At 40.6% G+C, this 138,387-nt stretch overlaps 10 protein-coding genes and 1 non-coding gene across 13 annotated transcripts in view; 9 read left to right on the top strand and 2 right to left on the bottom strand.

Annotated features, from left to right (window-relative positions):
* The window catches only part of LOC148911504 (uncharacterized), an 11,110-nt gene extending 3,902 nt beyond the window's left edge, over positions 1 to 7,208 (top strand). Inside the window, exons 3-7 of the mRNA XM_089029396.1 lie at positions 2,731 to 3,857; positions 4,213 to 4,407; positions 4,718 to 4,871; positions 5,281 to 5,523; positions 5,909 to 7,208. Of these exons, the coding sequence (XP_088885522.1) occupies positions 2,731 to 3,857; positions 4,213 to 4,407; positions 4,718 to 4,871; positions 5,281 to 5,523; positions 5,909 to 6,329 (2,140 nt within the window). The 3' untranslated portion in view covers positions 6,330 to 7,208. The remainder of the gene's footprint in view (positions 1 to 2,730; positions 3,858 to 4,212; positions 4,408 to 4,717; positions 4,872 to 5,280; positions 5,524 to 5,908) is intronic.
* A 16,118-nt stretch (positions 7,209 to 23,326) lies between these two features.
* Positions 23,327 to 25,334, top strand: LOC148911505 (uncharacterized). Its single transcript, XM_089029334.1, has 3 exons — positions 23,327 to 23,483; positions 23,672 to 24,112; positions 25,204 to 25,334. The coding sequence occupies exons 1-3, from the start codon at positions 23,327 to 23,329 to the stop codon at positions 25,236 to 25,238; spliced, it is 633 nt and encodes a 210-aa protein (XP_088885460.1). The 3' UTR covers positions 25,239 to 25,334.
* A 24,322-nt stretch (positions 25,335 to 49,656) lies between these two features.
* On the top strand, positions 49,657 to 57,026 carry LOC116300140 (uncharacterized). Its single transcript, XM_031708925.2, has 9 exons — positions 49,657 to 50,617; positions 51,544 to 51,691; positions 52,182 to 52,380; positions 53,019 to 53,097; positions 53,359 to 53,409; positions 54,177 to 54,337; positions 54,872 to 54,944; positions 55,606 to 55,753; positions 56,448 to 57,026. Exons 1-9 carry the CDS (start codon positions 50,000 to 50,002, stop codon positions 56,549 to 56,551), a joined length of 1,581 nt encoding a protein of 526 aa, XP_031564785.2. The 5' UTR covers positions 49,657 to 49,999; the 3' UTR covers positions 56,552 to 57,026.
* A 1,378-nt stretch (positions 57,027 to 58,404) lies between these two features.
* LOC116300139 (uncharacterized) lies at positions 58,405 to 69,476 on the top strand. The gene is made up of 13 exons (XM_031708924.2): positions 58,405 to 58,864; positions 59,838 to 60,035; positions 60,731 to 61,969; positions 62,354 to 62,475; positions 63,307 to 63,412; positions 63,776 to 63,897; positions 64,183 to 64,290; positions 64,768 to 64,884; positions 65,003 to 65,074; positions 66,266 to 66,351; positions 66,600 to 66,666; positions 66,999 to 67,133; positions 68,939 to 69,476. The coding sequence occupies exons 1-13, from the start codon at positions 58,540 to 58,542 to the stop codon at positions 69,053 to 69,055; spliced, it is 2,814 nt and encodes a 937-aa protein (XP_031564784.2). The 5' UTR covers positions 58,405 to 58,539; the 3' UTR covers positions 69,056 to 69,476.
* A 1,047-nt stretch (positions 69,477 to 70,523) lies between these two features.
* Positions 70,524 to 74,876, top strand: LOC116300146 (uncharacterized). 2 transcript variants are annotated; one of them, XM_031708933.2, is made up of 8 exons: positions 70,524 to 70,582; positions 70,688 to 70,750; positions 70,866 to 70,965; positions 71,999 to 72,312; positions 72,857 to 72,995; positions 73,235 to 73,408; positions 73,554 to 73,738; positions 74,556 to 74,876. In XM_031708933.2, the coding sequence occupies exons 2-8, from the start codon at positions 70,725 to 70,727 to the stop codon at positions 74,623 to 74,625; spliced, it is 1,008 nt and encodes a 335-aa protein (XP_031564793.2). In that variant the 5' UTR covers positions 70,524 to 70,582; positions 70,688 to 70,724; the 3' UTR covers positions 74,626 to 74,876. The 2 variants fall into 2 exon arrangements, with proteins under 2 accessions (XP_031564793.2, XP_031564794.2); XM_031708934.2 differs by having other exon boundaries at positions 70,528 to 70,582; positions 70,691 to 70,750.
* Positions 74,877 to 77,624: 2,748 nt separating this feature from the next.
* On the top strand, positions 77,625 to 81,788 carry LOC116300144 (kelch-like protein 17). Its single transcript, XM_031708931.2, has 3 exons — positions 77,625 to 79,149; positions 80,054 to 80,241; positions 80,650 to 81,788. Exons 1-3 carry the CDS (start codon positions 77,882 to 77,884, stop codon positions 80,925 to 80,927), a joined length of 1,734 nt encoding a protein of 577 aa, XP_031564791.2. The 5' UTR covers positions 77,625 to 77,881; the 3' UTR covers positions 80,928 to 81,788.
* On the bottom strand, positions 81,785 to 85,863 carry LOC116300145 (prohibitin-2). Its single transcript, XM_031708932.2, has 11 exons — positions 85,725 to 85,863; positions 85,136 to 85,217; positions 84,925 to 85,004; positions 84,689 to 84,813; positions 84,508 to 84,567; positions 83,755 to 83,829; positions 83,612 to 83,666; positions 82,965 to 83,068; positions 82,522 to 82,599; positions 82,193 to 82,272; positions 81,785 to 82,037 (listed from the first exon to the last, which is right to left on the bottom strand). The coding sequence occupies exons 1-11, from the start codon at positions 85,849 to 85,851 to the stop codon at positions 82,007 to 82,009; spliced, it is 897 nt and encodes a 298-aa protein (XP_031564792.2). The 5' UTR covers positions 85,852 to 85,863; the 3' UTR covers positions 81,785 to 82,006.
* Positions 85,864 to 86,293: 430 nt separating this feature from the next.
* LOC116300142 (nonsense-mediated mRNA decay factor SMG8) lies at positions 86,294 to 97,960 on the top strand. The gene is made up of 19 exons (XM_089029841.1): positions 86,294 to 86,373; positions 86,557 to 86,665; positions 89,503 to 89,553; positions 90,195 to 90,317; positions 90,438 to 90,521; positions 91,025 to 91,092; positions 91,185 to 91,299; positions 91,511 to 91,546; positions 92,132 to 92,182; positions 92,469 to 92,557; positions 92,854 to 92,981; positions 93,360 to 93,550; positions 94,291 to 94,424; positions 94,595 to 94,682; positions 94,907 to 94,996; positions 95,353 to 95,418; positions 95,610 to 95,768; positions 95,840 to 96,909; positions 96,984 to 97,960. The coding sequence occupies exons 1-19, from the start codon at positions 86,306 to 86,308 to the stop codon at positions 97,387 to 97,389; spliced, it is 3,126 nt and encodes a 1,041-aa protein (XP_088885967.1). The 5' UTR covers positions 86,294 to 86,305; the 3' UTR covers positions 97,390 to 97,960.
* A 534-nt stretch (positions 97,961 to 98,494) lies between these two features.
* Positions 98,495 to 104,827, top strand: LOC116300143 (uncharacterized). Its single transcript, XM_089029397.1, has 14 exons — positions 98,495 to 98,591; positions 98,801 to 98,894; positions 99,011 to 99,369; positions 99,709 to 99,873; positions 100,207 to 100,326; positions 100,702 to 100,827; positions 101,072 to 101,168; positions 101,543 to 101,761; positions 102,234 to 102,607; positions 103,069 to 103,236; positions 103,334 to 103,444; positions 103,879 to 103,995; positions 104,243 to 104,333; positions 104,747 to 104,827. Exons 2-14 carry the CDS (start codon positions 98,822 to 98,824, stop codon positions 104,761 to 104,763), a joined length of 2,037 nt encoding a protein of 678 aa, XP_088885523.1. The 5' UTR covers positions 98,495 to 98,591; positions 98,801 to 98,821; the 3' UTR covers positions 104,764 to 104,827.
* Positions 104,828 to 105,873: 1,046 nt separating this feature from the next.
* Positions 105,874 to 114,485, top strand: LOC116300147 (cellular tumor antigen p53). 2 transcript variants are annotated; one of them, XM_031708935.2, is made up of 14 exons: positions 105,874 to 106,017; positions 106,911 to 107,046; positions 107,688 to 107,749; positions 107,848 to 107,906; positions 108,298 to 108,423; positions 108,773 to 108,986; positions 109,451 to 109,561; positions 110,147 to 110,257; positions 110,348 to 110,453; positions 110,776 to 111,017; positions 111,659 to 111,750; positions 112,337 to 112,437; positions 113,009 to 113,120; positions 113,508 to 114,485. In XM_031708935.2, the coding sequence occupies exons 2-14, from the start codon at positions 106,928 to 106,930 to the stop codon at positions 113,703 to 113,705; spliced, it is 1,653 nt and encodes a 550-aa protein (XP_031564795.2). In that variant the 5' UTR covers positions 105,874 to 106,017; positions 106,911 to 106,927; the 3' UTR covers positions 113,706 to 114,485. The 2 variants fall into 2 exon arrangements, 1 of the variants encoding a protein (XP_031564795.2); XR_004197560.2 differs by lacking the exon at positions 113,508 to 114,485 and having other exon boundaries at positions 112,337 to 112,534.
* Positions 114,486 to 116,976: 2,491 nt separating this feature from the next.
* On the bottom strand, positions 116,977 to 117,049 carry Trnay-aua (transfer RNA tyrosine (anticodon AUA)). The gene has a single exon. It is a non-coding gene; the product is annotated as a tRNA-Tyr (tRNA).
* Between the last annotated feature and the right edge of the window lie 21,338 nt (positions 117,050 to 138,387).

Here is a 138,387-nt window from a genome sequence, read left to right on the forward strand (position 1 = left end):
CCACGTCTATTTTCTCGAACGAATGTTCTTCCTGCTCCATTTTGGCTAGTAGTTCCTCCTTTGCGTCTCGGAGTTCTTCTCTAGCTTTTTGGAGATCGTCCAAGACTATAGCAAAGGAATGCTGCACTTCTAGGAAATGTTTCTGCAGGTCTGTAGTTGGTGGCTTTTCGGGGATTGCTACCTCCAGACCATTCTCTCGCTCTATCCTACGAATCTTTGGTATTCCTATGCCGTACTTTTTGGCTGCCTTTTGCAGCCCTACTCCATTTCTCCTATCTTCCAACAATCCTGCGATTTCTTCCTCGGATAGTATTTTGGGCGTTGCCATATATATCTACGAATACGGTTCGAACATAGCTAGGTACCTATGGATCCATAGGGGTATTCCGTGGGTCCATAGGATATAGACATGTATCTCTACATAGCTACGGGTATGGTCGCATACATGCTAGGAAAACAAAGAACAACACAAATACTTTTGGAGATCTTGGAGGGTCTCTACAGACTTCGCATACCAGGCTACGTAGCAACTTTGGCGCAACTGCCGCGACGTAGATAGTACTAGGGAAACGAGTCGTTCCTCCATGCAACGGTAGCGGTGCCGCGCCCTTGCTACGTCGGGGAAATACTGTGCACAATCCAAGAGCGGCGTTTCGCAGCCCATGCATAGTAGAAGCGCCCTGTTTCGGGGCCCTTGCTATCCCACGGACATTCCTGGGGGCCCTTTCTGGCTCAGTGGGTGCACAAAAAAAAAAGCGATTGTACAAAAATGTGTCTACGAGGAATACCCGTGCGGGATGGAAAAAGGTAGCCGAAAATGGTTGCCGAAAAAAGGGAAAAAAAACACTCTTATAAGGAATAGACTTACCGGTAATTTCAGACAAAAGATAGGGAATAGCTTTGTAATATTTCCCTAGTCTTAATTTTTTCAGCGTTTTCCGTAGACTTTGCGGGATTGGCTCTTCTAAGTGGTCTATGATTTCCTTTTTTACTTCGTTGTCTAAATATACCGGTCGTAAACCCTGGATATGATTCATCCAGTCCCTAAAGTATTTTATTCTCTTATAAGGTGTTTTCTTACGACCTCCATTGGCGTAATACTGCTCTCTGGTAGCATTTGGTACGGCATTGCGAATGTTCTTACCACACTCCGCGTAACACTGCGCTGACGTGTCGTCTTCTATTTGCATTTTCCTACCACAACACCAGAAACCCTTGGGCTTGGGTACACCAACTTTGGGTCTTAGACAAATTATACAGAAGTCATAAGCAAACTCTTTACATTCATGCATATATAGAGCAAATATCTTCGCAAACACAGCAGCAGTAAGGCGCTCCTCGACACGGTCGCCGGATCGCGCAAGGGGGTCCCAAGCCCGGGAAATACCCGTGAAATTCCAGGTGCATTGCCGACGCTCCGCGAGTCCGCCTTACTGCTGCTGTCAACACTTTGTTGACGGGACATGTAAATTTGGTACCGGCTGCAAGAGAGACCATGACCTTTTGAAGGATAAGCACAATCGTGATGTTTTCAGGCATTTTGGTTTGCGTGATGTTGAACCCACGCAATTGCTGAACATTTTGAAAGGTCGAGAATGAAAGAGAGTCAGAACCACATCTTCTTTACCAGGGATAAGCAGCAACAAGAACGAGACATTGGATAAAGCTGGCTTTATTCCCTTTGGGCAATCCACTCCAGCAAAAAAAGCCAAAGTCACGGACCAAGTACGCACTCCAGAAAACCAAAGTACTGATATTTGTGGTTTCTTTCTGCGAGGGCAACAGTGCAATTATGGCACGAAATGTATTAACCTACACAGAGATCTTCCTTATCAATGGCAGTTACAGGATGGCTTTGGTCGGAAGGATTTGGAAAGTTTTTGAAACACAAAGGAACTAACCTAGACGTTTGATAAGTCATATGCAGTATTCGTGTCCGTGTTGTATCAGATATACAATCACTCGGCTACGCCTCGTGGTTGTATATCTCATACAACACGGCCACTCATACTGTATATATTACTTAGGAAATATCTGTAGAGGGAGTACAGTTTATTCTTTCTACCTCTTAGGGTAGCTTAGTCTGTGTAGTGTAACAGGCTAGTATGAGCTGTGAAAAATGTACTAAACCATGCTATCCACCATTCTACCACACCCCAAAAAAATGTTATTTTTCAGATGTTTGAAATGAAGGAATTTTCAATAACAATCTCTATGCCTTCCTCATAAGCATTGTTTACGTATATGTTTTCCTATTGTTTTAAAGCTGTAAAAGAATTTTTATCCCCAAATTTCAAAAAGACAGTAAAAATAAATTTAAAGTAGGAATAGCAATGACAAATTTAAACAACGTTAATAACAATAGTTCTAGTAATTATTCATTCACACTTACAATATGCGATTTTGCTTTCCTATTTATTCATTCATTCATTCCATTGATTCATTTATTTATTTTTTCGTTTTATTTCTTTCGCTTTCCTTTCGTTCCCATCCGTGGTATACCGACCGGAACTAAAGTAAGTAGAGAGGAAGTCTGGGTTCTACCGGAAGAAGGAAGGGGATAATTATTCCCGGAAAAGTAGAATATAGGGAATTTCTCGAAACTTGGTTTCAGAGAATAAACATTCACCTTCCATATAAAAGTCCCCATTTCTAGGAATGCGATTACTCGGAACGATCTCTTACCTTTTTATTTGGGTTCTGGACTCCATAGTTGAAGAAGTCGTGAAGAAAACTGATAACTCGATCAAGAAAGAATATGTCTTCGCGTGTTAGTGACAAGGAGAAGGAAGCGGCTATGGAGCTCTTTAGCGTTATTTGCCGTAATGGCGGAGTAACGAATCTAGAAAGTGCTGTATCCAGCTTAAGCAAAAAGAATATAACCGTAGTTAAATCGATTGGAGCTAAGAACTTTGTAAATAGTTCTTTTCCAAATATTTTCAAGATTCAAGATGGAGTTAATGTCGAAGCTGTCATGCCTTTGAAGTTTTGCCTCAATGCGTCTGGGAAAACTGGCTGTGCTGATGGAGAATCTTGCCTTGAGCTCCATCTATGCCCTTATTTCATCAGAGGAAAGTGTTCATATAAGGAAAAATGTCGTTGCTCCCATGATATCAAAGATGGCCACACCATGGCAATGTTGTCTGCTTTTGGTCTGGAAAATATCGATGATGCCACATGGTCTCAGCTTCTTAAAAGAGTTTTAGCCGACACACAGATAGAGCGAGGGGCATCTACCCATGATATTCCACAAATCTGCATGTTCTACAACAACCAAGGCGGTTGTCGTGAGAAGGAGAAGTGTGCCTTTCTTCATGTCTGTCAACACTTTGTTGATGGGACATGTAAATTTGGTGATAGCTGCAAGAGAGACCATGACCTTTTGAAGGACCAGCACAATCATGATGTGATTGCGAAATTCAGTCTGGGTAGTCTCAATCGCGATCAACTCCTTTCTATTCTACGAGGGAGAGAAAGGCAGAGAACTACCGGTACTGGGTTAGATTCTTCCCTCCCAGCTGGAGCAATCAGTGGGAACAATGTTATGGCCCCAGTTGCTCCAAGAAATCCTGCAGCCAGCGAAAACTACAAGTCCCAAAAAAGCACTGAAATTTGTGGCTTCTTTCTGCGAGGACAGTGTAACTATGGTGACAAGTGCATGAACCTACATAGAGATCTTCCTTATCAATGGCAGTTACAGGATGGCTCTGGTTGGAAGGATTTGTCAGAGGACTGGAACATCATGTTGGAACGGGGATACAGTGATCCAAGCACTAATGAGATCATAATTTATGATCAAGGAAAGTCATTCAAGACAGACTTTGACAAGATGATTGCAGTTGCAGAACGAGGACATGGTAGTATAAATAACATCAATTTTAAAGTGTTTTTCCCCCATAAAAAAATTGCAAGAGAAAAAGAGTGAAATGTGAAGCACAAAAAAAAAGGGAGGAATTATATGGCATATCCCTGTGAAAAACACACTGAATTCACCCTGAATTTGAACTAATCAGAAATCAGGACAAATATGGTCTAAGCTAGTGGCCACAGCAGAACTCAAACCTGGCACCACCAGATTGCAAGACTGACGCTATGACCACACTCAACCATATCATGCTGCCCCATCTAAAAACTGTGCATGTTCTACAGCCTTAATTGATGTATCATAATTTTGAGTCTACTACATTTGGTTTTTCTTTTTCTTTTATTCAGCTGGTCCACCACTTGGACTGAGGCGGTTGTCCACAGAGTCTTCTGCAGACGCACCCCCTGGACATATTTTCAGTACACGATGGTTGTGGTACTGGCAAGATGAGAAAAACGAATGGCAAAGTTATGATTCTCCAGATGATGGATGTGAACCAAATACAACATGTAGCAAGTCTCTAGAAAAAGATTTTCTGCAAGGTATGAAGCATTGACAATTGCAAGTTCTGTATAATAATATTATATAGATATCACAATTTTCTATTCTATAAAACCTATATATACTTTATATATTTGTGACATATTTAAATTAAATAAAATAATAATATTTAATGAAAAAGAAGAGAATCTAGGCATTTCTGATTACTGATCTGAAATTTTACTGACACACAGGTAACTGCCTCGGCTCACCTCATAGTGCCTACACACTGCATATTCTTACTCACTTATAGTTTCTCTTACTCACATCAAAATTTGTTAATATGATAATGATCACATAACTGATATGCAGGGAAGGATAGCCACCCATTCAGTGCTGGTCATCATACCTACACACTTTACTACAAGAGAATGCTCCAAAAGAATGACAAGTTTGAAACAGAAAGGGCCATTCAAAGGAGGCCTGAGTTCGTTGCCAAGGAGACAATGAAAGAGATTGAGCAAAGGTAAAGTACAATACTAATATCTTGTAAGGAAAATTGTGGTACGGCTCTTTTTTAATGGCTGCCAAGCATTTTGAGAAGTGGCAGGGGGAGGGGTTAAGGCTGAGTATTTGGGGGAGGGGGGCCAGAGGGTGAGATTTAACAATTCATTAGACATATTAGGTAAAAGTTACTCCATCTCCATATTCTCCACATAGATCCCTTGCATGTGATGTCCAACGAAGCACCTCAGAAGGACAAAAGAAACGACTTTTAATCTCATGATAATCGAAAACCTATTGTTATGTCCTCCAAATTGAGCTGCATTCCGGCATACTTCAAGGTGTTTATTCACTATGAGTCTCTGTGTTGTCTCCCCTATTCGCCATCATGTTAAATATATTCAGCATATTCATTTGCTTGCATTTTTTAGGAGAAAAGAAGCACTGAAAGCTTCCAAGGCACGTGAATCAAGTGTCTCGGAAGTCACTAGTCTTTTTCCACCTCTCTGGGATGAGATGCCAGAGAACGATGACTTTAAAAGATTTCCTTTGTCTGTCACGTCACAAGAATATAAAGATGTTGAGAAGAAGTTCCAGGGGACATTGGTTTCAGAGAAAATGATAAAGAAGATTGAGAGGATTCAAACTCCAGACCTGTGGACTGCGTTTACTCAGTAAGTGAATACCCCTTCAATAGACCTCTTCGGCTCTGACGTAATGTTTTCCCATTTCAGACCACATGTCATTCCCTAGAGGATCATTTCTTTGTTTAAGGTTTGCGCTCGGTTGCAAATGAGAAGACATATGAATATGGATACAGCTCAAACAAAGAATCCTATTCTCAAGGGAATGACATGTGGTCTGAAATGGGAAAACATTACCCCAAGCCAAAGAGGTCTATTATATTACGCAGCTTTCTTTGGAGAAGAAAGTGATATAATTTTACTTCTGGCTCGAAATATGATGAAGAATGTTATCCAAAGCTAATCTTCCACTTTCAAGTGACAGAGTATTTAAAAAAGGAATGCTAAATATGTTATGGTATAATGTTTCTCATAGAAAAAGAGGGAGAATGGCAAAAAAGTCAAATGACGTCCCTCCCAAAGAAATGCCTCAGCTGTTCCATGGAACAACTCCTGATGTTGTGGATGCAATATGTCAGCAGGGATTTGATTGGCGCATGTGTGGCAAGCATGGTACCCACTATGGCAAAGGAAGCTACTTTGCAAGTCGCGCCAGCTACTCTCATTGCTACACCAAGCAAGCCAGTGGTAGTTACTGCTACATGTTTGTAGCTCGAGTTCTTGTGGGTTCTTACGTCGAGGGAGATGAGTCCTTCACCAGGCCTCCCCCAAAAGATCCTGCCAAGCCTCATAGTGATCTGTATGACTCGTGTGTAAATGATAGTGCCAAACCCAGTTTGTTTGTGGTTTTTGAAAACAACCAATCCTACCCAGAATATCTGATCACATACAAGTGATATCAATAGCACCCATCTCCCCACCCTGCACCTGGTTGTTGAAAGAGTCTGATCCCCACCCCCCCCCCCCACCTCCTCACGTTGCATGATGCTTTGAAGGTTAATGACTTAAATATTGATAGATTTTTGAGCAAAGTGGTCTTAGTATTTAGTATTAGTGCTTTAGAAAAATGCTAAGTTTGATGATAGATACGTCAAGCCTGATAACATTGCAAACAAAAAAAAAACAAACAAACAAAACAAAACAAATCAAATCAAAAACAAAACAAAACAAAACAATCAAAAAAGAAAAAAAAGAAGGAAATTTCAAAGCAGAAAGAAAATGAAAAGTTTAACACATTTTCATCCGTTCGATTAGCAAAATAGGGCCTTAAGGGAATTATGTTCCAAGTTTATTATTACTCATTTAAAAAAATGATAAAGATACTTGCTGGAAGAATAGAAAAGAAATAAAACGCAAAGCACATAATTTAAATTGATATAGTGGATTATCTATAGTTTATTATTAGTCATTTAAAAAAATGATAAAGATACTTGCTGGAAGCAAAGAAAAGAAAAAAACGCAAAACACATAATTTAAATTGATATAGTGGATTTCGTATTACGTCACAACACCCGAGAAAGAAAAAAAGAAAGAAAAAGCTTTATTGTTTTTAGGCGAATGTTATTGCTCAACAGGTTTATGCTAACTGTTATTGCCAACTTTTAGTCAGTTATTGAAAGAAAGATAAATTTGATTGCACTTGGTAGTTCGTATAGTTTTTAGAGTCATGCCCAACTGCACATTGTTTACGTAGAAATTTGAATACATAATGAGGGTTATAATATTAGATGTAATTACTATTTCAAATGTAATTAAACATGGCTGTGAAAATCGTGCACCTGCTTGGTCCTGTATCGCCGCTCCTAATCATAAATGTCCCGAAGTAGAACCAACAATTAAACGTTTGGTATTATTCCTAAAAGTAGACAACCAACATCGTTATACTAAAGGCTTATTGCGATAGAGGGTTTTCACCACCACGTGGCGATAACCATGTTAAATGGCAGGATGAATACAATCATTTTACATGAGAAAGAACTCGATTCCCGAGAGGAAAGGGATTTTAATGCTCTGCTATCTAAACACAGGCAGCCCAAGTTGTATTATGGGCGCCGGCACGTGATGGTGCAAAACCTCTATTTGTCACTAAAACTTGTGTATCTCTTGACTGCGAAGAATCCTTAAATTTCCCTAAAATCATTATAATACTGAATGCTATCCCAGCAGTAACCCTAACCTGACCCCTATTAGTATTGAGTTGGCGTTTTAGTACATTTTTTTGGAGTATGTTTCAAAGGGGACTCAATAGACGCCATCTTGGAAATATGTCATAAAACATACCAACTCCCCCCAGTTTTAAGTTTCTCAACATCGTAATGGCTCATTATGCAGGGCCTCAATATAGAGAAGCTCCAGTCTTATAATTTAATTAATTTAAAAACGCGAGGTACTATAATTCTAAGGAATTAGGCGGTTAGCTCGGCTCTAAATAAAGTGACGGCCTTGACATGAGCCCACCAAATGTCGTAATTCTTGTACCGGGTTGGGTCGTTAGTCTGACGTAAATGCAGTTATTCTGCGTTTCAGTCTTTTTGTTTGTTTTTGAAAATCATTTCAAAAAAGAGAACGTCGGGTCGTTGAGAGTCGTCGAGTACTGCTACTCAGTTGCAGTAAAAAAGACTGCAGACTTTTGTGGGCGGGAGCCCTGTGTCAAATAATCATGGCCAATGAGTCAAAACCGAAACGCTCAGAGAGAACCCATGCAAGCGGAAATAGAAAATATATTTCCTAGGAACAGCTTGTTTTATTCCCTGAATCCTCCGGATAGTTATAGGGATGTTAAGTTATGCGCTGAATTAAAGATTCAGAGAGTGAAGCTGAGTTTCTACCTATAGCTGTAAAACATAAGGTCTCAATATAAGTTATTTTGCTAATTCCATCCAGTTATCTAGTGATCTTCGAAGGATGGCTTCCCATTACAGTGGTTACCAATCGAAAGAACATTGACGACGGCGTCAAAGCAATTTATTCTCGAGCGGAGGAACACGGAGGAGAGAAGAAGAAGAAGAAGAAGAAGAAGAAGCAGCATTGGAGCTTTTTAATGTGATTTTTCAATCTTCTGGCAAAATGGAGCTTGAAAAAGCTTTATCAGGTCTAAGTTCAAGAAGTAAAGGCTTGATTCGATATTATGGACCAGAGATGTTTATGCGATCTTTCCGAGATATTTTAAAGTTCAAGAAGTCTTCAGATCGGCGATCGCGAGACAAAGTCGAAACTATCATGACTCTTAAATTTTGTCCTCAAGAAGCCGACAAGAATGGCTGTCCAGTTGGAAGTGCATGCGAAAACCTACACTTGTGTCCATATTTTGTCAAAGGAAATTGCATGTATAAAGACAAATGTTGGATGTCACATCAAATCAAAGATGCTCACACCATGTCACTGCTGCGTGAAATAAGGCTCGCAGGCATAAGCACGAATTTGTGGCTTGAGATTTTGAAAAAAGTTTTAGCCGACACACAGATGGAAAGAGGAGCATCTACTCATGGTGTCCCAGAAATTTGCAAGTTCTACAACAACCAAGGCGGCTGTGGCAAAGGCGAAAAGTGTGCCTTTCTTCATGTCTGTCAACAGCAGCAGTAAGGCGGACTCGCGGAGCGTCGGCAATGCACCTGGAATTTCACGGGTATTTCCCGGGCTTGGGACCCCCTTGCGCGATCCGGCGACCGTGTCGAGGAACGCCTTACTGCTGCTGTGTTTGCGAAGATATTTGCTCTATATATGCATGAATGTAAAGAGTTTGCTTATGACTTCTGTATAATTTGTCTAAGACCCAAAGTTGGTGTACCCAAGCCCAAGGGTTTCTGGTGTTGTGGTAGGAAAATGCAAATAGAAGACGACACGTCAGCGCAGTGTTACGAGTGTGGTAAGAACATTCGCAATGCCGTACCAAATGCTACCAGAGAGCAGTATTACGCCAATGGAGGTCGTAAGAAAACACCTTATAAGAGAATAAAATACTTTAGGGACTGGATGAGTCATATCCAAGGTTATCGACCGGTATATTTAGACAACGAAGTAAAAAAGGAAAGGGCCCCCAGGAATGTCCGTGGGATAGCAAGGGCTGTGACCGCTACCTTTGCATGCACAAGAAAAGGTTGGTGGGCTAAGGGTAACGATTCGTTATGCTTCTACTAGTAGCCAAAAACCTTCGACGCCCTATATATACATGGAAGAGCAAAAGAGTATTTCGGCAACATTGCAGGAGATGGGTATACGTGCGAAGAATAGGGTGCTAGCACATTTGCTGTTGGACAACGCATACGATGAAAATCTACTACCAGACATATCCAAGTGCGACTATTTTCGCGGAAACGAAGGTACTACCAGCCCGCAGCCGCTGTCCGGGCTACCACCGTTCGTAGACGATGTGTTTGTATACGGGTTTGTCGCAGAGAACGACATGTATGGACGCATATGCAGAAACGCAAAAACGCTGGTCTCCAAAATATCCACTGCGACCCAGGAGGCATTTGGTACGTTCCTACATGTCCAAATAGTACACAGCTGCAGACAAGGAAAAATAGTAGACCGCGTCTCCCACATGGCAGCCAAGTGGTCCAGTTTGCACGGAGAACCCGCAGCGGTTTTCGTAGCCAAAGTAGACACCTCGGAATTGTCCATAGAAACCGTGGAGGAAAAGATACCCAAGTTTGCTACTTTGCTAGATGCGCACGGATATGGTATCTACTCCGTGGACTACACACAGGATTTCTCCGGTACTTTGGATAGAAAAGCTTTGGTGCGCAGACTGCGACAGCTGGGCTACGAAATGCAAGGAGAACTGGGCGGACGCAAAGGTACTATTTTGGACAACACGCACCAAGTAGGCGGGCATGTTTGTACTTGGATGGAAGATGGTAAACGCACAAAAATATACAACAAGATAGTATCCAACTTCGAGGCTGGAGAAGTGCAGAATCCAGTAGGAGCAAAGTTGGCAGAGTACGTGGATTGTCCCAACGACCACCTGCGTAGAACATTCCTGCATCCAGACGTGCAGAAAAGAGGATGCAGCAGAGTGGAAATATCCATCTATGGTAGGGATTTCTCCAAAGAACACACAAATGCCATCGCGGAGACCATAGAGCCCCTAGCAGACATATTCGTAGTACAACCGCCAAAGAACATGTGGTTAGCGCTCGCGGAACACTTGGATAGATGTTTGTGTATTTGCTGCGAGGAAACAAAAGAAATCTTCCTAGCTTGGTACTGCCACGCAACAACGGGGCGCATAGCTGGCATACGCGTACGAGGCAACGAAAAATGGGAGCAATGCGTACTTTGGACTATAGCAGAGTTTGGTTTGCGCAAATGCCCCATATTCCGCATAGACGTGCGTGGATTGGACCCAGTGGAGATAGCACCACTGCGATGCTACACGAAAGACTCGCCTACGGTGCTGGCGGAGTCCAACAAGCCCACCCGCGTGCACAAAGATCCTCCTACAATCGCAGACTTTCTCCCAACTGCGGAACATGTGGAGTGGGTTTGGCGCACGAAAAAGGCACAAAAGATAGGAGTGGAAAAGAGTCTCTTCGGAATACTAGAAGTTCCTACGGACCGCAGGATATCCTTTCTGTTCAGGAGAAAACGACAACAAAGATTGGAAGACATACGGGACGACTTGGAAGGAGACGAGTGGGTAGAAGCTACGAAAAGATACCACGCGGAACTGTCGGAGCCAAGGCAGTCCATCCTGCGGCAAAAAGAAGAAGACAGGAAAGCCATAGAAAAAGAGTTGCAAAAGTACAGGAAAACATTGGATAGAATGTCCAGAAGGACAAACAATCTGCGTAAGTTGTTCTTTGGAGAGGACGTAGCCAAGCGCTTTCTAGAGGATTCCGTGCCTCGTAGAACCAAAATACATCGAATGCAAGAAATAACCGCAGGGGACTACAAAATACTAGGATACGCAATACCCAAAAACGTTGATGCCGCTTGGCCTGCCAAAGGGCACCGAGTAGCTTTGCGCAGAGGGGTAAAAGAAACTGCTGTAGCATGGGCTGTGGATGCGTTGCTGGATGCATTTGCGGTCGGGAAGTTCGAATCAAACGGTAACATACACACTGCCATACCTGGAGAAGAAATATTGCTGGAGTGGGAAAACAACGTAGCGACTGTCCTCGTGCCCGAAGGACCCGGTTTGGATACGTACTACGAATTGGCTAGGAAAATAGACCATTCGATACCCAAAAATCCAGGAAAACTACTAGAAGTGCCGGCGCCGCCAAACAAAGAATGCGTACAAGCGCTACATATGCAGGAAGGAGAGTACCAATGCTGGAAATACGCCAAAACCACGTACAGAAAAAAAGAAAGGACAATCCTGTTTCTCTCCGAAAAATGCTCGGAGTGCGTTTTGGAGGGCTGCACGGTAGAACATGCAACCACTCCAGTCTGGGGACACTTTCTGGACGAGCAGAAAATAGACTGGACATCGCAGCCGCCGCTGTACTGCAAAATTGGTAGAGAAAAGACAACCAAGGCAAAGAAGAAAGACCGGCTAGTGCACGTCTCTACTCCATCTCCGGAATCCTAGAATTTCTCTGCGGCTCCGCTGGATGTCTGTAGTAGACTACTTTGGGTGGTTGCATGCGCGTCCAAACGACAGCAGCAATGCCCAAGGCGGCAAATAGTACATTGCCGGCTATTTGCCAGTCTATTTTTGTGGATACTTCCTCTACTTCGTTCTCTATTTCTTCCACGTCTATTTTCTCGAACGAATGTTCTTCCTGCTCCATTTTGGCTAGTAGTTCCTCCTTTGCGTCTCGGAGTTCTTCTCTAGCTTTTTGGAGATCGTCCAAGACTATAGCAAAGGAATGCTGCACTTCTAGGAAATGTTTCTGCAGGCCTGTAGTTGGTGGCTTTTCGGGGATTGCTACCTCCAGACCATTCTCTCGCTCTATCCTACGAATCTTTGGTATTCCTATGCCGTACTTTTTGGCTGCCTTTTGCAGCCCTACTCCATTTCTCCTATCTTCCAACAATCCTGCGATTTCTTCCTCGGATAGTATTTTGGGCGTTGCCATATATATCTACGAATACGGTTCGAACATAGCTAGGTACCTATGGATCCATAGGGGTATTCCGTGGGTCCATAGGATATAGACATGTATCTCTACATATCTACGGGTATGGTCGCATACATGCTAGGAAAACAAAGAACAACACAAATACTTTTGGAGATCTTGGAGGGTCTCTACAGACTTCGCATACCAGGCTACGTAGCAACTTTGGCGCAACTGCCGCGACGTAGATAGTACTAGGGAAACGAGTCGTTCCTCCATGCAACGGTAGCGGTGCCGCGCCCTTGCTACGTCGGGGAAATACTGTGCACAATCCAAGAGCGGCGTTTCGCAGCCCATGCATAGTAGAAGCGCCCTGTTTCGGGGCCCTTGCTATCCCACGGACATTCCTGGGGGCCCTTTCTGGCTCAGTGGGTGCACAAAAAAAAACGATTGTACAAAAATGTGTCTACGAGGAATACCCGTGCGGGATGGAAAAAGGTAGCCGAAAATGGTTGCCGAAAAAAGGGGAAAAAATACACTCTTATAAGGAATAGACTTACCGGTAATTTCAGACAAAAGATAGGGAATAGCTTTGTAATATTTCCCTAGTCTTAATTTTTTCAGCGTTTTCCGTAGACTTTGCGGGGTTGGCTCTTCTAAGTGGTCTATGATTTCCTTTTTTACTTCGTTGTTTAAATATACCGGTCGTAAACCCTGGATATGATTCATCCAGTCCCTAAAGTATTTTATTCTCTTATAAGGTGTTTTCTTACGACCTCCATTGGCGTAATACTGCTCTCTGGTAGCATTTGGTACGGCATTGCGAATGTTCTTACCACACTCCGCGTAACACTGCGCTGACGTGTCGTCTTCTATTTGCATTTTCCTACCACAACACCAGAAACCCTTGGGCTTGGGTACACCAACTTTGGGTCTTAGACAAATTATACAGAAGTCATAAGCAAACTCTTTACATTCATGCATATATAGAGCAAATATCTTCGCAAACACAGCAGCAGTAAGGCGTTCCTCGACACGGTCGCCGGATCGCGCAAGGGGGTCCCAAGCCCGGGAAATACCCGTGAAATTCCAGGTGCATTGCCGACGCTCCGCGAGTCCGCCTTACTGCTGCCGTCAACACTTTGTTGACGGGACATGTAAATTTGGTACCGGCTGCAAGAGACACCATGACCTTTTGAAGGATAAGCACAATCGTGATGTTTTCAGGCATTTTGGTTTGCGTGATGTTGAACCCACGCAATTGCTGAACATTTTGAAAGGTCGAGAAAGAAAGAGAGTCAGAACCACATCTTCTTTACCAGGGATAAGCAGCAACAAGAACGAAACATTGGATAAAGCTGGCTTTATTCCCTTTGGGCAATCCACTCCAGCAAAAAAAGCCAAAGTCACAGACCAAGTACGCACTCCAGAAAACCAAAGCACTGATATTTGTGGTTTCTTTCTGCGAGGGCATCAGTGCAACTATGGCCCGAAATGTATTAACCTACACAGAGATCTTCCTTATCAATGGCAGTTACAGGATGGCTCTGGTTGGAAGGATTTGTCAGAGGACTGGAACATCATGTTCGAACGTGCATTCAGTGATCCAAGCACTAATGAAATCATATTTTATGATCAAGGAAAGTCATTAAAGACAGACTTTGACAAGATGATTGCAGTTGCAGAAACACAGGGTAAGAGTTTGACAGGTTAATATTTTGGTGCGCTTTTTTTTGCCAAAATGGCGGCGGCAAATTCGAATGAGTTATAATTAGACTTAGTCAAATTTAATTTAACTTATTTAAATTTTTGGCCACCATTTTGGCAAAGGGTCTATTGTATCTTTTAACTATTGTTTCCATCCACTTTTCAGCTGGCCCACCACTTGGACTGAGGCGGTTGTCCACAGAGTCTTCTGCAGAAGCACCCCCTGGACATATTTTCAGTACACGATGGTTGTGGTACTGGCAAGATGAGAGAAAGAAATGGCAAAGTTATGATTCTCCAGATAACGGATGTGAACCAAATACAACATGTAGCAAGTCTCTGGAAAAAGATTTTCTGCAAGGTAAAAGGCTACGTCTGCCGGATAGCAAGTGGAATAATTATATTTATTATTTCGGAACTCGGCTGAGAAAAAGTTATGAAGTTATTTATGGGAAGCATGTTCAGTATGTAAATTGATTATTGGGAAATACAACTTGAGTGAAATGGTTGTTTGAGTGTTATTAATTTACTAGAATAGTTGTTGTGATTTTGGTCTCGCCTACTATTGTAAAATAAGTTGCATTAAATGACTGATATATGGTTTAGGGCAGGAAAGCCATTGAAGCTACCACCTGTCCTACAAGCAAATGAACCAGAGAAATGTAAAGACCCAGACAGAAAGGGCTGTTAGAAGAAGGCCTGAATTTGTTGCCAAAGAAAGGATGAAAGAAATTGCAAAGAAGTAAGTTATTGATTTCCATCTGCAGAAACTTTGATTTGATCATGAGTTTACCTGAATTAATTACAGACAAATGCGTTTGGGGCGTTTTAAACGTGCTAAAAATAGGAGCTGAGTAACTTATAGTATCTTGAGTTCTGTTGTCTTTTTTAGAAGAAAAGAAGCTATCAAACTTTCCTTTACCTTGCAAAACTCATCTTCTTGCTGCGTTTATGACATCACTGCTCTCCCTACTCACTGGGATCCTATGGATGACAAGACGGGGTATGTTTTGATTGAATTGCCCTTGGCGTCACAAGAACACATAGATGTTAAGAAGGCCTTTATGAAGACAATGACCTCGCATACATGTGTGAAGAAGATTGAAAGGGTCCAGAATCCAGACTTGTGGACGGCGTTTGTTCAGTAAGTAGAAAGGGCTTTTTATCTATATGCAGACTTTGTTATGTTTGTTGATGACTTTTTGTTTCGTGTTGATTGAGCACGAGAGATTTTAAATTCAGGGTTTCTTTAAAGGTATTCATAAACAAAGCCGGGTTTTGATTGCAAAGAAACTCTTCCTTTTTTCTTATATTTTCTTCTGTTCGTCGGTTGTGTTGAAAATTGCAAAGATGGCGGGTGGGTGCAAACCACATTCCATCTCTTGCGTTCGCCCATGTCTTTTGAAAGTGAGACAGAAAATAATGGTTTTTTCATGGCTATGTTTGTTACAGGAAGAAAGGGAGGATGACGAAAAAGGCCAACGATGTACCTCCTAAGGAAATGCTCCAGCTGTTCCACGGAACCGCACCTGATGTTGCAGATGCAATATGTCAGCAGGGATTCGATTGGCGCCTGTGCGGCAAGCACGGTACCCTCTATGGCAAAGGAAGCTACTTTGCAAGAGATGCTAGCTACTCTCATCGCTACACTGACCACGCCGGCTCCCTATGCGATCGAAAAATGCTCGTAGCTAGAGTGATAGTAGGCTCATGCGTATTGGGTACTAGTTCATTGACAAGACCTCCCCCGAAGGATCCATTAAAGACTCATGGAGACCTCCACGACTCGTGCGTGGACAACACTCTTCATCCGAGTATTTATGTAGTCTTTGATAATAATCAATGCTACCCACAATACCTTATAACATATAACTAGCAACTGTACTTATATGCTCACAAATTTTATAGAACTACAGTTTACAAGGAATAGCCTAAGGTACTTATAATCGGAGCCTTGAATCAATTATTAGTAACTGAGATGGACTCACATAATTCATAATTTTGTTAAAAAAAACTTTTGTTTAACCATAGTTAAATTAGACACTGAATTGAAAGAGCTAGGCATATTACGAGAAATATTATCCATAAAATTATGTTCAGTAGATTGAAAGAAACGATTAAACTACCAGGTTGTGTAATTAATCAAAAGTTTTCAATTTTCTGTCAGTACGTTTCAGTTCAACCATCTTTTTTTTAAAAAAACTCATTGGTTTCTTACAAAATAATCCCCAAGCGATGCTAATCCTGTATTTATCTCTCATCCCCAAAATTATTCTTTTCAGCAGTTTTTCCCTTACGCCAAAGACTATTTTATCCCTTATGCCTGAGACTTCTAGGATAGCCACATGCAGAAAACCACACCTCTTGACCTTTCCCGCCAAAACCAAATGATCCTTTTCCCCCATTGGTTAATGTATGTCACGTGATTGGAGTAGTTCGCGCCTGCTTGTTAAGACTCCGAAAAGGCGGGAAATCAGAATCCGGAGGAAGAAGTCTAAAATGGCGACCAAAGCTATTCATTTAACAGAAAAAGAAGGATATTTGGACGACTTAAAAGGTAAAAAATATAAAGATTAATAAGCTTTTTGCCTGTTATTGCGTTATTCTTTGACATTTTTCAAGAAAATTGGCTTATGTCATCAAAAAGATGTCTAAAGATAGAGTTTGACTCCAGCCAACATTTTGAAGAAAAAAAAAAATCATTTTGTCGTTGTATTAAGCTTACTTCAAGCACTAAGTGTAGAATTTCGAGCTTGAGTTTTTATAAGATAAGATAACGACTACTTATATCTACCAGAAAAGATTACAGTGAAAGAAAAACCACGAAAGAAAGAAAAACAGCCAAAGAAACAATGTCGAAAAATCAAAGAGTCAAAACAGGTAAGGCGGACTCTATTGTCTCTCATTAAACTTAAAATCTTTCTTAGGGACTTTCTTTAGAGTGATGTAGGTACATTGAATGACATTTATGAGAAAGATTTCAACATCAAAGAAGCTTCGAAAACCTTTCTACCATTCGAAAAACACAGAGGAAAGGCTAGTAAAAAAATATTTGTAGCGCATAACATTTATCAACAAATACAAAAATTTGAACATGAACAAAACATGATATAATACTCAAGAGATGGCGATTTTATCTAAACTGAAACCCTTCAAATTACGTTCCCCTATTGCTAAAACTCATATGTAGCGCATAATATTTATCAACAATAAGAAATTTGCACTTATTCTAAACCAATGAGAGAAACTTATAAGGAAGTTAATTCAACGCCCTTATGAGTTTATGCCTTCTCACTTTGAACATGAACAATGGAAATATGGTTTGATATGGTTTGATTTAAAACAACAACAAAAATAACAACAAAAACAACAACAACAATAACAAAACTTTCAAATCAATAAGTTCTATTTACACTGAAGATGTTGGGCTAATTCGAAGTTATTATTCAGAAATATGACAAAAGTGTGCAAGGGGACCAGTGCCTGGATTCACTTCCCACCACACTGGAAGGGAATGAAGAGTTTGGACAACCCATTCCTGAGTTATATCCGGAACTGTCAGAAGAACTTGCAAGGCCAATGGACACAGGTATATCAGGTATGATATATAGCCTGATCAATCATGCCTTACCAAGATTAGAGCAGTGTAGGAGGGGATGTGCTGGGAGGATGTACCGCGAATTTCAGGAGTCTAATGAAAATTTAGAACCGTCTATTGAAAAACATTGTGGCTTGAATTCTCTTATTTTTTAGACGAAAACAACGAGATACGAGAATCATTGTCAGATCTCCAAAATAAGGTAAATATAAACAATCCCTATTATTTTGCTATATTTTCAGATTCGAAATCTCCTGTAAGATTCGTAGTCTTCTGTCAGATTTTGTTTGTCAGATTTCGTTGTCAGATGCTATTGAGCATTAATTAAAGCGCGTTTCTATTTTCTTTTTTTTCTCTTGTCGGCCTCTTATCATTAATGCATTTTGATTGTTTTTCAGGAGCAACTTGATGGTTCTCAGAATTCGAGTGAAGATAGTCAACCCATAGGGATAAAGAAAAGAAGGAAAATGTTAATTCCCAAAAAAATTGAAAGACAACTGGACATCGATGACAGTGAGGAATTCTCCGTTCCGAACCCTGCTGATGATCATGACGACAAACCAAAGGTACGCGATGTTACTTTGTTTTTTCCTCCTCCTCTCAAAATGACCCTTATACAATTCAAACTGGTTAAAGCTCTGCTCCGGGATCATATACATTCTTTGAATGTATAGCAGCTGTCAGACGGGACTTCTCATTGCTGTATTTTGCGGTGATAATAGCGTGGATATCATAATAACGAGTTTGACCAGTTTTCAACAAGTTCATGCTAACAGTGACGCATGTGATCGGGTTGTCACCGCATTTTTATTCCTTAAGGTTTAGGGGAAGGTAATAGGGTGCCCGTGCAAAAAGCCCCCCCCCCCCCTCCCCTCCACTCCTTCTAGCTTGGAAATGGTAGCTTGGTTCAACGATAAAGATTGTAAAGCTGTAAAGTGCTAAAAACATGAATCTTACTCATAATATTCTGAACCCCTCAAAATCCTAGATCCGCTCATCACGAACAGTATCTGACTGTCTTTCTACTTATCTTCTGCTATTCCAGGATAACGATCTACCAGAAGAACAAACGCAGCGAACAGGATCTTGGGTTCAGTGTAGTTTACCCCATTGCGGTAAATGGCGATGCCTTAATATTAAAGTTGATCCAAATAACCTACCTGATAAATGGGTCTGTTGCATGAATCCAGGTATTTATTGATGATATTAGACACTATTCATCACCATAATTTTTCAATGTTATTGAAAGAGTACTCGCTTCTCATCGCTGGGTTCTTGCCTTTGATTCACAAACTCGACAATCACATGTAGAATTTGGTTCTCTTCCTTGATATTTTGAAGATTTCTTTGCATGGGACTCACGATTTTCCTGCACGGAGTTCAGCTATACCTGGTAATAGTCATACCTGGTAATAGTGTTTACAAACAGGAATGGCTCCTGCAAACGAGCTTATATTTTTTTAAATAAATTGTTCCCAGGAAGCATTTGAAACCAGGAGAGCACTAACTGCTTGATTTTTTTAAAGTAAAAAGTAATCGAATGCAATAGATACTTTTATAGATAATCTTATAGATTTTTTTAAATTGATGAAACAGACATAGGGGACTATAAAATAATTTGAAGATAAAAAGATATTTAACATTTTTTATGTGAATAATATGGGATTTGATTTCATCTAAAATAAATCCACTAAAATAATCGATTTCTAACTGTGCCATACCCCCGAGACATCCGCAGAGCTGAGGCGGCGTATGGACTTCGGACCTGACGGCGATTAAATCCTTCTGCCCTTGTTTGTACGGATTACGCAAGAAAATGTTCTAGCCGAAGCATCAGGGGAGAGACCAGCCGGCCCCCAGACCATATCGGCTAATCCCTTGCATCTCTGCCACGCACGGAAACGATGGAAAATTTGGTGTTAAAAAGTCTAGTCTATCTGGTGCATTGTTTTCACGGCTATTATTATGCTAATTTCTTGGAACCGTGGCCGAGTTGAAAAAATGCGGGCTTCAGAGACACTGAGTTAAGCCCGAATTAGGGAGTTTAGAACCTGGATGGGCGAGTTAAACTTTCTACCAACTATAGCTTTTACTTTAATTCTATATTTTAGTTGTTTTTTTTCTTAATCTTTTCGTTTCGTTTATTTATTTTTTTTCGTTTTAAAGGTGCAATATATTTTCGTGGTTTTTTTAATCTTTTCGTTTTTTCTTTCGTTTTAAAGGTGCAATACTGTAAAGGTGCGATGTAAATTACGATACTTGAAAAGATATGAGGAACTTTGATGATTTTTAATTGCGATTTTTCAAGGTTTACCCATAGCCAAGTCACGACTGCGTGTCATACGCGTTTGGGCCGCTTGGATCAAAAAAACTTATATTTGTATTTCCTGATAACAGACAGTAGATATAACAGATGTCAGGCCTCCCAGGAAGACTTCGATAGTCAAGATGAAGATTTTGACGTGGTGTACTCGCCTTATCCAGAAGGTGCCATTGTGTGGGCGAAATTAGCCGGATACCCTTGGTAATTACTTCAGTGAATTTTTTTCTTTTTCATCTAAATTTCTTTTTTATTACCTTTTGTAACGAATGCCTTACTCCTCCCCCACCCCCACCCCCACCCCCAACCTCTAACCCCTAACCCCTACCCCCTGTAGGTTTTTTCTCCCTTGAAAGTATAGAAAATTTCCTTTTTTTTTTTTTGTTGTATTATTTAATAACAGTTAGTATTGTAGTTCGATCACATATTATGCAATCGTCTACCAGATTGATTTGGACTTTCTTGCTTCTTAGGTGGCCTTGTATGATGGAGAATGATCCTGACTATGGATATTACTGCGAAACTCAAAAAAATAGCAGAGAGCCTGTAAGTAGCCACTTTGCTCAACTATATACATTGAGTTGCTAGGCGGTCCGCCTGCACTTGTTGTCTTTCTCCTCCCTTTAATCGAGACCCACGAACATCTACAGTATGCACATATGGGGTCTCGTTCTCAGAGCCCGCTTCCAAACTTATTTTGACCTAGAAAAGATGGAACATGGGCTTAAGAAACAAAAATATAGGGTTTTCGGAAGGAAAGCGTCAATTTTGAATGTTTTTGTCATGTCTGAAGAATTGCCAATTTGGTTCAACGGATCCCCAGGCTATGGATTCCGCAAACCAGGCAAGTTTGAGCTCCACATTCAGTTGGATTTCGACTTTTGAAGATTGAAATTTTAAAATTATGTTCTTAATTATTGGTTTTATGATCTATTTTTAGATAAGCTACCATGTTGTGTTTTTTGACAAAGATGTCTCAAGGGCATGGGTCAATACCTGTAGTATCCGACCCTTCCATGCTGATGATAACCCAGAGGACCAAGGAAATGTACGTATGTAACTCTTGCTCAGCATACTAACGACGAAAGTAAGGTTGCAACTGGCACCAAATTAAGAAAAAAACGTTGTCGGGTTAAAAAGGTTAAATCATCGAAGCTAAGACCGAAGGGTATTCTGGGTAAACATTAATAGATAATACTACACTTACTACAGTTTTGCAGCTCTCTAAGATTGATTACGATTAAGATACCGAACAAAACATTTTTTCACTCTTCGTATGCAGACAATCTCCAAATGCCCAGGATAGCGACTATCCACAATACCCATTTGTCTTACCTTCTATGGTTTGACCTCATCTATTAGAATTTTGTTAACATTTATTATAATCATTTTTTTTAGAAATTTTAGTTATTATTACTGAGCTTTACCAATATTAAAATATTGATTTTTGTATCTCTCTGTTTGCTACGAAGGTGGTCATAAGAAAGAAAAACTTCAAGAAAAAACTTGATTTGGCAGCAGAGCAGGCAAAACAAGCTCTATCTCTACCACCAGAGGTAGGATATGACTTCGGTCAATTTTGTACTTTATTCATTTGACATTTCCAAAGACGGCCACTTCATACTCAATTTAGAATGCAGATATTTATCAGGTTTGGGCATTCATCCGATTCCAGGTACTTTCGTTGTACCTGGTCTGTCCGGTAGAGGAAGAAAATAACTGAAGTACAGCAGTTTGTAATGAGAATCGCCGAAATTTTTTTAGAATCAGTGTTATAATAATTTCTCTTTCATACGAGAATTTGGAAACAATATCCTAGAAAATGTCTTTAGTTAATTATTTTGGGCCGCAGATATTTGCGTGCTGGAAAAAGACTTGCGAAAAAAGCCGAGCCCTTTAATGAAAATTATGAAATATGTTGTTTATCTTAGAATAGAGTAAATGTGTATGGATTTGCGAGGAGATTTAAGGGCCCGATAGGGCATCAGAATAAAACAACTAAAGACAAAAAGACAAAAGACGTAATGAGGATGGAAGATATAAAGGAAGAGGAAGAGAAAGACAAAGAAGATGAAGATGAAGAGGAGGACGATTATTTGAATAGTGCAGGTGAATGATCTTCCAGCTGAGTTAATCTTGGCCAGAATTAATCTTATATTATCTTATTTAGGTTCCATTAATTGTGTCTCCTGAAAATTATCACCTGCCCCTCGATCTTGGTTTTATTCAAGGTTGTTTTGATAATTAATTGACAGATTTCAAAAGATAAATCTTTATAATTTTGTTCTTCAATCTCTAGAAATCAACGATTTGAGTGAGAGTAGTGAGAACTTTTCTGAAGAATTTTGCAAGAAGACAAAAGAAAAGACTTCAATTAAGAAGATGAAGAAAGCTTACTCAGGTCCTAATCAGACTAATAAGCCAGCCAAGAAAGGACGAAAGAAAGAAAAGGATAAAGAAGAGAAAAGTGATGAAAGCAGTGCGGTAAAATCCACCGCTGATAAAGCTAAGAAGGATAATAAACCTCGTAAAAAATCAATCGACAAAATTGAAAAAGCTGCAAAAAGCAATTCCTCGAAGAAAGGTATGGAGAAATGTTCTGAAATATTTTTAGGTTGCATTAGCATTTAAATCTATAAATTATATTGGGGATTCTCATGTAAAATTGTGGAATTAAACAGGGAATCAAAAAAAAAAAAAGAAAAAAAGACAAGAAAAATGACACAACAAAGCGCCTGGCCTCCATTTTGGATTATCGCTGGAGGTGATTATCGTGTGATTGAGTTTCTCGACCAATCAGCGCGCGAGATTTTCAGTAATCACCTGTGTATTCATACTAAATAATTATAGTGTAGATTAATAAGGGGGAGAAGGGAAGTTTTGTCGTAAAGTGTATGAATGAAAGTAAAGAAGTGAATTATTATATTTTAAATAGTACCGTGTGATCACCCGGTATCCAGCGCTTATGTAACGAAAGTATGAAATAAATAACGTGAATAAAGTGACGTTTTTCTAATTTCCTAGGAAAGAAAATGAAAAACGATACACAAGTGATACCAATGAATGCCGTTTCTGAGGATACTAAAGATCTAGTTACATCCCCAACGAATTCAGAGTCTCCAAAAAGTCCAATACCTCCCTCTCATGAAGGTGAGATGGCTTGTCAGGTGTCATACGATGTAACCAAAGAGACGAGCATCAAAGAAAAAACCAAAACAACTAATACGAAGAAAAGAAAACTAGTGGAGAAGAATAACGATGGACAAGAGAAAAGGAAAAAGATTCCATATAAAGAACCAAAACAAGAGGACCAAGAAAAAGAGACATGCAACAAACCTGCTAAACAATCCTGCCAAGAAGATGACTAAAAAATGTACAACTCAAGAACTTGAAGTACAAGTTGAAAAGATGGCAGGTTTGGAAACTTCACTCGCAGAAGATAATCTTTGCAGTGATTCATAATAATTTTAAGGCTTTATCCTAGTTATATATATATATATTTAGTCAATTTATCAATTTTCATACGTCGGATTTTACTCTATTAATGAGCCTACTAGCTCCAATGTTTTATCAATAAGCTATCTCTCTCTTGTCTTATCTTAGAAGAGAAATCAAGAGAGCATGTGTCAGAGAAAACTCCCACAGAAGACGCTCAGATCCCAGAAACAGCTTCAGTTCAACCATCATCTACTGCATCTTCTTCGCTCCAATTTATAAATATGCCAAAGCTCATCAAGGCAAGTTTTAAACCTCCATCGAAAAAGGGCTCGGAAAGCAATACATCTGGTCCCAAGCTGATGAAAATGCCGAGACTAAAGAAATCACAGTTCGTATGTCCTCCAGCAGCAGCGGCAGAAATAGCCAACAATCTGATCAAAGGCAACAAAAAAGAGCAAAACATTCAAAGCGACAAGAAGGATCGTAAATTAAAAGTACAAGCTAGCAAGGTGGAACTAAAACGAAGAGGTTGTGATGACAAGGAAAGATGTTCTATCACTGACGAAAGACCCTTACTTCAAGTAGAAGCAGGTCCAGGTTTGAGCGGTAAGAATCATATTATTTCATTTATTCATAATTCATTCGTTCGTTTATTTTTCCTTTTAATATAATTAATTGATTAATTAATTTGCTAACTCCGTTAATTAATTAATTCATTTGTTTGTTTCTTTATTTACCCAAACCAAACGTTACTGAGAAGCATAGCCAGAACTTTCCTGGGGGAGGGGATATTTGTTCCCAACCAACCAAAACAAATCTTTTCTTCCGTAATATATATTAATTATATATACATTTATTATACCAAATTACGGGTTCGCAATGTTAAAATCTTTTTTACAATAACTAACCAATTTCTCGCTCGCTGATTAGTTATTTTTTATCGGCTACGCCTCGTGGATCCACACTACTTTGACAATGTGATAACGCAATTTATCGTCAACAAGAGGACAGACAAATAAAAAACTGATGTCTATTTGTTAAATCTATTATTTGTTAAATTTATCATCATCTGAAAGGATGGAACCAGATAAAAGAGGACGGGCGGAAATGCTTTTTTCATGCTGTGCTATAGCCTTATTGCCATTAAACTCAAAAATAAAGTGCGTAATTCCCACAGGGAGGCTTACTATTCCATTAACAACGGCTTTACATAGCAGTAGGAAGAAATGTGGGGAACACTATGGGGAATCCTAAACAACGGATGTTTCAAATTGGAGATCTATATAAATTTGATTTATTGGTAATAGAAAGTATCGCACTTTGCATTGTGGTTTTCATTATCATAAATCGTCGATTTAATATCATTCATCCATTTCATCCATCCCAATTTATCTATCTCACTCCATATATCTATCTCATCCGTCCCATTCAATTATCTCATCCCATCCATTTATCTTATCAATTCCATTCCATGCAGCCATAACTATGGGGTGTAAAGACTTCTAGCACAAATCTAATAAATATCCGTCCCGTCTATAATTTGAAGCTGTCTGATTAAAATTTGAATGACGGATTATTTTCGTCTTCATTTGGTCTTGAACTTAACTTCCGAAAACAGGCTGTGGTAGAGAGCATTGGTTATGCAAATGTTCTCTAAACGATTATCATTTCATATGATATTTTTGTGTTGATTTTAGATGAAGTGGAGGATGAGTTAGCAAAACTGGACTAGGGATATCGAAGACATGAAGAAAGAGTTTCATGATTCCATGAATCCAAATAAAGAGAAAGAAATGCCGCAAAAAGGTGATAATATCTTAGCAGACGATTCTCCAGAGTTTTGATCGAAAAGGAATATTATTCCTCATTTGAATTTTTTTCAAAGATTTTGTCACATTATTCAACATTTTTAATATTTATATTTACGTAATAAATGATTAAGAATTATATTGATGCCTGGATATTCAAATGTCAACTGAAATTGGTTCCTCTAAAAAATCCATTTCGAACTTTTTGCCTGGAAGAAATTTGAATTAAATAATGGTATTCTTAGTGCACCACATGCTGTGCCTATACAGTGCATTAACGCTTCATTTGAAGTTTTGAAAAAGGGGTTAAAAGCATGAAAATGAATGAAGAGTGGGATATAAGTGGTTAACGTTCGAAGAGGAGTCACGTTTAAATGCGTTAAAAATATTGATCGGATCTTAGTTACCGGTGTATTGTCCATACTATTGCATCCAATTTGTTTTCCAGAAATATATTGGTCTTCTTAGGAGATTGGTTCATTTCTTAAAAGCCGCTTAAAGTTTTCGCCGCAAAATCAACATGAATGTTACAAATGACGAACCTGAGGTCTTTCCCCGCGTATTTGTAGCAACGACGATCTTCTGTTTCGTTTGTTCACCTGTGTCCTCTCTCGGTAACTTAATCGTCATGTATGGGCTTTACAAACATCCTGTGGGTAAACTTCGAACGCCATCGTTAATGCTTTTTCTAAACCTTGTTGTTTCCGACTTTTTAACGGGCATGGTCTTAGGTATCTTATTTGCAGCCGATGCTCTTCTTGATGTATCTGGTATTAACGACGTCGTTCTCGATGCATCAGTCTTTGTGCTCGGTGGATTGCTAGTCTTTGCTAGCAATACCACCATCACGGCTATTCTTTTTGATCGACTCGTAGCCATGGTCAAACCAATACGATATAAACGCACTATTACTACAAAAACTGTCAAGCTGCTCATAACAGGAATCTGGATAGCATCTGTACTAGTTTCTCTTCTCCCACTTGTAATTTCCAAATGGACCTTTCTCTTGATCTTCAGCCATATTCACATATCTTTGCCACTAATTTCTTTAGTCTCCATGTCCCTAATAATTTTTATTAGCATTCGTAAACAGAGAAGGGAACTACTGAAATACATTCATGGTAATAACCCAAGAGCAATGGAACTGACCAAACAATTTCATAACAAAAGAATGGAGCGTGATCGACGTCTTACCTTCACTATCATATTAGTAATGGTTTTCTTCTGTGTTGCTTGCCTTCCAATTTTTATTGGCGTTCATCTAGTGGTCTACTTGCGCAGCTGTCCTTCCTGCCACTTTAGTGAGTATTCCCAAAGAGCATTTCATTCTCTTTGCTATTTTTCTGGAAGATTTTTAATATTCAACACAGCGCTCGACCCCTTTCTCTTGTACTGGAGGATACCCAAAATCCGCGAAGCTGTACGAGCCACTTGTTTCTACCCCTTCCTACGACGTTGCGCCATTAATGATGAACAAAAGAAGGTTGGTTTTGACAGAAAAAATAGTAAGAACGCTATAAAACTTTTGAGTTTAACGACCATAAGCGAATCTTCCCAGACTGTTGGGCATCTAACTGTATTATGAAGATCACTAAGCGGCGACTCCGCATTGCTACGTCTCGGTTGCATGTAGTAACAACTACAACTTTAGGATAGAAGTGAAATCATAACTTCAACTATATATGGTGATTCACAACTGATTCCCATACATTAATGATTCAGCATACCGGATTGTGGGGACACGAATATTTAATTTTAATTAAAACTTGTTTGCATCTATATATTTGACCGACTAGTTGGCCTCTTTCCCTCATGGCCTATGAGCCAATAGCCCATTTGGGCTCGAGGACTAATTGCTGATTATTTGCATGCTTTCATACCAATTGTAAACTTGAGGTTATCAAATATTCATATTTGCTAGCGCTATTTAAGTCATTTCAACGAACATTATTATCATTATTATTATTATTATTATTATTATTATTATCATTAAAATATATATGTTTGAGGGCCGTATTTATCAATGCGTTTTTCCTCGCAAGTAAAAAAGCGTTCTAGTGAGTTTTAGAGTAGTTTTGTCTTTTCCGTTTTTCACACTTGCGTTCCAAATTATTCTGTGTTTCTTGATTTCAGACTCATTTACTCATGGTACGTTAGCCTAGGGTCAGTGTCTAAATCATTCACAAATGCCAACGGTAAAGTAAAAAAAAGCACCATTCGACAATGCAAACACTTTTTAAAATTCCACACCCTTTTACTTTATCACATGAATATTTTGACGCCAATCAGAGGCTGCCTTAGCAACAGAGAACTCTAAAGTAGAGTATTGATATCGAAAATGACATCTCGGAATGGATTATTCGAATGAATAAAGGTCTAATTGATGGTTGGACGACTAAGACGACTGTTAATTGTCATAAAGGTAGGTGTATTTTCTTAATTTTGTAAACCCCCTACTCGGCAAAATCCTACCTATCCTAGATCCACACTACATGTCTTACACAAACATCAAATATCAAACTTTTCATGAGCCGAACGCAATTTAAACAAGGTATAATAAGGTGGTCTTCATTAATGTTATTAAGTTCTGCTCATGTGCCGTTTGTGTTCGGCCTAATTCTTTTCATTGAATGGTTGATGACCACGATCTTAGATTTGCATTATTTGTGCTCTACAGAATCAAGAAAAAGCCAAAAATAATCAAAGCCTGTAAACCATAATATTAATAGTTTTCATAAAATTAATCAATAAATTCTCCACTTTTATTATCGTGAAAATTTGCCGCATTTTTTTCTTCGCATTTCAGTTCTGGCAGATTTTGAACTTGTAATCTGAAGGCAGCACTTATTCCTGTTAATAAACATACTGTCCGACAGTATTACATTGTATGTCAAGCTGCATAGTTAGCGCCCGGTTTTGACACCAAAAGTTCAATTGTAATATTCTTTACTTTTGGGGAGGAGGGAGGGGGAGGTGTGAACAATAACGTGTACAAGTGATTCCGTGCGTGGCAGAGATGCAAGGGATTAGCTGACATGTTCTGGGGGCCATCTGGACTTTCCCCTGCGGATGCTTCGGCTAGATCATTTTCTAGCGTGATTTTCGTGCACCAAGGGCAGAAGGATTTAATTGCCATCATGTCCGAAGTCCATACGACGCCTCAGCTGTGCGGATGTCTCGGTGGTATGGCACATAAGAATCGATTTTTTTTACATTATTATTGCTTGGTTTCATTACATGTGCTGTCAGCCAGAAAGACTTCTATAGAAAGTGACTCAAAATTCGTTGAGATATGAATAACAATGAAACAGCCGCGATCTTGGTTGAACTAACAAGAGAAGCTAATGAGGAATGCTTTGTTATCGTCAACCAAGATGGTGGTTATGACGTAACATGCACCTGCTTTATTGCAAATTCGCAATTCATCTTGATGTCATTTTCTGTCTCGTGCAGAATGTTCATCAGGTGGATATATCGCACGTCTTTAATACAATTCTTTCTTGCTGACTGCACATGGTGATCAAAAAATGTTTGTCCACCATTTGCAGCAGATACAAAAACAGCAATATTAAATTTCTTTACAGGTCATACAACCACAGGTTACGTATTTCTTCAGCTTCTGGTAGCAAGCTGCATTCGATGTGGCAATGCATGTCTATGAATTACATTTGTGAATCATATATCTATGAAAACACTGCTCATTCCGATGGAAAATACATATGCCAGTTAGATAACAAAACAGAGTGATGAAATCCGTCCGCGGACCTCGTGGTGGATGAGGGCTTTTCGTATTATGAAGAACCACAATTACAGCCAATTCAGGTTATTAAGGTAAGGGACATTTTTCAGTAATTACAAGTTTAAATCAATGTGAAAAGATAAACCTTACTCGAAAAATTGCTTTGAGACAATTATTTTCAAAAATTAACGAGATATATTAACTATTTACGAGAAGGGAACGGTTAGGACACTCAGCCGGTCAATTATTTCAAAAGCCCTGTAAAAGGCCGGAATTTATATTTCTTTTAAAGGATCCAGCCCAAAGCGTTTGTGTTATTGCATTGATTGTTGCGGGGCTAGCTTTGGACTATCTGGTGAGCGCCAAAATGATTGCAAGTCACACAAATTCGAGACAAACTTAATACATAAAATTTCCTCTTTTTAAATCGGTTTTAACTTCTGACATAAATATATATATATATTATAATCAAGATAACATGTCTCCTAATGACTTTTTTTCTAACTTTAATGACCCTAAAACCCTCCTCATCAGTCTCGGTTTCGTGTACCATTGCTTCATCTATCACGTGATACAACCAAGTGAAAGAGTGAAGGCGTTTTTATCAGAGTAAATGGTGTTTTTTGACGAAAAGACTACATCACGGGCGTAGAGTGCATCTCATAGCCACCTCACAGGTTAATTTACATACATTTAGTGTATTTTAGGGGGACTCTCTTCGCCCGGGATGTAGTCTTCTGTGGTATATTAATTCAGCTTCACTTTACTTCACTGAGCACCATTAGAAAGCCATTCTTTCAAATTCCTACCACTTCTAGTATAAGAAAATCATAAGGAGTATATCCTGTAAGACTAGGAAAAATCAAGGTACAAATGATTCAACCCTGGACTTACTTTAAATCCGATTTGCGACAAGCTGAAAAATTATTTTCTCTGCGCGCGACTTTTCAACTTCTCGAAGTGGATAGAAAGTGAGTCAGTGACTAGAAAGTATAGTTGTAACATGCCGTGATTGTAAAGGTGTAGAAATAATATCGTAGGGTATAATGAGGTCCGTCGGTTCAACGATAGTGCCGCAATGACATTAAGGGTAATAACAAAATATTGCTATTACCCATATCAAACTAGATATCACAGTTTTTGCGATGCCGACGAAACCCGGCTGACAACCTACACTAAACAACTTGATCTATTCTATAAGTATCCTTTACTTAGTCTTTGTATTTTTGGGGTTACTTACCTGTTTTACAGGATATATTCTGATATACTTTTTAGCTCTTATAATCAATTTCGCTTTAGACATCAATGTCTGTTGTCGAGAAAAAATGTTGCCAACTTCGTCTTAAACTTGTTCCTTATTGCTTCGTCCATGGTGAGTTTGGCGGTTAGAAATCCATCCTTATTAGCCTCAGATTACTGTACGATTGCTTGGTGATAAAACCAACTGGAAGAATAAAGAATAAAAGGTTTTGGCTCGTGTGTTATGGTGTGTTTTGAGGATATACTATAACACGGGCGTAGAGTGCTTTTTACATACATTTACTGTATTTTGCCTCTCTGTCTCTCCGCCCGGGATGTAGTACTCATCCGTAAGTATCTTAGCCTTCTCTTTGAAACCCAGTTATTAAAAAAAGGATACTCTTAAATATGGTCATTTGAATAAGGCAACTCTTACATATGACCAAAGATACCATTAAATGTGTTCATTTGAAAAAAAGGATACTCTTGAATATAGTCAAGGATACCCTTAAATACGGTCATTTGAAAAAAGAATACTCTTGAATATGGTCAAGAATTCCCTTAAATATGGTCATTTAAAGAAGGCGTTCAATCAAGAATGAGCACCAAACCAACCCAATTTAGTCTTTCTGTTGTTACAACCTATTTTACAAAATGCGGATATATTTTTAAGCTTTTTCATCGATTTAACTTCAGACATGAATGTCTATTATCAAGGGAAAGTGTCTGCCAACTTTGTTTTAAACTTGTTGTTCGTCGCTACGTATAATGACGAGTTTTGTGGTTAGAAACCCATCCTCATTAGCCTCGATTTAGTGTACGATTGCTTTGTGATACAACAAAGTGGAAGGATAAATAATAACAGCGATTAGCTTGTGATTAAATGGTGTGTTTTGAAAAAAAGCTATATCACGGGCGTAGAGTGCATTTCACGGGCCTCTCACGGCCCAATTTACATACATTTACTGTATTTTACCTCTCTGTCTCTCCGCCCGTGATGTAGTCCTCATCCTTATCGTGAATCTTTCGTTATGAAAAACTACTTAAAGGCACTTTTAAAATACCCAAAACTCAAAGAATATGAAAAGATCATAGAGTACATTCTGTGTGACAGTGAAAAAGTCAGGGTATAGACTAATAAAGTCCTTATAGTAGCAGTTATCAACTCATGACTTATAACTCTCATATTCACCACCGAATATTACATCCTTTTGAAGCGTGTGAACTAGTGCTAACCAACCGTCCTTTTGAAGCGTGTGAACTAGTACTTACCGTCCTTTTGAAGCGTGTGAACTAGTGCTAACCAACCATCTTTTTGAAGCGTGTGAACTAGTGCTAACCAACCATCTTTTTGAAGCGTGTGAACTAGTGCTAACCAACCGTCCTTTTGAAGCGTGTGAACTAGTGCTAACCAATGCAACCGTCCTTTTGAAGTGTGTGAACTAGTACTTACCGTCCTTTTGAAGCGTGTGAACTAGTACTTACCGTCCTTTTGAAGCGCGTGAACTAGTGCTAACCAACCGTCCTTTTGAAGCGTGTGAACTAGTACTTACCGTCCTTTTGAAGCGTGTGAACTAGTGCTAACCAACCATCTTTTTGAAGCGTGTGAACTAGTGCTAACCAACCATCTTTTTGAAGCGTGTGAACTAGTGCTAACCAACCGTCCTTTTGAAGCGTGTGAACTAGTACTAACCAACCGTCCTTTTGAAGCGTGTGAACTAGTACTAACCGTCCTTTTGAAGCGTGTGAACTAGTACTAACCGTCCTTTTGAAGCGTGTGAACTAGTACTTACCGTCCTTTTGAAGCGTGTGAACTAGTACTTACCGTCCTTTTGAAGCGTGTGAACTAGTACTAACCGTCCTTTTGAAGCGTGTGAACTAGTACTTACCGTCCTTTTGAAGCGTGTGAACTAGTACTTACCGTCCTTTTGAAGCGTGTGAACTAGTACTAACCAACCGTCCTTTTGAAGCGTGTGAACTAGTACTAACCGTCCTTTTGAAGCGTGTGAACTAGTACTAACCGTCCTTTTGAAGCGTGTGAACTAGTACTTACCGTCCTTTTGAAGCGTGTGAACTAGTACTTACCGTCCTTTTGAAGCGTGTGAACTAGTTCTAACCGTCCTTTTGAAGCGTGTGAACTAGTACTAACCGTCCTTTTGAAGCGTGTGAACTAGTGCTAACCAACCGTCCTTTTGAAGCGTGTGAACTAGTACTAACCGTCCTTTTGAAGCGTGTGAACTAGTACTTACCGTCCTTTTGAAGCGTGTGAACTAGTACTTGCCGTCCTTTTGAAGCGTGTGAACTAGTGTTAACCAACCGTGCTTTTGAAGCGTGTGAACTAGTACTTACCGTCCTTTTGAAGCGTGTGAACTAGTACTTACCGTCCTTTTGAAGCGTATGAACTAGTGCTAACCGAACGTCCTTTTGAAGCGTGTGAACTAGTTCTAACCGTCCTTTTGAAGCGTGTGAACTAGTGCTAACCAACCATCTTTTTGAAGCGTGTGAACTAGTGCTAACCAACCATCTTTTTGAAGCGTGTGAACTAGTGCTAACCAACCGTCCTTTTGAAGCGTGTGAACTAGTGCTAACCAATGCAACCGTCCTTTTGAAGTGTGTGAACTAGTACTTACCGTCCTTTTGAAGCGTGTGAACTAGTACTTACCGTCCTTTTGAAGCGCGTGAACTAGTGCTAACCAACCGTCCTTTTGAAGCGTGTGAACTAGTACTTACCGTCCTTTTGAAGCGTGTGAACTAGTGCTAACCAACCATCTTTTTGAAGCGTGTGAACTAGTGCTAACCAACCATCTTTTTGAAGCGTGTGAACTAGTGCTAACCAACCGTCCTTTTGAAGCGTGTGAACTAGTACTAACCAACCGTCCTTTTGAAGCGTGTGAACTAGTACTAACCGTCCTTTTGAAGCGTGTGAACTAGTACTAACCGTCCTTTTGAAGCGTGTGAACTAGTACTTACCGTCCTTTTGAAGCGTGTGAACTAGTACTTACCGTCCTTTTGAAGCGTGTGAACTAGTACTAACCGTCCTTTTGAAGCGTGTGAACTAGTACTTACCGTCCTTTTGAAGCGTGTGAACTAGTACTTACCGTCCTTTTGAAGCGTGTGAACTAGTACTAACCAACCGTCCTTTTGAAGCGTGTGAACTAGTGCTAACCAACCGTCCTTTTGAAGCGTGTGAACTAGTACTAACCGTCCTTTTGAAGCGTGTGAACTAGTACTTACCGTCCTTTTGAAGCGTGTGAACTAGTACTTACCGTCCTTTTGAAGCGTGTGAACTAGTACTTACCGTCCTTTTGAAGCGTGTGAACTAGTACTAACCAACCGTCCTTTTGAAGCGTGTGAACTAGTGCTAACCAACCGTCCTTTTGAAGCGTGTGAACTAGTACTAACCGTCCTTTTGAAGCGTGTGAACTAGTACTTACCGTCCTTTTGAAGCGTGTGAACTAGTACTTGCCGTCCTTTTGAAGCGTGTGAACTAGTGTTAACCAACCGTGGTTTTGAAGCGTGTGAACTAGTACTTACCGTCCTTTTGAAGCGTGTGAACTAGTACTTACCGTCCTTTTGAAGCGTATGAACTAGTGCTAACCGAACGTCCTTTTGAAGCGTGTGAACTAGTTCTAACCGTCCTTTTGAAGCGTGTGAACTAGTACTAACCGTCCTTTTGAAGCGTGTGAACTAGTACTTACCGTCCTTTTGAAGTGTGTGAACTAGTACTAACCGTCCTTTTGAAGCGTGTGAACTAGTACTAACCGTCCTTTTGAAGTGTGTCAACTAGTACTAACCGTCCTTTTGGAGCGTGTGAACTAGTACTAACCGTCCTTTTGAAGTGTGTCAACTAGTACTAACCGTCCTTTTGAAGCGTGTGAACTAGTTCTAACCGTCCTTTTGAAGCGTGTGAATTAGTTCTAACCGTCTATTTGAAGAGTGTGAACTCAGTTCTAACCGTCTATTTGAAGAGTGTGAACTCAGTTCTAACCGTCCTTTTGAAGCGTGTGAACTAATTCTAACCGTCACTTTGAAGTGTGTCAACTAGTTCCAACTGTCCTTTTGAAGCGTGTGGACTAGTTCTAACCGTCTTTTTGAAGCGTATGAGCTAGTGCTCTACGTCCTTTTGAAGGGTATGAGCTAGTTATAACCGTCCTTTTGAAGCGTATGAGCTAGTGCTCACCGTCCTTTTGAAGGGTATGAACAAGTACTAACCGTCCTTTTGATGCGTGTGAACTTGTTCTAACCGTCCTTTTGAAGCGTGTGCACTTGACTTGAGGGTTCACACATTTGTTTCTCATAAAAACACGTTTGTATTACCACAAAAGCAAAACAAAGAACACCATTGATGCCAATTTTACTGCCTCTCTTAGAATATGGTAGTTTTTGCCTCAAATTCCAAAATTGTGGAAAATCCCAATCTGGATTATACTTTTGGATTGGACTCTTCTGTGGTGGACTGTAGGAATCGACAATTCTTTTTGCATTGTTGTTTCAAGTCAAAATGAATGTTAAATGTCTAACGTACCTCGAACAAGTGTTTTGCAGCAGGTATTTTTAGAAATTACTAAGAAAATATGGATTTTAGGCGAAGGAAACGGTTAACGGTTCTCTGCAGGAAGGTGTGAATTTATTCCACTTATTTTGCAATTCCTTTTCAGTTTTAAACAGCAGAAAATCAAAAAGACGTTCTTGTAACTTGCTAACTAGTGGCCATTCCAGATCACATGCTAAAACAGAAGGAGAGCGATTGTACACGACCTGCACAATAGAAAGCACATTATCGTGGGTCTTGATTTCAAAGGAATTCATTTATCATCACATCAATGCGAATGAAGTGAAAACACAAATCGTGAGTAGTGGTGATTTTTATGTGTTCAAAAATATAAATATGTGTGTTTATACACCATTTAATTTAAGTATGGTCTACCTGTGGTGCGACGAAGGTCCGCATAACACAGGAAGCCTAACATTTTTTCTACAATTGTTCTGAATCAGGTTGGAAAGCAGGTTGTGACTTAAAATCTTCGAGTACGTTCTTAAGTGGCCTGTTTTGGTTAACGAAAAAAAATATAGAATGCAGTTCAATATTTGGTTAAGAACGCGTGAAGGGTTCTTTCACTGGATTTTTAAATAGTCATGATACCTTATGAGGGAACGACTTTTTCACATGCACTGAAAGGACCTTTTTTATACTCGAACAGTTAGTGCTATACATTGATCCAACCAATACAACAAAAACAACAACAGCAACAACATATTAAAAGGGATAAATTAGCTCTAAAATTTGATTAGGAAATTGAAGGGTCCCTTCACTGGATGTGAACTAATAAGACTATGAAGGAGAGACTTTTTCACATTCAGTGAAAAGACCTTTTACATTTTTTTTTTTAATATCAAAATATTCATTGATAAATTTACAACAAAATAATATACAGTCTTGAAGGATGTACATGGATTTGATTGATCATGATGATGACGACGATTAAATATACTTATGAACACAATCATTACATCAACAAACTATAATTAGCATTACTATTTCGAGAGCTACTTTTTTTAAAATTAAATTTAGTTTTTTTTAGACCTTTTACATGCATAATCTAAAACTCATATGTTTTATTCAAAGCAGAACTAAACAATCAATAAAATAGATAAAAAAGAAAATTAATGAAAAAATGGTTCATGAGGTGTTTATAAAAAAGGTCCTTTCACTAGATGTGAACCATACAAAGGAGCGAGTATTTCACATCCAGTGAAAGGACCTTTTTATTTATTGAAAAGTTGTATGTTTTGGTCAAAGCCGAGTAAAATAATGAATGAAAGAAATAGAAAAAAAGAAACAATATGCAGAAATCAGAGCAATACGAAAAAATAAATAAGATAGATAAACATGAAATTAATGGCAGACGATTATGGATGAGAAAGTCGATTAGCGTTTCAAAGGTCCTTTTACTGGATGTGAACTACATGAGGAAGCGAACTATATCATATCCAGTGAAAGGACCTTTTTCAAAACCGAAAAACTATTTTGAACAATCCAGTCCGAACCATTTGACAAATAAAACGTCCTTTGGAATCGGTTGGCACTACTTATTCATAATTATAGGATAGTTTGGAAGTTATTGCATTGATTGGGATAGATGTTTTATAAGTAAATGCATGCCTGGCCATGTAGTCTTTTGAAATCCTAGACCGGCTGTCGGACAAGAGACAAATATGATAAATAGAATGTCTATTTGAAATCATATCCCTTAACGTGATTTAGTAGAATGTCTTATACCTGGTTTAGGAGAATCCCTTAAATTGATTTATGAGTATCCCCTGCCTGGTTTAGAAGAATCCCTTTACTTGAAGACATTAACAAATTCATGATAATATACTTTTAAAAATAGAAAATATTATGTGGAAGCAGTAGGGTTCAATCCAACCTTTAAACTTTTAAGAAAAAGAAATGACTCCACTTTGCCATACCCCCGAGACATCCGCAGAGCTGAGGCGGCGTATGGACTTCGGACCTGACGGCGATTAAATCCTTCTGCCCTTGGGTGCACGAATTACGCAAGAAAATGTTCTAGCCGAAACATCAGGGGAGAGACCAGCCGGCCCCCAGACCATATCGGCTAATCCCTTGCATCTCTGCCACGCACGGAATCGGTTGAAAATAGAATGTTAAAAAGTCTAGTCTATTTTCACGGTTTTTTCACGTCTATTGTTATGCGGATTTACCTGGAACCGTGGCCCAGTGGGAAAATCTTGGGCTTCAATAACACTGAGTCAAGTCCGGTTTAGAGAAATTAGTACCTGGATGGGTGACCTGAAACTTAGGCCTGCAAGATTATTTATCCTTCAACTTTCAATCGCTTATAATATTAATTTGATTTTGTTTGGAACTGGGCAAAAAACAAAAACAAAACAAAAACAAAAAACAAAACAAACAAAACAAAAAAAAAAAAAAGAAAAAAGAAAAACAAAAAATAATAATAATAAAAGCAAAAAAATTGCCGGGCATTGATTCTGTACGCAGCTGTGTATCATGGTGGAATGTTTTCTAAGACACAACAGAAGTAGTCGTTCTCTTCTTAAATGAACGTATTTAAAAGTATTCTTTTTTCTTCTTCAAATGACCGTATTTAAGAGTATCCTTTTATTCAAATGGCCGTATTTAAGAGTATCCTTTTATTCAAATGACCGTATTTAAGAGTATCCTTGTATTCAAATAACCATATTTAAGAGTATCCTTTTATTCAAATGACCGTATTTAAGAGTATCCTTTTATTCAAATGACCGTATTCAGGAGTATCCTTTTTTCAAATGACCGTATTTAAGAGTATTCAAAATCTTATTTAATAGAATCCTTTTTTTTTAACTGAACTTTTATTTAAGAGTATCCATTTTTGAAGTCACCGTATTTAAGAGTATCCGGCTTTTTTTTGAAATGACCGTATTTAGGTGTATCGTGGTTTCTAATGACCGTATTTAAGCGTATCCTTTTTTCAATGACCGTATGATTTTTTAAGGCTTTGCGCGGCAAGGAAAAGGGCACAACAAAATATACGGATTATCCATACTAGTTATAGAAATCGTGCATGGACAGTCGTTAGAATTTTATTGAAACCATGCATATCAATGTCGCAGCGCAGTTGAAAAGAGAGATCGCGTTGGGTTTTAAAATGCTCAGTGTTATTTTATGGAGGGAGGACAATCTTTTAATCTGCTATAATTGGCAGCGAAAAATTTCAAATGTAACACCTACTTCATTGGGGAGGGGAAGGTGTGTTGTACAGGCGTACACTTGGCTTGAGGGTTCATACATTTGTTGCTCATAAAAACACGTTTTATTACAACAAAAGCAAAACAAATTACACCATTGATACCTATTTCACTTCCTCTCTCAGAATTTGGTACTTTTTGCCTCAAAATCCAAAATTGTGGAAAATCCTAACCTGGATTAACCCCTTGGATCGGACTTTTCTTAGGTGGAGCGTCGGAATCGAGATTTTTTTTCTTTGGTATTTCAAGTTCAATTCAATGTTAAATGTCTAACGTACCCTGAACAATTGCTTTGACGCAGTAGTTATTAGAAATTAGTAAAAAAATATGGCTTTTATATGTGAAGGAAAAGGTTAAGGCTAATTTGTGAGAATCTGTGTTTTTGTTACAGATAATTAACCATCTCGTTTCATCTTTATCCAACAGGGAATGAATAAAGACGTTAGAAGATGCCTTACTAGTATTTTTGGCAGATAAAAAGTTAAGAACAGAAAATAGAGCGGCGTACAGTTACCATCATACCGCAAAGGGTAAAATGAAAGTTCTTATTCCAAAGGGATGGATATTTTGTAAAGTATCCCTGTATCAATACTATTCGAATGAGAAAAGGTGAGTTGTAACATTTATTTGTGTTCAAGATTATATGAGTATGTATTTGTATTTAAAAATTTGGACTGACTGTGGTTTGGCAAAGGCTGAAGAAACAACAGGGAGCCCAACCCCTTTACTACACTTGTTCCTAGTCAACTTAGAAACCCGATTGTGATTTAACGCCTAGTTTCTTTGGAATGACCTCTTTACATTTTCTTCAAAAACAACGAAATCCTTTATTACGATGATCGATTTGTTGGTTTGTTCTTCAAAGCGGGACAATCTGTAAAATAATACCGTCTAGAGGCACGAAGGTACATTTCAATTTTCAGATTATCGAGACTTAATTTAATGCTTATTAAGAATGAATAAAGCGGTGATTTCCTTTATTTTGAAACGATTTACGACAAATTTGTTGCCTTCCCTTCTAAGCGGTACAGTTTGCAAAAGTCTATAGCTCACCGGCTCTCTCAATCACCTGGACTGCAAATATCCCATCTAGCCAGCTCGTTAATTGATAACTAGATGGGATACTCGCAGTCCAGGTGATTGAGTTAGCCATATTTAAACACATAAATATTTATTATAGCTGAATTTATGCTATCGTAGACTACGACTACTAGCCGACTGAATAAATTTAACTGACAATCATGATCTCACTAGTCTTTCTCAATCACCTGGACTGCGTGTATCCCATCTAGACCGCACGTTGCATGGTGAGTTTGGTTGTTAGAATTCCATCCTTATCAGCCTGAGATTAGTGTACGATTGCTACGTGATAAAACCAATAGGAAGAATAAAGAATAAAAGGTTTTGGCTCGTGTGTTAAGGGTGTGTTTTGAGGATATACTATAACACGGGCGGAGTGCTTTTCACAGGCCCCTCACAGCCCAATTTACATACATTTACTGTATTTTGCCTCTCTGTCTCTCCGCCCGGGATGTAGTACTCATCCGTAAGTATCTTAGCCTTCTCTTTGAAACCCAGTTATTAAAAAAAGGATATTCTTAAATATGGTCATTTGAAAAAAGGATACTCTTAAATATGGTCAAGAATTCCCTTAAATATGGTCATTTGTAGAAGGCGTTCAATCAAGAATGAGCACCAAACCAACCCAATTTAGTCTTTCTGTTGTTACAACCTATTTTACAAAATGCGGATATATTTTTAAGCTTTTTCATCGATTTAACTTCAGATATGAATGTCTATTATCAAGGGAAAGTGTCTGACAACTTTGTCTTAAACTTGTTGTTCGTCGCTTCGAAATGATGAGTTTGGTGGTTAGAAACCCATCCTCATTAGCCTCGATTTAGTGTACGATTGCTTTGTGATACAACAAACTGGAAGGATAGATAATAACAGCGCTTAGCTTGTGATTAAATGGTGTGTTTTGAAAAAAAGCTATATCACGGGCGTAGAGTGCATTTCACGGGCCCCTCACAGACCAATTTACATACATTTACTGTATTTTACATCTATGTCTCTCCGCCCGTGATGTAGTCCTCATCCGTATTCAGAAACTTTTGGACTATGAAAGACTACTTCAAGCCACTTTTTTTAATTCCCAAAACTAAAGGCATATGAAAAGATCATTGTTGAAGGCGTTCAATCAAGAATGACCTCCAAACAGACTCATTTTAGTCGTTTTGTTTATACACAATATTTTACAAAATGCAAAGCACACAAGGCGTACAAGTGGCTTGTGGGTTGATACGTTTGATGCTATTAAATCCATTTCCTTTACGACCAAAACGACACAGAATATACAATTGATACCAATTTTATTTTCCTATTTAGAATGTGTCAGTTTTATGGCTAAAATTCAAAATCATAGAAAATTATGAGAATCTGGATTGATTCCTTGGATCAGACTTTTCTTTGGTGAAGTGTGGAATGCCAGGTGAAAAAGTAAACAAAAATAGTACTTCACCTCCAAAACATGGTAGAGAGTCTAACATTACCATTCCGCATATTTATCAGTGCATGGTCATTTGAAAAAAAGGATACTCTTAAATATGGTCAAGGATACTCTTAAATATGGTCAAGGATACCTTAAATACGGTTATTTGAATAAAGGATACTCTTAAATATGGTCAAGGATACCTTAAGTACGGTCATTTGAAAAAAGGATACTCTTAAATATGGTCAAGGATACCTTAAATACGGTCATTTGAAAAAAGGATACTCTTAAATTTGACCAAGGATACTTTAAATACGGTCATTTGAAAAAAGGATACTCTTAAATATGGTCAAGAATAAATTAAATACGGTCATTTGAAAAAAGGATACTCTTAAATATGGTCAAGGATACTCTTAAATATGGTCAAGGATACCCTTAAACACGGTTATTTGAAAAAAGGATACTCTTAAATATGGTCAAGGATACTCTTAAATATGGTCAAAGATACCTTAAATATGGTTATTTGAAAAAAGGATACTCTTAAATATGGTCAAGGATACCTTAAATATGGTTATTTGAAAAAAGGATACTCTTAAATATGGTCAAGGATACTCTTAAATATGGTCAAGGATACCTTAAATACGGTTATTTGAAAAAAGGATACTCTTAAATATGGTCAAGGATACCTTAAGTACGGTCATTTGAAAAAAGGATACTCTTAAATATGGTCAAGGATACCTTAAGTACGGTCATTTGAAAAAAGGATACTCTTAAATATGGTCAAGGATACCTTAAATACGGTCATTTGAAAAAAGGATACTCTTAAATTTGACCAAGGATACTTTAAATACGGTCATTTGAAAAAAGGATACTCTTAAATATGGTCAAGAATAAATTAAATACGGTCATTTGAAAAAAGGATACTCTTAAATATGGTCAAGGATACCTTAAATATGGTTATTTGAAAAAAGGATACTCTTAAATATGGTCAAGGATACTCTTAAATATGGTCAAGGATACCTTAAATACGGTTATTTGAAAAAAGGATACTCTTAAATATGGTCAAGGCTACCTTAAGTACGGTCATTTGAAAAAAGGATACTCTTAAATATGGTCAAGGATAAATTAAATACGGTCATTTGAAAAAAGGATACTCTTAAATATGGTCAAGAATACCCTTAAACACGGTTATTTGAAAAAAGGATACTCTTAAATATGGTCAAGGATAAATTAAATACGGTCATTTGAAAAAAGGATACTCTTAAATATGACCAAGGATACCTTAAATACGGTTATTTGAAAAAAGGATACTCTTAAATATGGTCAAGGATTCCCTTAAATATGATCATTTGAAGAAGGCGTTCAATCAAGAATGAGAAACAAACAAACTCAATTCAGTCTTTCTGTTGTTACAACCTATTTTACAAAATGCGGATATATTTTTAAGCCTTATATTTTTCATCGATTTAACTTCAGACATGAAAGTCTATTATTGAGATAAAATGTCTGCCAACTTTGTCTTAAACTTGTTCGTTTCGTCGCTTCGTAATGATGAGTTTGGTGGTTAGAAACCCATCATCATTAGCCTCGATTTAGTGTACGATTGCTTCGTGATACAAGAAACTGGAAGGATAAATAATAACAGCGCTTGCCTTGTGATTAAATGGTGTGTTTTGAAAAAAAGCTATATCACGGGCGTAGAGTGCATTTCACGGGCCTCTCACAGCCCAATTTACATACATTTACTGTATTTCACCTGTATGTCTCTCCGCCCGCGATGTAGTCTTCATCCGTATCGTGAATCTTTCACTCAGTGAAAAACCACTTAAAGGCACTTTTAAAATACCCAAAAGTCAAAGCATATGAAAAGACCATAAAGAGTACATTCTGTGTGACAGAGTCAAGGTATAGACTAATAAAGTCTTTATAGTAGCAGTTATAAACTAATAACTTATATACTTAATATATATAACATAACTCTCATATTCACCACCAAATATTGCATTACATCAACAGAAGGCGAACCTCTGAAGCGTGTGAAGGAGTGCGGAGTAGCTAGTTTTACAAAGATCACAACACTCAAAACTGAGGAAACCAAAGTAAGCCTATTAGAAATTGCCTTATTACATTATACTTCAACAGGATTTCATTGACAGGAGAGGGCATCTTTGTACTGAAGCTTGAGTGTGAAGGAGTACGAGATCGCTAAGCTTGCGAAAATAACCTGAATGCTCAAATGGACACTTATGATTTTCGAAGGAAAATTGAATGTGTATGATCAAGATAGAAAGGGCTAGAAATCCATCCTCATTTATCTTGATTTATTGCTGCGTGATAAAACCGAAAACCGAGGCCGGCTACCGGTCATTTAGACATTCCTATATAGAAAACACTAAATAAAATCCATCATCTTCAGCATCGGTTCCGTGTACGATTCCTTCATGATACAACCAACTGCAAGAATAAGGAATATTAGGATTAGCTTGTAAAGGAATGACGTGTTTTGATAAAAAGACTACATCCCGGGCGGAGAGTGCATTTCAGTGCCCCCTCACAACCCAAATTACATACATTTACTATATTTTATGTGGTCACTCATCGCCCGTGATATATCGTAGTCTTAACACGCGTTCCTTGAATACTTCACTGCAATTTGGAAATCATGTTTTCTTTTTATCTTACCACTTAAGAGATACAAAAAGCATAAAGAGTAGATCCTGTATGAATGTTGAAACAGTCAAGGCACAGACTAATCCTGTAGTGGACATCCTTTTTATCTGATACAACAGGCTGTCAAATTCTTTCTTTCTGGCTCGACTTTTCAGTTTGTCTGAAGGGATAGATTTACCTTAGTTAAAGACGTGCCGTTTAGTTATCTTAAAGGTGTAAAGACAATAGCCTGGGTTAGCGTGATATCTTTTGATTCGCAATAGGGCGCCGCCAATAACAAGCATCAAAATGTTACGATTGATCCATTTACCAAATATAGAAACCGCGTTTGGATTATCCTCAGCATTTTATCGATACTCCTGCGAATCAAAGTCACAGCGCGGCTAAAACAAACATGTTTGGTCTGATTTAGCGGAGAAAGGATTCCCTCGCAATTTGCATAGCAATACTAGTTAGCGCAAGATTTTGGCCCCAGAAACGCCAATTGTAGTATCTAGTACCTTGGGGAGGTGGGTGTGTTGTATAGGGACAAGTGGCTTGCGGGTCAAAACTTTAGATGCTCGTAAATCTATTTCCTTCATGAACAAAACAAAACAAATTACACCATTGATCCCCATTTCTCTTTTTCTTTAAGAATTTGTTACTCTTTGCCTCAAAATCAAAAATTGTGGAAAATCACAATCTGGATTCACTTCTTGGATCGGACTTTTCCTAGTTGGACTGTCGGAACAAGGAAAAATTTTACTTTAGTATTTCGAATTGAAACCATAGTGAAAAATCTAACGTTACTAGAAAAAGTACTTTGACGCAGTTATTTTGAAAGATTATTGAAAAATTATGGCTTTTATGAGATTGATACTTTAAGAGGTACTCTGTGAGAATCTGTGAATATATTCCACTTATTGTCACGGAATAACTTAAGTAGATCTTAGGGGATTTAATTCATTATTGTTATCAGGTGTTAATTCACTTAGTAATATTAATCCTTTGCCCATATTTAGAGATCTTTGTCTATAGGTAGTTTGTGAGCTTAGTATTGTTCCTGAAATACTTATATACGCCCTTTCAGAACTGATGAGAAGAAAACGGTCGTTCAAGGAAGCAACTCACACAGAGTTCCACTAGAAAAGATCGTATTGAAGCAGTTGAGAAGATAAAGTTGAGAAAGAAAAACCTCTGAAAGAGAACCTCAGCAGAAGGCTTGGGAAAGGTTATTTGGTAAAGATAAAGAAAGAAAGAACTGAACTAGTACCGCAGAGAGGAATTAAGTCGAGAAGAAGACTGTACTGAACAAGAACCACAACCGCTTGGGAATGAGAGACTTTACAGAAGCTTTGAAAACCAAAAGTAAGCATGCTAAAACAAGGAACACTATTCCACCACGTTAGCTTATTTAGGTAGAAAAAAAAGTAAGAATCATAGTTTAGATATTTCTAAAGAATCCAAAGTTTAAACATTAGAAATACAAACTTTACAAGATATTTAATAAGTTGCGTGATCTTAAAAACTTCACATTATTATTACTATATTATCATTTCCAAGTCTATAAATAAGTTACCAATCAAGTGGTATCGAGTTAACAGTTTATTTAAGTTATCTAATTTATCTAAGAAAATACAAGTTATTAATTTTCAAAGTCGGAGTGGAAAATAGCTTTAGGATAATCGATAGTAAAAGTAGTTGTGATAGATGCGTTTGTTGTTTTCTTTGAGGGAAGGCTTCGAAGGTATGTCGGCATAATCAACCAGGGTGACACCCAACTGTTTGTTAACACTTATCATCTCTTTTCTTCTTTTTTTTATCAAACAAGGAATCGAAAAAGACGTTGGAAAACTCCTCACTTGTGTTCTTGCCACTATAACAAGCTTTAACAGAAAAAATAGCGGCCTACAATTAACATGGATACCGCAAACGGTAAAAAGAAAGTGTTTGGTCCAAAGGGATGGATATTCTGTACAGTATCCCCGCATCAATGCTATTTAAGTGAAAACAGAAAACGTGAGTATTGATTTTTATGTTTGTTCAAAAACATATATTTAGAGTGTGCGTTTATTTTTTTACTATTATGGACTACCTGTGGTGCGACGAAGGTGAAGATACCACAGGGAGACCAATCACTTTTTACCAATGTTCTAATTTATATCAGAAACCAGATCGTATCTTTCCTACTTTGGACTTTTAGTCTTTCTTTGGTTACAACCTATTTTACAAAATGCGGATATATTTTTAAGCTTTTTTCATCGATTTAACTTCAGACATGAATGTCTATCATCGAGGGAAAATGTCTGCCAACTTTGTCTTCGACTTGTTGTTCGTCGCTTCGTAATGATGAGTTTGGTGGTTTTGTGATAAAACAAACTGAAAAGATAAATAATAACAGCGCTTGGCTTGTGATTAAATGGTGTGTTTTGAAAAAAAGCTATATCACGGGCGTAGAGTGCATTTCACGGGCCCCTCACGGCCCAATTTACATACATTTACTGTATTTTACCTCTCTGTCTCTCCGCCCGTGATGTAGTCCTCATCCGTATCCTGAATCTTTCACTATGAAAAACTACTTAAAGGCAGTTTTCAAATTCCCAAAACTCAAAGAATATGAAAAGAGCATAAAGAGTACATTCTGTGTGACAGTGAAAACTGAGGTCCAGGCATAGACTAATCAAGTCCTTATAGTAGTTATAAACTTATAACTTATAACTCTCATACCGTAAATCCTCTATTTAGCCCCTCTCTCAAATAAGACTCAAACAAGAATTTTTCCCACGTTTGTCTGGGGTTTATCTGGACTAACTAATTTTGACAAAAGCTTTTTTTTTCTTTTTATGACTGCAAGAAGCATTACGGCCGCTCACTCAAGAACAGTCCAACCATTGTGAAACCAGTTTCAATCTCACGTGGTACACAAAAATCTCCTCGCTTGCTACATAAATCTACTGCCACGAGAAGTGTCTTTTGATTGAATGGCTGACTATTTGAACACACAACCTTTAATCTTTAATGAAAGTACTCCTAAAACAGTTAAGACTATACAAGAGAGCTAATTACAACGTTATAAAAATAGCTTATAAATACTTATAAATACATTAAAATACACTAAAATACGATTTAAATATATAATAACTAAATTATATAAAAATGAAATAGCATAATGAGTGATAATTTAAATAATTAAATGAAAACAAACTAATATAGCTTATAATATTAGAAGAAATTAATTCCATCTAATAGTTGAAAGTGCATTTGATTTAAGTACTGTTTAATAAACGAGCAGGAGTGTTTTATCGGGTATAAAACACGAGGCGTAGCCGAGTGGTTTTAGACCCGATAAAACACGATCTGCGAGTTTATTGAACGGCTTAGAAAACTCATGATGTATGTTCTCATATGGTACAGAATTCTTTACGAAATGAACCAAGTTTGATAGAGAAAATCCAAGTTAAAGTTTATGCAAATGAAGACGAATCTATATCCGATATAAAATCACCTTCATGGTCATGATTTCTATTGTGTTTTCCTCATGAATTATTAATGAGTTTTCTAAAAGTATATAGACTATCTATATTAGTGTAACTAAATGGTATATTGTTCCATAAAGGTATTGTTCTCGGATACAAGAAGAACTTATAAAATATCATTGTTCTCTTTCACTACCTTGTTTTAAAGGACAGCAGTTGGGAGCTCTCAATGGCCTTTCATTCGGTTTGACATCAGGTGGAAATGAAATGCCAACATGGCCCATTTGGATTTTGTAAAACCTGGTGGCTTGTGGGAGAAGTCTTCGGTCATGAAGCGAGTCCCAGCCAAGACTTTGTATCATAGGTGTAACATGGCTATATCGCGAATAGTTTTTAAACACAAATCAAGTGCCTCTTTGTTTGACGGATTCAATTTTGTTTATGTTCCGTTGTCTGTATGGATTCCACACACAAGACGCATACTCGAGTTTAGGCCGTACAAGAGTACGGTATGCTGTGTCTTTAACTTTATGACTGCATCCAGACAGAACTTAACGCATTAGACCCAGAGTTGAAGACCCAGAGACTAAGGCTGAGAAAAGAACCCGAAACTGGAGTATTCCTTATGTAAAAACTTCTTAGAATACTGTAAGGTAATTTGAATTGTTCAGAACCAAACAGGTCCTCCTAAATTTTGTAATTAGATATTTTCAACAAAAATCTTTAATTATAATTAGTTTAATGTATAAATCAAATAAAAATGAAATAAAAATAAGTAGAAAATGTATAAACAATTAATACATAAACAGAATAACTGTATGGAGATAGATCAACCGATAATTTTGACCAAATGAATCATACATTTTTGAAATGAATTATATGTCAACTTCTTGGAAGGGCTGCTAGGTGTGCTTTTTTGAAGCTTTGGAAAGGGCTTCATTCTTCAACAATGTTCAACATCCCAAAACATTTTGACGCATCCTTAGTTTGCTATAAACCACATGTTCTGGGTCATCACCAGTAAGTAAGGATATAGCTAATGCTAAAGAGAAAACTCTACAGTGCACTTCATTATCCTGTTGTTGTACAGATTGTATGGTGATGGACAGTTTTTGGTGCTTTATATCACTGTCTTTGACCTTGAATGGATTCATCAAACACGTCTGTTTTGACATCCAATAGATTTATACCTCACCAACATGGCAATCAATGTTTGGGAATTGTTGTCTTAGAAGATTTTGGGCCAAATTAATTGACTTATCAGACAACAAGTTTCCATTTTTTATGTTGTTTTCTTATTCAACGGACATATTTCTTTCCTTGTGTTTGGGGACTTGTCCCTTTTTAATACCAATGAACACATCCTCTTCTTCAGCAGAATCACAATCATGATCTTCAACTTGATCTATCTTTCTTTCTGTGATTACTGGATTGCCTGTTTGAGCTGAGGGCATGTTTTTTATCATATTGGCCTTCATTCTCATGTGACCACTAAACTTGTTTTTCTTTAAGTTGTTTTTTGGTAATTGAAGGAGGTTTGACTTCCATTATCTATAACTTGTTGATCTTCCTCGATTTTGTTGTTGTTGTACACATCCTCATATTTTAGAAAATCTTTGAGATGTTGATGAGCCTCTTGCAGCTTGATTTCCAAGCTTAAAATAATCTTAATCTTAAGATAATGGCACCATTATGCAGTTATTTTTGAAAATCATTTATAAATATGGCTTTTAAGAAAAGAAAACAGATGCTCAGGGATGGGCAGTGAGAATTTGTGAATATATTTTTTCTTTTCAGCTTTATCAAACAAAAACTTTAAAAAGTGTTACAAAATCCCTTACTTGTAGCCAAAAGATATGCCAAAATTGAATTAGTTAGGGAAGCTGTACTGTTTTAATATATATACCATGAAGGGTATATTAAAGGAAGCCGGACATTACTCGAGGGGATGGATATCTCTACTGTATCTTCATTTCAATAGTATTTAAGTAAAAACAAACGAAACAAAAAACAACAACAACAACAACAACAACAAGAAGAAAACAAAAACAAAAACAAAAAAACAGAAAAAGTTGTTGTTGGTTCTCTCCTGTGCTTCGAGGGTTTTCCGGGTTCTCCGGTTTTCCTCCCTCCGAAAAAAATCAACTCCACAGGTTTGTTAGTTTGTTAAGTGCTACCCTCGTGAAAAAAAAGGACGTTATAGAAAAGGTAGGGCAAAAGGGCGAAAAAATAAATTCAATAATAAATGTCACCCAAAATAAATTTTACCTAAAGTGAAACTTGGGTTGAAATGGTTGTGTTGGGAAGAGATTGGAAAGAAGTCACTTTCGGTTCTTTCTTTCTTTCTTTCTTTTTATCTCAGTTTTAACACTTTATGAAACAGTCAAGTGGCTACTATAGAGTGATATATCCTTTTTATACCACCAATATAATAATTATAATAATTATAATATTGATAATAATGATAATAAATAATCTATTAGAAAATATGTTTTTCATAAATATTCTTATTGAATTAATAAATTATTTAATATGAAATAGTCATTAGCAATCTCAGGTCAGTTCGGTAAGTCCCTTTTCCATCTCTAGGTCGCTCTCCTGTACATTTGCCTTTCTTCTCCTTGTCGATCTTGATCCCCTCAGACTGAAACAAGGGCACTAAGCAGGATGGCAAAGGAGACCTTCGTCCTTATCCATGCGATAATAATAATAATAATAATAATAATAATAATCTATTGACAATTATAATAATGTTATCTAATTTACAAGTAAAAATATATTAACATGTTAAGGTTGATTCAGATTAGGGATTAAGTATATATATAATATTTAAATTGATAGTAATAATAGTATTTTAGACTATAGTAATAGTATAATAATAATAATAATAATAATAATAATAATAACAACAAATAATAAATAGGGGATATTACATGGGCGCGCGGAGATACGAATTTTATCTTCGAGTGTTCAATCGATATCTCACGAGTGAGCGCAGCGAACAAGTGAAATATCTAAATTGAACACGAGAAGATAAAATTCGTATCTCCAAGCGGCCATGTAATGTTCTGAAAACTATATAAATTTAAGAATTAAATTAAATGAAATTAAAATATATTAAATTCCTAAATTATTAAAAGCTAATCTATTCATAAAATTCATTATATAGTCTAATATTCATTATATATTTAAATTAATAGTAATAATAATATTTTGTTTCTATATCGATACCGAGTGGGCCTGGAACAAAGCTCGAGGAACGCCTACTGTACTTTGCAAACTGAACAGCCGACAAACACAACGAACGAGAACATCCGTAAAATGAGGTCTGTTAAACTCCTATTTATTATTTCTTCGTTTGCTTTATACCTTAATCTCTCTGTGGGCAAAGAAGCCAAGAATCTTCCCAAAGGACACGGAGCTGAATTAGGGAAACACAGAGAATCCGACGGCCATGTAGACGTCCTAACAACGATCCCTTCACCTCAAGATTTTTGGGATAACTACGCGAGTATTCAAAAGCCTGTAGTTTTTCAGGGTGCTGCTAAAAACTTTCCAGCGCAGTCATTATGGACAGACAGCTATTTAAAGAAAAACTACGGAGATTTAGAAGTTAAGTTAGAAGCAAAGAAAGAGAAAGACCATGTTCCTGTTGGCGATCGAGGAGTTGGTCGAGACACTATTAAGAGTTTCCTAAATTCGTATGTTCAGAAGGATTCATACATGGTCACTCAATTACCGGATCCTTTGGCTAAAGAAGTTCGTATCTTGCCTTGTTTAATGTGTGGGACTTTTTCTGAAAGGATTCTTGAAGCGAATTTATGGTTAAGTTCTGGTGGGACTAAGAGTATGCTTCACAAAGATGCGGATAATGCTATAAATTGTCTTTTGAATGGGACGAAAAATTGGATTCTCATCCATCCAGAGAACGAACAAAATGTAGGTTGACTTATCATTAATTTTTCTAGTTTTAGTTATCTTAAAAGTTATGTCTACAGTTTTTTTATATTTTCCTTGTTCACACTATGCAATTAGAGTGTTTTTAAAGGTCATTCATTAGGCAGATATGCAGGTGTATTGAAATGCAAACAGCTGTTTTGTTTTCTATGAACTCGAGTTAGCTTTTTGTCTTTTACAAGACATTTGATTTCCTTTCATGTAAAAAGCCCCCACAAAACTAATTATCGAGTTCAGCAATTAACAATATATTGTATGAAAATTTGGTTACCAAGAGATCAAAGATTTCAAATAATGTTTGTGCATACTAATGCAGTAGAAAAAATCTTGTTTTTTCTTGTCTGATGAGAGGTGCACTTTTTTAAAAGTTTTTCAGCATAATTAGACTTTTTTAAATGTTAGGTCTAAAAAATTTACTCAGAGTAGGATGATGATGAATTATATCAAGAATTTTTTTTAAAATCTTTCACATGCTTTGTTTTCATGTATATATATATTTTTTAATGTTAATTTTTAGTGAAAAATAAATTTAAACAGGATTCATCTTTTGTTATATTTATCTATGGGCTGACCGTAATCAAACCTTAAAACAACCTCTGGTCTGATTTAAGTGAGAAAACAGCTTAGACTTACAGACAGAACCCTGAAACAACCTCTGGGCTGATCTAAGTCAGGGCATGGCTAACTCACAGACAGAACCCTGAAACAACCTCTGGGCTGATCTAAGTCAGGACATGGCTAACTCACAGACAGAACCCTGAAACAACCTCTGGGCTGATCTAAGTCAGGACACAGCTAACTCAGATTTTATATTTACCAAGGACTCACGCTAGTTATGAATGATCTCAATGACACAGCAAAAGTTATTTTAATTTCAATAATTTTGTTACATACTGTATATTGTACAGATACCAGTTGCTGAAGGTGACAAAGGATATGGAGGATTTGCTGTCCTCGACGTGGATCAAGTTAATTTATTGAAATACCCAAACTTCACCAAGGTGCACTGGCAATATGCTAATATGACTGCTGGGGACTGCCTCTACCTGCCTTATAGTGAGTCTATCGGCATGTTCGATTGTTACATGCTATTGTCTAATAATTGAAAAATGGTTAATCAATGGTTGATTGATACAAAGTAGCCAAACATATTTTCATACTTTAAATTTGTGTTTTATATCTCTAATTAGCTATCTCTTTTCGCTCTAGATTACTTGTTTGTTACTTTCATAGTGGGCTACCTGTGGTGCATAGATTAAAGCAAAATACTCGTCCACAGTATCTCTCGTTTCAATATTTTCAAGATGGCGGCAAAAACGAGAGAGACTGTGGACGAGTATTTTGGTTCCCAAAGCGCGCTGGGTCCAAGTTTTCGGGACCCATAAGTCCTTTTGGTCATTGTACCGTTACAGTCACTCTAAGCGTGGAGACGGAACGGACGAGCTAGAGACTGTGGAAGAGTCTATAGAGAAAGTAAAAGAAAATAAAGGCATGTTGGGAAGGCTAATTGATAATAATAATGATTTGATAAAATTGCTCATCTTAGGTTACTGGCATCAGGTCAGGTCATATGGCTCCAAGAACATGGCCGTTTCTGTTCTGTTTTCAAGACTTACAAAGTTTAACAGTACAGGATGTAAAACAGCTAAGCTAGAATATACACCTTTAAGTGATATCAATATGGTGTGGACCTACCCTGGCCATGGACCACAAACTATGGGGAATCTAGACCCATTTGAAGTGAAGTAAGCAATGTATTTCATAATCCAACCCTAAGAAAACCCCCGGGATGGTCAATCAGGACACAGTTAACTATCACATTGAAGTGGAATTTAGCTTGTTAGGTTTTGAGGAGGGAAAAACTGGAAAACCAGAGAAAAACCCTCCAAACTTTAGGGAGAGACCTAACAAACTCTACTCGCATGTGTTTGAGTCCAGGAATTGAATCTTAGACCCCAGACATGAGAGGTGAATGTACTACCACTATGCCACCCTTGGTTCACTAATGTATGTGATGTTGAGTCCAGGAATCTAACCCTAGACCCCAGAGGTGAGAGGTGAGTGTACTACCACTACACCACCCTTGGTTCACTAATGTGATGTTGAGTCCAGGAATCAAACCCGAGACCCCAGACATGAGGGTGAATGTACTACTACTAAGCACCCTTGATTCTTAAGGTCTTTTTTAGCAACAACCTTCTGATCAAAGTTTTCTGGTACTGAATTAATGAGACATGCATGAGTTATTAGATCATTTTGATCATATTTTAAACTCATTCATTCCCACAATCCTATGCAGAGTGAGGCTGTTACCAGTCCTCTTTGGGAGTGAATATGGTTAAGGTGGCTGGTGACTGATTGTGCCATCCTTCTGTCTTTCTAGAGATAGTTATTTGGCTGCTTTGAATGACAAGAATGATGGTCGCATTACTGTTGATGATTTGTTTGAACAGTATTCTGAGGTATGTTATGAACTGCCCTCACTTATACACCCGATTGAAATAACTATTGTTCTGCACCGACTAACGACTGACTAGCCTCTCATACGTGTGAAAATGCTTTTATGTTTCCACGTGAACACAAGGCTAGTCAGTCGTTAGTCGGCTCAGAGCAATAATTATTCAAGTGACTCATAATATTTTGATTCTGTGTATGACCCTTAGAACATGTTTTGTACATGTTTGTTTTAAAATTTAGTTTTTTAAATTAATTTTTCTAAATAGGCAAAACTTTATGAAGATCACCCAGTAATAAGAAAGGAGATTGCACAAAAGGTTAGTATGAAATATGAGGCTTGTGCTTTGTTGTAATTCTGGATGTAGAGCCAATTTAAGATTTTTTAAAAATTTGATTAAAATCTGTACCTAGAGGAAATGGATTGCTCATCATCATTCAATCAATCAATCACTTTATTAATGTGTCGTTCTACTAGCTTGCCACAAGTGAATATACTAATCTGGGACACCTAAATAATTACACGAATTACAATAATACACTTAGCCAGTTATTGATTATGAATATTCTATGGTACTTGAGTTATGTATATGTTATAGGATATATATATTGATAAAGACTAATTATAAAATCTATAGAAAACAATATATTAATGCCATGTATATTAATAAAAGTATATGCTAATACGCTAATAGAAGTGTTCCTATAATGATTTTAGAATTATATTCAAAAATGAAATGAAGTAAATAAATAAGTTAATTGAAATTTAAAGTAAAGATAAAAGTAGAGTAATTACTAACACGGCAGCTTGTTGACTGAAACAGCAGATTTCTCCATGTGTAGCTCTATCATGCAAGCGCTTGAGAATAAATATATGCAGTTTAAACAATGGTTTTCATTCTCATGGGAAATTACCATGGTGCCATGTGATTATGGTCCATGGAAGAAGAGGAAAGATGAGAACTAGAAATAGTTAGGGTAGGGAAGGTCAAATCTAGTAAATGCTTCCCTTCCACTTTCCTTCCCTCTACTTCTCTTCCTTCTCCTCTTCTATCTCCCTTTAATCAATTTATTAATTCTAATGCAGGTCCTAAATATATTAGACCCAGACAACAAAGGGTTTGTCACTAAAGATGATGTTGAAGCTTTGACTGTTGAAAAACTGAAGGCAGTTGCTAATGTTGTAGACCCTGATGCTGCCAACACAGAGGAGTACGAACATGTTATTTTTGGAGCAGATGAAGTTAGGTAAGAAAAGTTGAGAAGAATGCTTTTTGCTATTAATGCTGGTCTATGGTGGTGTCTCCATTGCTCATGCTTGGCGGCACAAACCAAGAGACCAATATTAAATTAATTATCCTTTTGATTGTAAACGGTGCGGCATCAAAGGTACTAGTCTGTCAAGCCCCCAAACCTATATGATGCAAATCTAGCACAGAGTATGAAGATGATATTTTGAAGGAAAAAAAGTTGGAAAGCTGAGTCTATAGGTACTTTATAAATTTTTTTCCTCATCTTTTCGCGGTGTATAATTTACCTTTTCATCATTACTGTTTCATTAGAAACACCGAAGCAGCTCACACTAGTTTTTAGCTAGTTTTTTTTTAGCTATCTCTTTATTATTTCAGTTAAATTGATTAAGATTCGTTTTGAGAAATGTTGCTCATATATGTGCACACTTGAATTTCTGATTATGAAAAGTGCGTGAACATGATCAGAACCATGTTTGTAAACCATTACAATTTATGTTATGATTTATGTTCAATAATTATTGATTTTAAGGAACGCGTTTGAAGAAGGATTGGAAGAGGGAGATGGTGTCCTTACCTTGCAGAAACTCATAGTTAAATACCAGGTAAAAGTAACGTTCAGCCTTTATTTGGTGATTTTATTTCTTTCTCAGTTACTATGATAGCAAAGTTTGCATACCTATTTAATAAGCGCTTTTTAAACCATAGAGCATCAACCAAATTCAACGCAACTAAACTTCCTTTTCCTATTCCTCCCGCGCGGGCCAGAGAATAGATTTCAAATCAGTTATTAAGCAAATGTTTCTCGGAATGAAAAAATTCCAGTTTCAGGCAGGATTCGAACTCGTGACCTTTTGTTTGCTTCCTGCTCCCAGTATGTGTCGTGACAAGGTTGACTCGTTATGGATTTGATTCAATACAATACAATACAATACAATAATCTTTATTTAGAGAGGGTAACACTTAACAGTACATAAAGATAACTGATCAACTAGTGGCCCTCATATATATAATCAAGCTACAAAATATCTAAGAATTATAAAATAACACGTAATACTAATAAAATAAGTGATTATTAAATATAATTATTGAATCTAAGGCACGATTTGAGCGCCGAAGACCCACGTGCACCCATCAATCAGCGCAAACCGGAAAACTCAAAAAGCACTGACGGTAGCAGATGCACCCGGGACCCGAGGCCCAAAACGGGCCAAAACAATATCTAATTACTGATCTAATTTACTGATTCCAACTTTTTCCTTGAAGAGCTTGGGAGGATCTGAGAAAGTTGCGCGGGAGTTATTTGCTATGCTCAAGCCCAAAAACGAAGAGTATGCTACGACTGAAGAGGTTAAGAAAAACCTTTCTGATGTACTTGAACTGTACAAGAAAATAAGAGATGACGATAAATCAGGTAACTTTTAAGTTCGGCTTTTATCTGTTGTTTTGTATAGTGAGTTCAAGAGTGGTTGCAAGAAAAACGAACGATACACTGATATGCATAATGATGCGCAATATACCGACGCGCACAGTGGCGCGCAATACACTGATATGCATAATGATGCGCAATATACCGACGCGCACAGTGGCACGCAATACACTGATATGCATAGTGATGTGCAATATACCGACGCGCACAGTGGCGCGCAATACACTGATTTGCATAGTGATGTGCAATATACCGACGCGCACAGTGGCACGCAATACACTGATTTGCATAGGGATGCGCAATACACTGGTGCATAGAGTGGCGCGCAATATGCTAACGCGACAGTGGTGGGCATTAATGATGCGCAATATTCTAAAGCGGATATTGATGCACAACTGAAGAGCACAGTGATGTGCAATATACTGACGCGTTAAGCGCTGCGCAGTATGCTAAGACGCTCTGTGATGCGCCATATCCTGCCGCGCTCAACACACGTGAGAGTATTGGCTTCAGTAGAAGAAAGTGGGAAGAAATACTTTCACACACCTAGAGCACCACACCAAAATACTTGAGCAGGGCTTTCTTTGACTCTTGGTTCTCGCGAGAATCCATACCTATTAACCGCGAACGTAAAGGGAAATAAAAGCGTAAATACAACTCAAACTTTCTTTTTTATCAGGTGTTTTCTACGAGCAGCATTACAGAGAAGATAAAGAAATAATGACAGAAACATTAAAGGAGAATGAAAACATTGAGTCAAAGGAACCACGTGAAGAATTGTGAAATAAAAAAGTGTATATTAAATAATTCCAAATATCCTAACACGCACAAAACACAATAGAGAGTTTTAGATTTACGTTAACGGCAAACGTGAAACGTCAGTTAACCAGTAAACGAATTCTTTTACATTACTGAAAAGGAATCGCAAAAAAATCCAAGCAGTAGGAAAAAAAGAATACTTGTCTTTGTCGAGAGGTTTGCAGAAGGTAAAGTGAAATACAGGGAAACGATGAACAAGTAGTCACGTTTGCCGTTTGCGGAAACAATAGTCATCCTAAGACTAATATCCTGACACGTTCAACGTTACCATATGCAAATGGCATATGCGCGTTATAAATATTAAATTATTAATGATAATAATATTATTAGATTTAACTAAATTATCATTATATTAGTCCACTATCATCTAAATATGAATGCACATGTATGTAAAGTATTATTCGTTTAAGACAGAAAATAAATATGCTCATGACTTTAATTTGTAGTGTCCTTTTAGATAAATAATAGCGCCATAGGAGCAAAGAACGGTTGTACTACCAGTTTAAGGTGACTGCTTACTTTTGGGAAAAAATTTAAGCTTTTTTTAAAACTTGGATTTTCCGAATTCGAATTTAATACTGATTCTAAATCTGGATAGAAAATTGGGTGTCCCGAGCTTGCTTTCGAGATAATCATCATTTAATGGAAGCCTACGCGCGAGTATGATTTGGAGCAAAAATTGAGACACCGGAAGTACGGTTAGGTATTTCACGTAACGATTTCCTAACGATTAGGTATTTCAACCAACGATCTCCTAACGATTAGGTATTTCATGTAACGATCTCCTAACGGTTAGGTATTTCAAGTAACGATCTCCTAACGGTTAGGTATTTCAAGTAACGATCTCCTAACGGTTAGGTATTTCAAGTAACGATCTCCTAACGATTAGGTAACTGAAGTAACGATCTCCTAACGATTAGGTAACTGAAGTAACGATCTCCTAGCGATTAGGTATTTCAAGTAACGATCTCCTAACGATTAGGTATTTCAAGTACAATCTCCTAACGGTTAGGTATTTCAAGGTACGATCTCCTAACGGTTAGGTATTTCAGGGTACGATCTTCTAACGGTTGGGTATTTTTAAAATTCATATTTTAAAATTCATTCCTATCTATTATTGTAATTTGTATTTTATAAAAGAAATAAAAAAACTTGCTTGCTGTGCTGTGTGCTGTCATAAAGCACTTAGGGGCTGGCAGAACACTTGAGAAGTGTCGAGAAGCACTCCGCTACGCGTCGTGCTTCTCCAAACACTTCTCTCGTGTTCTGCCAACCCCCACGTGCTTTATGACAGCACACAGCACGCGCGCGCGTTTTCTATTTCTTCAGTATATTTTTCAGCGGTTTTTGAGCGCGCGCACATCCTGGGCTCAAATCAAACGTTCAAAGTGTGTTCACCTCTGGTTAGGTTCACTAGAACATATGCGAGTAGAGTAGTAGCTCCTTGGTTCAAGGTATTATTTCCGGTTTTTCTTCCTACCGGAAACTCGGCTTCTTTCCTGTGGATGGGATTGAAGAAGGGTTATGGCTAGATGGGATACTCGCAGTCCAGGTGATTGAGAAAGACTAGTGAGATCATGATTGTCAGGGAAATTTTATTCAGTCGTCTAGTAGTCGTACCCTACGATAGCATAAATTAAGCTATAATAAATAATTTAGTGCAACTGATTCAGATATGAGTTTATTTGATAATTTTTAATTTTCGGGTTTGTTTCTTGGGCTCCCTGCGGTAAATATGTTGACCCACAATGCACCGTAAGGCTATTCTACCCGAGAGGGATTGGTACGGACGTATAAATCACGTTTTCCAAAATGGCGGCAAAGATGATGGGAAGTAGTTTTTGGCTTTCCTAGAATTTTCCCCTTATTCCTATAAAAAACGGTCCATTTTTTAAGCGATTCAAGTAGCATTTCCAATTTTACACAAACAAGGAGGATCATAGATATCTAAAATGTCTGGAAATACTGCAAAATGGTCTCGAAAAAGAAGTTCGAACGAGGAGGATTATGACAACTCGTCCATCAAAGAAGATGAAAATCTACCAAAAGCAGGTGATTGGAAAGTCAAGACCCTTGACGAAATTCGTCAGGAAAAACGCCGAAAACTAGACAACGAATATTTCGAGGTAGAAACAGAGGGTTCTCGTCTGAGCGGCAAAAGTTCTGCTACGTCAAGTCCATCGTTAAAGATCGAGTCCAGATCGTCTTCAAAACGTCCTTCGCCATTGACCCCACAGGAGATTATATATCAGCTCAGTCCTGATCACAGCAGCCCATGTGAGTGTTAAGAATAATTAATGTAGCTATTCTTTATCGTCTCAATGACTGAATAAGTCATCTCTGTCATTATCATTTATACCATCATTACCGGCGTTTGCATTGCTACGCGGCCACCCCAGACAAAAATCGCGACGTGCACTTTGCAATAGACTGCCATTAATCAAACAAGTTGACGTCATTCACACGCGTTTGGATTGGCCTGGATAGACCTGGTGAGTGTGGCTCATAATACTTGTAAACAATCAACCGAAGTTTTGGCGCCTTGATTGACGGCAGTCTATTGCAAAAAGTGTGGCGCCTTAGTAATGCAAATGCCGGTAAAATGAACATCATAGTTAGTGGATAACTGTACATTTTGAATATAGCTTTTCTGCTGACTTAATAAATGTAGATGTAGATTTGATATCATTAAAGTCATCATTATCATTACCATGACCATGACCATCATCCTCATCCTTATCCTTCTCCTCCTCCTCATCATCGTCATAACAGTTAGTCATATGTTGACTGTTGAATTCCTTTGGTATCAATCAGCTGAATAAATCTCATGAAGCTCATTACCAGCCTACAATGACAGGCAAACACTGCCCGTCATGTGCTATCAACCAGAGAGTATTCTATTGCTTGGTATCAATCAGCTGATTGAATCTCATTATTACCAGCCTGCAATGACAGGCACACACTGCCCGTCATGTGCTATCAACCACAGAGTATTCTATTGCTTGGTATCAATCAGCTGATTGAATCTCATTACTAGCCTGCAATGACAGGCAAACACTGCCCGTCATGTTCTATCAACCAGAGAGTATTCTATTGCTTGGTATCAATCAGCTGATTGAATCTCATTACCAGGCTACCATGACAGGCACACACTGCCCCCCATGTTCAATCATCATACTTTAATATTAGAATAAAATGATAAAAACTTGCTATTAATATTTTGATTTTTTTTTTTTTTTTGATGTATCAGTATCTACTGAAAGTGATGGAAGTAGCAAAAAAAGACCAATGCAACAGAAAGGCAGAAGAAAAACAGCTGAAGAAGAAGAAGGTGAAATTCTAAGTGACATTTCAGATGTTGAAAGTGGTACCAGTAAACAGAGAAGTAGAGGTAATAGCCGACGAACAAGCGTAGATGTTGAGATGGTAGAAAAACCCACTGCTGAAGGTAAATGCTGATACTGACAAAGCTGGTACTGGTTATGTCTAGGGAATTAAGTGATAGTACACTCACCCCTCAGCTCTAGGGTCTCTGGTACGATTCCTGGACTCAGCATCGCATGTGGGTAAAGTTTGTTAGATCTCCCTTGATTCAAGGGTTTTTCTTTGGCTTGTCTGGTTTTCCTTCCGCAACAAATGCGAATATGAAATCATAAAATAATAGTCAACACTGATAAATAATAATGAAGTTATACTGAAATGTTTCAGTTGCATACTACAACCTTCATTGGCATAGGGCTAATGTAAATACAACAAGGTTTTATATACATTGGGGAACTGAACATGTTCGTTAATTGATGTCGTGTTCCTTATGGAATGGTACCATTCTTCCAAAAACAGAGGTTTTCCCCATTGGAATTGATTGTCCAAGATTTTTGTATTTTTCAAATTAATAGAATTGCCTGTCTGAACATGGCCTTGCATTAAAGATTATGTTTTTGGCATTCCTTGATTTTCCTTAGTCTCTAGGAAGCACAGAGACTATCCAATGTGAATGCCAATATGATAAATTCAAATTCAGTCTGTCAGTTAGTCAGGCCCTGAGAGATCTTGATTCAGGGTATTGACAAGACATTTGGTGCCCAAGCATGCTTTGTTGTGTGTCGTTTTTTGACCTTACGCTTGTATTTTCTGTGCAACCAGAAGAGGAAGAAGAAGAAAGTGAAGAAGAATCTTCTGATGAAGACAGTGAAAGTAGTGAAGAAGAAGAAGAAGAAGAAACCAAAGTTGAAAAAGACATTTCTGGATCAACACAAGATAAAAAGGAGGAAACTGAAAGCAGTGAAGAGGAAGAAAGCAGTGATACAGACAGTGATGACAGTGAAGAAAGCTCAGAGGACGAGGAAGAGGAGGATGAGAAAAACGATCAGACATCTGAAAATAAAAAGGAAGAAACAAAAGTAGAAAATCAAGAGGATAGCGACGATGATAGTGAAAAAGACAGTAGTGAGAGTGATGACTCAGATGACAGTGATTCTAGTGAGGAGGAAGAAGAAGAATCCCCAACAAAAGATGTCAAACAAAAGCAGAATATAAAAACAAATAAAGATGAAAATGGCGAAGATGTGAATATGAAATCATCAAGAACTACAGATTCCAGAAAAGAACATGAAAAAGACAGAAAACAAAGAGATGGTTCAGAACAACAGTCAAAATCAAGAGACAAATATGAACGTCATAAAGAAGAACCTTCAAAAAACAGTAGTCGAAGAAGAAAGAATTATGATGAAGTCCAGGGACAAAGGCATAGCAGAGAGAAGCCAAAATATTCAAAGGACAGTAGTGATGATCAGTTATTTAAAGAGAATAAAAGTAGAGAGAAGTCTGAAGAGCAGAACAAAGGTGAGAAAGTATCTTCAAAAAGAGAGAAGAATAGTCAACCAATAAAAGATAGAAATGAAATGACCGAATCTAATAAAAGTAAACGGGAGGACAGAGATTCTTATAAACGCAAAAGGAGGGAAGGGAAAAGTAGTAGTTCGAAAGATGAAAGTCGTTCAAGCAAGAGAGATTCTGGATCAAAAACATCGAATGCTTCTGAGTCAAGGTTAAGGGAAGCCTCATCTGAAAGAAAAACTTCTAAAGAACAAACTGTCTCCAAAATATTAATGGATCAGGAAAGATTACAATTTTCAACAGAAGTTGTTGATTCAGAGAGCGACAACCCAAGTAGTGATGAAGATTCGTCAGATTCTGAAAGAGAGAAATCTGAACTAAATGAATCACAGGAGAATGAAAAAGAAGATGAAAAACCACGCAAACTACCAGATTATTTACCTGGTATACAGGGCTGTAGAAATGTTAGTGAAGAGTTTGTATGGCTGAACAGAATAGAGGAAGGCACTTATGGAGTGGTATATCGTGCTCGAGACAAGCGAACTAGTAAGTGCCTTAGTAAATACATGTCATAGTGACCTTAAGCATGTCCAAGCATCAAGGATGGCATCGCCGAAACGATGATCCAAGCATGTTTTCAAAACAGTTTTTCATGTCTTGCCATCATCCTTGGCATTGCCGTTCTGTCTATAATGGCAGTTGGTGTTTTCTATGTTTGATCTATAGAGGACAATGGTTCATTTGAAGTACCATTTTAAAAACATGTTCGAGACATTGTTTTGGCACCTTCATCCCCTGTGCTTGTTCATACTTAATGTCCCTAATGAATGAATGACCTTTTTAATATTGCAACTTTTTTAGTGTAAATACGTTTTGTAGAAGCAGTAATCATTGTTGAAGTGCTGTTGACATAAAGTATTTTGTCTTCAGATGAAATTGTTGCACTGAAAAGATTAAAGATGGAGAAGGAGAAGGAAGGGTTTCCTATTACATCACTACGAGAAATTAACACATTGCTGAAAGGCCAACACCCTAACATTGTCACTGTCAGGGTAAGGAGTCTTGTGTAAAGATTGAAAGACATGAGGAAATGTAGAATAGTTTGTGGTCTGAGTGATCATAAGACCTCCTCGGCTTGGGAGTAATGTTTCCCCATTTCAGACCATGTGTCATTCCCTTGAGAAAAAGATTCTTTTTTTGATTTGTTCCCAAATTCATGTGTCTTCTCATTTGCAACCGATTGCAGCCATTAAACGAATTAATGATACTTTATGTGGTCCAAAATGAGAAAACGTGCCCAAGCCAAGGAGGTCTATTAGGGAGGTGAAATTCTCCCTCATGACCATGCACGCCTCCCTGGGCAGATTTGTTCACTTTTGATATACAGGAGCGCTGCATGCTCATGCCTTAACATACTCATACCCTATTATTTGTTGAATACTTCATGGTTTTGTTGATGCCTAGGGTTTAAGATAATGGCTTGTCAGTCCCTGGTAATGATGACTGGCCTATTCAAATTAGTTTTACCTCACTAGCTTACCACTACCAGTCAGAATGACCAGTAAGGCGAAGATTTAACCAGACATGTTTCATTTCTGGTCAGACATTGTCTGATGACTGTCTGTATTTACGTCCTGATGCCCTGCCCATTAATAAAGTCCCCTTTATTTTGACCCCCTTAATTTTGTTCACCCTCCCCCTCCCCTTTGCTGTGCCCTAATGAATAAAATGCTTATCATGGCCAAGCTTGTATGTTTTTATTGGATTAGACAGTCTTACATCCAAGAAAAGGTTCCAAAATTTATTCCAAAATTTCTGCATGTTCATTTGTGTGTTGTTAAGACTTTAGACAATGTTGTTAGTGTTTTGATTTTTCTTGACAGGAAATAGTTGTGGGTAACAATATGGATAGAATATACATAGTAATGGATTATGTCGAACATGACCTGAAAACCTTGATGGAGCACATGAGTAGCAAGTTCTCTGTTGGTATGTATCTTCCAGTATCATTTCACAATAATCTGATTAAAGAATTGAAACCAAAACGCACCATTTGACCCATAGGTATTCATTATAAGAATAGGTAGAATTTTAAATGTATTGCTAGTCCATAACGTAGCTAGGGAGGCAAAGATTCAGTTGTGACGAGAGTAATTTTTTCTGACTTCGGCCACCATGTTTTTTTCCGATGGACCGCCTGATCAGATTTTTTCCTGCGTGATGATTGGCTGGTTTTTGATGGACTGTCAAATTGAGATCACCTGGTTAGAATTATAAAATAAAAGAAAGCATTTTTTTAAGGATATTTACTCATGAAAGAGTTAAAATTTAATCTTTTTCCTTCATCCTCAGGTGAAGTCAAGTCGCTTCTTGTTCAGCTCCTTCGAGCAGTGGCTCATCTCCATGACAACTGGATCCTACACCGCGACCTTAAATCTTCAAACCTACTTTTAAGCAATGAAGGCATACTCAAGGTAATAATCTTACATTTATGGGATATTATCATCCTTTCGCCTTGAGTTAACAATGATAATGAGATACTAGCTATATCTTGAAATACTTTGGGAAACGTATAAGTTAGTAGAGAAGGGATTGGAGATGGATGAGATGTCTATCAAACAGTTAGAATACTAGTAATCATTTAACTTCATCTATAGCCTATAGTTTAATACCCTTTGTATGGAGTATGTACCCTCTCTTCCCACCCTTATACTAATTTATGACCACTCCCTATATTTATTACTTATAATTTTTTACAGGTTGGAGATTTTGGATTGGCAAGGGAGTATGGATCACCATTAAGGCATTATACTCCTATTGTGGTCACCCTGTGGTACAGAGCCCCAGAACTATTACTTGGAATCAAGGTAAAAATGATACAAGATGATATCAGCTGAGACACTCAGCCAATCAGAATGCAGAAAAGTCAATGTATATTTAATGATAGTATATTGTCTCTTCCCATCAGGTGTCATAGTGTATTCACCTCTCGATAACCCCTAGAGTCCCTCATTTTTGTTCCTCGCCAAACCTAATACACTAAATTCCAATGTGATCTGTGAGTTAGCTGTGCCCTGACCCAGAGCTGCCAAGATAAGAAGTTGTTTCAGGGTTCAATGTGTGAGTTAGCCATGCCCTGACTCAGAACTGCCGAGATAAGAGGTTGTTTCAGGGTTCAATGTGGGAGTTAGCCATGCACTGACTTTGATCAGCCCAGAGGTTGTTTCAGGGTTTGATCTGTGAGTTTGCTGTGCCTGATTTAGACCAGCCCAGAGGTTGTTTCAGGGATTAATGACATAATACTTGAAGGTTAGGGCATGAAAGTACTCTTATTCTGATCTTAGGAATATTCCTGTCCCATTGATCTCTGGTCTTGTGGTTGCATATTTGCCGAGCTATTAACAATGAAACCACTCTTCCCTGGAAAGTCAGAAATTGATCAAATCAACCGAATATTTAAGGTAAGAAAGACTAATCCTCTCTATAACATACAGCAATGTCATGTTACATATTGATAATCAGTGATTACCAGCACGATAAATAAAAGTAATTCACTAATTAATATATTCTGTTATTTAGGAACTTGGAACTCCCAGCGATTCAATATGGCCGGGTCCACCTAAATATTCTGAGTTGCCTCACGTCAAAAAGGTTTGCTTAAAGTGCTACTATGACGAAAATCGCTCAAACTTGGATTCAGCTGAAACTTCCTAAGAATACTCTTCAAAGGTCCAATAATCACTGTATGAAGTGTTTTCTCGATTTTCAGGACGAAAGTATGATATTTTTACGATTATTTTTTGGAGTCTGTGACGTCATACACTCAACATCGAACATCGCTCCATACATTTCTTTGTAGTTTATGATCAAAATATCAGTAGTAAAGGGAGAAAGAAATACCCAAACACCCCAAAATATAAATTATAGTCACAAGTAATGTGAAATAAGCACATTAGCCACCCTTTGGGCTTCATAGGAATAAAATATATTAAGGATTTATATACAAAGAAATATATGTAGCAATGTTTGATGTTGAGTGTATGACGTCACAGACTCCAAAAAATAATCGTAAAAATATCATACTTTCATACTGAATATCGAGAAAACACTTCATACAGTGATTATTGGACCTTTAAAGAGTATTTTTAGGAAGTTTCAGCTGAATCCAAGTTTGAGCGATTTTCGTCGTAGTAGCACTTTAACTTTAAATATTTTCATAATGAGTACCTTCTTTGGGTATTCGCAGCTATTTTATGGAGAGACGGGGGTAACTTTCTTGTTGTCCAAGATCAGCCTCACACAAAATAAGCTTTGTTAGCATTCTTTGGAAGTACTGTAAAACCTCTACCTTGTAAACACCTTTTCATTCTGTTACTCTTAATCATGATTTTTTAACCTAAAAGAATGCACAATTCCTATTGTTTTATTTTTGTTTTGAAAAAGATTATCTATTTTTCCCTCATCTTTAGTTATACCTGCCTCTGTTATACCTGCCTCTGTTATACCTGCCTCTGTTATACCTGCCTCTGTTATACCTGCCTCTGTTATACCTGCCTCTGTTATACCTGCCTCTGTTATACCTGCCTCTGTTATACCTGCCTCTGTTATACCTGCCTCTGTTATACCTGCCTCTGTTATACCTGCCTCTGTTATACCTGCCTCTGTTATACCTGCCTCTGTTATACCTGCCTCTGTTATACCTGCCTCTGTTATACCTGCCTCTGTTATACCTGCCTCTGTTATTATCAGGCTATGCTCCATCTACTTCCCTTCCATCTTTAAATGTTTTTTCTGTGATGTTAGATTTCTAAAATATTTTTACTATCATTCTATAATCACCAGATGACCTTCACAGAGTATCCATACAATCAACTGAGAAATAACTTTGGAACATATCTTACAGACAAAGGTTTTGATCTGCTAAATAGGTAAGATTAAACATTGTCAGGTAGGAAAGGCTCTGCCTAAACCCAACAAGCACCTAATTTGATCTGTGAGCTATTTGCCCTGCCCTAACTCAAAATGACTCTGGGTTGATTCAGGGTTCGATCTGGGAGTTGGCCATGAAGTCCAAATTGGCTTACTTCTCTGCAGCTCAACCTTCTGCTTTACCTAAAATATTTTAGAACCCTTATTAAAATCTGGGTAACTATTAATTTTGGTTTTTGTTTTCCAGGTTTTTGACTTATGATCCAAGCAGAAGGATCACAGCAGAGGAAGCATTAAAGCATGAATACTTTAACGTAAGCAGCGCTGGATGTGTTTTTTATATGTTAGACCAAGATACCTTTTTACCTGGTCATACTGTCTTCCCATTTGCCTTTCTTTAGAGTATCATTTTTTTGTTTAACAGTCACACATGAGAGGACAATTGGATATGGATATAATATAAGCAAAGTATCATAATATTCACAAGAGAATGACACATGGTCTGGAATGGGAAAATGTTATGCCAAAGATAAAAATATCTTTTCTTGTTTCTTGTTTCTTGAATACAATATTTAGTATTTAGTAAACTATATTAGAACTATATTTCCTTGAAGTGATTTTTCCATGATATTATCTAAAAACATAGGAATCACCCCTTCCGGTTGATCCAGACATGTTCCCAACTTGGCCTGCTAAAAGTGAAATGATGCAGAGACCAAGGCGTAAAGACTACCAACACAGCCCTAAGCCACCAGAAGGTGGCGAGATGTTCTCCAAACTTGTAAGTCCTTGTTTCCTTAAAATCGCTCCAAAATTAAAACTCTTTCATTCGAGCTGGAACTTTGCTGAAATAATCTTGAATACATTAAGAACCACTCACTGAAATATCTTTCTAATATTCGAAAGGAAAGGGCCAAAATTTTACAATTTATTTTCGTCCGCCATTACTTCCTTTGACTCACAGAATTCGACTCAAGAAGATTGGCACGAGTACTTATGACGTCATTTACTCAACCCAAACCAAAACATTGGTGGCTAATGTATGTGCCATGTTTGTAAAACTCGGTTTATTTGGTTTATTCAGAAAATATATAATGTTTCATTCCGTTTCCTAACTACTATATGACTAAACAATGTCTAGGCGCTGAAATTTTTCAGTTACAATAATACTGACGATCATAATTCGAAAATTTCAATACATCTCGGCACGCCAAGAATCACAACAAAGTAGGACGCATGGACGAGATTCTAGCAGTTCCATCGCGCGAAGTGACTGAGATATTCAGGGATTTATTCGAATCATTTTAAGGATAACAACTTTTCAAGGTATATTTACATACAAGGGCAAAGAGCAACCCCACAATTGGGTCCGCGAGACATCCGACACAATGAAAGAAAAATCTACGAGCTGAGTGACAGACGCCGCTGTCGCGCAAGTAATAAATAAGAAACCTTTGACATGTTCTTTTACAAAGATGATATTAGATAATCGTATGTTTGTACCTATTCAATGCATAATAAACATTTTGAAGCAAATGATAACCGTTCTGTAGTAAATCAGCTAGGAGAATTACTAGCTCACATTCTAAATTATTCGGCACATAGATCTAAATATATTGTCACAAATATTTATATCACAACGCAGAATTCAAAAGGCAATTGGTTTTTTTTCATAACATCAATCACTATTAGATTACATTGAAACTTCAAATTTAAGATCTTTATATCATGGACAGTATGAGCAAATACAAATAATGAAATGAACGTAAGGAATTTTTATGAAAACCTCTTCCCACGCATTGCTTCTTCTTCTAGTTCGGCTTCATCTTCATACATTATAACTTATGGTTCTAACTCTTCAGGATTGACAAAGCGAGCGTCCAAAGGAGTTTCCATCATATTTGAAGAGGTATCAAAGGTTTAAAAAAAGTCTGTTTAGAGATTCTTTTCACGCTAACGCGTTTAAAACATCAAATAAACTTCAGGTAATCTAACAAGAAGTGTATAGTCAAAACGATGCTAACATGACGGTGTTGAGTAAATGACGTCACAGCGTAAAACTGCTGTACATAATGACTCGTTGGCCGTGACACAGAAATTAATGGCAGACGAAATTTTGGCCCTACCCTTTCGAATATTAGAAAGATATTTCAGTGAGAGGTTCTTAATGTGTTCAAGATTATTTCAGCAAAGTTCCAGCTCGAATGAAAGAGTTTTAATTTTGGAACAATTTTCGTCCAAGTGGCCCTTTAATATTGGCTTACTTAATTCCAGTGCTATGAGTTATCCATTCCTGACTTAGATCAGCCCAGAGGTTGTTTCAGGGTTCTGTCTGTGAGTTAGCCATACCCTGACTTAGATCAGCCCAGAAGTTGTTTCAGGGTTCTATCTGTGAGTTAGCCCTGCCTGACTTAGATCAGCCCAGAGGTTGTTTCATAGAACTAAATTACACCTGCTAGGTTTTCCATACTCTATCAATTTTCTAGAAGCCTGAAATAATCTCTGTAAAACCATATGCCCTGTCAAAAGAGCAATGAATATACTTATTTTGTGTTAAACTATAGTCTCATTGATTTCAAATTGTAGAAAGATGGCAGCGATAGTAGCAGTGCTGCTGCTGCTGGTGGAGGACTTCAAGGTTTTCATATGCCATCATCCAAGAAAGGTTCTGCTGCTGTCGCTGGGTTTGCTTTGAAGTTCTAACAACCAGACAGTATTCATTACTGACATGTGGCTGGACAAGTGCCAATCTTGGCTGGACATTCTCTATTGGCCAGCCATTAGGTTGAGCCCTGCAGTATTAAGGCTAGCAGCTATTGTTGACCTTCATACAAGAAAGGTTCAACTGATGTTTGCTTCAGTTTGAATTTCTAGTTAAACATTATCCTAGTGGGCCCAGTTGTATGAAGGGTAGATAGCACTGTCCCACGAATAAATCTTATCCAATGGATACATTTATTGCATAACAGAATCGACTTATCAACTGGATAAGGATTTATCCGTCTGATAGCTCTATCCACCCTTCGTACAACCTGGCCCTGTCCTCAAAATGTAAATATTTGTACTAGTCATTGAATAACATAGATGTGTAACCTTCTTAAATTAAAGAATTGTGAAGAAATAATTATGATATACTGGTACTAGATTACTGCTCTTTGAGCCTTTGCTTATGTCTCTTACCTCGATCCTCATTTCCTGGTTCTTTAGAGGAAGCATTTATTTATTCATTTCTTCTATTTCCCCAATCAGTCTCTTATGCGTTGTCAGTGGTAAACGTGAAGTACTATACTATTAGGTAGGCTTAAGAGCTAATAACTGGGGGGGGGGGGGGGGGGGGACCAAATTATAGTAGGCCAGTGAGATTAAAAGCAGAAGGGCATATATGTGGGATTTTACAGAATAAAAATATTTAAAACTGCTACAGAAAATCAGAAAATTGCGGCACCCAGTTTGTCTCTATGTCAATAGTGCAGTGCACTGATTCTAAAAATAGCTTGAAGATTCGAACAAACATTGCATTCTGTTAACCGATATGAGGATTATACGAACTGATTTTATTATTTTTACTTAAAGTTACAATAGTAACCCATGTAAACTAAGATCAACTGCGATCGGCTGTGAAAATTATTTGCTGAAAGTAAACTTGTAAGTTTGTTTTTCTGAATTTTGCCTTTGTCTTCGTTTTTATGACGTCATGGCTGCACTGCGGTATTGGAAATCAAAGTCTGCCACATGATAGGTTATTTATGCACGATGTGAACAAACTTTTACAGTCTAGCTTCCATGTTTTCAAAGGTAGCTGTCATGACAGACCGTGAGGGTGATTGCTTCTGATTGGCTGAATTTCTTTCATTTCTTCAATGTTTCAGCCCAATCAAATATATTTTATTCTCAAATATATGAACACCATTGGCCATGTACTCGAGATATATAGCCCTCCCTTCCCCAGCTATCATTTTCTCTTGACCCATTATTAATATTTTACGGACAGAATCTAAATAAAGAAAAGAATATTTCAAGACAATGTTTTTTGGGTTTCCTGTGTGAGGTGAATCACACTCCCCGTCTCTCCCCCCCGCGGAATATTACGTGTCACACTGCACGATTTCTTATGATCAGCTGATAAATACCCGGGTCTCAGCCAATCAGAATAGTTCTTCTAACAATAAAACTGAAGTACTATTTGTCGATCAGGCGTCGGCTTTTTTCTTGCAAAACCTCTGCATCGAGGTAAGAATTGCTGCAAAAACTCCTTATTTTTCACTCAATTACAACTATTTCTTTCTTTCTGACCCGCTGAAGTCATAATTATTGTGTTTTGCATTTATTTTTCAGTAGAAAGGACAACATTCTTGGCAGAAATCTGATCAAAATGACTATAAAATTCGGAATCAACGGGTGAGAGTTTAGACATGTGCTTCAGTTCTTCACTTTTGAGGCCTTTTTCATTTTTTAAGTAATTGCACAAGACCTGAGATCGTATTAAGAATGTCTTACGGTGCTTTTTGTGTAGATTTGGACGAATTGGACGGCTGGTTTGTCGTGCTAGTTTGGAGAGAGACGATGTTCAACTTGTCGCAGTCAACGATCCTTTCCTTGATGCAGAGTACATGGTAAAAAAACACAGATTTTTAACCTTTTAAAACCCATGTTCAACTATTTTATACCAAAACAAGGTTTTCCTATGACTAGATAAGCTAAAACCAGGCAAAATATTACTATTTCTTATATTTTATGTCTATTTTTAAGCATTTATTAGCTCCAACTCTGGCTTCAGGTTATTTAGCGACAGCAAATCGAAAATTAAAATTCACATTTTGACAGGAAAAAGAATTAAAATAGTATTTTTGCCATCTGTTCTTTAAATTGATAAATTATTTTCCATTTTATAAGTTATTTATAGTCAGTTTTCACCAGTGAAAATATGATATTATTGTTATTTAAAAATGCCAAATTATAAATATAAAATGTACAAATTATACAGCTGTTATATTTTTATTGCGAAACCATTGATATTATCCGGTCTGCGACAAGTTTGGCTTAAAATAATTGAGATATTTAGAGTTGAATTAGCTTTGAGAAAAGTGGAATTAAAAAAGTGGTTACAAAAGAGCAAAGATGAATTGTAGTTTTCTCTTTGTCGTGTGCCACGTTGGACCTCAAACTGCCACGCATTGAGCTACGTTTTGTGATGTTAATGATTATTTTCTTTGCCTTTTATTAATGTCCAACTGCTGTCCTGTTCATTATTTGTATTGAGTAATTATTATTATCACTACCAAATCTTGGGATTCTGTATAGGAAAATAATTGTTAGTTGACAATTACACTGTATAGTATGATTCCACTCAACTGGGTTCTAACCTTGGTTGTTTTTGACTTCCAATTCAATCTATAAGTTAGCTATGCCCTGACTGATAAACCCAGAAGTTGTTTCAGGGTTTGATCTGTGAATCAGCCATGGCCTGACTTTCGAGACTTATTCCAAGGTTTGATCAGTGAATTAGGAATTCCTGGCTTAGATCAGCCCAGAGTTTGTTTCAGGGTTCAATCTGTGAGTTTGGCATGTCATGGCTTAAATCAGCCCAGAGTTTTTTTTCAAAGGTTATACAGAAATATGCCTAACTCTCTCCATGTTTTATAACAGGCCTATCTGTTCAGGTATGACTCCACCCATGGCCGATTCAAAGGCGAGGTGAAGGTGGTGGATGGAAAACTGATCATTAATGGCAAGACAATAGAGGTGTTTGCCAACAAAGACCCATCAACCATCCCATGGGGAAAGCATGGTGCCGACACTGTTATTGAATCTACTGGTGTTTTCACCACCATCGAGAAGGCCGGTGCTCATCTGAAAGGAGGTGCAAAGAAGGTTATCATCTCCGCACCCTCTGCCGATGCACCTATGTTTGTTATGGGTGTTAATGAGGAGAAATATGAATCCAGCATGAATGTTGTCAGGTAAGCAGGCTGGAGGCTTAGAAAAAGGGGATGGGATGGTGGGTGGGGATATCTTTTTTGAGATTTTCAACAAATAATAGCTTATGATAAATGAAAAGAGTGAATGAATAAATTTACCTTGTTTTACGAGGGTAGTATTGTGTGGCGCTCATTGTTTGGGGTTATTGGGGGGGGGGGAGGGGGGGTTTAGGGAAAAACCCTTAAGCACAAGAGAGAACCAAATAAACTCTCTACTCACATATGAGTCTGGGAGCATGGGTCACATTGGTGAGAGGTGAGCGCTCTAAAGGCCAATTTAGACTGGCATGAATTTTGCCTACAACTATTGTATACAACATGCTCACGTCTGTCATAGGCAAGTTGTAGGCTTGATTTACACTGCCACGACTCCAGTTGTAGGATGGCATGAGCGTGTTGTATACAATAGTTGTAGGCGAAAACTGTACCGTCTAAACCTTAACCATTATGCCACTTGTGCATCTGATAGCATGAATTGATGGAACAAATTTATTATTTTCTTTAATTGTAATGTTTATTTTTTCAGCAATGCTTCTTGCACTACCAACTGCCTTGCTCCTATAGCTAAAGTCATCAATGATAATTTTGGTATTGAGGAAGGCTTGATGACAACCATCCATGCCTATACTGCCACACAGAAAACTGTTGATGGGCCAAGTGGAAAGGTACAATACACTATACCTCCTTGGCTCAGCGTAATGTTGTCCCATTTCAGACCATTGTCATGTCATTCCCATGAAGTTATTAAATAACTGTTATAAACCTTTTGTTCCAATTGGTTGGGAGCATGTGCATCATGAGAGAAAGCAGGCCATGTGCACACTTTCTATCTCGTCATTTTGCCAATATAATAGAAATATTCTTTGAAACTTCAATAATTTGTAATTATGAAAATGTTTCATAGCATTGGCGTGATGGAAGAGGTGCTCACCAGAACGTTATCCCAGCATCAACTGGTGCCGCAAAGGCAGTCGGTAAGGTCATTCCAGAGCTGAATGGAAAGTTGACTGGCATGGCATTCAGAGTTCCTGTGCCTGATGTGTCTGTGGTAGACTTGACCGTTAGGCTTAAGAAAGGAGTAAGTATTCTTCACCTTATTGAAGAAAAAAATAATAATAATAAATAAATAAATAAAGTGACTGTTAATATTTAGAGTTTGGCTCAAAGTCCTCTGATTTTGTACTTATTGAATTTAAGTTGAACACAATTTTCTTGAAATGCAGGCTTCATATGACGAAATCAAGAGTGCTGTGAAGAAAGCCTCAGAGTCCAAAGAGATGAGCAGATTCCTTGGTTACACTGAAGATGAGGTGGTGTCCAGTGACTTTATTGGCCACACAACCTCTAGCATATTTGACGCTAAGGCTGGCTTGGCCCTGAATGATAAATTCGTCAAGCTGGTTGCCTGGTAAGTGACTCTTTTTTCAAATAGGCCTTCCTGGATTTGCTTGAGTGACTAGGAAACAATGGCTTCAAGTCGTACTTAAACTTTATAAAATACAGTAAATGTATGAACACTGCACATCAAGTCCAACCTCAGCTTTGGTCATTGTTTTGTGTTCAGTCAAGATAGTTCTGTAAAAGTCTATTATGACTTTCCAGTGCAGTGCACAATGTTTTAGCTTGTGGGATATACATGTAGCAACAAGGGGAAATTATTCATACTGTTTTTTAGATATCAGATAAGTTCATGCTGGATCCGGAATGATTTAAAGAGGGTGGCTGTTACCTTTTTGTTTAGATTTTACATTATATGCCTCCCCCCACCTACCCCCCTTCGGGATCTGCCTTTGAAGGTTACTGTTTTTAGGCAAGGATTAAGTTTATGTTGTGATGAAAATGTCTGATGCTTGAATGACTAGACCAGTTGGTCCAGTCCTGGAAGAATCTTGTATTCATACTGTCTGACCCAACACACACAAAGATGATAATTTACTTTCAATCCATCTAAGGTTCCTATTTACTTCCTATACAGGGCTTCAGATAGACTGTGAGGTAAGTCCCTCTATTTCCCTTGGTCACTTTAAGTCTGTCTGTCCGTGTCAATTGGTCGAGGAAGATTGGTTATGAGTCAAAAGTCGACACGGACAGACAGACGGACAGTGACCAAGGGAAATAGAGGGACTTAGCTCGCAGTCTAGGCTTCTTCTCCCCCTGAAAATAAACACACCTTCCCTTATTAAATGTATAATTTTTAAGGTTGTTGAAACATTTTCCTATTTCAGGTATGATAATGAATATGGATACAGTCATCGTGTAATAGATCTTTTGGTCTATATGACAAAGCGTGGCTAGCACTGTCAAGAAAACCAAACTAGACAACTTTTGATCAATAGATACTTGATAAAAAATCTTTAACATGAGTTTGTGTTTGATTTTACTTTTAAATCTTCATGGTGTATTGAATTGTACACCATCTTTATACATCTATGATGTATTGTTCTTCAAATAAATAGTGGAAGTATTGGTAATTTAAGTAGAAGGACTTGAAATGTTAGTCTTTGGGTTAATAAAAAGAAGCTTTAAAAGTACTTTATAAAAATTAATGTTGTCCTCGTCTTATTATGGGTGTTAGTTTGTTGGTGTTTACAAATTGCGATCAAAAAAGTTGTTCATGTTCATTAACACTAACACTAATAATTGGGGAATTCTGACTCTTTTTTATGGGCTCACCGGTCTATTTCATTTATTGCATTTGGCTGCTAGCTATTTCATAATTATTTTATTTGCTCGATCTATACCTATGTCCAAGGTATTGCAATATTGCCTAAGCGAAGTTTTGTTCTATTTGTGTTTGCGATAAAGAAGCCAAATAAAGAAAATAGCTGGTATACCACAGGTACCCCAGCAAATAGGCGTTAAAGCCACACCCTAATTCCTATTTCGCATAAATTTTGTAACACGGGTACATGTGTTCACGCGGTTCTTTATTGTTGTAACACGTAAATTGACCAGAGTTTTGCTACATCAAATCTAATTTCTAATATAATCTTTAATCAAATAACTTCTGGATACGCAAAAGTTTAAAGCTAATATCCTACACTATTTACAATGGTCTGCGCTATCGTGCTTTTATTTAGTTTTGATACTGTTAACGGTTTTAGAGTGGATTTCATTAATGTGATAGCCCTTGAGTTACGATATGTTCAGTTTGTCTTTTCGCTTGAGTTTAGGTGTGGACACGATGTAACGCTGCATGAAATGGGCTATTTTGGGTGTCGCACAGAGATTAGTTTATGTCTTTGAGATCATTGCGCATGTCAAATGTGGTCATTTTTACACCATTGATTTTTGCCACTGTCTGACATCTCTCTATCGCTTCACAAACAGCCAGTCTTCTTGAAGGTCGGTTCCGAATGTACTCGTGAAAGCTGGCCAAATCTTCTTCCCTTCTCTCTTCAGCAGCGGCTTTTCCCTCCCTTGAATACCTGGCTATTCCATCTTCAAATCCAAGCGAGTCATTGTCAGTTCCTTGTACAATGATATGCTTTACTTTCGCCTCCATCTCTTGCGCGGGAAAGCCTGCCAAATCATCATGTGTACTATCTTTAGCAGCAGCTTTGCCCTCCCTTGGATACCTGGCTATTCCATCAACGAACCCAAGAGAGTCGTTGTCAGTTCCTTGTACAACGATACGCCTTACTCTTTGCGACGAAGAAAAATTGGGAAGGTTAAAAACAGAAACACAACTAACACGACGTGGATGTTCAGTCTTTTCCAGCTCTCTTTTACTGTCAACTTCTTCTTCTTTGACTAAATCGTTTGGGGCTTTTTCCATCTCATTTTCCGCTACAGGGGTACTCAGTGCCTGTATGTAACAACATTCATTGTAAGGCTTATCTGTTACCATATCTGTTGGCTTTAACCCGGCATGATTTCTATCACTGCCTTTCTCGCTTCGTAATCCAAGATGCGCAGATTCGCGGCTCCAGCTTTTTCCTCTCCACTGCCTTGTTCTGGTACCATTTTTGTTCCTGACACCAGAAAAAGTTCCTCGCTTGAACGCCAATGAACGACTCCAACTTTTCCGCTTAGTAACGCACAAACGCTCCCTACCATTACCAACAACAAAAGTGTCATTCTCAGTCCAAAAAGCCATTGAGCTTAATTCTCCAAAGTTGAACTAGTACTTGTAAGAGAGAGCTTGTCTTCTTCAGTTGACAGGAATACTTTTGAGTAGATTGTTAAATTAAAACCACGTTTGTTGGTTCTGTTGTTGTGTAGTGACTTTAACACAAAGGGCTACCTCTTAATTTTTTTCTAGTGGCACAAAACTATATTTTATAGCAAATTAGATATCTTTGGCAATGGATCTGAAATGAAAGAGAGGTATGGACTGTAGCCGAAAAGAAACTCGCTGTGATTGTCAGTACGCTATTCCTTTAGTTTAATTCCATGATTATGTAACAGAGATGTTACATACGCACTCTATCGCAAGAAAGGCTTTTGCTGAACCAATCAAAATGCTCGAAATAAAATCCCACCAATCACAGAGTAGACACACCTTCGACTAGTGACGTCTCTGGTTGCTAGGTGCTAAATTAACTGGTTGCTAGGGATGAAACTGATCAATCAAGTTAATTAGTTTCGTTGCAGATGATCTGAGATAGTGACTTACAAATGACGTTACTGCAAACTGAAGTTTCCTCACAAAGTAATAATATCTTTCGGCTCGTTATAAAGCCTGAGAAAAATTGACCCATGAAAAATGAAAACGTTATTGATAAACAAATAAAAACGTGAAAAATATTAAATCTTATTAATTATCGTGATAGCAGTTTAAAAGCGACGTCTTCTTTCTTCCATTTGGTGACTTGGAAATCCATGATTTCAATTAAGGGAAAAGTGACACCTCATGATTTTGCGATTTTTCTCGCTTGTGATTGGCTAAAACTGATTTTCTCAGATCAACTGGTGACCATTGTTGTTCCGTTACAATTTTTCTTAATTAAGAATTACATTTGTTTTGAACCACAAATGCGTCAATTCATTTACTTTCTCAGTTCAAAGTAAAAAAATAACGCGTGCCGCCAAGGGTGTGGCTGAAGAGAAAGTAAAGTAAAATTCCAGTTTTACTCGCTTAACTATGTAGCCTTTCTTTTCTCGCCGGTCTGCGGTCTGCTTGATAGTGAGAGGACAGCTAATGAGGCAGCCTCGTACTTTCTTTGCTTTCATTGAAATAGAAAAACGAACAAAAAATAAATAAAATAAGATCAGTTCTTTAAGTTCTGGTCTCCCTGTGGAAAATTAAAGTACACTCGTCACTAGTTTCCCTCCTCCAACCGGTAGTAACTTGGGACTAGCACTGAAACCAGGACAAAATATTTGACTAAAACATTTATTTTTTAAAGCAAAAATATCATCACAAACTTGAATATAAAGGCTATATAGGCCTTATTTCGTAGTCCATGTTACTTAATTGGAGGTTTAATTCCGTGACTGCCGCTCAAAAGCTTTACATTCAACAAAAATAATTGAGTTGTTGATAAACATAAGCTATATGATTACAACAGACATCAAGAATTTTTAGGGATTTATTCAACAATTCATCATGGAAAATCTCCGCCAGACCCTCAAACAAGACAATCAAGTGGATTTTATATCTCATTTCTCGTCCACACACACTGAAGATGCGTTCAAAGCGATGAAGAGAATGAAAGTCAACTCTGAACTTTGTGACGTCCTTCTTGTTGTTGGAGAGCGAAGGATTGCTGCCCATAGGCTTGTCCTGGCTTCGTGTTGCCCTTATTTTCACGCTATGTTTACTAGTGAACTTCTTGAGAGCCGACAAGGGGAAGTCACTTTACAAGGAGTCGATCCAGATGCTATGGAGATGATGGTTGAGTTTGCTTACACAGCCAGAATTACGGTTACTGAAGAGAACGTTCAGTCTCTTCTTCCTGCTTCTTGTCTTCTTCAGCTGAATAGCGTTAGAGAAGCCTGCTGTGAGTTTCTTAAGAATCAACTTCATCCTTCAAACTGTCTTGGGATTCGCTCTTTCGCAGATGCTCATGTTTGTAAAGAGTTGTTGGATTCCTCTCACAGATTTGCTCTGAACCATTTTGTTGATGTTTGTCAGACTGAAGAGTTTTTACTCTTGGATGTAAACCAAGTATTTGAGCTGATCTCGAGTGATGATATCAATGTTAAAAGCGAGGAGCAAGTATACAATGCAGTTATTACATGGGTTAATCACGATAAAGATCATAGAAAGAGCTTAATACATCAACTGTTGCCTCACATTAGACTAGCTTTACTATCAAGAGAATGCCTAATGACAAGAGTAGAAACAGAAGATATTATAAGATTTAATCAGGACTGTAAGGACCTTCTAATAGAAGCAATGAAATACCACTTATTACCAGAAAAAAGAAATATGTTACAAAGTCCAAGGACAAAGCCGCGCAACCCTCAAGGACAAGTGCCAATCCTGTTTGCAATTGGAGGAGGTAGCTTGTTTGCAATCCACAGTGAATGTGAGTGTTATGATCCTCGGATGGAGAGATGGTGCATGATTGCACCCATGTCGACAAAACGATCTAGGGTTGGAATAGGTGTTATAGACAGTAGAGTATATGCAGTAGGAGGGTATGATGGGTGTAATGACCTTGCAACAGTCGAGTGCTACTTCCCCCAAGAGAACCAATGGTCACCAGTGACACCGATGGGTACTCGACGCAGTTGTCTTGGAGTTGCTGTTGTCAATGGTCTAATATATGCTATAGGGGGGTATGATGGGGCATCATGTCTTAACAGTACAGAAAGGTATGACCCTCTGACGGATCAGTGGACTTCAGTAGCTGCCATGAGCGTACGAAGGTAGACACATCAATGCTGCATTAATAATTATAAAATAATTATTAGGTCATTATATACTTGTAGGTGGCAAAGTTATCTTGTCTCTTGGGGCTCACTTTGTGTATACACCTAAGTGGGAGGGAGCAATTTTACACCAACAATATAAAAAAATACCACAAGCTTATCAGACTAAGACTTAGTATGAGTGGGTTAGGATGGGATCCCTATGGTTTGGTTTGTTGAAGTTTTTAAATTTACTTGAATTTACCTTGATGTAAATTCATAAAGTTCAAGGAACATCAAACCACAGGAATCTTATCCAGACTCACAGATCCCTAGTCTGTTAAGCCTGTGGAAACACATAACTTATGTCAGAGTGGAAAGAGAAAAGAGACATTGAGTGGGGATTGGGAGAAAGGTATAATTGGCAAATAATCTGTCTCATTACTATTTGAGATTTTGCCCACAAGCTGATGCTGCATAACAGGATACAGGGCCCCGTTAAGTACCAATTTCCCACCTCTTAATACCCCAATTCCCATCCCACAATCAATCCATTAATAAATCATTAGTAAAGGCCAGACACTGAGGGTGATCACTGCCATGTCCTCAATGGTTCTTTTACGTTTCTCCGATGTAAGGTGAAGGTAGTGTGGAGAGAAAGGACTGCCATTTTATGTGGTCATCTAAGCCATTATAGTCTTACCATTTGTATTACAAAGGCAGCACCTCTGAACTCAGTTATTTTAAGACCTCGAGTGTTGGTCCAGCTGGGACTCGAACCACAGCCAGTCCCACACTAAAGTCCTATGCTCAAGCAGCCGAGTCAACTGGCCGGATGGCGGTCATCAGGGCAGTCATAAGGGAATGGCCAGGATAGTAATCATAATATGCAGATTTATAATAATTGACATGTTCTTCACAGGCGGTATGTTCGCGTTGGTGTTGTTCGAGGTATTATTTACGCAGTTGGTGGTTATGACGGCAGTGCTCACTTGAACACGGTAGAGTGTTTTGACCCTTTAACAAACAAATGGAAGCCAGTTGCTAACATGTCTAGTAGACGGAGCAGTGCTGGAGTGGCTGTTCTCAATGACTTCCTCTATGTCGTGGGTTAGTACAGTATAAGTCATCAGCAAGCATGTACTATTTGTTGCATACTGCTACTGCATGCCTTAAACTTGCTGTCCCTCACTGCTGTGTTCATGGGTTTGATCCCCAAATTCACCAACGGATTTCAATAAAATTGCTTGGGGATTTATCGGTGTTCCCCAGTTTTCCTCCCTCCGCAAAAGTCGACTTCTAAATTCCAATTCAATCATGGAATGAGGGTTGCGGATTTGTTAGCCACTAGGCAAAAAGTGCCCTCTTAAAACAAGGTTGAGATTACTTGATGATTTACTAGGATTCAATGGGGGTCACTGGGGTGGAGACGTGTCTACCCGAGATATTCAGGACTCAAGTTTGTAGCACTATTAGATTTTAACAATACTTAACAATAATTATTATTTCTAACACCAGGTGGAAATGATGGTGCATCCTGCTTGAATACAATGGAAAGATACGATCCAACAACCCACACCTGGATGTCGTTAGCGCCAATGGGTGTACGTCGAAGCACCCATGACTTAGCTGTATTAAACAAACTGTTATTTGCAGTTGGTGGCAATGATGGCAGTTCTAGCTTGAACAGTATCGAAAAATATGATCCAGAGACCAACAAGTGGGTTGCAGTTGTTCCTATGAGTACAAGACGCAGTAGTGTTGGGACAACTGTAGCACAAGTTCTGCTTGTTTAACCTGATGATAATACTTGCATTGAAATCAAAATGACCGGTATTCTAAAAGGACCTTTTTGTAGTTGGATTACAAGAATTTTGAAGAATTTAAGTGTGTTGAGTAGAAGTGTGTCAGAGTAAGGACGAACACTAACAGAAAGAATAGGAAGGGTATTTTGAGCGTGGAGAGCCTGTATGGAGAGACTACTACTTTTCCATGGGGGTGGTAGTAGGGCTATATTTTTACTTTTATTGTTAGAACATTACATAAGCTTAAAGTCTGCAGGACAGACTTGGTTACTTCATCGTCTTTTAAGAAGTTGTGGTTTTAAATATTTGTAGGTTGTACATTAGTAATTGATCTAGAAGACAGACTTCATTCCACTTTTCCCTAAAGACAAATTGCAGGATAAAAAAGTCTGCCTAGATTTGACAATTCTAACTTGTAAGGCAATAGTCCCTTTCCCATTTCCCTGTGCCATCTTAAAAGGTAGCTGTGGCTTTGCATCAAAGCAAGACAAACGGTGAGCTTGCAATGATAGAGACCTTTTTAACACCTTGAACAATTATTATTCACTTGTCTCTATCACTGTAAGCTCACTGTCTGTCTTGCTTTGATGCAAAGGCGCAGCTACCTTTCAAGATGGCACCTGGAACTGTGAAGGGGAATATTGCAATAATAGACAATACACGTTATAATAATTTGTTGTGGTACAGTGTGGTACAAGATTCCTAGTTTGAGTTGTATCCTTTATGTGTCTTCTTGCATGCAACTGTTAAACAAAGAAATGACACTCTAGAAAATGACATGTAGTCTGTAATGGAAAAACTTCGCATTACCATGCATAAGAGTATCTATTAAATCAATATATAACCAATAAAGTTAGAGTGTGATTTTATTTGACAAACAAACCATTTTCCTTTACACAGGATTCAAAGTAGTAATGCTATGAAAACCTAATCATTTACTGAATAAATTTCCATTTTTTTGGAACAAGAACTGTTTTTCTCTATGTTACTTTCCCTAAGACTGTAACCAGATTTTGATTACATTTTTTTTCTTGCAAAATAAATTCAAATATCATGTCAGGCAGCCTTATTTAGTCATCGTTTTTCTTGGAGAAAATAGAGCTGTGGAGATATAAAATGTAAGATTCTATTAGTATGGACTGTGAGCTTGTAAACTATCAAGATTTATTATTAGATGGTATTGACAAAGAAGGCAAGTCCATTGAGAAATTGGATTATTTCCTGAAAACAATACTTATTATAATATGTCAACTTACTCATCAAATTCATCTTTTAGCCTGAGGTTGAGCATTAATGCATTAGCATCCAAGTAGACTGGGTTTGCAGATGCCGAAATCTAAATATAGGAAAAAAAGATGTAAGATTATCTGCAATGATAAAAGATCAATGACAGAGAACCCCTCTGAGATAGTGCATCGTGGTCTTGCTTCAATACGATATATATTTTTCATTATGCCTTATATGGTGTTGCTTATACCCAAGCTAGACCAGAATGCATCCTGTTTTTCAAACTCAAAAAAGGCCTATTGCAGTTGAGATTATCCGTCAACAAAAGGTAGTCGTTATTGTAGAATAATATATTTACCGTTCTAGCAATTTTTTGTGCAGCACGGATTTTCCTTAGTCTGAGATATCCAGGATTGTCCTTTAAAGCCTCTCCAAGGTTAATAATGTCAAGGAAAAATTGAAGTCAAACTTTTAAAAAATCAGTTTTGCATTAATTGGTCTATAAGCTTCTCCTTTCAATACAAAATACAGAGTAAATTTGATAAAGAGGAAACTGCTTCAGATAACCAAGGTGTGGACTACCACAACACAACACCCCATCGCAACCCCCCTCTCCCTCCTTGAAAAATATTCCCATTGAAAATAAATTTAGAACTGACTTAAAAGGAATTTCTCATGATTTGAGTGAACATCTTTCTTATCCACTCCAATAGAAAAATTTCTATCAGGAGAGGGCAAAAGAAAACAATCCTCAAAAAGATATAATGTTGCTACAATGTACAGTAAGTAAGTAAAGGATATCAGTTTGGCAGCTTGTGCTTCTCCCTCTGCCTGTACAATCTTCTGTTGTCTCTCTTGTCTTGCTTTCTCTACAGCAAACTGGGCTCTCTGAGCCTCTTGTTGAGCTAAAGAACAAGAAATAAATGAAATAGTAAGATCAGTATTGTCATGGGAACTCAGTTGTCGGAAGTTTCCCATTGGAATTTGGTTTTTCATTGACACTAGTCAAAAATACCAAAGGTAATGACTGGATACATTTAATTGACAGAAGCAATAAACTAAATAATAACTCATAAACTCATCGACCAACCAGGGTTTCATATTTGTACCACGTGAAGTAGTTTGAAACCCCCATCAAATACGACCGCACCCATTTCAAAGTTCTAGTACTTTGAAATAAAAACAAACATAACAAAAAGAGTATAAGATGTCGTGTCAAATACTCATCACTGTATTCTATTTGGGTTTCAAAATCCTCATCGGCTATGCCTCAGCATTTGAAATTCCACTAGGATTTTGAACCCCAATAGAATACAGCAACTCGTATTTCAAACATTATTTGAGGGTGCAGCTTGCAGCTACCAAGTTTGCATTATAGTGAGAACTGCTAGAACTAATCATGGACTTCAAAATATATCATGTAACATAAAAATGTTTCTTGTACTTACCAACTTGTTTTGATTCAATGGCTCTCTCATACTCTTTACCAAAACTTAAATCAGTCTGTAACAAAAACAATGCCTCGCTGTCAGGCTTTCTAAATTTAAGGAGGGAGGGGTGAGCAACACTAGGGTAAGAATTTTCAACTTACAATGGAAACATCATCCAAGATGATATGGAAGTCTTTTCCTCTTTCTACTAGTTGTCTTCTTATCAGCAAACTGACCTAAAACACAAATTTTGCAACTCTAAGTATCACACAGTATATTAAGATATAACTAGCTAAAAACTAGTGTGAGCTGCATCGGTGTTTTGTAATAAAACAGTAATGATCGAAGGGTAAATTATACACCATGAAAAGATGAAAAAAACTTACTGAAGTTTCGGACGCTAGTGATTCGTCGGAGTAAAAGAGCAAGGAAGAGCAAGGAAGGTATATAATTCACGGTGTATAATTTACCTTTTCATCAACACAGTATATTATTAGAGGCTTTGGTTTCTTTCCAGCAAATTTACAAACATCTGAGTAGAGTAATGTCTTTTGGCACAAGTCAAAACTCCAGATACCTTTATTTTATTTGGAAGACAAAAACTGCTTAAATCTTATAAATAAATCACTTTTATTTAAGTGTCTACTGTAGTCATTCTAGTGCTTTTGCACTAATTGGGGACACTTTTCGCTACCACTACATTCAATATTCTATGCATACAACGCTCAACTCACAGGTTGATTTTAACAGAGGGTGGGAACTGGAGAACCCGAAGAAAACCCTCATACCCAAACTCAATTCACATGCGGGACCGCAGGGCTCAAACCAGCGACCCGACCCAGTGGACTCACATCGGTGAAAGATGATGTGTTAGCCATGAACGCCACCCATGCTACACAAAAACTGTTCCTTACCTGTTGACGCATGGTGATCAGTTGAGAAGCATTAAACTGAGCTACAACACTTTTCAACACCTGAAATAATGCACAAGAGATGTACAACTTAAAGACATGGAAGAGAGAATGTCAAGAGATGCATAAAGCACATATCATAGAGAACTTCTCAACCACTTAACACAAGGATATTTTATCTTACCTCGTTCATAATGGAAGGCAAAACTCTTTCATCGTAATCAAGACCAAGCCTTTGATACAAAGGTGGAAGCTTGCTTGCTTCTGGACGGGCTAGAACACGCAGGCCGATGTTGACCATTTGCAAGTCTGAACAAAAAATAAGAAAGCACATAGGTGATTAACAATTTTCATTCACTGTTAAGAAGTGATTGTCAATGGTATTCACTCAGTAAATAGAGTCAATCAGAGTAAAAATACCTTTGCTTCCTGTTGGGGATACGATCTTTCTTGGCCTTGATCGGATATCGTAAATAATGGGATATTGAAACCATGGAATCCTAGTTATAAAATAATTATCTATTATCACTATCATAATCATGATGTTAAACTTCCATCATCACCTCCACCAACACAATCACTAACATCACCATCATCATCATTTGATTCTCTCCACTATCCCCATAATCACCTGAAATGCAGCCCCTCCGTGTAGATAGTGTCCTGTATCCCTCCTATTCTGCTAAAAATGATAGCACGATGACCACCATCAACTAGAAAATGCAATAAACACAATTAACGAATTTCAGTTTGTTTACTAAGGTCTAGTAGGATTTTATGATACTGAACAAAATCCACATCCCCATCACCAGCTGTCCCATGGAGTGCTCTGCACTGGTGTAGCTAAAGTGAAGTGTAGGTCATGATCAATGCGCATGATTTAATACAATTATCAAACTTTTCCAGCTTTATTTCTTTAAATTAAAATGTTCTATTACCCAAGAGAATATAAGCGAATTGTCAAACTGATATCTAGTGGGATATAAGCTGAATAGACTATAAGGGGTACTGTGTTCGTTAAAGTCGTGTAAAAATTCTACATGGAATTCTTCGCACACAAATACTTATTGTAAAACATAGGACGATTAAAATTACAAGAAGAGTAGAGGTACAATTACGGATAATAATATCAATCTTATGCAATGTTCGAAGAGAATGTCATACACCAAAATCAAATCTCCAATTTTGAAACAAGATTTAGAGTTTGATCTCAATTTTACCTGTGAAAATGGATTCTTTGATTCCATAGGCAGCTAAAGCAGCAGCGGCCAGGAATTTAAAGCCTGTCCCTACGCCTCGTGGAGCTTTACCAAGTCTTCCTGCAAATTCTTGAAACTTGTCCGCCATGTTGGAAAATGGTTCACGTGCAGCAAGAATGATGTAAGACCTCTTACATGAGGTGGAATATGGGACCAGCATGTACTAGACTCAGGCTTCTCACAACCAGCTGTTTAAAAGCTTTCCCAGTCGCCTTCTCACGAATTCTCGCTTTCTTTTTTCTCTTTATTTCTTTCGTTCATTCTTTCTTCCAGCTTCTTTCAGTTTCTTCCCATTATTCTTTCCAAATTTACAATTCCAATTTCATTTCTTTCTACTTCATTTGATTTTTTCTTTTCTTTTCTTTTCCTTCTTCTTTTCTGTATTATTTCATTTGCCCTATTTTTTGTTTTTATTTTTGTTGCTGTTGTCTTCTAAAAAAGCTAAAATATTTTCGAAAGTTTGCCAAAAGAAGAGAATTTTGTTTTTGGGTTTGGGCTACCTGTATAAACCACAGGACCCCCGTGATAACAACAGGAAAAACATGGCGGACAGAGCAGTTTCTAAAGCAAGTCTTGAATTTTTCCAAACGCTGATAAATTCCACTGAAAGGTAAACGATTTCTCAACGATAAACAATTAAATAACTAACATAGATGCTTAGCTTCTATTTTGTTTTGTTAGTCTCATAATAAAACTTATACTTTTGGCCCTAAAACCCACACAAATTGTTGTGTCCCTTTGTATAAAATGTATTTTCTGATGATTGATTTTGCGTTTTATTTTCTGCCTTTAGCTTTGCTGACGATAAAGTATGTGTAATTGGTATCATTGGTAAAGGTAGTTTTGGCCACAAGTGTAAAGCCCGCCATATTAACTCTGCTATAGAGAAAGATTTATTCAAGGTAACATGTACAGTGTAGCCCCGAGGGGGGTACTCCCATATATGGACTATACTGGGGATGATCCGCTGAACAGGGTATGGTTTTTCGAGCTTTTTGTCATAAACAGGGTATGCAATTTCACTCAAGTTCCAAGTTCTTCCTGAGTTTCCTGTCATATTCAGGGATTCTACTTTCGTATTGATTGAAACTGGTTATTATGGTTGTAAAAAAACGATACGCGAGATGACATGATAATTGAAACAGGAACTCAGTGCAATTAATTATATCTCTTGTCATGAACAGGGTCTACAAATTTGGGTTTTTTTGTCATAAACAGGGTACCCCTTTCAGAATCCCAGCGAAACACCCCTACCCAAATTCTGGTGGAGTACCCCCCTGGGAGTGTAGCTAATTAATTGTAAATATCTTTTGTAGAGAGTCTTGTAGTACAAAAGCAGCATTTCTTTTCCTTTTTCTTTACAATTAAAAAAAAGGTGTGGCAGACTTTATAACAAAGCAGAATATCCTTGAGCCTATTCGTTGCAGTTTCATGTGCAATAAATTTATAGAAAAGAGTTTTTTGCAGTATTGACCTATTGACATACAAGAAGCCTGTCCAAATAAATGATTAACTGGATAAATAATTTGGATAGTACTAACGTGGGGTTCAGAAGTTACTTATTCTTGCTTAAGTTTTTGCTGTTTCAATAGCAGGGTGCACCTCTGGTACTCATCTAAACCCACCAAAAGCGAAACACAAGAAGCTTTTATTTGATTCCTATAAGCATCCCCAGAAAATAATATTTAAGTCAAATGCTAGGAAGACATTGAGCAAATATATACAAAAAAGTATCTCGATATAGATAAAAGTGTTACATGTCGATATGGATGAAAGTGGTTGACAGTTTATCAATGACATCAGTTAAAACTACATGTTGAAACTGTAAAACCAGCCCACAAACATATCCAATCCACACTCCTTTAATGATCTTAGTAACTCATGAAAGTCCTAAGCTAAAAATTTTATTATGATGTTTGACTTTAGGTCATAGCCAGACAATGAGCAAAATTTTAATGCAATCCAAGATCCAGTATTATGCCCAAAATTTTTTGACATATAAATATGTCAAAAAATTTTGATTTAAAAATCTAAACATTTAGTTTTTTGATTGAATATCATGTCTGAAACAGAATGGCCAAGTATCCTATTCTGCTTCTATACTATCAGAAGTCTAGGAATATGTTTTCCCAATATGGAACAAAATTTTTTTTAAAATATTGATTTTTTTACAAAATTCTTCTATATTATCATTAGTTATAAATATAGAAATAAAATTCAACAAAGAAAAGCCACAAATTCGGTGTAAAAAACCGTTTTCGATCCGCACAATCCAGCACACCGACGTCCAATCCATTCCATCTATGCTTGGTTCCGAATTTTCCAAAATTAAAAAACTCTCATAATTCAGAAACTAGAAGCATAATTCAAATTGTGATAAGTGGGAATGCTTTTGCTATTCACTAAGATTAGATATGGCCTTTCAAAAGTTAAAATGTTTTTTTTTTTTTTTTTTTTTTTTTTTTTTTTGGAAACCTTAGATCCAGTCAACTGATATCCAGTGCATTCCATCAACACTTGGTTCTGGTTTTTTTCATTCTAATGTGTTTGACTGTTGTATATCTATGACTTTGAATATCTGGTATCAATCTGAGAATAATAGTTTGGAGACATAAGGAATGCAAAAGAAAATCAAGGCTTTGTTTTTGCTGCATCCATGACCTTTTGTCTGCCATCTTTCTTGTTCACCAGAGCCCAAATGCCTTTTCAAGTGTCAGTGAAGAATCCAATTTTACCTCAAAAATACTTGTTCGAAATGAAATGGTTGTCGTAAGATATCAAGAAAATTTAGTTTTTGGATTGAATGTCATGTCTGGAACAGAATGGTCAAAGATCCTATTCTGCTTTTATACTATCCAAGATCCAGTATTTTGTTTTCAAAAAATTTTTTTCAAAGTTTGATTTTTTACAAAATTCTAGCATATTATCACTAGTTATGAATATAGAAATCAAATTCATAACAAAAACGCTGCAAATTCCGTGCAATAAACCCTTTTTGATCCGTACGATCCAGTTCACCGAAGTCCAGTCCATTCCACCATGCTCGGTTCCGGATTTTCCAAAATTAAAAAACTCTCATAATTCAGAAACTAGAAGTATAATTCAAATTGTGATGACTGGGCAAGTTTTTACAACACACTAAGGTTAGGTATGCCCTTTTAAAAGTTTAAAATTTCTTGATTATTAATTTTTTGTTTCATGACTTTTTCATCCAGTGCATTCCATCAACACTTGGTTCCAGACGTTTCTAAATTAAACAATCTCCTAAATTGTAGAACTCAAAAACAAAAATATGTTTTAGAACTTTAGCATGCTTTCACTATAACCAATATTGATTATATTCACTTATTTGCAAGGCAAACCTTTTATGGACCAAAAGTCTTATAAGTATTATAGTGTTTGACTGTGGGCATATGGCCAGACAAAAAGCAAGGCAAAGGAGTTTTTTAATTCACAATTATTTCAATATTATTATTTTATTACCTTGGATTGTAGGCTTGATTACTAGTTTCATTGGACAAAAAATATGAACGTAAACATAAATTGCCTTTGCCCCCTCCCTCCCCCTTTGCTTCCCCTTCGCTCCCCCTTCCCTTCCCTCCCCCTTCCCTTCCCTTCTCTCCCCCTTCCCTTCCCTTCCCTCCGCCTTCCCTTCCCTTCCCCTCCTCCTTCCCTCCTCCTTCCCTCCCCCTGTTATGCTCTGTGCATGGTTCTTACAGATGTTCATTTATTTTTGTAGCTTGGGTTTGTCAATAAATTCTCGAAATCATCCAGCAGTTCTGTATCTCCTGTAAGTATGATAGTAGGTTGATGAATAAACAAACAAAGGAATGGTTAGATGAATGAATATTTGTGTGGATAGATGAATGAATATTTGTGTGGATAGATGAATGAATATTTGTGTGGACAGACAGACGGACCAACAGATGGATGGATTGGATAAATGGATGGATGGATTAGATAAATGGATGGATGCATAGATGCATGGATGCATGGATGCATGCATGGATGGATGCATGGACAGATGCATGGACGGATGCATGGATTGATGCATGGAAAGATGCATGGATGGATGCATGGACGGATGGGTGGACGACGGACGGATGGACGAATGCATGGACGGACGGACAGACAGATGGATGGATGGATGGATATTTGTGTGGATGGATGGATGGATGGATGGATATTTGTGTGGATGGATGGATGGATGGATGGATGGATGGATGGATGGATGGATGGATGGACGGATGGCGAAGGAGGGAGTTCATGGGTGATTGGGCTAGTCAGTTGGTATGTAACAGGAAAAAAAATATTGAGATGAGCATATTGATTGAGCTGAATAAATGTCAATTGAATGATTTTAAACAAATAAATGTCAATCTTCATTTTGCTTTTTCTTTCTCATTTCATTTTTCCTTTTCTTCGCTATAGTGTGATATTGAAGTATACCATGACATAGAGCAAAGCATCGTATACCTTCATCTAGATTCACTCTTTGACGCTTCAAGACTGGCACTCCTCTGTGAACAAGCATCTTCTGGATGTTCAAATTCTGTAAGTACATTCACACAGCCGGCTATTTCTAGATGTTGGGTTTCCTTTGGGGTACCACAGGTAGCCCAAGTCATATTTTATACGTATTGATTAAATTTTATTTGTTGTTCTTTTGTTTAGGAGTCTCATCGATACTGGAAGAACCAGGAATACTACCATGCGTGTGCTATGTTATTCATGTTTTCTGTCTCACACATTATGCTGGTTGGTTGATGTTCACAGCTGTCTGTAACACATCAGTTACACACCTCTTTACTTGTAATGTTTTCCCATTACAGACCACATTTCTTTCAATTGATAATCAGATTCTTTGTTTGACTTGTATCCATATTCCTGTATCTTCTCATGCGTAACTGTTAAACAAAGAAATGATACTCTAGGGAGCGACAATGTGGTCTGTAATGGGAAAATGTGGGACCATGATCAATAAGGGTATGTTGGCCATGTCTTAAATGACCTTTGAAACCAACATGTGCCGTGTCTTAAAGGAAAGGTTCATGTTTGAACAAAGGATGGAAAAGGCTTACCTCTTATATTTGAATCGGGTGTATTTGAGGAGATGGGTGAAGGTTGGGTTTTAATGTGCTCTAACTCCCACTCTACCTGTCTTCCCGTGCCCTTGAAACAATACAAATATAGAAAAAATAAAGAAATAAAAAAGAGAGACTGAGAATTAGTTGATGTAATATGTGGTACTTTTTTGACAGATGATACATCCCTCAACAACCTTTGACCTTGGTTATATCAGGCTCTTTAGAACACTTGCATCCACAAGGTAATAACTTGTTTTGTAACAACTGACTATTTATTTATTTATTTATTTATATTATTTATTAATATAATCCTAATAAGTATTTTCTTTCCAAGGCATCAACTGTTGCCACAAATATCCCAATGTCTAAGTGGTGTAGACGGTCTACCTGAGATCTGGCGGCAAACAGGACGACCCTGTATACCTAGACTTATATGCTCCTTTAAACAAGTTAGTGTTATCTTTTTTTATTAAATATAGTGTTTGTTTCCTGTGCCATTTCTTGCTACAAATTTTTTTCTATGATGGACTCTAGCTTGGTTTTCCTGTCCCTCATCCAAAATGTTATCATACCACAATTAGTAAACTGGCTATTGCATTAAGAAAATAAATGATATGTATCTGACTTTGAATAATAAAAATCCATCGATTTATTTTTCAGATTGTTCCATTTTCTGCATTGGACCCAACTGCAACAGTAAGTAAAACAATGTCATGTCCTGAAAATTTTAAAACTTTTTGAAACTGTCATGCTAGCTAGGAGAAGCAGGATGTAAAGGGGAGTGCTTCTGGACAATTATTATTCTTGAGTTTTCTGTCAAACCCCTAGCAAGCAAGTTTTTTGTTTCTAAAAAGCACAGGTGGCATAGCAGTGTGAGCACTCACCTCTCATCAATGCGACGTGAGCTCGAGTCCCACCGGGTTCCGTGTTGTATATGAATAGAGTTGTTTGTTGGTTCTCTCCTGTGCTTCAAGGGTTTTCCAGGTTCTCCAGTTTTCCTCCCTCCGCAAAAATCAACTACTAAATTCTTATTTGATCACGGAATGAGAGCCAGAGGTTTGTTAGCCACTGGCTAATAAGTGCTACCCTCATGAAAAAAGGACGTTTTTTTAAAATATAAAATGAAAATTAGAATTACAGTTATTTTGGACATCAATGATGAAATAGTGTACACTCTCATTTTGTTTGCACAGGCTTACGATCAATCAGAATGTGAGATTTATAACAGATACATTTTATAATTCCTGTTTATTTGAAATAATGTTGGTTGTCCTGTTTTAGACTACGTCGCACAAAGACACATATGCAAGTAGAGCTAAAGTAAAAACTCAGGTAAAAGTTTAGAATTTTTTGTGGCAAAAAAATCATTATTCATTCAATTATTCACTCACGATTGTAAGCCGCACGGATGATAATAGCACCTTATACAGCCTGTAAAGTCCTCCACTGCTCATAAAAACGTAAAACACATTGAGACAATAAATGCACTATATATATTAACAACTTCACATTATTACTTATTAAGTGCAACAATTATATTCAATCCGTTTCATTAGAACATGCATTAAATTATTCAGGATTTGTTGAACTTTACTATAATTTTTCATATCAAATCTAGGTCAATAACTCTCAGAGGAATCTCCAGAATGCTTTACAAGATCAGATCTACCATCTGATGAGGAAAGCAAGACTTTTAGGCAGCTTGAGGTTTGTTGAAACTTGTATAAATGATGGTATCTCCCTTCTTTGCTTACAAACTCCTTGTTTGGAATTGGAACTTAGCATTTTGGGATATGTGGAGGGAGAGAAACCAGAAAACCTGAAGAAAACCCTCAAATCAGGAGAGAGACAGGAACAGAAACTGAACCTCATGGGTCCCAAGAGAGGAGAGTAAAGTGCACCACTGCTAGCACCACTCTTGATTCTCAGCTGTGTGGTCCCAGTTAAAATTGTTGCACTATATTAAAAATATTCATTTATTATGTTTGTCTTGTAACTCTCAGTTCTAGCTCATTGTTTACTGTGAGTTCTGGTCACTCATTTGTACATGTGGAACCAAGTTCATCTACCTTCGATCCTGTAAGCATCATGTTAAACAAGCTTGCTATGCCAGCCATAAAGTCACAATGGGGTGAGTGAGTGTATTGGAATTTCCAAGTGGTGGGGAGGGTTTTTAAAAGAATTGCACATTGTGTAGTTTTATATAATATCCATACCTCCCACATAGAGGGAAATTGAAATTTCCAAGGCCTGTGGAGGATATATGTGGGGAGAGTGTAAGGGGGGGGGGCACATTGTGTAGTTCCAGAAAAAATATTCATAACTTCCCCATGGAAGGGGATTGGAATTTCAAAGGGATAGGCAGAGTCTGAGGTATAAAAGTTCTAGTAGTTTCATTGAGGTTTAAGTCCCGAAGATAATCATCAATAACCTATTATAAGGGATTTACTTATCTACACTGATCTACGCCACTAACACCCCTTTTGTTTGTTTCTTTTGCATACCCTAGCTGAATCAAGCATGTTACTGAAGGACAATGGAGTATTCAAGCCCCGAACCTCACCTAAAGACATAAATACTGAGACTCTCTCAGAGGAAATATTGTTTAAAGACTATCTGAAACAACAGATAGACAATCTGATGACAGGAGATGCTGGCAGAGATGGGGTAGCCGAGGGACGAAGGGGGACTCATGTAGAGGTAGGGACATGAAGGGATGACGGTAGAGATGGGGTTGCTGAGGGACGAAGGGGGACTCATGTACAGGTAGGGACATGTAGGGATGGTGGTAGAGATGGGGTCGCTGAGGGACGAAGGGGGATTCATGTAGAGGTAGGGACATGTAGGGATAATGGTAGAGATGGGGTAGCTGAGGGACGAAAGGGGACTCATGTAGAGGTAGGGACATGAAGGGATGACGGTAGAGATGGGGTCGCTGAGGGACGAAGGGGGACTCATGTAGAGGTAGGGACATGTAGGGATGGTGGTAGAGATGGGGTCGCTGAGGGACGAAGGGGGACTCATGTAGAGGTAGGGACATGAAGGGATGACGGTAGAGATAGGGTCGCTGAGGGACGAAGGGGGACTCATGTAGAGGTAGGGACATGTAGGGATGGTGGTAGAGATGGGGTCGCTGAGGGACGAAGGGGGACTCATGTTGAGGTAGGGACATGAAGGGATGACGGTAGAGATAGGATCGCTGAGGGACGAAGGGGGACTCATGTAGAGGTAGGGACATGTAGGGATGGTGGTAAAGATACGGTAACTGAGGGATGAATGGGATTCACATAGAGGTAGGACATAACAATAAAAATGGACAGCCTGATTAGTGGCAGTTATGGTATAAAACTGGTGGTATGGGAATGGAAAAAAGTCTTTGAGGTACCCAGTTCTAAGTAGACACATGTAGTGAAGTCATTCATACATTCATATGTTACTAGGTACCCAAATGTCGTCAATGGGCTCAAGTGTGTCTGTCATTATATGAGTTTTATATGGGAACAGCTACCGATGTATTACCACCATTCAAGACCATGGCCTCTCAGCTTGACCTCGACATGAAATTTTCTGAGGGGTAAGTTGCTGTATAGTATGAACACCTCTTTCTTCTCTCCTCTCCTCCTTGGATCTATTGTGTTAGTACCCTGTATAGTGTGAACACCTCTCCTCTCCTCTCCGTCCTTTCTCGTTCTAGATCCATTGCGTAAATTGCTGGTATTTAAAGATCTGTTCATTTATCAACAGGCGTTGCCGCAAAGTGCTGCCGTTAGCCAGTAGTACTTACCTAGAAAATCTACCATCTCATTATACAAAAAATATTCACCTCAGTCAGGTAAGGCAATGTGAAAAGCATTTGCTTTGCATGGACATTTGTTTATAAAATTTAGGTGGCAAGGGTGGTCTACGCTACCCATCATTAGGCCCCCCAGGATCAACGATTCCCCCAGCCATTACACCCCTAAGATCATCCATTATGTTCCCAGCTCAGTATTGCGGATCGATTTGGGGATTAAAACATATGTAGCTAACGCCCTTCTTTTCTTCTGAATGTCACAGCTTTCTCAAGCTCTTCATGTCTTTGCTCTACATGCCAGAGGACCAGCATATGAACTCTATGCTGCACAGCTACAGGAAGAATGCAACAAGGTCATTAGTAAGACCCTTTTAACGAGCCGTTGCACGCAAGTTACCCAGGTCTATAAGAGCCCTTGTTAAGAAGGTCAAGCTTCCCAGTTGTCACGCTCAATAAGGTCGCGCTCCCACAAAATTACCCAGATTATTCATACTAATGGGGAGATGAATCCTAAAACGTTTTTAGAAATGACCCCCTTCTTATTGAGCGGTCACGCTCTCCGAGATCACCTCCCCTAATGGTCACACTTCTCGACTGGTTCTTAGTTCACAGTTAGGAATTCCCTTGCAGCAAATTGAAACAGGGGTCGGGGGTAGGGGTGGGGAATGTTAGGAGGCACAAAGCGAAAACTTAATTTTTTTTCTTGCAGATTTGGACGAATGGTAGACAACTCTGTGAGGAGCGAAGCTTGACGGGCAGGCACTGTGTCTATCCTGTAAGAAAATCCACTTTATCATTTTGACGAGCACTTTTGAAACACCTGTGCCAGGGAAAGACCGTAGTGTCACCGGTGACCCTTGGACACTTATTCAGATAAACACCCTTTGTACTGGGATGAATTTTATCTGTAGAGTCACCGGGGACCCTGGGGTGTGACAAGTAACCATTATATTCTGTTTTTATTAGTACCACAAGGTTCCTGAGGATATTGGTGAACGCCTATCAGAGAAATCCAAGGAAGACGGCACCATCCCTTGCAAGCCTCATTCGAGTCGCATCACAAGCTTGTGCGCTTGTAATTGCGGTAGAACACAGGAACACAGAGACGATCCATTTGACATACGGGTAGGACATATGACAACACACCACAGGAGGCCCATACAACCTTAAGATTACTGTCTTTCTTTCATTTTCAGACGGCGAACTACGATTTCTTTAAAGTTTTGGAGGACAAGTGCTGCGCATATCTTCTACATCTTATCTTTCCTTGTCATCCCAGTTTTTCACTGTCGAAAGTTCCAGAATTATCTTTAAAAGATGCTGAAAGTCACGTAGACGAACCCCTCCTGGAAATGGCCACTGAGGATAAAAGTCCTCCAGTCCATGAAGAGAATTCCGGGGGGGACATAACAGAGGAGGTACTAGCCGTATCATCGCAGCACGTGAGTGGTATTATTCCCATTCCAAAATCTGCTTTGATGTCAAGAGACTCCAAGGAATCGTCCGGAAGTCACGTACATACCGGAAGTCATGGTCAAAGTTCCAGCTCCCTTTTCAGCTTAGGTGGATTTCATTCTATCCTCGATACCATGTCACACGAAGGGACTGGGAATGAGTACAAAAGTGTGACGTCAGTAGGTATGGGTGGGGAAATCAGTACTGCTGGCTCAGAAGAACCATTGAGTACTGTGGAACCTCACACTAATGTTGGTGACGTAATTGCCTCGGTAAAAAAGCTTGGTAACGAGCAGGCATTTTTACATACCATGTTGACTGACCAATCATCAGAAGGAGTTTTGCCGCTATTTCCTTCGTGGTCGCTATGCAGACTGGGTAGCCTGTCCTCTTATCAGCCTGCCAAGGGACTGGAACAGCCAGGATTTTTTCCCGGAAGTAACTTTCTATTGGTTTGGGATATTCCGCTGTCCAATGAGAGCCACACTGATCAGACGAGTCAGTTTGACAGTCAGGGAAAGCTCTTTAGCACTAAAACAACATCAAGCGAAGCTTGGCCTGCACCCAATGAACTTCCTTCTTTAGCCGGAAGTACACCATCACTTCCTCTACACCAGGCTCTCTCTTACAGTCAGAGACAGTGTGCGGATATGAAAGCAAACACAACTCAAATGGTGGTTTCTCAAAATGTCGCTAAAGGAGCAACCAGTGGCGGATCTACGAGATCTCGAGGAAGAAACGCGCGGGATACGGGACCACCAACAGTACGGGCATATATCGGGAATGAGTACGAATGTCCTAGGGGACATAGGTAAGTCGGGTATCCTTATCTCATTAATGTTATCCTCGTAGTTGATCAATTTGTAATACTTGTTATACTCGTAGGTTTATTTGTTCTGGCCCGGATAAAATGGTCAAAGCTACCACTTCCGGTCACGTGAAGGAGTCAGCTCACAAGTTGGTTACCATGGATATGCCATTATATTTCCCATGCCCCTGTCGGTCATCCAAACCTCTTCTCGCTCAGCTTGCCCGCATCTACGTAGCAACGCCAGATTCACCGGTCCTTGTGTCCCTAAACCCGCGGGTCCAACCCTCTGCCCCACCGTGTCCGATTTTTCATCCGGGGATCGGCACAGGGATATCTCTGCCCCCGGCAAGTTTGTGTGTTCTGCGTTTCCCGTATGTTTATGTGGGACCGGAGGGGCCGATACTGCCTCCCGGGGATTCGCAACCGCTGCTGTCATGCCGGTTGTTGAAGAACGTCTACTTGGTTACCGGACGTGGTTAGACCTCGGATTCATCCACCGGGAGCCCAAATGGAAGATGTCTGTATCTTTCAGAGAAAGACGATCCACAGCGCATCGAACCCTATCTTGTTTGTCGTGCATTGGTGAAGAGGAGTAATGGATGAAGGAGTAGAGGTTTATACCGTCGAGATTCCTAACTGATGCTCGAGACCATCCCTCTCGTTACATCGCTTCCTTGATTTACTCTGGCTGCGCGTTTTGATGACTCTCAAATCATCGAGAACAACGTGTTTTCTGAAACATTTAGTAGCTTAGTCTTCATCTGGTACTTACCACTGTTACAGGACCATTAACGGCTACTCCACCAGCTCGCGTCCTGTAAAATCTTAGTCTTATTTCAGCCACGAACAGATAGAAAATGCAGAAGAAAGATTCAAAACTATTCAACTAAACTCTACGTTCTAAAAGTATTTGAATAAGCAAACTTATCTTTTACACATATGTTAGTAAAATATGTTGTAACTTTAAAAACAGGAAAATAAAGCTTTCTTTTTGAAGTTAAATTTGACATAATTCCAGTTCAAATGTAGCAAATAAAAAACGAATATGGAATTTTCAGTGTCCACTACATTCGTGGTTTAACGGATTTTCTACTTATATTGATGGCTTTCAACCATTCCCAAGAGAATTAAATAACAAAAGACACGGTGGCCATGTTGGAGGATATAACAAAAGAATTCTTTGACAATTCTTTTGTTAAAGTCCTCCAACATGGCCGCCGTGAAAACCATCGATAACCATGTCTCTTCTCTCTCATGTGCTTCAAGGGCTTTTCTTCGCTATTCTCCATAATAAACAATGTAATATCCATACTCCAATTTGCTCATAGAAAGAGCGCACAGGTTGGTTAACCACAGGGCATCCGTTCTCACCCTTGAAAAGGAGTATGATTTTTGAGAACGATTTAGCATCTTTTGGTGTCGATGAATGCGGTGCGCAACTTTACCTGGGTGTGAAATCCGTGCGTATCTTGAGCGCACTGAATTGATAATCACGTGATTAGCCATGCATTAACGATTCTATCCTGGCTCCACACACATGCTCTTTGAACCATAATTATCTTGAATGAAAGGACAGGAGGTCTGAAATAGATTATCAGCAAGGAAAATATAGATAGAAGTCCGATAACAAGGCTAGACTTGATACCTTCAAAGGTTGGTCAATAGATTAGGACGCCATATAGGTAAGATAACATATCGACTGTTGTGTTGAATAAGACTTGTGTTTACTTTAATCAAAACCTTTATTGCTTTAGCGCGCATCAGAATAACACCTCTTGGATCGAAGTTAACGATGTCTTGAAAATATCAGTGTTCAATCTTAATCGTGAAAACACCTGTCTGTTATAATGTACAGATGAAAGACGAATGAATGTCGATCATTGATTTCCAGATATTTATTCGTAGCCACTCTATGAAAGCTAGAGAAGTTAATATGAACGGATCAATAGTCTGTGCTGTTGTTTTGATGTTATCGCCATCCACAGGTAAATACATCTGTTGTTTCTTTTACGATTCTTTCTTTCACTTCATCTGTTTACTCATCTATCCCATTTGGCCATTCATTCGTTCACATATTTATTCCATTTATTTCTTTTCCCAGTTGGCTTATTTCTTTCTGGTCAAACACCATTCAAGGTCCTACCAATCATCGAGTATTACTGTCAACAGATCAATTTCTCCACACCATTCCCCTCCTCCGCGTCCATCAACATCCAGCTTTCGATCCTCGAATCAGGAACAAGCTTTACATACCAGGCCTCGGTGTCCTGGATCGAGCTGGTTAAACAAACCGGTTTTACCGGTTGTGTTGCTACCTCTGGACCAATCAGCACGTACCGCCTTGTCAGTTTGCAATGGATGGCATTTGATGACGTACCAAACAAAGGCATGATGGGTATTCAAGCCGTGTCGCTATGGACCACGGGAACCAAATGTGTGACGGTGGATATGGTTGGCATGGTAACGCGTAGTTAGCTTGCTGATTAAAAATGTAGAGACATTTAATTTTACATTACTGCCGTTATAGCCATGTTGGAGCGAAAGAGCTACTGTACTCCAATATGACTGCCATGAAGTCACTAGCCATTCCGAAGTTCGGGGAAATGCTGAATCGAGCTAGCATTGTAGTGTATTATGGGGCCGGGCTGTTTTAAGGGACAAAATAGACGTCATCATGGAAATATGTCCTCTAAAATAGCCTTACAATGCACTGCAATGCCGACTCCACCCAGTTTTTTCGAGGATACCTCTACTCAGCTATTTCGACAATTATTTTTTATTTATATTTATTATTACCAGATCTTTTCAGTGGTGCCTTACATCTACCTCACTCCCTTCCACTCCACACCCAACTATCATTACGACGCGACTTCCGTTTGGGTGGAAGATCCTACGCGATATGAGTTTAAGATTTGCCTGAGGGAACTGAAAAACTTTGATGGCATGCACAGAAACATACGTGTGGTAAGTACGTTGATCCTCCGCTAGGTTTGGCCCTCCAATAGTCCCCTTCACAATACGTTCCCTGCGCCATCTTGAAAGGAAGCCGTGCCTTTCCATCGAAGCGAGACGAACGGTGAGCTTGCAATGATAGAGAGACTGATTGTCCAAGGTGTTAAAAAAGGTCTCTATCATTGCACGCTCACCTTTCGTCTCGCTTCGATGGAAAGGCACCACTACCTTCAAAGATGCCACAGGGAACTATGAAAGGGACTATTCTCAAGCAGGAGTACAGTGTAACCCGTGAGAATAGAATACATTCATGGTAATATACCTGCTTTTATCTATGTCAAACAGGACTGGCTGGCTTTGGAAGAAGTACCAACAACATGGAATAAACTGATTCCATTTAAAGGCAAACTAATGTTGCCCAACACACACCCATTGATGGAAGAACAACGCTACAGCTTTTGTAAAGTAAGTAATAAGCATATAACGAGGCTTCCCATTGGCAGGTTTTATGTAGTGTTCTTGTGTTTTAGGGGAGGGGAGAGAGAGGGCTGATTGGTTGGGGTTGTGTAAGGAGTGACCAAGCCACTTATGGAAAATCCTGGCTCATTTTAAGTAAAAAAGAATGGTCGATTTATCAGTAAGATGCAAATGGTTTGGGCCAGGAAAGGGAGGGATGACTTGTTGAGGTTGGGGGAGTGACGCCTTTGAGAAATCCAGGTACACACCCAAAAGTATTCCAGTAATTATACTCTGGACTCCAGAAAGACAAAACTAGAGCATGAAGCCAAGTTGCACTTTGCGAAGTATGAGATGTTACTGACATTGTTATTTTATTTTTAGAATGTGAACTTTACTGAGCCCTTTTACGCTCCACCAGTCATGATCGCCAGCTCCAGTCACGTGTCTGATAAGAACAACCCTAAAACTGTGTACCCAGAAAACAATGCGATCGCGGAGTGGCTAGAGGTGACTGCAGATTTGTTATATGCTCAATGACTTTATTTTGCTGTTTGCACCAACAGCCTCTCTAGATAAATCAAGGGAGGAGGGGGACGAACAGAATATTACCAACAGGGGTGGAGTAGGGTCGCGTCTGCGGCATTATTACCAGGGGAGGAGTAGGTGAAACAATTCAATTACTGACAGGGATGGTTTAAGGGTGCTTCTAGTAAGTCAGTACCAAACATTCATATGTGATCTATTTTAATAGGACGTCAGTGTGACAGGGTTCAGTGTTTGTATGAAGGACATTCAGCCGTATAACGACCACCATGATCCAGTAACCATCAACTACATGACGATTGGAGGTATAGTGGTCACCATACATATACATATATTGTTGATGACAGTATAGACCTTTTCCGAGTTCCAAATTACCGCTGTGTTCCTTGATTACAGATTCATGTACTCAGGGTTAGCCTCGTATCAGTGTCATGATATTCACAGATACCATCGTTAAAGCAAAGAATGCACAACTCCAAAAATACAAACACTTCATGGACCTTCGCCGGAACACATGAATATTCTGCACAAAATTGAGTTTAGCCCTGAGCAACAGAGAACTCTAAACTGGAGTATCTCTCCCCATAATTTAACCCCTGTATCAGTGTAGTGTAACATCCCCCGTGTTCGCGCGGTGACGAATATATCACTCATACTTAGTCATTATTCTATTTTCTAGACCTCCATCCCTGTATCAATGTCCAGTGTAACTTCTTTGCCTACTGTAAAGCATACGCGCCAAGAGATGCGCGCTGTGTGTGCCAGACATCTTGCCCGTCATATGAAGACCTGGTGTGCGGCGATGATGGACAGACGTACCAAAACTTGTGTTTGTTTCAACTTTCTGTCTGTCAGTCGAGAACAGATGTGAAGATCCTCCACAAAGGAAGCTGCGTAGGTAATGAAGATATGTCGAAATTATCTTGTGCACGAGGGGGTGGGGTCAAACGGCCGGATTCCCTAGGGGGGGGGGGGTATACAAAGGCTTGCTCGCAGTTTTGGGGTATACTCAGCATCTCTATAACCAGTGGTGAGAGTGGTACGCAGAATTTCTCTGTCAGGGTAGGGTAGGATGGCGGATTTTTCAAGCCTATGTTAACCTGGAAGAAGGGTGACCCTACCAATTTTTTCCTAGCCACACCCTTAGTTTATTTCTCTTTGTGTAATTTTTTCTCGAGCGCTTTTGTGGTTGTTGTTGGTTTTTTTTTCGTAACCCTTCGATTTTCAAACATTAGTTGGGTTTTCCTACAGCGTGACATTTTAAGAATCGGGTGTCACGCAATTAGTTCATGATAATGTGTGATGAAACTCGGTAACGTAAAGCAGGACACTAAAAGGGAAACAGCTAATCTTCTTTTATTCTTATGTAGCCTTCATCATTCATCGTGGTCGCGTCTTCGTTCAATTGGACACCACCGATGTCCAGTGCAAGACCGTCAACTTCTACCCTCAAGATTTCAATTCTTCTCTTCGAGTTCACGTCCAAACATCAATCAACTATTTCAACCAGACGTCGCCCTTCGTTCACGACGCAGCCGTCACATGGACTGAGAAGATCTCAGACACCTCGTTCAGCGTTTGCGCACTTAAAGCTGGCAGAACAGACCGAACTACTCCTGATCGTGGTATAACGTTCGTGGATTATATTGCATATCAGGGCGCACCACGTGGGGCAGTGGCTGGTGAAGAGAAGATATCTGATTGGTGGGATGGAACAACATGTAAGGATGTCAGTATTCCTCAGGTGGGTGTCTTTCAACTTGGTTTTCACTCTGTGTTCCTCCGTGTATTAAAAGTACAGGGACGTGCCTGAACGGCCGCGCAAAAATGCTAGTCCTTCAAATCTAGTCTTCCATTCATTGTACTTTGGTTGCATTTATTCTTCATTTTTTAATTCGTTTTCCTTACATTCGTTCTTTTCTTCGTTTTCTTTTTCACTTTCGAACATTTTTATAGCGCTCATCATATACTAGACACGAACGACATTCATCCAATTCTTGGCTGCGGAAGTCGTTCTATAAAGCATATATGACTTTGAAAAAAAATCGCGGTACAAATGCGCCGTAACGATGCGGTGTCCAATCATTTTGTCTGCGCCATCGTGAATTGCGCGCGCTATCATTGGTTCAAAAAAATGCCAGACATCAATCCCGTGTCGTGACTGTGACTTTTTATAGTCACGCAATCTATGTGTTTTATTTTTAGGATAATTTCCAGGGCATACCCCACATACTGGTGACCGCTGAACACATGGCAACAGACCTGAAGCATGACGCAGCCACTGTATGGATTGAGGACCTTACCGTGACGTCATTTCAAATCTGTCTCAGGGAACTGCAGAACTTTGATGGACTTCATAAGGACATTCGAGTGGTTTGTGATTTCTATCTGACTGTTGAATCTGTATCAATGTTTATCAAAGCAATGATTATTGACTAAACATGTCTATATTTTGTGTTTCTAATTTCAGAACTGGATTGCATACAGCACGTTGCCAGCTGACATGAAGGCGGAGCAGCGAGTGGTAACTTTTGCCAACGACAAGGTGCCCCTCGAAAAAGACAACTATGCACTCTGCCAGGTATGAAACTAATATCACAGCATTCATCATGCTTCTTTTATGCCAGCTTCATATCTCTCCTTGGCAACACCATCATCGATCATCATACGGGACGGATTCAGTGGCGTTAAAAGGGGTGACTAGTCACTCCCCTTTTACTCGAATATCTTTGTATATGATTAGTAACAGTCACCCCCCTTTTCCTGGAATTCCTGGTAAAACCTTCGTAATAGTCTCCCCCTAAAATTCCTGGATCCCGCCCCTGCTGATTATGCACTACGAGCTCTGTTACTACAGTACCTGTCATTTTTATCAACAACATCCTTAAATGATTTGGACTTTTGATATCAAGTAATCAGAGTACAGTAGAAAAGAAACAGTTTGGGTCATGGTATTAGATAATGTTGCCTTCAAGTGTCTTTTCTCTGAGCACTAACCTTCGTTCTAAACACTAGGTAATGTCGTTCAATGCAAACTACACCATGCCTCCCACAATACTGATCAGTGCTGGTCATAGCACAGCTATAGGCAAGGCTATACCACTGTATAATAGTATAGCACCATGGATAGAGGTAGGTATCATACCAAGTGACTATATTACCCCTCCCCTCCCCTCCCCCCACGGTGCTCATCAGTGCTGGTCTTAGCACAGCTATAGGCAATGGTATACCACTGTATAATAGTATAGCACCATGGATAGCATAGAGGTAGGTATCATATCAAGTGACTATACCAATCCTCCCCTCCCCGCACGGTGCTCATCAGTGCTGGTCTAATCCCCCACCCCACCCCCTTAACAGTTTAGTAATTTTCTTTCAGTACGTCACAACCAAGACCTGTCGAATATGCGTGAAGGAGCTTCACATACCGTTTGGCTACGATCCTGTCAGCATCACGGTACTCGCACTTGGTGAGTGATAGTTTATGAAATCATAGCTACGATGTATATAACATGCGCTCTGATTAGCAAAACGATAACTATGTCAAAGTACAAAATAAAGGGCTTCTTTCCCAGGGCTGCGCTCATTCAAATCAAATTTCGTTCGAAAGGGAAACCGCTGAGTCAAGGCAGAATTTGATTTTGTGACGATTGAGAACAACAAAACAAAAAATCTAGTGAAAAGACTAAAAGACTCACAGCAGAAAGAGAAATACGAAAACGAAACCTCTGCTATCAGGGTACGGGCCATGATCATGGTAAATTAGGGTTTTGGGATAAGATACCCGCCAGTTGTCCAAATAAAACCTTCTTCTTAGTCTTTTGATTCATCTTGATTTAACTCATTTTTTCTTTCTTTTTCCCCTCCGATTTTTTCTTTCCAGGTCATTCTGGCTTCTAAGAATCTTACTCTGTACTACTATTCGAAAAACCGATGCTGACGAAAACAGTGATGTGAAATCAGAAGAGAATGATTGAAAATTATAATAAATATATTCAATATTGCAAATGAACCAGTCTATAGATTTAGGTAAAACAAAATGGGGGAAATATAGGGGAAACGGGGAATCAAAACAAGGACATGAAAGAAGAAGAGGAAGGAGTATGAAAAACGGAGAGAAAGAGAGGGAGATTTAGAATGAACTAAAGAGGGAGAGAGAAGAAAAAAAATAAAAGGAGGAAAGAATTTAGTTATAAAAAAAACACGAAAGAACGAAAAAAGAAAGAAAATCTACTCGTTATGGGTTTCCTGTGTGCAAGTGTCAGTCTATGACGTCATAGCTATAAATTATTAAAGCTGAATCAGAAAGCTTTTAGTCAGCCTTCATTAGCACTTTGTTTATCAAAAATTCCAGAAACATAAATTTTAGGCACGAAGGTCAAAGTTTAAAAGCTTCAGAAACCTTGCTTTCGAGAGATATTCGACAAAACCATTAGCGCTGACATATAATGTACAGAGAAAATAGCTTTCCTTGAGATATTTTGATCTTATCTCTGTTTCCATCAATATCTTAATGAGTAAGATTAATCGTATACTGGGGAAAAATAAATTCACACAATTTTCTGTCAATCTTTATCTCTATAGACTCTACAGTGTGCAGCAGTGGTATAAGCAATCTTTCTCCACCTATTGTAAGACGCATGCAAATTTAAGGGCAAGTTTAAACTTGCCCTTGTTGTTTCATGTGAAACGCATATCAAATATGCAAATGAGATGTAAGCTTACTCCAGACTACCTCAAATCTAAACTTATCCTTCGTAAATTCAAATCTAAATGCTATTTTCTGCTAACGTTAACTCTTGATTTGATTTTATGGCGGCAATTTCTCTTTTAAACCATATTTTTACATTTGTAATCCAGACTATTTACAGTTTGGTCTAAATTTCGCACGTGGAGATTTTTCGCGGGTCAATAACTCCGATTATATATCATCTCCTGTGATTGGTCAGTGATTATTTGCTTTTGTTAACGATTATTTTGATTGGTTCACTGAAGAAGGAACTCTTGATCAAACATAAACCTAGAGTCAATCGTCTACATCAGACAGAAGAGTCTTCATCGTGTATGTGTGTGGGTTACGTCGATCTTTTTCCTCGGGATTACTCGATTTTAGTCTTTCCAGATATCATTTTATAGCTTTCTAATTCAGTTCAGGTAAGGTATTTCTATAAAGATACCAGATTGCAAAGCTTTAATGAATTTATGGCGCAGATCGTTGATATTTTCCCCTAACCTCGATGTTTTCGCAAGCTATGAGTATTGATTGATACTATTTTATTTTCTGAGTTACTACAATGGCTCGATCTTGATACTTCTTCGTTAATTTATCCAATATTATTAAAATCTTAAATGCATCAAGCGCATCGTTCATCTACTCGTTTTGGTTCTCCGCGATACTCAAAAATGTAAAACACGAATTGTCACAAGTTTGCACGCTTTTGCTTTCACTTTTAATCTTTTTATACATAGGAGCTCGTTCGTACAGATTTTGACATCTATTTTCATTCGTGTAAGTCATAGAAATATCCGACATTGGTTGATGTTTGAAAATGGCCGATTGGCAAAGTCAGCCTATTAAGTGGGATATTTTTGTTACACAGGGGACTCCCCCTAGGGTTTGGCTCAGATGTCATTTGTCTTTTGAAAAACCAAAACATCAGATTTCTAATTTTTACGAGGAATTTTTCTTCGCCTTAACTTTTCAACCAGTTTTGGAGATGCAACCAATATTAATATAATTTTATGAAGCCAATACATGTTTCTCCCCTCCCCCCCTCCCCCCCTCCCCCCACCATGGCAAGCAAGTACAATGGCCACCCCCTTAACCTAGGTAGTTTAAAAAAACGAAAAGTACTGCAATCAATATGTCATGCTCATGTCATGTTTTGATTGGGTGATTCCTTCAGCTAATTCACAAAATTTACTGCATAAGAAATAGAGATTTGGCTCATATCCAAACGTGGTTGTCACTTTTGAGACCCCCTCCCCTCCCCCCACAGATTTCAGTTTTGTCAGCACACGCATCTGAAGGTTTTTCTTTACTTTAGGGATTAACAATCCAGTCATGTCACAAGATTCCCAGAGTTCTATCAACTCTTTGGAGTTAATGTCTCAAGAGACACACGAGGTTTTGCAGGCATTACTGAACAGTGATGTAAAGGCACCAATTATGGATCAGCCAGAGTATGTATTGACAATATAGATTAAAGAATTAACAATGCAATGTGGTTGTTCTTCCTCTGTGTTTCATTTAAAAATTAATTTTCACAGAGGGAGAGAAACCAGAACCCCCAAAAACCCTCAAAGAACTGAAGAAAACCATCAAGCACTCTTAGCCTCACATACTGCGGTGTGATGTATATTCCAGGATTCAAACTTGGGTCACATTGGTGAGAGGAGAGCTGTCTCTACACTAAATATAACAAGGGTTGTCAATAGAAGTCTGCTACCGGCAGATTCTGCCGTCTACTCTTGCTAATTCAGCTGCCTACTCAATTCCCAATGTAATCGTAAATCTTGATTAGAGTTCTTTAAACTAGCAAAATGTGTGAATAAAATAAATTTTAATCCAACCTTTGTTGCTATGCTACGAAAAACAGCAACACAATCAAAACTACAGCGATCGCTTTCGTGAGAAGAGAGAGTGAGACTGGTGACAAGTATGCCTCAATTACATGCTCCAGTGATTTCCGGTTTGCTGCCTATTTCAATTTCATAACCGCCTACCAAAAGTTTTAAGGACAACCCTGGCAACCAACAGATAGCCTAGCCTGGATCACTATATATTGAAGCATTTAACTTTTTATAAATTTCTTGTTTTCTAGGTTTCAAGCAAGATATCGTCTTAATCCATTTGATATTCACCTTGCTGAAGACAATGGTTCAGGTTAAATCATAGTTGATCCAAAATTGTAGTGTTAAACAAAACATAACATGTCATCAGTTAGCTTAAAGCTCATATTTATTGTTGTTGTTTTTTTGCAGAGAACGTAGAGATCAATATCGACAGACTCTACTCATTTCCACGGCTTTGCAAATCTGAGGTATACTTTTGTAGGAAGTTTAGTTTCTTGTTGTGAATGACCATCTGGAAAAGATTATCAGTCATATGCATGCATCATCATCATATTATGATCATCATCATCATCATCACCTCCATCAGCATAACCATCATTATCGTCAAGACCATCATCAATACCATCATCAGCCATTGATTATCATCAGAACATCAACCACCCATTTCTAAGCTCTAAATATTTAACAAGAAAATCGAATCTGTTTACTTGGAGGCTGATGTTGGGCCTCAGTGTTTAATCATGCCAATAAATGATCTGTCCTATGTATAGGTATCACTGTGATTTTTCTCTCCTCAAGTTAACTCTTCTGAATTCATTAAAAATCATTTGAATTTACATGATTTTTATATTTATTCAGCTACAAGATGGCAGCCCTTGTGCTGATGGGTCTCCTCAGTTATCTCAGTCAACACAAAATCATTTTATAAACAACACAAGCTATACTTCGCAACAACAACAATCAAATGATTTGATAAGTCACCAGGTAATAGCAAATGGTAGGCTTATTCAGCAGGTTAATGTTCAGTAATTATTTGTTTTCTTTCTTTCTTTTTATTTGTTTATTTTTTCTTTCTCTCTCCCTTTCTTTCTTTCTTTGGCTTTCTTTTTTTCTTTCTTTCTTTCTTTCTTTCTTTCTTTCTTTCTTTCTTTCTTTCTTTCTTTCTTTCTTTCTTTCTTTCTTTCTTTCTTTCTTTCTTTCTTTCTTTCTTTCTTTCTTTCTTTCTTTCTTTCAGATTTTGCTTAGGCTGGTGCTGCATAATTTTGTAATTGATTCACATGACTGAGATCGAGTCATTATATAAAGTCTAATAATTTATTTTTTCATCACACAGGCCAGACCCCAACACCAACCAGATCATAGCTACCTTTCCAGGCAATGTCTGGTTCCACCAAACACAGATTTTCCTGGTCAATATCTGTTTGACATTGGATTTGAGGAAGAAAAAGCACAACCTGTCAAGTCTGCTCCATGGACATATTCGCCTCAACTTCAAAAGCTTTTTATCAAGATGAGATGTCTTGTTCCCATTAGATTTATTGTTAAAGGTAAAGTAGAAGCATTATACCCTTGTCCCCCTGGAGGGGGGTGGGGGGGGGTGGATTTTCTTTGCTCTGGTCTCTGGTCTCTGGAAGTATGGATATTTTATGGAACTATACAATGCGCTGCTCCTCAAACCCTCCCCAGCCTTTGGACACAATACATATGTTGTGCATTGAGTAATATACCAAGTTGTATATACCTAGAATTTTCAAAATGTTTGTCACCTATATTGTCTATCCAGGGGTCGCGGAGGGGGTGGGACAGGGGGGCTACAGCCCTCCATGCTTTCCCTTTTCTGATCTATTTTTTTCCAATCTTAACCCTCCCCCCTTCACCACTTTTTACAGTTCTCCACTGCCCCTGCTATCTCCTTTGGCTCAGACAATGCAACCCAAATATATGAATCTGTCAGTTTTTCAACATTAAGGGATGAATTATCAATCAATTAAGCCTTTGATTTTGTCATCAGGTCGTCCTCCCACTGGTTCCTACATCAAAGCTCTTCTTGTTTACAATAAACCTGAACATTACAGAGAGATAGTAGAACGATGTGTCAACCACATCACAAAACAAAATGATGGTGGGTATGCAAAATAAAAAAACTAACTTACTTCATGAGAAAGCAACTGTCAATAGATCCCTTTATCTTAAGTGAAATGTTTTCCCATTTCAGTGTCATTCTCTTGAAAATAAGATTGTTTGTTTGAGTATCCATTTATTCATACTGTAGTATTGTAGCTATGCATTATTTTGGACACAAATGAGGAAATAGAAAGCTCTCCCACTCCCAACCAATCATGCTACAGTAGATCTATTTAGCTTCCACTGTTGTATCACAGCATGGGACAATCACAACAGAGCTAGCCTCCAAACTAGGTGAAGGCCCAAAGATCGATTTGGAATTTAGAAGTTGATTTTTGAGGAGGGAGGAAAACCGGAGAACCCTGAGGAGAAACCCTCAAAGCACAGGAGAGAACCAACAAACAACTCTTCTCACATACAACATTGAGATCGGCAGGACTCGAACCCGGGTCACATTGGTGAGAGGCAACACATTAACAATGCATGCCGGACGTGCTCCCCATGATCTATATTAGTTATTTTATAAAGAAGTTTAATGCTTTTTTCTAAGATGTGAAGACAAAATTGACATATCTTTCTTTAGGTCATCATGCACCTAATCATCTATTAAGATGTGAAAACTCTTCCACAGTCTACGAAACTTGTCCTGAAACTGGACGTCACATGATTAAAATCCCTGTTCGAGAAGCAGAAGGTAAGCAAAGTTGCATTACATTTATAATCGTCTATGCAGTACAGTACTTATTTTTTATTCTTTTATTTATTCTTCCATCCTATCTTGTAGCTGGTATGGATTACTTCACAGATATGTTTCAGTTTATGTGTTTTAACTCGTGTCCTGGTGGACTCAACAGAAGACCGATCATTGCGATCTTCACTCTAGAGTATAAGTGAGTAAAGCAGTACCAGTAAAGCTGTTTGTATTAATTCAGGACATCTTTTGGGGCAAAACAGTGCTGGGCCCCCCCCCCTCCCTCATATTCCAATCCCCTCCATGGAGAAAATATGGATATTTTCTGAAATTACGCAATATACTTTCCTAAAAACCTTCCTATACCCCTTCCTCTTTTACTCCGACGAAGGACTAGTGTCTGAAACGTCAGTAAGTATTTTCATCCACGATGTATAATTTATCTTTTTATCATATTTACCTTTGGAAATTCTAAGAATATATAGGGGGAAAGCTGTGTTGTTTTTTTTGTTTCGTTTCAGTGGAATGGTAATGGGCCGAAAGATTCTCAACCCAAGAATCTGTGCGTGTCCAGGAAGGGACAGAGGCAATGAAGAAATATCAGAGCAAAAAAAGAAAGAAAAAAACTCAATGAATGCCGAAACCACACATTCACAACCAGAACATGTTTCATCAATATCATGTCAAGAGACCCCTCCCCCCACCCCTGTGGAGGATACAAAACCACTTTACCAAGAAAACAATAAAACGTCAGGCAAAAGAAGTATGTACGTTAAACACTTTGTGACATCATTTTCTAAGCATTTAAAAGTAAGTTATTGCTTCATTGCTGGAGTCACGAACTCAACACCAGATTTTAATATACAAGTTGGCTTTTGTGGATGGAGGAAAACCAGAGAACCTTGAGAAAAACCCTTGAAGCACAGAAAAGAACCAACAAGCAACTTTATTCAGTCACATATAATGGCTGGCACATTGTTTAAACCATTGGCTTCAGGAGTGAACGTTGGTGCATTAGCTGAGAACATCTCTCTGCTAAGATCGATCATGCAGCATTGGAGGCCATATAAAGTGTATATTAGTTCATTAAGTAATATATACAGTATGAGTGGCCGTGTTGTATCTGATATACAAACTCGAGGCATAGCCGAGAGTTAGTATATCGGATACAACACGGACACGAATACTGTAGATTGCTTATCAAACGTCTAGGTTAGTTCCTTTGTGTTTCACTAAAATTTTCAAAATTAAAGTGAATCTGCCCAAGAAAATCCAAGTTAAAGTTTATGCAAATGAACACGATTCTGTATCTGATTTACAGAACTCTTCACGGTCGTGATTTCTATTGTGAATTATTAATGAGTTTGATAATGACAATTTATGTAACTCAACTTTACAATGCAGGTGCTACAAAGATCACAGAAGGGTTCCAGCTGCAGTCTCTCTCAGCGTACAAAAAAATAAAACGAGAGGAAGATGAAATATTTACTATTCAGGTAGGAAGATATATGGGCAAGTGCTGTCAGCCCTGAAAGATCAGCTATATAGCTACTAAAGATTTTATTTCACCCTGAACAACCTTCTAGGTTCAATCTAAGTCAGAGCATGGCTAACTTACAGATCAAACCCTGAAACAACCTCTGGGCATGATCTAAGTCAGGGCATGGCTAACTTACAGATCAAACCCTGAAACAACCTCTGGGCATGATCTAAGTCAGGGCATGGCTAACTTACAGATCAAACCCTGAAACAACCTCTGGGCATGATCTAAGTCAGAGCATGGCTAACTCACAGATAGAATTCTAAAACTCTGGGCTAATCAATGTCAGGGCACAGCTAACTCCAAGATTAAATTTCAGTCAACTAATGTTATAGGTTGTAGGAAGGAAAATTAAACAAAATCTTCTCACATGTGATGCCAAGTTCAGGAATCAAACCATAGACCCCAGAGGTGAGAGGTCACGAGTGTACTACCACTACACCACCCTTGATCCTTTGAAAATACAAATGTATACAAGTGGTCTAGTCTTTTCTTTAACTTATATTTACATTCATTGAATTATTCAATTATTATTATTATAGATACGAGGAAGAGAAAAGTATGAGTTGTTGCTAAAAATCAAGGAATCTGTTGATCTGATGGATATGGTACCACAATCCTATCTGGACAGCTACAGACTGGGGTAACTATCACTTAAAGACTATCTTTACAAAGCATCATGGGAACCTTTAGGGTTATGGTAAAGGAATGTGAAACGTTAGAAGAACTTAAGGAAGAAGGTGAAGAGAAGAAAATTGATTTAAGGGAAGGGGAAAATGGGATGGAAAGAGAGATGGGTGGGATGGAAGAGAATGGGAGGAAAAAGAAAGGGACGGAAAAGGAAGAAAGGAAAGAAAAAAAAGATGAGAAAGGAAACAAAGAAAAGAAAAAGGAGTTAGTACCCAAGAATGACTGCTGGGTCCTGGTCATATCACATCAACACCTCCCCTCTTTTACAAGATTGAACTTTGCATTGAAAAACAAATAATCTCTAACAGTACAAACAGTTTCAAAGTCAGTGTCTTTCTTTCTCTCTTTTTTTTTATTTTTTATTTATTTTTTATTTTTCTTATGGGTGACCCATCACATAGTCTTCGTATTTCTCTAATATCCTTGTTAATGAAAAGTGTTAAAGAAGGGCAGAATAGTATAATGATAAGTTTCAAAGAATTACATGATCTTATTCTTTCTTTACTTTTTTTTGTTTTTGTTAGTTGTGCTCCATGTGGACCCAACTGGTTTTTAGAACAGCAAAGGAAGTTGAATGCTGAAAAAGAAGGACACAAGGAGAATTCCCAAGATACTCAAGAAGTCTCCAATTCACAGGTAAGTATGGAGTGGTAAAAATATATTTCTTTAAAGTATTGCACATTTAGATTAATTTCATTTATTCTGGGAATATTCTGTTCTGGTTAGAGTTAAATGATGTTTTTTTATCTTTCTTTTTCCTATTCCCTCCCATCCTTTGCATCCTTCCCTCTCTCTCTCTCATATATTCTCATTTTCTCACCTTCCTGTCCATCTTTCCCATTCTCTCTTTTATTTTACTTTCTCCCTCTGGTCTTTCTCACTGTACTCCCTCATATTTTATTACTTCTCTTCTCTTCTCTTCTCTTCTCTCCCTTTCTCATATTTCCATCCATCCTATGCTCCATTCCCATCCCTTGTTTATTTCTAGTTTCTAACATCTTCATCTCTTTTCTTTCTGTGTAGAATTCAGATTCTGACGGCACTCCACCATCTTCCATCCCATTTGACTTATCTCAGCTGTCAAGAACATCATCAAACACGTCGCGATCAAGCCAAGGCAGTAATCCTGGCGATGGTACTGAGTACTCTGCTGTTAGATTTACACTCAAGCGCACAGTATCCCTTGAAAAGAAAGGATTGAAGAAGAAAGAGGTTGATTGAAGTCCTCGACTGCACCTCCGGATCCATCAACTTGCAACTATTAGTTGATTTACTCAAAGTGATTTTACTTACCTTGTGAAATAGATTAAACCATTTCCATAGTTTTCTTTTCTTTCCATTTGACGATAAACTGACTATTACAGCATGTACATTTTTTTCATGGGTCAAGTAAAATTACTCTCAACTGGTTAAAAGCATTCCTTCTTTCAAAGGTTAGTTGATCTAAGTAACTGAGTCTAAGTAACTGAGTTTTTTTGGAATTGTGAAGTGGTATACTAAAACTCACCACCACTTTACACACCTCTAGATAAGGAGATGAAAGGGTGACCATTTGCCCAGTTACAAAAGTCGTGTTTTTTTTGATATTCTTTAGAAAATGTCAACAGTGTTCATATTAGTGGCAATTTGTTCAGAAAATTTAAATCAAGTATTAATAAGTTTTATACTTTCCAAGATCAGCTGGTATTTTTCTGGTTTTCTACAATGTAAATAGTGTTTTCAAATTATTCATATGTTTTGTTCTGTGTGAAGGGAAGTTCTTAATCTCATACCCCCATATAACCCAATTATTTTGTAACTAATAAATCTCTAGATTCAGTTCCTAAGATTTATATTTTTTGGATCTATGCAAAAGCTTTCCAGTTAGTTAAGTGAGTTCTAAGTGGCTTTCACCTTTACTACAATATACATTATGTACTAGGGCTAAAATGGTATCGTCAGAGCACCTAGCAACCAGCATGATTGTCTCAATCAAGATGAAATTAAAAATTGTAGAAAGTATACTTTCCTTTGACTTCAAATAGTTACCCCATATAAAATCAAAATATTGAAGATAGGTAGGACTAATCTGCAAGCTAGAACTATCACTAGAGTTTGTAACCATGGTTCCATTAATACCTAATTTGTATTGGTTCAATGTCTACCCATTTCATTCAGACCACATGTCATTTTCATTAGGTTTATAACTATGTGCTGGCACCAGTTCAAATCACATTGGAAATTTGCTTTATGTTGCTTCAATCATTTGGTAGTCCGGCCTCATAGAGCCATAAATAGACTACAACAGTTTTTTCTCACAAACCACACATTGCTACTCTACTTATGGTCTATGAGGTGTGACAGCCGAATGATTGACAGCACCCAAATGCCAAATTTGCAATGTGATTAAAACTGGCACAGAGTGTAGTTATAAACCTGGTGTAGCAGGAACACCTTGCAACAATACAGATTAGGTCTATTCTATATCAAGGTTAAAATGCTAGTGCGGGGGTTCGCATTAAAATTCAAGAACAAGGGCTGCAGTTATGAGGTCTTGAACTTCAATGCAAACACAAGCGTGTGCATCTTAACTGGTTTAGAAACCAATAATGCCCTATTTCTACTGTAAGATATAGGGTTTGAATTTTGATGGAAAAACCTGTCCCGGGTTTTGAATAGACCTTATTTGTGGTGTGACAATGTTTTCCCAATTCAGCGTGACGAACCTCCAGGGGATTCATTTTCTTTTGTTTTAACTCATCGAAAAATTCATGAGTATCCCAAAGGATACGAAAGGGAATTACAATGATATCCCGACGAGTTTCAAAACAATACCTCTTCATTCCCCCAGAGGTTTGCCATGCTGAATTGGGAAAACATTGTCACACCACGAAGTAGGTCTATTGAGCCCCACTGTCCCCTGTTAATATGAGTGCCATCCTCAACATTAATTATTATAGGTTTTCCATCAAAATTTAGACCTTACATCAAACAATAGAAATAAGTTTTTTTTGGTTTTTAATATTAACAAATCTCCACTAGCTTCTTGATAAGCTTAAATGTTTGTGTTCTATTCTGTCCTTGAAGGACTTTTCCATCGCTATGTACATACTTGTTGTATATTACAATAGTTATGTTGCTTTTATTAATAATTAATATCTCAGTACAGAACATATCTGACTTCAGAACATCGACAAAGTACAGATAATATATAAAAATATGCCAATAAAATAATTCCTTAATACGCAATTCCATAATAATCATTTCTATTCTATTCATTTATAGACAACATTGAAGGGGGATGAAAAATAATGAATTTTGGACCATTTTTAGATCGACTTTTCACACCTTTACTAAAAATTTGCATTATTCATTTTGTGCTATTTTTGGGCAAAAAGCATGGACTATACCCCATGGTTTTGATCGATTTGGGTCATTTTCACAACTTTACTAAAAATTTGCATTATTCATGGCGGATGAAAAATACGTCATTTTGGGCTATTTTTGGGCAAAAAACATGGACTATACCCCATGGTTTTGATTTTGGGTCATTTTCACAGCTTTACTAAAAATTTCCATTATTCATGAAGGATCAAAATCAGATCATTTTCGGCCATTTTTGGGCAAAAAGCATGGACTATAGCCTATGGTTTTGATCGATTTTGGGTCATTTTCACACCTTTACTAAAAATTTGCATTATTCATGAAGGATAAAAATAAGGTCATTTTGGGCCATTTTTGGCCAAAAAGCATGGACTATAGCCCATGGTTTTGATGGATTTTGGGTCATTTTCACACCTTTATTAAAAATTTGCATTGTTCATGAAGGATCAAAATAAGGTCATTTTGGGCTATTTTTTTGGGCAAAAAGCATGGACTATAGCCCATGGTTTTGATGGATTTTGGGTCATATTCACACCTTTACTAAAAATTTGCATTATTCATGAAGGATAAAAATAAGGTCATTTTGGGCCATTTTTGGCCAAAAAGCATGGACTATAGCCCATGGTTTTGATGGATTTTGGGTCATTTTCACACCTTTACTAAAAATTTGCATCATTCATGAAGGATGAAAAAGATATCATTTTGGGCCATTTTTGGGCAAAAAGCATGGACTATAGCCCATGGTTTTGATCGATTTTGGGTCATTTTCACACCTTTACTAAAAATTTCCATTATTCATGAAGGATGAAAAAGAGGTCATTTTGAGCCATTTTTGGGAAAAAAGCATAGACTATAGCCCATGGTTTTGATCGATTTTGTGTCATTTTCACACCTTAGTAGTAACATATGCCTATGTATAGGGTCAGGTTAATTTATTCATGAGTGAGATATTCATATATTCCTGTTGCCATAGCAAATCACCGGAAACGGAAACGAATGGGGGCGATGGATCGCCCAATGGGAGGCGGGAACGGGTGACGTAACGGGTGACGGAACGGGTGACGTAACGGGTGACGTAAGTGGGGATTTTGATTTTTCTTTTTTTTGTTTTCTTTGAAAAAGTATAAGGTCCCGCGAGCTGGGTTTGAACCAGCAACCTTCGGAACTATAGTCCGACGCTCTACACGTTGAGCTACCACGAGCACTTACTTAGGGGAGGTGTTTAAAAAGGTAGTCAAGACGTTGGTTTGAGGTTAACGGTTTTTAATAGGAGGGGTATTCATGACATTTACAAGTACAGGTGTCACAGGAACAAACACAGGTATGACCCTTAGAGGTCATCCATCGGTCACGACTTTCTTTGATGAATTTCTTGCGCTGTTCCCTGCGCTCTTCTACTTTGCGCTTTTCTTCCTTTTGCTCGTACGTGCGGAGGGCATCGTTGGAAACTTTGATCTTCCATTGGGCGTACGCTTCGATGAGGCTGGGATCACCAGAGTGGATGTGGGGTCCTTGGGGAGGATTGACCATGGCAAAGGTATAGGTATTCCAGGCGGGGAGAAAGCCTATGCGTCGTAACATGCCATGATTGGTGGCGAGGACTTTGCCAATGCCTCGAGCAAGGTCGTTGGCTATTTCCTTGGGAGTATCGGGGCTGTGGATGAGGTATTTCTTGTGGGTTTCAGGATGGACGAACCACTTGGCGTTTTCCTCTTCTTCGAGGGTGGGTCTGGGTCCTGCTTTGTGGAGGTCGTTTCCACGAACTCGAGTGAGACTGGCCGTGACTTGGTCGTCGACGGTGGGGGCAGGCTTGGCTTCTTTGGAGGACTTAACTTGAGCCTTGAATTGAGCGTAAGCTTGGATGAGGCTAGCTGATGATTGAGCCTAAGGAAGTAAGAAAGGAAAAAAAAAAAAGTAAGGAAAAAAAAGAAAAGCTCCCCTGCGAGGAGTCGAACCTCGATCTCCAGCCAGCTAGGCCAGTATCATACCATTAGACCACCGGGGCTGCTATGAAATAGAAGGGTGAAGTTAAGGTAGTCTAGGGTAGGAAGCCGGAAGTAATTAGCATATAAGCTTTTTTCTTGTGAAAGAAAAAGTTATGGCGTTCTGGAGGCTCGAACCGCAGTGAGCGCCGCGTTGTTACTTACCCGACTAGTACCACAATCGCATAGTGCTACCACAGCCGAACCGCGATGGACAGGTTGAGCTACCCAGGACGCGCATGCAAGTGAGGGGAGAAAAAACTCAAGTCATGGGTGTGTTGAAAGGTTTTTATTGGCCAATGAAAAAGAAAAAGCAGTACATGAATTTAACGGACGGAACAAAATGTTTTTTAATCAGATAGGTCGTGTCGTCGGACGCGTTTGCCATTGCGAAGGGTTTGGAAAGGTGTGGTACAGTTTCTGCATTGGGGGAACCATTCAGGAAGGTAAGCGAGACATGCATCGCAGCGTTTGTAGCGGAGGACGTAACGAGCTAGGCCAGGGAGAGGACTGAGGTCGAGCGAGGTCAGGTAGCGACGCATGTGAGACTGGTAGTCGAGGGAGAACTTGACGTGGTTGAGAGGAGTGTGGGGCGGATGAATTCGTTGGTGAAGTCGGACGAGATGGAGTCGTTGTTTGTGGAGGAGGATGACGTGGAAGGTGTTGGTTTGAAATCCTTGGATGCACAAGCGACTGGCCCATTGGACGGCCGCGGCGTCTTTGGTATGACGAATGAACGTTTTAAATAAGGTGTCTAAGCGAGTGACGCAGATTTGGTGTGGAGGTCCAGGGAGGGAGGAACAAGGACACGGCATGGGATAGTGATGACGGTGTTGATCCATGTAGCGAACGAGACAGAGGGAATGACAGGCTTGGACGGGGACGTGACGAGGTGCCGGAGGCATGTACCCTCGAAGAGCGAATTGGCGGCAGTTGAAGACGTGGTATTGGCCCGTGTAGTCGATGGTCCCTTCTTGACCCGAATAAGGGATGGGCTTGCGGCAGAGCAGGCACGGTGGAGGCTTGATGGTGTTGTGGAAATTGACGTGGGCAATGGGTCGGATGTGGATGAGGTCGTGGACGTGACGCAAGAAGAGAAGCATGATGCGGGCCATGGTGGGTTGGGCCATTTCCCAGACGGGGTCGCCGTTATACACTTGAGAGAAGTGACTTTCGAGGTAGTTGACGAACAAGGAACCGGGCCATTGGGGCAGGGCGTGAGGGGCACGACAGTAAGGACAGGTGTAGTTGAAGCCCGTGCTGAGGATCCACTGCATGAGGCACTCGGTGTGTATGGGTTGGGCACAGCAGGAGGTCATGTTGGAGTCGGAGTAAAGTGTTTCGGTCGGGAGGTGTCGTTGGAGCGGATGAGCGGGAAGAGGCGAGTAACACACGCAGCACTGTTAAAGAGCAAAAAAAGAAGCAGTCAGGTGGAACGTAGGTCTGTAGCGAGCATGCGGTCAGGTATGGTCGTTTCTGTTTCGGAGTCGGTCCCTGAGAGCGAGGAATAATTTGAAGTCGGGGCATTGGTCCAAGGCGTCGGCCACGAGTTGCACTGTAGTGGCCTGTGAATAGGAAAGGTGAGGTATTAAGAAACGCACCAACCACAACGACAGGGGCTGGAGTCTTTTGCCTTGTTGAAGATGGATAAGAAGTTGAGGAACAATTGGAAGGTGGGGCATGCGTCCAGGGCGTCGGCCACGTCGGTGATGAGGTGTGAAGGAGTGCGTTTTTGGAAGTCGGGAGGGAAGAAGAATCGTTTGTTGTCCACTTCGGAGGCCTTGGCCGCTTCGGTGCATTGGAGACAGTCAGGATCTTGAGCCTCTTGACACGTACATACCAGATGAGAGGGGTCGTCTGGGGTGTCGGGGCGTGTAGTAGAGGCCTTCTAGTGAGGGAAAAGGACAACGTGGAAATGCTTTTAGAAAGGATGCTTTGGTAGCGCGTAATGGTTTTTTGGTGCTGACCCCCATGATGTAGATGCTGGGATCGTTGTTGTTGTCCGTGTGAAAGTGGGGGGCCACGTAGACGTAGACGGACGTGTGAGCATTGAAGTGCGAGAGGGAAAGGTCGCGATTGAGGCCATCGACCAAGGGCAGGTAAGTAAAGATGATGTTGCTGTCGTCTTGGTACTCTCTCCACATGGCCGAAGCGAATAAGTAGTGGTTGATGGTGGCCGAGGTGGAGATTTGGACGCGGATGAACCCCGAGGGCGGATATTGGCGGGCCTCGTGGGCGATGAGTAGGTAGCGTAGGGGCGTGGAAGGCGTTTGTGTGAACTGGAAGTTGTGGAGCCGCGTATAGGTAGAACGGAGGACGATGGGACCGTAGGCATTGGGAGTACGGCGGTGGCAGCTGTAATCTTGGGCATCTTCGAGAGCGATGGTGGTGGAGGGGATGATGGTAAAGGGGCGAGCTTGGTGGTCGATGTCGTCCTGTGGAGGGGTGTCGTTGGCTTGGTAGTCGTTGTCGTCCTCCTCGTTAGAGTCGAGAGGTAAGAGTTCCAGGGTAGTGAGGAAGGGCGGATCGGTGTTGATGGGTCGGGTCCTGCACATGGGGCACTGAGTATTTTGATGAGTACGCCATTGGTTGAGGCAGTCGTAGTGAAATTGGTGTTTGCAACAAAGGGTCAGGACGGTGTTGGGACCGTTGAGGGGTACGTTGGAGAGGCAAATGGCGCAGACGACGGCGGTGGCGGCCTGAAGAAAACAGAAGGTGAAGATCACAAGGTATGGGCAAGGGTATCGAGCCAGAACATGCCGGTGACGAAGTCCCCTCCTTCGAGTTCAGTGAATCTTTCGATGTCAATGCCGGAGACTCTGAGTTTGTTTTTGAGGCATCGTTCATAGCATTGCAGTTGGTGGAGGAGAGGGTGGGTATCGCTGCTGAGGCGGGTATGGAGTAACCAGAGTTTTTTGTCGTAGAGGAGGTCGTAAAAATTGTCAAGCAGTTGGGTAAGTACTAGGGTTCGTCCAATGTGTTTGCGTAAGACGTTTGTGGCGGTGGTGGCGATTGCGGTCTGAAAAAATAGAGTTCTTTTAGGTTCTGGTGTGAGGAGGAGCGAGGCCTATCTTAAGGATGCTGCAGGATTGAAGTTGCTTTTGAAGGAGTTCGTGAATGCCTTTGAAATCGCCTTGAAGTTTCCATTGTTTTTCGAAATGGGTGACTAGTTGTTCTTGGCGTTGGAAGAAGAAGTAGAGGTCGTGGATGTCTTGTTTGTTTTGTTTGTAGCCGTTAGAGATGAAGTCGATGACGCGACGAAGCGCTTCCTAGGGGTGGGCAAGAGCATATGAAACATTGGAGCATAGGTATGGTAAGGTTTTCTGTAGGTTTCGTCATAGTACTGTTCGTAGCACGAACGAGGCAAGCGAAACATGATGTGGTTGTGGATGACGTAGTTGTAATCGTCTCGGTCGGCCACCCCGTCGGGGAATTGGTCGGGCGTGATGTAATCAGGACCCACGCATAAGTTTTGGGTGCAATGAGGGCACATGATGCTAAAGTGGGTACGCTTCATTTCCAAGTAGTGCAGGACGCAGGCGCCATGAAGGGGATGATTGCAGCAGGGTGTCATGACGAAGGGTTCTGAAGTATTACATTCGCAAGGCAAGATACAAATGGTACATACCAAGGTTTCGTCCTGACTGGTCTCGTCCGCGGTAATGGCTTCAGGGTCCTCCTGACCTACTTCACGTTCTTCTTGTTCCACATCCTCCCGCTTACGTTTAGGAGCAGAAGGACCTTCTTCTTCTTCGTCTTTTTCGGCATTGGATTCATTATCCGAATCATGATTGTTGATGTAGGCATTGCGGGCGTTGACCACCACGGGATCATCGGAATCATAGGGATCGTCAATGTTGAAACGATTGAACTGAGGTACCGGTGCAGGGACGGGTTCCGCGGTAGGTGGTGGCGGCGTCGCTGGAGGAGTAGACACCGTTCGATCTACTTGATCTGGATGAGGGATGACCACGCGGCGGTTAGATCTCTTGGGAGGCATGATGAAGGACGGCGTTGGCTAAGTAAGTAACTAAGTACTAGGTATCTAGGTATACGATTTGGTGATTGGGTACGAAAATGAGGTTAGATATATAGGGGTAGGGAGGGGAGGGTAGGGGGGTCCCCCCACCCCCCTAGGTGGGGTCTATATAGGGGGACCAGGATCTGTGGTTTCCATAGGTTTTCGTATAGTGAATCACCAGTAAAGCCAACGTAGTATACGAAGATACCAGTGTGGTAAGTACGATGAAGCGTTACGTGTGTGCGTGGCTTTAGGCATAAGCTTATGTTTTGCTTTTTTAAACACTGCAGTACTCATCAGTATGAAAATGACAAAGAGATGCGATCGAAAGCAAAGAATGAATAAGAGAATAAAGAATACCATTTATCAAGCCTTGGATGCAGTGCGACAAGATGATTATAGCAATCAAGACATGTTGTCAAGCACGCAATACATTCTAGTTCGAAGAACATTTTTTAACGTGATGGAGTTGTTAAAGACTAGAGGCATTGAAGAGTTAGATAAATTTGATGTACTATTGCTGAAACAATATGTAACCGAATACGTGAATAAATACGGGTACACCGTTGAATCTTAACTTGGTGTCTTTTGCTTTTTGTTTTCTGAAGGAAGGCTTTGCGAAGGCATTATCCAAACATTATAAGGAAGGCACGACTCCCGACCCTCAGTTTTTGCAAGACGCGAAGGAATACGTCAAGGCGGTACACGGTCTAGCCAATACGTTAACGGGATGGATCGATGCTATTGAAAAGCGTCAGGAGCGGAAGAGGAGGTTGGCGTTCGTGTTAGCGCGCCGAGCCAGAGAACGGGCCCGAGTGAAGCAGGCATTGGCGGATTCAGAACGAGGGCGTACGAGAGTATACGTAATAGAGGAGTACGGTGTGGGCAATCGTTTAGTGTTTTCTCACCATGGCATCAGGCAGGAGCACCAGGAGCTCGTCTCTGATTAAGAGTTGTGCACGCTCGGTGTTTGCGGTGAACGTGCCCATGAGGACGCGGGTCGTTTCGTATCGGATCGAGACGAGGTCCAGCTTGGAACAGGCCGGTCGCCAACGTAGGCCGTACGTGGGGCACGACGACGACGACGACGATGACGACGATGAGGACTTGGACGAGGGAGGAGAAGGAGGAGAAGACGAATGGGGGGTGCGATGGGTGGAACGTTTATTTGATCAAGTCATGGAACGCATTGCCGGCGAGGAAGGATTGACGGCTCGGGATCAAGTAGGCATGACTCTGTACGGTGGGGACTTGGAATACCCGGTGTCGTTGGCCATACGCCCGTACCACACGCCTCAATTTCAGAGGCTGATGTTGACCAACGCCATCGAAATGATTCAACAGTCCAAGAAAGAATGGATGCTGGGTCGATCGTTGGACATTACGGTGACGGTGATCAAGGACGTGAGGGGACGAGGACGGGTGTGTACGACGACCATCATGACGCCTGAACTGTTGCGAGATCGGTTGGAAAGGGGAGTGCTACGGAAGCCGCCGGCGGCGGTGGGATCGAAGGTAGCGGAACACGTGATTCAGATCTTGGCGTGGCGAAGCGTGAGAACGAGGGACGAGGTGAGGCAAGAGTTGGAGGTGCAGCACGAATGGACGTGGGAAGAAATATTGACGCGTTGGTGCGTCGTGCACCCTACCACGAACATCTTGGTCCTTTGCCAAAAGGGAGGCCCGGGAGCGCATCACGAGGTCATCTGGAAAAGCGTGTACAGCAGCGAAACGGAGGGATGGGTGATGTGGCTGGATGAAGGAGACCCCGCGATGCTGGACGTCGTGTCGCCCAACGTGTTGTATGGGGAGGCCGAGTTTTTGCACCATCGGCTGTGCTTGAGGTGCGGCATGACTTATCGTCATCAAAGAACGCATGCCTGCAGTGAAAAAAAGGCCTTAACCAAGTACCAACAGGGCAAGAAGAGGCCGTACTACAAGACCACGGAGGAAGCCAAGCGGCGTAAGGTCTCGCGGGTCTTCGACGACGAACACGAGAATTGTTTGGGTAGGGCCTTGTACCGGGCGCTGAAGGGGATGGGGTTGGAAGTGACGGTCGAAGGAGGGTACGAGAAGTCGTTGCAGGATTGGTACGGCGAGATGGGCATGGAGGACACCTGGGATCAAGCGTGCGGGTTGGACGACGTCAAGCGGTGGTGTGCGAGCATTAACGAGGGCTACGCGATGGATGAAGAACACGGATTCGAGTTGTGCGTGTACGACGAGAAGAACCGGTACGTGGTAGCCTCGTTTGGGAGCAGTGTAGGAAAGAGCAAGGGCACGTTGACCCCCATTTACTTGAACTGGATGGACGAGCACTTCACTTGGATCGAGTCCATGACGGGGTGGTTGGGACGATCGTACTTCTGCACGCAATGCAATAAGGGGTACAGCAATAAGGAAGCGCACAAGTGCGTCCGCCCTTGCTTGCGGTGTGGGGAGGAGCGGAACGACCACTACGTCAAGTATTCTAACGAACGCATCACGTGCGACGCATGTCGCGTCGGGTTTTGGTCCGGCGTGTGTTACCGTTCGCACCTGATGCGACGTCACAAGGGATCGTTGACCTATACCACCTGTGAACGACGGTACGTGTGTCGGGGGTGCGGGACCACCGTGGATCGGATGCGCTACGACCAAAAGACTAGGGTGTGGTACATGGTCGACGATCACGTCTGTTACGAATACGATTGCTTGGTGTGTCGGGAGAAGAAAGTAAAGCGAGGAGAACACTTGTGCTACGTCAAGGGAGTGAGCAGCGATTCCACGGAAACGCGACCCAAGAAGAAGGAGAACGAAAAACGTAAATTCTTTCTGGCGTTTTTTGACTTCGAGGCTCGGTGCCTGGAGGAACGGCACGTGGTCAACAAAGTGGTAGTGCTGCTGACGTGCCACGAGTGTGCTTCTCACGTGGAAGAGTACCGGACGCGAGGATGCGCAGGAACGTGCGGCCGACAACGGATGTTCGTGTTTGACGATGCCGCGGCCTTCATGGATTGGTTGTTGGGCCCCAAGCGCGACGTGCATGCCTTGTACACGTTCATGGCCCACAACCTCAAGGGGTACGACTCGTACCCTATCCTGGAGGAGTGCGTCAAGCGAGGCATCAAGCCCAAGTGCGTGTACCAAGGGAGTAAGGTCATCACCATGACGCTGGAAGGGATTGCGTTTAAAGATTCGGTGTGCTTTATTTCCATGGCTCTACGCAAGTTCCCGTCCACCTTCGGAACCTCGGGAGGCGACAAGGGTCACTTTCCTCACTTCTTCAACACGTTGGAGAATACGCAGTACGAGGGCCCTTACCCCGCTCCCGAGTATTACGGCGTGGACGACATGGACGTCCGCGAGAAGGAAGCGTTCATGGAGTGGTGGCACGAGCAGGAGGGCAAGACGTTCGTCATGAAAAAGGAAATCGAGAAGTATTGCATCCAAGACGTGATGGTGATGGCCCGAGGATGTCTAAAGTTTCGGGAGCTTTACGTCGACAAGTTCGACGTGGACCCCTTCGCGGAGTGCGTCACCATTGCCTCGACCTGCCTGACGGTCTTCAAGAGGAACTTTTTGGAATCGGAAGTGATGGGCGTCGTGCCGCCGTTGGGGTATCGTCAGCGGGACATCCAATCGGTCCAAGCTCTGGAGTGGTTGCACTCGTTGGGGCTGCCCGAACTGCGTTGGGCCGGAAGTACGCGGGGCGAGGCGACCTTGCAAGGCAGCAAAGTGGACGGGTACGATCGGCGAACCAACACCGTGTATCAGTTCCACGGGTGTTTCTACCACGGGTGCGAAGTGTGCTTCAAGCGAGGTCAAGTTCATGCTCACCTGGGCGTAACCATGGGCGATCTGTTCGACAAGACGCGGGAGAGAACGTTGGAACTGCGTGCCGCGGGACATCACGTGGTGGAAATGTGGAGTCACGTGTGGGATGCGGAACGCGAGTATCACGTGTTCCCCGAGTGGATTAAGAACTTGGACCCCATACAGCCTCGCGAAGCGTTGATGGGAGGACGCACCAACGCCGTGGGACTCTACGCGTACTGCGAGGGGGAAGTCCAAGTCGACGAGTCGGACGACGAGGCCATGGCCTTGATGTTGTGCTCGGACCCCGTGCATCGCATACGGTACGTGGACGTGGTGTCGCTGTACCCTACGGTGATGTGGGAGGAAGAGTATCCCATAGGCCACCCCATGGTGTACTTGGGCGAAGATTTGGACTTAGACCCCGAGGAGATCGCGGATTGTATTCTGGACGAAGAGTGGTTCGGCTTGGTCAAGTGTGACGTGGACCCTCCCCGCGGATTGTTCTTCCCCGTGCTTCCGCGCATCGCCGACCACAAGCTGATGTTCACGTTGTGCGCGGCCTGCTGTGACGAAAAGGACGTGGACGAGGGTGGAGAGTGCACGCACACCCTAGAAGAGCGGCGCTTACGGCACGGCGTGTGGACGACCCCCGAGTTGAAGGAAGCGCTGAACCAGGGGTACGAAGTGGCTCAGGTGCACGAAGTGTGGCACTACCCCGAACGCAGCAGCGACTTGTTTCGATCGTACATTCGTGAAAATCTGAAAATGAAGATGGAAGCCTCGGGGTGGCCGTCCGATTGCGACACGGAAGACAAGAAGCGGGAATTCATGCGGTCCGTGAAGGCCAGTCAGGGCATCGATCTTCAGTACGAGAACGTCGTAAAAAATCCGGGGCTGCGTTCGGTGGCCAAGTTGAACCTGAATTCGTTGTGGGGCAAGTTCGGACAGAATCCGTTTCGCGGCAAGGTCGAGTACGTCACGGAACCTTGCCTCTTCTTCGAACTGCTGCACGACGATACGGTCAACGTGAAGACGGTGCTGCTGCTGACGGGCGACATGGTACAAGTCAACTACGACGTGCACCGCGAGTCCACGGCGTGCAACCCAAACGGCAACGTCGTCATTCCAGCGTTCGTGACGGCCTGGGCCCGTTTGCGGTTGTACGACAAGCTGAGTGCTCTGGGGGACCGCGTGCTGTACCACGACACGGATTCCATCATCTACAAGACGGCGCGGGAAGGGGACGAGGAACTGGACACGGGGGAGCAGCTGGGGCAATGGTCGGACGAATGCGGCGATTCGGACACCAACTGGATCGTGGAATACGTGTCCTTGGGCCCCAAGACGTACGCGTACCGCACCAAGAAGGGCGAGTGCGTCGTGAAGTGCAAGGGCATCAGTTTGACCCCCTGCGCCAAAGAACTGGTCCACCTAAAGAGCATGAAACGTCTGCTCGTCCAAGAGAACGAAAAGGTAACGGTGAGTTACCCGCGCAAGATCGTGAGGGACAGCACGCACAAGGTACTGCGAACGGTACCCATGGACAAGGACGTGCGCTTGGTCTATACCAAACGACAACGTATTGATCAAGGCCTGACCACGTTGCCTTATGGGTATTAAAGGTCCATAAAAGAAGGGGGCATAAAGGCAGACGTGATCGTCGTCATGACTCAAATCGCCGCAGAACGAATCGGGCGTTGGTTGGCCAAGAAAGCCGCCGCCATCGTGTCGGGAAGCAACGGAGAAGACCAGCCTGATGGCGACATCAGCAACAACCGCATCGGGTGCGGACGTCAAGCACGCGTCCGATGCTGCCTCTCGTCGTGCTGCGGGGGATCCATCGTCATCCACGCGCAAAGGTCGATCCGCCGCTGGAAAGACGAGAGGGAAGAAAGGAAAGAAGAAGAGCATCGCAGCGGCCGCCGCCGCCGCCGCCACGGTGGCCAGCAAGAAGCAAGCGTCCAAGTGGTACAGTCGGTACTTCGAAGTGGGGGCGGAACACCCCCAAGCCCTAGCGGGAACCTCCGCGTTCTTGTCCGACCCCGGCGACGTCTCCAAGGGACCTCGAGCGAAAGCCATCAAGAAGAAGTAGCTGGAAGCGCAGACGACACACCAAATTCATCGCCCAGCACGGCGTAATTATCCTCGTCGTCCCTTTGTCGTGTTTTCCATGGACGAGCAGTGGCAGATGGACTTGTCGGACATGACGTGGGACAAGCCGGCCAACGATGGGATGGGGTGGATCTTGTTCGTGGTCGACGTGCTGTCTCGGTACTGCTGGGTACGGCCGCTGAAACGGAAGACGGGGGAAGAAACGGCACGGGGCATTCGCGAGATCTTTGAGGAAGTGGCCCAAGACCCGGACAAGAAACATACGTTGCCTCGTACCGTGTACGTAGACAAGGGGAGCGAGTTCTACAACAAGGATGTCAAAGACTTGTTTGCCAGCTGCCCCCTTCCACCCAAGCTCATGTCGGGAGAGTCCACCACCAAGGCCGCCATCGTAGAACGGTTGCAGCGAACGTTGAAAGGACGGCTGTGGAAGTACTTCTACGAAAATGGGACTCGACGGTGGGTGGACGTGATTGGTCCGTTGGTCGAGTCGTACAACCATCAGCGACACGGCACGTTGAAGCAATCGCCGGCCTCGGTCCATCGCGGGAACGAAGGGGAGGTGTGGAAAAAATTGTACGGGGAGTACGGTCCCGAACGAGGAGCGCGACAAAAGCTCAAGGGGCCTTACAAGTTTAACCTGGGCGACGTGGTCCGGATCAGCCGTCAAACCACGATCTTCGACAAGGGCTACTTGCCTCAGTGGTCGGAAGAATGGTTCAAGATCCGAGCCCGCGATCCCGGCCCTCCCGCGTACTACCGCTTGATGGACTACGACGGCGAGGATATATTAAAGGGCACGTTTTACGAAGAGGAGCTGCTCAAGGTCGAAGACGAAGAAATAAAGCACATGCGTTATCGCATCGAGAAGATACTTCAACGTAGGACGGACCCCGCTACAGGTCGTCCCCAAGTGCTGGTCAAATATCAAGGGTGGCCTGAAAAGTACGCCAATTGGATCGACGAACGCCAAGTCGAAGACTTGGGCCCCAAGAAGAAACCATGAGGTTGGAGCGCAAACCATTTATCTACTGGTTCAACAGCAAGCCCGATCCCGAGTACCCCCAGACCAAAGACAACACCGCCTCAGAATTCGTGGTCCAGCTGCCCATAGGATGGCACTTGCCGGGCGTGTGGTCGGTGGAAATCCAAGCCATCATGACGCCGGAAACCACGCAGACCAAAGGCGACTTGCTGCTGTACACGAATCTCATTCGCTACGAGATCGTGGGCCACGATTACTTTCCGCTGATCGAGCGCATTACCACGTCCTCCGCCCAAGCCATCCGCTACCAAGAATCCAAGCATCCCTTCCGCCGTCGCGTCAACCGAAGTTACCTCGAGAGCGTAGGGTTTAAATTGGCCGACACCAAGGGCCGCCCGCCAGTCTGGCTAAAAGACAGACCTACTAAGGACACCACCCTTTGCCTTCTCTTCACGCCTCAAGTCGACGAGTACGATTCTTCCTCCATGAGCTTGACGCTTCTGTCCAACCAATCCAAACCTCGCTTTCCTTCCAATCGACCAGGGAACTTTACGGGCGAACTACCGGCATCTCAAAGAATGAGTGATCAATGGAGAGTAGGACTGACCAAGGTGACGCTGCCTCCCGTGGCCAGCACGTCCAAGTCCACGCAATGGACCTTTAGACTGGACGCCGGCGGGTACCTCAAGAGCAAGCTGCCTCCTGGGGCGCAGCACACGTTCACCCTAAGCGACGTCAACAGCGTGCAAGACTTGTGTGCTCAATTCAGGAAGCAAGTGGATGCCGTGTTCGATAGCTGGTTCCCACAAACGCAAGCAAAGCCGGCCAATGGGGGCGTTGGAGGCGCATTCAAGGGGCTCGGCGTTGGAAGGCTGAGTGCAGCCCATACGGCCACGTGGGTGGATGACTCTTCAGGGTCAGACGTGCTCATCAACACTGACCTCAGAGGAAGAAAGAACCTGGACGACCTTCATCATCTATTCCTTGCCAATGGGGTCAAGATGGAGGCCGACCAGAGCAAAACCAAATGGGACTTTACGTCGCGCCACAGCGTACTGGTGGGACCCCAAGCTCCAACCGACAACACAGTCATGCGACGGCTGGGTTTTTGGATCGTTGATCCTAGCACTCCCATACAGGGAACGCTTCAACAGGATGGCACTACCCAGTGGCACTCTTTCGTTCCTCCTTTTTCCAAGGACGTTGTGGAGGATCATTCTCCCGTGTATCTCATTCAAACCAGCCTTGACGTCAGCACGTTCGGCCGCTTTTACCTAAAGATGGGGTTCTTTGAACGCCTAGGACCCATAGTCGATATCAATGGACCGCCATCGTCCTCAGGAGGTCCATCGAGTACAACCGTCACTCCCAGCGAGTTGTACCTGACCATGCCCAAGGGGTTCTACGACTTGCTGAACTTTAACAATGGATCGAGTGCTGGGCTGGAGTATGAAAGCGTGGATGCCGCCGTCATGGGTCCAGGCGAATTTGTCAGAATCACGTGCAAGGAAGGATGGAGACCTTCAGGTCATGTGGAGTCTGATCAGAAGACCAATACGGAGCCGCAATCCAATCGCGTGGCCCGTATCCCGGGGTATCAGTATACCCAGCTTCGAGGCAACAAGGACGTCCTCAATTCTCAGAGTGGTCCCTACGCTATTGACGTGGTCACCAACACCAAGGCCGTTCCCAAGAATGCGTACGTGACCTGCAGTCTGGTCCACAATCAACACGTCGGCGATCAGATCATCCCTCTCATGGACGTGGTTCCCCTCTCGTCCGTGTCCATGGGTGCCGCAGCCGAACCCAAGGAATACGTGTTCGAACCCCAACACGTTAAATACTACCCCCTCTCCAAGAATAGTTACCAGACCGTGGCCTTTGCCGTGCAAGACGAAGCAGGACAAGAGCTTCCCTTCCTCAATTCAGGAGTAACCACCGTATCGTTGGATTTCAAGAAAGGACCATGAACATTCCCATTTACGTTCCCCAAGAAGGAGGCGGCAACATTCCCGTCTATACCCCTCGACAAGCCGGAGGAGGACTAAGCATCGGACGGTTGGGGCGTGGGGCCATGCAATACGTCATACCCAAGATTAATGCTGTAAAAGACGCTGCCGTGGACCGAGGAGGCAAAGCGTTGGCTAACGTGGCCTCGGAGGTACTGGAAGGTAAAGATTTGAAAGAAGCCCTCAAAGACGAAGCGACCGAAGCTCGAGTCGACTTGAAACGAAAGATAGACGCCGAAGCCAGCAAAGTGGGGAGCATCAAGAAAAGCATCAAGAGTTCTGGATCCAAGTACGCCAAGTCTACCCTAAACGCTTTGTTCGACTAGAGAAGATGAATCAACCCCGACTGATTACTGAGAATGGCGTATTCAAGCGCATCAGCGAAGAGCGGTATACCAAGTACATTACGTACCGTATGACCCACGGACCCCAACAAGGCATACGGACTAAAGAAAGAGACATTGTTAAAGCTTACGATATTTTTGTCAAGTTGTACGATGGACGCATCGCTATGGATGTAGATTAAAGAGAAAGAAGTAAAGACGACACCGTGTTCGTTTCATTGATTTTTTCTTTATTATTTCACGACTAGGGGAGTATGACTTGGGGGAAGGGTTTGTTGGAATCTTTCAAGTCTTCAGGGAAGGGGTCCAACGACAGTCGGTACTCGTCGGGCGTGGATTGATCAAAGTCCATGATGAGCGGACGAAACGGTCGCTTGCTGGCTTCCTCCAAAGCACGGTTCAACCACTTGGCTTGACCCGGAAACGCTTGACGCGCCAAGGCTTGCAGCTGAGACTTGTCTCGAGGATTGCGAAACAGCACGATGCGGTGGGCGTTGAGGGAGGCGGTTCGCATGTGGGCGGGAAACACGTTTTGCATGAGCACGACCAGACTCACGTCCATGTGGTGGGTTCCCTTGGTAAACCATTTCGAGATCTGACGATGATCCGATTCCATTTCTCCCATCAGGTCGTCCGCGATCAGCAGTCCTGGGGTTCGCTTGAATAGGGCATAGGGGTCGTCGGGCAATCCTTTGACCCACTTAACCTCGTCTCCAAATTCTTTTTTCATGTTGTCGTACTCGTCTTGCCATATGCTGTACAAGTACACCACGTACTTGATGGGGGGATCGAACTTCCACGTCCGATGACGAATCATCTTGCGGATGAACCGCGTCTTGCCACTCTTGGAAGGTCCGGCCACGACGACGTTGCACGGATGCTGCCATCGTGAGTTAAACGGTTTGATTGCTTCTACGTTCATGATCGTTTCTTTCTCTTGGCGTCGCGAAGAAAGCGAATGTACTGATCCACTACCTCGTGAGGGGTCTTGTTATACCCTCCCTGTTGACTGTGTTTCTTGCGACGAGGTTTGGATTTGGACACTCGAGATTTTCGCTTGCGCCGCAGTACGCCGCCTTCAATCGTCGCGTCATCGCCGCCGCCATCATTATCATCGTCGTTATCGCTGCCGGGACCGGGGAAGGTTTGGCTGGTGTGCTCGCGTTCCACCACAGGCCGCTTGCCTCGACGGACCGTGGTCACGGTGGTGGTATTGGCGATGGTTTGATGATCCCCTTTGCCTAATTTTTTGCGCAAGGCTTTGGATACGGTATCTTGATCCGCGTTCTTAAAGCGTTCCCCATGATCGTCATTAGCGTCATCGTCATCGTCGTCGCCGCCACCATCGCCACCATCGCTGCCGTCGCCATCGTCCCCTTCGGGATCATCCCCGCCGTTCCTCCTGTCTTGCTCGGCTTCCTTGCGCAGCTGCAGTCGTCGCGCTAAGGCTTTTTCCAGGGCATAGCGAATCCGCATTTGAGACGTTTCGTCAAACTTGCTTTGATCGGTGGCTTCCAATTCCTTGACGTACTCTTCCACTTCGGCCAAGTTCATCCTTTTCTCGCTTCGATTGCCTCGCCATCGGCCGTCCACCCGCGTCATCACGTTCTTGATGGTAGGCGTCAAGGTCTCTTTCACCTGGGGGTACTTCTCCGCCAACGATTTCAAGGCCTCGGCGTACTCGCGCAATTCCTCCTTGTTCATCTGATCCAACGTAGCGTCCGGCAACGACGTCAATCTCCCTCCACTGCCTGGCGTCCATGCCGCCAAGTTCGCCACTTCCGAAGGGGGTGATGCCGCAGGCGATGCTGAGGGTGAAAAGGTTGGCGATACACCGGGTGATCTCTCGGGGGATGGACCTGGTGACGGTTCGGGTGATGGTGGGTCCATGGCCCGGGCCAAGTCGCTTCCCGTCGACAAGGGCGTGTCGCTGGACAACACGCTGACCATGTCGTCTGGCAAGTTGAACGGTGAGCCCAACAACTGCAGCATGTCCGCATCGTAATTTTGTGTGGGCGAAGGAGGCAACGGCGACAGGGGCGGTAGGACGGGCGTATTCATCAGGAAACGATCGGCGGCCCGTTCGGCCGTGGACGTCGTACGGGGCGTTCGAGGAGCAACACCGGGAGCTTGGAAGAAAGGTTCGCGCTCGGTATGCTGTCCTAAACCGTAACGTAGGTATAAATCTTGAGCCCCCACACGTTCATAGGACATAACGTCGACGCACCGAATGTTTCACAGCATGGATGGAAAGTCCTATATACGCTCCTTGGCACAATGCCACCCTACGCAAGTGGTTCCTCTGCTACGTAGCGGTAGCGACGACCAATGGAAGTACATCAAAGACATGTGCAAAAAACTAGCCAATGGGGAACTCCCCATGAAGGGAGGAGGAAACAAGAAAATGCCCAAGGCCGCTCGACGTTGGTTCGGGTCGGTGGTCAACGATCGGCATCCTACCATTCAGAGCCTACGACGCTCTAGCCTTCAGCGAGGAGGATCCAAAGCCGAATTGGTCGGCACGGCCATCAAAGCCCTGGCCAAGATCGCGGCTCCCAGCCTCAAGAAAGCCGGCGTGAGTCTGGCCAAGCATGCGGCCGCAGGAGCTCTGGCCGAAGGCATTAACGTGGCCACGACCAAAATCAAGAAAGTAGGAGCCCCCAAAGAAGATAAAAAGGAGGAGGAGAACCCCTCGGCCAGCGAATCGCTTCAAGACTTTGATTACGACGGCGACAACGAATTGAAGGCATTGCTCACTGAAACATAAACACATCATGGTTAATTACAAGAAAGGACGACGTCAACGCGGAGGCAAGAAACGTGCAAAGCATACTCAGTTGGGCGGGGCCAAACGAAAACGGTCGTCCACCACACCCAAGATCAAGGCAGCTCTGCGTGGAACCTTGGCTCCTGGCATTCCCGACTACGGACCCGTGACCAACCCCTTTCACATTCGATTTTCACAACCACGTCCCGCCGTGCCCTCCAACAAGGTTCAGACTCTTCGCCGTATGGCACCCGCCAGCCTCCGGCATCTTCCGTCCAACAACGACTCCTTGGACGTCGTCATAAAAGGCCGCCCCGTTACGCTTTATCCTAAAGGTCGTCAAGTCGTCACCACTACGAAATGAACAGCAGCACAGGCACCAACTCTTACGTGGTTCCCGTCATTCTCTGGAATCGCCTGCAAGAAGAACTCAAACACCTTAAAGAAAACGTAGCTGCTTCCGCCGCCGCCGCCGCCAAGTCCCAAGCTGGAGGAGCCATCGCAGGAGTGGACCGAGATGGGAACGTCCGCATGAACGAATTGATGCACACCATGGCCGTTCAACAATCGTTGCAGCAATCCCCCAAGGTGGAATTCGTCAAGTACGCGGATAAGATGGTCAAGCAAGTCATGTCCGATCCCAGTCTCACGCCCGACGAGCGTGTTCGCTTCATGACCAACTATGCGACCAGCTTTCAAGACCAAAAGCCATGGCTCAAAAAGGACTTACTCCTGCAGTGGCTCCTGCCCCAGGTCCTGCTCCTGCGCCTGCACCTGGTCCTGCCCCTGGTCCTGCTCCTGGTCCTGCTCCTGCTCTTGTTCCTGGTCCTGGATCCGTCGTCGGCACCACCCCTGCTTGGTTCGTTCCTGCAGGACCCTCGGGAGTCACGCCTGGGCCTGGAAGCGTTACTCCTAAAGGTACGGGTACGGGTTCAGGTCCAGGTCGCGGTCGTGGTCGTGGTTATACAGGCAAAGGCAAAACCCCACTCAAGCGTCAAATCCACTTTGGGAACGTGCCCGGCACGTCTACGCCGCTGAACAACCTCAGGCCTCAACAAGTCAAGCAGTTGAAAAAGGTAGACAACCTCATCCATGCCATCGATCAGAAGTCCAAGAAAATTGCTCAGGACAATAGCTTGACCCCTGCCCAAAAACGCGAAAAGCAAGGCGTGCTCACGCGTGGACGCACCAAGTACAAGGTGATGCGAAACGACATCCTCAACAGTTAGACCATATAAAAAGGACCGCCGACCTGCCCGACCTACCCTGATTCGTCACTCGACCTCGTCATGAAACGACAACACGGAGGACGTGCCGCTCCTGCCGCTAAAGCCACGCGCGAAGATGCCCCTCCCTTGAAAGTACACAAAGGGACCGTGGTCGATTTGTTTAAACGACTGCCCATCGACGTCACGTGTGAAAAATCCAAATGGGAAGTCTACTCGCAAGCCACGGCGGCCGTGGACCCTTTGGAAATCACCGTGGACCGAACCCGTACCTGGATCGACATGACCAAGATCCTGCTGGAATTCGACGTGGAATTTCTCGACGCCCCCAATGGTGCACTCCTGACCAATACCTCGTCGGCCGTTCCCATCAACAACGTGGCTCACTCTCTCATCAAACAAATTCAACTGACTATTAACAAAGGAGCCGTGACCGTCAACGCCGACCACTACCATCTCGAAGCTTACTTCGATCGACTGCTGAACTATTCTGAAGAAGAAAAGAAATCCCTGCTGTCCCTAGAAGGATGGGCCACGGATACTCCCGACAAGTTTGATCAGCTCAATCCCAACGACGTGGCCATCGCGAATCCAAACATGGCGGGTGCAGCGCTCACAGCTGGTGAAGTAGGAGACGCCATTCGTGCTGCTGCCACTCGCGTCACGCCTAACCAAGGCGCCAAGGAACGTGTTGGGATTGTGCTGTCAAAACCGAGCCGTCAAGTTCATCCTCAGACCCGTCATCCCCCTCTTCTCCAGCCAGCGCTACTTGACTCCTGGCTGTGAATTGAAATTCAGAATTCAATGGAACCCTCGAGAATTGGTCATGATGAATGGTCCCACCGTGGGGGCTACAGCCATTACCCACGCTAACGCCACCTACAGAATAGTCAACTATTCTCCCAAGTTGCACATTCGCCACGTGGACGTCAACAGCGAATTGCACATCAAGATGGAAGCTGCCATGTTGGAAAACCAAGACATTGCCCTCTACCCTTACTTCACCAACAGAAACCGTTACCCACACCGTTCCCGATGGTCGACGACGGGCTCAGATGCACAACGTGTTTCAGGGGTACCGACCCACTACATGATCATTGGATTTCAGCGAGGTGCTGCCTTCGATGGGGACCTAGCTCATTCTCCTTACAACTTCTGCGACATGCATCAATCGTCCATTTCGCGTGACCGTCGACGGAGAAGAAATTCCCCATCAGCGATTGGACCTGACCTCGCATCATAAGGAAGAAGGTTTCAATACCCTTCTTCAGTTCTCAGGACGTGGCATCGACTCTGCACCCACCGGCATCGATCGAAAAGGGTATAAGGACGGCAATTATCTCATCCTCTACAACTTCAACCCCGACGGCGAACAAAACTTTGGCTACAGCTACGCTCGAAACGTAGGCAACGTCAACATCGACGTCGACTTCTCAGCCAACACAGCCAACAACACCACCATGGTCGTCAGCGGATACTTTGAACAAGAAACGTGGTTGGATGGTAACAAGAACGCTTCCCAGAGATACAGCTATTAGATCATGAACAGAAAGAGTCAACTCCTTACCGATCAAATCAACACGGTCGCATCGTACCCTCCCAATTATCACAAGCACCCCACGTACTCCTACGTCGGCACTCAAGGCGCCGACCAAGCCCTAGCCCTGCTCAAGAAGTACCGCGATGGGCAAGACCCACCCCGCCCTTGGGGCATGGTGTTCAATACCGACCCCCATCGACAAGCCCGGCCAACATTGGATCGCCTTGTACGCTCCCGACGTCGATACCAAACGCATCGAAGTCATGGACTCGTATGGATCCCAGAATCTCAAGACCTATCAAGATCCACTCCTCCAAGAGCTCATCGGCATGACGGACGTCGTCAAGATGCCTCAGCTGCAAGCCTACAACACGTACGTCTGCGGGCATTACTGCCTGGCCTATCTCTACACCCGAGCCCGTGGCGGGTCCTTTTCCAAGTTTGTCAAACCCTTCACCGCTCGCAACAAGAGAGACAACGACAAGAAAAGTCTGTCAGTTTGTGTGTCAAGTCATGATTCCCAAGTCCCTCCGTCCCAAGTTCAACAGCAAGATAGGACCCTTGGGTCAACCCTGTCAAGGCAATTGTTGCCGCAAAGATGTAAACGTAGAAGCAATAAAGACAACGTTTGAGTAACAAAAGTCTGGTCTCTTTATTTTTCCTTTCTTTTTTACATGAAACAAAATCTTACTACGCTCTCTTCTTCACAATCAAATCAAACGTCTAGACTGATGTCTGCTGTGGGTTGGTAATGGAGTCTAGGAGCATCCTCAGATTCTCTTCCTCGAGTGAAGACATGCTTTGCTCGCCTGGGGGGCCTGCAGGAAACTTCCACTTGTACGATCTCTCCTTCCTTCATCAACGTCGGTACCTTCTCTCTAGCTTCATCCTTGGTTCCTGTCCTGACTTTTCTCTTTCTCTCACGGGCTTCACGGATTGCAATGGCTTGATCAATTCAGTCACAATTTCGATAGGTCCTTCGCCTTCAGTCTTTGCAGTTTCTTCGATTACGCTTTCCTCCTCCTCCTTAGGTCCCTTGACCGTACTTGTCCCCACCCAAGGCTTCCAAAGATTCGCTCAACAGCTGATGAAGATCCACTCGTGCCTTCGTTGTTCCTTCTGAGTTTCAGCACAAATGACATCGTACTCCATGCTTTGCAACAAGCCGTACACCACGCGGTCATACGTCCCCAAGTGCACGCCCTCTTGTGCCAACATCATCCTCAACGATCCTATGTGCCCCATTACCGCCTTATACATCTTTTCTTCGTCTTCGTTCCTCCTGGGTCTTCGACGCCTCCTTCGCATTAACACAGATCTTCTTCCCACGACGGTGTTCGAGCAATGAGTGCACGGTTACACGGCGTGTGCGAATTTTGAGACTTTATGCCCCTCCTCCTTCTTCGACTCCACTCCTCCACATCATCAACGTCCCGGTCATCACTGTCAAAATCATCGTCGTAGTCTTAGCTTCACTCTTTCAAATCGTTTTCATCGCACGCATGGCCTGTTGCATGTCCTTGCTCGCTCTCACTTCCTGACTGTATGCTCGACGAGACTTGTTTCTTAAAAACGGTTCCGGCGGCTTTCAATTGGTTGTGAAGACACGCAGTGTTTCTTGACTTACTTAGAATCAATCAACCTGCCGGCTCTTCCTTGCGGCCTTATTGGCTATGATACTACTAATGCCATTCGGCACGTTTCCTCACGCTCTTGAAGACGTTGCCTCCCGCCTGTGCTTTAACAGTCGTCTTGC

The sequence above is a fragment of the Actinia tenebrosa genome, unplaced genomic scaffold (genome assembly GCF_029948245.1).
Source record: "Actinia tenebrosa isolate PJP-AT-01 unplaced genomic scaffold, QUT_ActTen_1.0 PGA_scaffold14__42_contigs__length_11649687, whole genome shotgun sequence".
Lineage (NCBI taxonomy): Eukaryota > Metazoa > Cnidaria > Anthozoa > Actiniaria > Actiniidae > Actinia > Actinia tenebrosa.

What these genes read in the sequence shown, in the direction of transcription:
- LOC116300144 (XM_031708931.2), top strand. Translation starts at nt 77,882, where the DNA reads ATGGAAAATCTCCGCCAGACCCTCAAACAAGACAATCAAGTGGATTTT. An exon ending in GCTGCCATGAGCGTACGAAG is followed by an intron (nt 79,150 to 80,053) that starts GTAGACACATCA and finishes TGTTCTTCACAG; the next exon opens with GCGGTATGTTCGCGTTGGTG. An exon ending in TGACTTCCTCTATGTCGTGG is followed by an intron (nt 80,242 to 80,649) that starts GTTAGTACAGTA and finishes TTCTAACACCAG; the next exon opens with GTGGAAATGATGGTGCATCC.
- LOC116300143 (XM_089029397.1), top strand. Translation starts at nt 98,822, where the DNA reads ATGAAAGCTAGAGAAGTTAATATGAACGGATCAATAGTCTGTGCTGTT. An exon ending in CAACTACATGACGATTGGAG is followed by an intron (nt 101,169 to 101,542) that starts GTATAGTGGTCA and finishes TCTATTTTCTAG; the next exon opens with ACCTCCATCCCTGTATCAAT. An exon ending in AGGATGTCAGTATTCCTCAG is followed by an intron (nt 102,608 to 103,068) that starts GTGGGTGTCTTT and finishes TTTTATTTTTAG; the next exon opens with GATAATTTCCAGGGCATACC.
- LOC148911505 (XM_089029334.1), top strand. Translation starts at nt 23,327, where the DNA reads ATGGACAAGAGAAAAGGAAAAAGATTCCATATAAAGAACCAAAACAAG. An exon ending in ACAAGTTGAAAAGATGGCAG is followed by an intron (nt 23,484 to 23,671) that starts GTTTGGAAACTT and finishes GTCTTATCTTAG; the next exon opens with AAGAGAAATCAAGAGAGCAT. An exon ending in AGCAGGTCCAGGTTTGAGCG is followed by an intron (nt 24,113 to 25,203) that starts GTAAGAATCATA and finishes TGTTGATTTTAG; the next exon opens with ATGAAGTGGAGGATGAGTTA.
- LOC116300146 (XM_031708933.2), top strand. Translation starts at nt 70,725, where the DNA reads ATGACTATAAAATTCGGAATCAACGG. An exon ending in ATAAAATTCGGAATCAACGG is followed by an intron (nt 70,751 to 70,865) that starts GTGAGAGTTTAG and finishes CTTTTTGTGTAG; the next exon opens with ATTTGGACGAATTGGACGGC. An exon ending in TCCTTGATGCAGAGTACATG is followed by an intron (nt 70,966 to 71,998) that starts GTAAAAAAACAC and finishes GTTTTATAACAG; the next exon opens with GCCTATCTGTTCAGGTATGA.
- LOC116300145 (XM_031708932.2), bottom strand. Translation starts at nt 85,851, where the DNA reads ATGGCGGACAAGTTTCAAGAATTTGCAGGAAGACTTGGTAAAGCTCCA. An exon ending in TGATCACCATGCGTCAACAG is followed by an intron (nt 83,830 to 84,507) that starts GTAAGGAACAGT and finishes TTTGTGTTTTAG; the next exon opens with GTCAGTTTGCTGATAAGAAG. An exon ending in TCTTGGATGATGTTTCCATT is followed by an intron (nt 83,667 to 83,754) that starts GTAAGTTGAAAA and finishes TTTTTGTTACAG; the next exon opens with ACTGATTTAAGTTTTGGTAA.
- LOC116300147 (XM_031708935.2), top strand. Translation starts at nt 106,928, where the DNA reads ATGTCACAAGATTCCCAGAGTTCTATCAACTCTTTGGAGTTAATGTCT. An exon ending in CCCTGTTCGAGAAGCAGAAG is followed by an intron (nt 110,258 to 110,347) that starts GTAAGCAAAGTT and finishes CCTATCTTGTAG; the next exon opens with CTGGTATGGATTACTTCACA. An exon ending in ATCTTCACTCTAGAGTATAA is followed by an intron (nt 110,454 to 110,775) that starts GTGAGTAAAGCA and finishes GTTTCGTTTCAG; the next exon opens with TGGAATGGTAATGGGCCGAA.
- LOC116300142 (XM_089029841.1), top strand. Translation starts at nt 86,306, where the DNA reads ATGGCGGACAGAGCAGTTTCTAAAGCAAGTCTTGAATTTTTCCAAACG. An exon ending in CTGTCTCACACATTATGCTG is followed by an intron (nt 90,522 to 91,024) that starts GTTGGTTGATGT and finishes CTTTTTTGACAG; the next exon opens with ATGATACATCCCTCAACAAC. An exon ending in GACATGAAATTTTCTGAGGG is followed by an intron (nt 94,425 to 94,594) that starts GTAAGTTGCTGT and finishes ATTTATCAACAG; the next exon opens with GCGTTGCCGCAAAGTGCTGC.
- LOC116300139 (XM_031708924.2), top strand. Translation starts at nt 58,540, where the DNA reads ATGTCTGGAAATACTGCAAAATGGTCTCGAAAAAGAAGTTCGAACGAG. An exon ending in AGAAAAACCCACTGCTGAAG is followed by an intron (nt 60,036 to 60,730) that starts GTAAATGCTGAT and finishes CTGTGCAACCAG; the next exon opens with AAGAGGAAGAAGAAGAAAGT. An exon ending in TAAAGCATGAATACTTTAAC is followed by an intron (nt 66,667 to 66,998) that starts GTAAGCAGCGCT and finishes CTAAAAACATAG; the next exon opens with GAATCACCCCTTCCGGTTGA.
- LOC116300140 (XM_031708925.2), top strand. Translation starts at nt 50,000, where the DNA reads ATGAGGTCTGTTAAACTCCTATTTATTATTTCTTCGTTTGCTTTATAC. An exon ending in TGTTTGAACAGTATTCTGAG is followed by an intron (nt 53,098 to 53,358) that starts GTATGTTATGAA and finishes TTTTCTAAATAG; the next exon opens with GCAAAACTTTATGAAGATCA. An exon ending in AAGAGATGACGATAAATCAG is followed by an intron (nt 55,754 to 56,447) that starts GTAACTTTTAAG and finishes CTTTTTTATCAG; the next exon opens with GTGTTTTCTACGAGCAGCAT.